General features: G+C 45.9%; 1 protein-coding gene across 1 annotated transcript; it reads right to left on the bottom strand.

Moving 5' to 3' along the window:
• Positions 1-33783: 33783 nt before the first annotated feature.
• ISCA1 (iron-sulfur cluster assembly 1) lies at positions 33784-91531 on the bottom strand. Its single transcript, XM_082243571.1, has 4 exons — positions 91374-91531; positions 52867-52920; positions 48243-48348; positions 33784-34136 (listed from the first exon to the last, which is right to left on the bottom strand). Exons 1-4 carry the CDS (start codon positions 91452-91454, stop codon positions 33988-33990), a joined length of 390 nt encoding a protein of 129 aa, XP_082099697.1. The 5' UTR covers positions 91455-91531; the 3' UTR covers positions 33784-33987.
• Between the last annotated feature and the right edge of the window lie 52648 nt (positions 91532-144179).

Raw genomic sequence — 144179 nt, 5'->3', positions numbered from 1 at the left:
CTGAAGGTTTGAGGGTGCTGCCTGTTCCATACCCCCCCTACTCCTCATCTAGCCTTTTAGGGGTACAAACAATAGTAATTGGGGCCTAGTGTGGTTGTGTACGTGTGATATACATACACTTTTTTTGGATCATATTTTCTATTCCGCTATTTAATCAAAAACCTTTGGGGATCAGTTAAATTGGGGGATAGTCTGTGTTGGTACGTGTGAGAGAGATCCACCTTTCCAAGTTGTTGGGGTTCATCTCATACTTCTGAAGGTTTGAGGGTGCTGCCTGTTCCATACCCCCCCTACTCCTCATCTAGCCTTTTAGGGGTACAAACAATAGTAATTGGGGCCTAGTGTGGTTGTGTACGTGTGATATACATACACTTTTTTTGGATCATATTTTCTATTCCGCTATTTAATCAAAAACCTTTGGGGATCAGTTAAATTGGGGGATAGTCTGTGTTGGTACGTGTGAGAGAGATCCACCTTTCCAAGTTTTTGGGGTTCATCTCATACTTCTGAAGATTTGAGGGTGCTGCATGTTCCATACTCCTCTTCCTCATCCTCCCTTTAGGGTAGGAAAAAATTTAATCGGGCCTAGTCTGTGTTTGTACGTGTGAGATACACAGTTTTTTATCCTATTCCGCTATTCAATACACACCCTTTTGGTGTAAAAAACATTAAATTGCGGCATAGTTTGCATATTTGACATTTGCATATATTGTGCCTTGTTGCGCTGTTTTGGGTACTCCACCAACATGGCCAGTGGCAATGACGCCATTCTCAGCTTAACTATCCCACTTCTATGCCTCCTTGAAAAAACAATTTGGGCGATGATGGAAGAGGATGTGGCACAGGATGAGGAGGAGGAGGAGGAGGATGAAGAGGTAACATTTCAAAGGCTTTCAGGGCAGTCATTCGCAAGGGGCTCCGAGGGTGGGTTCCTGCACACACAAACGCCAGGGACACAATTGTCCAGCAGGGGCACAGTTCTGGAGGATGAGGAGGATGAGGAGGAGGAGGAGCTGGAGGAGGAGATGGAACCATGTTCACAGCAGGGTGGCACCCAGGCCAGCTCATGGCCATCACTGGTGCGTGGCTGGGGGGATACAGAGGACACGGACGATACACCTCCCACAGAGGACAGCCTTTCGTCGCCTCTGGGCAGCCTGGCACACATGAGCGATTACATGCTGCAGTGTCTCCACAACGACCGCCGAGTTGCCCACATTCTAACTTGTGCTGATTACTGGGTGGCCACGCTGCTGGATCCCCGTTACAAGGACAACGTACCGTCCTTAATTCACTCACTGGAGCGCGATCGCAAGATGCGCGAGTACAAGCGCACGCTGGTAGACGCCATGCTGCTGGCATTCCCATCTGACAGCGGGGCCACAGTGGAAGCACAAGGCAGAGGAGGAGGAGGAGGAGGTCGCCAACGCAACCAGGGCACCGCCAGCACCTCAGAAGGCAGGGTTAGCATGGCCGAAATGTGGAAAAGCTTTGTCAGCACGCCACAACAAACAGCAGCACCAGCAGCTCAGATGGAACGTCTTAGCAGGAGGCAGCATTTTACCAACATGGTGGAGCAGTATGTGTGCACACGCCTACATGTAGTGAATGACGGGTCTGCCCCCTTCAACTTCTGGGTCTCCAAATTGGGCACATGGCCTGAGCTTGCCCTTTACGCCTTGGAGGTGCTGGCGTGCCCTGCAGCCAGTGTATTATCTGAACGGGTATTTAGCACGGCTGGGGGCGTTATAACAGACAAGCGCAGCCGCCTGTCCAGAGACAATGTGGACAAGCTCACGTTCATTAAAATGAACCAGGCATGGATCCCACGGGACTTTTCCGTACCTTATGCAGAATAGCAATGGATACCGACCTTACCCACCCATTGTTCCATTTTTGCTCTTTCTCACTCTTTTGGGGTGTACCCTCATTTAAAATTTTTGAAAAGAAGCAGTGTTGGCTACCTCGTCCTCCTCCTCAGGGCCAGATTAATGTAGGGGCTATTGGAGCTGCAGCTCCAGGCCCCTACCTTTTATATAGGCCCCGGGTTGGCCATATTCACTGTTACCGCTCTTCTGTCACTTGTAAACACAGAAGTCTGGCTTCTATGCTCGCTTCCCCAGGCAGCACCCTCAGAACCTCCCCACACAGCGTGAAGGCCGGACAAGGAGGGACAGTTGGCGATGCATGGATGTGTTTATGGGCTTCAGAGACAGCATCCCATGTTGAATTAGGCATGCATGGCTGCACCCTTCCTCCTCTGGGTGCATGGCAAGGCACGGCCCTTAAGGCCCTTCAAAATCCTCAGCACCAAGCCCATGATGCTGTTAATCCGGCCCTGGTCCTCCTCCACCGCCGCTTCCACCTACACCGTCCATAGGTGTGCGCAGCCTATTGCATTAAGGTGTGCACCCCAAAGTTGAAATACACATGCATGTGTTTGCCAGCAGGGAGAGTAATGTATCGGGGCCATGTACCTGTAGGCAAGGAGAAATAGAGCAGAGCAGGTCCCAGGGAGATCTTTCCCATCTCCTCACTGGCAATGCTATGTGCCCTAGGTGATTAGGGTGTGCCCAGGCACACCCAGCACACCCTGTGCGCACGCCTATGTCACCGCCACATCCACCACCACCTCAACCTCCCTCCTACTCCATATGGGCCTCGTCCTTCAGAGATGAAGAAGAACATTGTTTTATTTTTCTGTTTTTTTTTGTTGTTTTAAGTTATTTCCCTATCCACATTTGTTTGCAGAGCACTTGCCATGCTCTTAATTACGTTTTGCTGCCATTTGCAGCACTCTAGCCCTTTCCTTTGGTGTTTTAGAGCCATTTTAGTGCCTTAAAGTTCGGGTCCCCATTGACTTCAATGGGGTTCGATGTCCGGGAAAAGTTCGGTAAAAGTCCGGGACACGGACCCGGACTTTTTTTTAAAGTTCGGCCGAACCCGTCGAACACGGACATCTAGGTGTCCGCTCAACCCTATTTATAAGTGGTCAGAGTGGGGATATTGAGCATTATGGCTGTTTGTATGATCATAGGAACTGGAGTAAGTTAAGTACAGGATTACAGTACATGGGATGCAAGGGATATCAGAAAACAAAATAAAGAAAGCAGATTTAGGGAGGTAAAACTAATTCAAGCAGGGGAATTTTGAAGAATGTTGAAAGAAAGTAAGCGAACGATATGAATGTGTTGTGTACAAATGGGAAAAATGTAAGGGTCCGGATTTTAGAGAGATAATTGTGTATGTGTGTGAATGCTGGAACTTTTAGTTCCACATCTTATGTGTGTCCTGTTAGCTCTGTGCAGATGTGACCCCCTCCCTTTTTCTTTTTCTCATGAAAGAATTTGCTGGATGAGACAATAGTGATAACTGGCAAGGTCATGAGATGAGTACGAGTAATGCCCCATACACACGTGCAGATTATCTGCAAACTTTTGTCTGTAGACTTACCAAAACCATATAATATGAGGTCAAATCTAAACACTTTCAATTTGTATGCAATCCGGCAGGCCCTTGCACTACATAGAAAAGGTAAGTCTGCAGACAAAAGTCTGCAGATAATCTGCACGTGTGTATGGGGCATAATATTAACAAAATGTGCTGGGTTAATTAATCTAACGATAAACAATAAAATCACAGTTATTTTAAATCTGTTTTCCAAACATGGCAAAATGAAGGATACATAGAATAACACAAATTAAATATCCTTTGACAGTGAAAACAGTGCATTTTAAAAAAAAAAGGAAAATTAGGTAAAAAGTATAAATATAACAGGCCCATCATGCCAAGTCCACACACCCTGTTAGGATAGATTCCACCTGCAGCCAGCTGTTTTATAGTTTTTGATCTGGCTGATGATTTTTCTGTTCTTTCATATACAGATTGTTGGTACTTTTTGTTTTATTTATTTTCATTTTTGAAACCCGAAGCAGAATGTGTGGATTGTGAAATTATGTTTCCTGGCTCTGCGTCATGCCATCAGACTACGGGTCAACTCCGCCCCCTTGACCCCCATAGGACATCCCTGAAATAGCATAAAAGGCAGGCAGTACCTGGTGGAGGTGTTCTTTTATCGTCCTCACTCCGGACACCTTGAAAAAAAAAAAAAAAAATGTTATCCTTCCTTGTGGCCTTCCCAGGTTCAGCCGCTCTCCTGGGCAAGAAGACCCCCTCTTATAGGCTGTAAATCTCCCTCAATGGTGGGTTCCCCTTGGTGCTGGGGGTAAGTAACATTGCAGTATAAATTGCTGCATTTCATACTGATACCATTACTTGACAGTTAAAAGGATGCCGTATTCCAGTGGAGGATCTTTCCTCGCTTTTGTTTCAGTATGAATGATGAAGCTGGCTGGCAATTTTTTTGCTGTATTTTTCTCCCCTTAAACATGCTTGCTGACTCTTGTAGTTCGCTAGAGATGGTGGTTTTGCATGCTCCAGTGTGGGGGAGGGGGCCAGCCCAGGCTTCCTCTGATCACTATGGAGCTGTTGGTTAATCAGTGGAGGCAGTCTGCAGGTGCAGCTGGCTTCCTTTTCCTCTGCGGCCAATACACTGTGTGTAACTGGGTCTCTGCTGCCCTCACTGTGAATACATGTACATCCTGGTCTACTTTGCTTGTGTTGAAGCTTGGGGTATTTTTGTCTAAAGCTGCCGCCAGCCTCAAAGCACTGAAGATTTTTTGGGAAGGAATGCGTTTTGTTTTTCTTTATCTTTTTTTGGAAAAAAAAAGAGAGAGCAATGTATGTGGCCAGGACGGAATACATTTTCGTCAATTGGTCACTCCGAATAGACCTGATCGAGTGTGGAGCCACAGTGTAGTGGGGATAATTGTGAACTAAGCACCCTGCAACCTTGATTTTAATTCCCCAGGAGATCACATACTGAAATATTGACACGGCTGTGAATACTGTCACTTGGCGAATGCTTCACATCATCTTATCACTAATTTGGAGGATATGTCAGAAATACCTTAAGAAGGTAGTCCAAGGATCTTCCTCTCATTATGCTTAGCACAATGAGGTGCTGGGAGGATACGTTGTCAGGAAGGAGAATGTGTCTATGCCTTAATGGAGTAGTCAGAGGTTCTCCTGTCCACTATTTATAGCCTCAAAGTTACTGTGAACACTGGATGTAGTTACCATTCCCAACTGTTGCTACCTGCTGCAGAAACAACAACAAGGTTACTTCTGTTTGCAGGCGACAGACAACAGCATAAGCTGGCACTTTATGTGCAGCCTGTGGCTATCCTATTGGTCCTTATTGCTTAGAGCATATGAAGTTCTCCATGGGTGGAGGAGAAAGGGCTCTGGTTGGGAAGCTTGAGTTACGTTTTCTCAGTTTCAGGTAAAGGCTTGTTTGCCTGGCTCTTTGAGATGGCCCAGGACTACAGCATCAGAGTTGCCTTAGTGGAGATAGCCTATGGCCACACCACACCACCCTGTATGTGCTTGATCTCCAGGGCCGATCCTAGGGTCTGGCGCCCCCACATGGGCGTGATCATCTTACTAACTTCTCCCCTTTACAAATGTTTCTATGGCAATGGCTCAAACGCAGAGATGCTCCCCTAAGAAGTCTTCTTTACCCCGGGACCCTCCCACGATCTCTTAACAATAAACTAATTACAGTAAGAGAAGCAGAGTACTCTAATGGGAACTGGAGGGGGGTTTCTCTAATGGACACAGAGAGGGCATCTGTTAGAGAGTCTGTTAGACAGAGCCCTCAGACAGGAGATGGTAAGAGACTGCAGATTTGATACAAGAGATGGTCAGAGACTGCGGATATGATACAAGAGATCAATGCATTGATGCAGCCTCATCAGTGCCCACCAAATGCAGCCTAATCAGTGCCCACCAAATGCAGCCTCATCAGTGCCCACCAAATGCAGCCTCATCAGTGGCCACCAAATGCAGATTACCAGTGCCCACCAAATGCAGCCTCATCAGTGCCCACCAAATGCAGCCTCATCAGTGGCCACCAAATGCAGATTACCAGTGCCCACCAAATGCAGATTACCAGTGACCACCAAATGCAGCCTTATCAGTGCCCACCAAATGCAGCCTACCAGAGCCCACCAAATGCAGCCTACCAGAGCCCACCAAATGCAGCCTACCAGTGCCCACCAAATGCAGCTTACCAGAGCCCACTAAATGTAGCTTACAAGTGCCCACCAAATGCAGGTTATCAGTGCCCACCAAATGCAGCCTACCAGTGCCCACCAAATGCAGCTTACCAGAGCCCACCAAATTCAGATTACCAGTGCCCACCAAATGCAGCTTACCAGTGCCCACCAAGTGCAGCTTACCAGTGCCCACCAAGTGCAGCCTACCAGTGCCCACCAAGTGCAAGCCTACCAGTGCCCACCAAGTGCAAGCCTACCAGTGTCCACCAAATGCACAGTATGCAGGGAACAGTAGTGTGTAATGCATAAAAAGAGTCAGGAGTACAAAAGAGTGCAGGAGACAGGGGTGCATATTTCAGTGTAGGGGTAAGGAAAGGACAACATTCCTCCCACATAAAAAAGATGGTCAGAGACTGTGGGCAAGATACAAGAGACTGTCAGGGACTGCGGGCATGATACAAGAGACTGCAGACATGATACAGGAGATGGTCAGATACTGCAGACATGATACAGGAGATGGTTAGAGACTGCAGACATGATACAGGAGATGGTTAGAGACTGCAGATATCGTACAAGAGATGGTCAGACTGCGGGCATGATACAAGGGACTATCAGACTGCGGGCATGATACAAGGGACTGTCAGACTGCAGGCATGATACAAGAGACTGTCAGACTGCGGGCATGATACAAGGGACTGTCAGACTGCGGGCATGATACAAGGGACTGTCAGACTGCGGGCATGATATAAGAGACTGTCAGCATGATACAAGAGACTGTCAGACTGCAGGCATGATACAAGAGACTTGGGCACAGTGGCACAGGGGAAGGTTTTCAGTTCTGCCTTCTAAGCCAGTAGCGCTGCGGTTCTCTCAGCCAGAGGTTCCAGGTTCCTCGCTTCGTTTCCAACAACCTTCTGTGGTGGACCAAGAGGTGCAACCTCTCCCTGGGCGGGCCTGTCAGCCCTGGAGACTGAATCACGATTACTTCGGATGCCAGTCTCAAGAGTTGGGGGGCGCATTGCCTACAATTGAAAGTGCAGGGAGTGTGGGACCAGAGTTTACAATGTTCCTCGAATCTCCTAGAACTAACAGCGGCCAGGGAGGCGCTGAAGACATTTCTAATCCAAGGCAGGAGAGTCAGACTTCTCATGGACAATACGACGGCAGTATCGTACATTGTGAAACAAGGGGCGACAAGAAGTCTGCCTTTTCCTATAGGCAATTGCGGAGATCTTCTCCTTGGCCGAAGCCCACTTGCTGGACCATTCAGAATCGTGTCTCCCGGGCCCTCAGAATACCCTAGCAGACCAGTGGATAGACTTAATGGCGACACCGTTCAACTGTCAAGTTTTTTTCCCCACTTCTTCTGCCCGCAAGCTCTGGCCCAGGATGCTCTCTATCAGAATTAGGGCTTCAAGCAGGTCTACCTATTTCCACCAATTATTCTGATCCTCAAATCATTGGTGAAGATCATGGAGGAGGGAGTACCGGCTATTGTCATAGCTCCATTCTGGCCGAGGAGGCCATGGTTTCATCTTCTTGGTCGTCTGGTGGCGTGTACTCCAATAGGGCTCCCTCAGGTCAGGGACCTTCTCATTTGCAACGGCCACACTCACCCCAACTCGGCCTGTCTGGTCTTGACTGTATAGAATTTGAAAGGAGCAAGCTCCAGAACCTGAATCTCTCTGACTCAGTGATGTCCACCATTCTGTCATCCAGTAAAGAATCTACTAATTCTAGAGTGAGGCAGAGGTTCGAGGCTTTCTCAGTCCAACAGGGATTTTCTTTCCGTTTCCCCTCAGTGGCAAATATATTGTATTTTCTGCAGTACGGCCTCGACTTGGGACTAAGGTTCAACATGCTTAAAGTACAAATTTCAGCACTTTCGGCCCTTACAGATACCTCATGGTCAAAGGAGTCTCTAGTAGTTTGTTTCCTCCGTGCGGCAATCAAGATATGCCCGCCTATTCGTCCTTTTCTATCCAAAGTGGGATTTACCATTACCATTAGTATTAATGGGGTTGCTAAAAAGCCCCCTTTTTTTCCCAGATTCGGACAGTCCTTTATGGTACCTGACATTAAAGACGGTTTTCTTGACAGTTTTGGTCTCAGCCAGACGAGTCTCAGACATTGCGGCCTTCTACAAAGAGCCGTTCTGCACCTTCATTCCGGACAGTGTGGTGTTACAACCTTCCTAAAGTCTAGTTGGAATTTCATTTTAATTGGGAATCGGTTCTCCCGGCCTTTTCACCTTCTCAATCAGCCTTGGAGGAGGCTAGATGGCATGATCTGGATATGAAGTCTCTCCTACAGACATATCTGCCCAGAAGGGTCTCGTTCCGGAAAACAGATGCTCTTTTTTGTATTCACAAAATGGGTATGCCGGCCCCTCCAAGAGTCCTCTCAACATGGATAGTTAAAGCAATCCAAGCAGCTTATTCCCTGGAAGGCCTCCCCCCTCTTCAGGAGAAATCCAAGCATATTCCACAAGAGCGGTGTCATCCTCCTGGGCAGCTTGGTCCAAAGTATCGGCAGACATGGTCTGTAAGGCAGTAGGTTGGAGATCTCCTAATACCTTCATAAAACACTATAAGCTGGACGTGATGTCATCCCAGTATGCTCAGATGGGAGCTTCAGTATTGTCTTCTGCTTTATCAACATATTATAATTTGTTTTCTTGCAGCAGCACCTGGTGTTTGTAATTTTTTCTTCCCATCCTGTGTTTGGCTAGTTAAGTCCCGTAGTCTGATGGCATGTCCCAGAGCCAGGAAAATGGAAAATTGTTACCAATACTTACCGTAATTTGTCTTTCCTGGCTCTGCGTCAGGCCAGCACAAACCCTCCCTGGTCCATCACAATCTCTTACAGAACACCTCCACCAGGTACTGCCTGCCTTTTACGCTATCTCAGGGATGTCCTATGGGGGTCAAGGGGGCAGAGTTGACCCATAGTCAGATGGCATGACGCAGAGCCAGGAAAGGAAAATTACGGTAAGTATTGGTAACAATTTTCCATTGTCCCTTTTCCTTGTAAATGCAGTGATAAGCTGAAAAAAGAAAAATTATGGACATCTCTGAATGACTGCACGGTATTGTTATAATTTATTATGTTATGGCATCACAAAAATATTGTCAGATGGAAACTAAGAAATTGTGTTATCTTGCTAAAACTAACAACAGAGCAAGCAATGAGAAATTATAATATATTGTATTTTTGAAACATGAAACTGGAGTTCTTACACAAGCAAAATGAAAGAAAAAACAAGCCATTGTAATGTATGTCATGCAAGCTAGACTCAGTAATGAAGGGTTTACCCAGTTATATCAGAGAAGTAGTAGCAAGGTGCTACTGGACAAAGTTACAGACATTATTTTGGTAAAATATTTAACTTTTCATGGTCCCACATTTTGTGCAGCAAATACTGTAAACAGCTAAACTAAATATTTGTCTAATGAAAGGTTCACAAAATATGATGTAATTATCACCCAGAAGGACTCCCTGTATTCAGAGTCATTTGATTTTTCTTCCTTAGCTCAAAAAGCAGAGCTCCATGCTTTAGCAAAGCCTGTGAGCTATCAAAAGAGTACACATTTATATAGATAGTAGAGATTCATAGATCTTTTGGTACCATTTGAAGGGCCACAAGTTTGTTTTTACTTTGGCGGGTAAACCAATCAAGCATGCTAAGTTAATCCATTGGCTGTCTTCAGTCTTCCAGCTACTTGCTGATGTAGTCATACTAACATTAAAACTCACACATGGAAGCAGACCAGGTGGCTAAGGATGCTGCATTACAGCCCCAGATACCTGCTGGGTCTGTGCAACTCACAGATCCACCCTAGTTCTGGCCCAGTAGAGCTGGGATTAATATATAAACTTTAAGGACCCCAGAACAAGAAGAACAAGTGGTCCACAGGGGGCAACTTCTTATGGAACAAGACTTTGGAAAAAGGTGATATTTTACATCTGCCAGGCATTCTTTTCCCTCCAGCTTGACACATGGACTGTGTCATAAGTCAAAGGCAGTTATGGCTATCTTAGTAAATGAGTATGGGATAGTGCCAGGGTTAACCACAGTTGTTTTTCTAATGACCACTTCTTGTTTTACCTGTTACCAAAGGTGTTATTAAAAGCTGAGCATCCCTTCGAGAGATTACAAAAAGATATATCCAAATGCCCAAGTCAAAATCTTACGAGTATGCATTTTGTCTATATGGACATGTTTTCTGGATGGCCAGAAGTGTGGCAAATGCTACTGCAAAGTGTTATCCAAAGTAGTTTCTAATTACAGAATCTCAGAAGCTACAGAGAGTAACAGAGGAACTATTTTTATGAGATGAGGAATTTTTTACACCCCCCTACTGTCTACAATGTAATGGAAAAAGTAGAGTAACGGTGTTTCCCAGTGCTCAAAAAAGTGCTCCCCCGTTGGTCCTGCACTCACCAAAAAGCAGTCCCCTCAAGGGGGTCTCAAGCCCTTCAACAGTAATATGATATCCGGGTTTCTAGCTCAGGGTCCACTCTCATCAGGATTTCCTCATTAGCATGGAAAGACAATACCAATAGCCCATAGTGTACCAGTACCAAAATTTTAATAAAAAATGACACATATCCACTTACTGAACAGACAGCGATATTCGGTAACTATGTTCTGTCCAGGATATCTGGGTTCTGTGTGTTCCACGGCCGTAACCGCAAGTTGCTGGAAGTGAAGCAATGACGCTCAGAGTCCCGCACTTTTTTGAGCACTGGGAAACACTGTATGTCCCTGGAAAAGCACCGGTTACTTTATACTGCCAATTTTGGAGAACCAATACTACACCCAAATATACTGACTGATATTCTATACTTGGAAGCAATTATCACTTTATGGCTGATGGTTTAACAAAGCACTTGAACTTATAATTGATGAATTTCAGCTTACTCTATATATTGATTTTATTAGCTATTGCATATATCAACACCATATATTTGCATGTGGGATTAAATCCTATAGAGGCACTCCCTCTAGCGGTGAGAACACAGAACACAGTTAATTTATTTTATTATATTTTTTATTTAAATTTGAAGGCACTGTGATTAGCACTTGTCACCTTGAGAGCGCACTGCTCCTTCATTACATGCGATCTCCTGTGCGGATGCGAGTTCAGCCATACACTTTGTTTGGCTGAATTCGCAGCGCATCCGCAGCAAACTCGCACAGGAGGCATTTTTTGAGCCGCCTCAGAATCGGATCGCACAGTGGTTCACACTTGTACGATCCGATTCTGTGCGAACTTGCAGATCGCACTGCGATATGCAATCAAACTGGGAGTGTCGTTAACATTTAATTGACACCCCCTGCATATCGCAGTGAGAACTGCCAGATTTCCGGATGCGATGCGGGATCACGCTGCATATTCGCAGCGTTCCCGCATCGCACAAATGTGAACCGAGCCTTAATAGGAAGTTTGCATATCAGTTTTATCATTGTGTGCAATAATTTTATAACATATCATTAATTTGGTATTCACATTTATATTGTATATTTATTATGTAGAAACAGCCAGAGCAATTTTTCTAGTGGTGAGATCAAGCACACTGGAATTTTAGATAATTTATTGGCAATATATTTTTTTGCACAAGATCACGTTTTCACAAAAGGAGCTCTGGGATCAGTATCTAACACACACAGACTATTTTATAAGTTTGTGCATACTTACAACTTTATTATAGTAAGGTGCAGGGACACCTAATTACAGTCTAGAGCAGTGCCATTACCCAACTCATTTTATACCACTAGCAACCTCCTCTAGGGGAAGGAGACAGGTAGACAGCAGCTCCATTAATACATTAACACACCTATACATTTTGCGTGGGATTAAAACACATTGCTTTCTTTTGGTGGTTTTAATCACCGCTGGGTTTTTTTATTTCTTACAAAAAAAAAAGAAAAAAGACAGAACATTTTGAAAAAAAAAAAAAAAGGTTTTCTAATTTTCTGTGAGTAAATTTTGAAAAAAAGTAATTTTTTTCTTTCACTGATGTACACTGATAAGGTGGCACTGATAGGCTGCACTGATGGGCACTGATAGACACTGCTGGGCAGCACAGATGAGCAGGCACTGATTGTGGGCACTGATAGGCATTGGTTGGGGGGACTTTTGGGCAAGTTTTTTTATTTTACAGTAATCAGGGCACTGATGATCAGTGCCCTGATTACCTGTCCTAGGCTCCCCTTTGAGGAGGAGCCGCTGATCAGCTCTCCTCGCCACACACTCTGACAGTGTGAGGCGAGGAGAGCCGATAAGCGGCACTTCCTCATTTACATGTGACCGGCTGCGATTGGACAAAGCCAATCACATGGGTAAAGAGCCATGTCATTAGCTCTTTACCAAGATCGGGGTCGCGCCGTGTCCTAGTGGGTGCGCGAGAGAGGCCGTTCTGGTGCGCCGTCATATGATGGCATCCCAGAACAAGAGCCGCACCGCTCCGCCGTCATTTGAAGGTGTGCGGGCGGCCAGTGGTTAAGCCCCTAAGGGGATATTGAACCCTCTCCCTATGAGATTTGGTTTGGGAGTGTTTTGCTCACTTGCTTATATTTTCTCAGCAGCTGAAGGCCTCCACTCAGATCTCACAGAGAATGTTGCTGATCTTTTAAGATTTTGACAAACCCATTTATGTGTTCCCTCCCCAATTCCAGATCCTAAAAGTTTGGAAGGATCTCAAACTAAAGGCAGATGACTTGTGGCTTGTTAAGAGACATTTCTATTTGTGTGTGTGTGTGTGTATATATATATATATATATACACACACACACAGTATATATATGTTTGGAGACACAATACAGCATCTATTTCATGTACAGTTTACAAAACTTGAAGGAAAAGTCACCTGGATCCACACCAGACACTGCAAATATGACTAAATGAAAGTATCTCTGTTTGATTTGTTTTCCTCTTGGAACCACAGTTTGGGGTACTGTTTATTCAAATACTTTTATTGTAAGGAATATAAATATATATATATATTTAATGTGATTTGAAAAGTAGGTCAGTCAAGTTGAAGTCATAACGGAATTTTTGTAAAATCCCTTTCTCTCAGTCCTCTGACAGTCGCCGCCCCTCATATAGTCTTCACCAATGGGTATTGACCTCTTATCCACAGAAGTAAGCTAGACATAAGACTTGTTAAAAACACAAAACTTTGGCGAAGGGGGGGATTTTTTCTTTTGCATACAAAATAAGGTAAGTAGGTGCTGCCACCGTCCCTGTGTGATTGTGGGGGGGTTTTGGTGCCTCAGACCAAGAGAAATGGGACTTTACGGGCAAGTGGATAACGTATAAAACTAAGTATATACAGAAATAGTAATAGAAAAATGAAGTAAAATGAACAATGATTTATTAACAACAGATGTTATTCCATGTATTGTTAAATAACATATTGGTGAACAATGTGCTTGGGGGGGAGACCCAAGTGTGAAAGAAGTAAAAAAAGGGGTTGATTCAACAAGGAATCAGTGACAATAGTGAAAATAGTGACATATCATGAGGATTTTTTTGGCTGTTTTCCAGTAGATGTTTAAAGGGACACTTGTCCCCCAAAAGAATCCTATTTTGTTGACGCGTTTCGGGTCTCTCTTGGGCCTTTTTCAAAGCGTTAAGTCACTCTGTACTTTAATCTATAAGAATAATATATATAGGATTGTTTAGGTCCTTATTGTCGTCAGGTATATTATAATTCAGATTTAGAAAAAGTTTTTACATACATGGGTGTAGTTAGCAGTTACTGCGCAAGGCTCCCCTCACCATGTTGCAATCACAGCGGGATCGTGTTCTGCATATAGCCTAAGATGGTAATGGCAAAAAGGAGCTTATTGAAATGGTGGGTTTTAAAGACACATTATGTCAGATGTCTCCAGAAAGGTATGACCACTTACAGTTGTGTGGGCTGAGGGGGTTAAATACTTCCTCCACGGGGGATGGTTTTTTCTCCCTCTATCTTTGCCTGATTCTTGGTCTATATTATAATGTAGTAAGAGTAGTCTGTATTTACCTTAATCACTGTATATAACTACGAATATAGTGACTTTAATCCCAGAGTGGGTGTTGTAAACTCCTTGTGTTTATACAGTAGAAAAGTGACTTTCGGTGCCAAAGTTTTTATTGAAAAACAGGGAGTCCATAAGAGCTTACGTTTTGTAGAAAGAACTGGTAGAAGGTGATCCATCCGGCTGGCGCAGATTCCGTCCATCCCCTTCCCTCTGCTCGAGAGAAGTGAGGACTGACTGTCGATCCCCGGCCTTTTAAAGTCCTCCGCGCATGCGCAGTGGCTACTGCACGTAGGAGGGCTCGCTCAGAGTGTGACGTGGCACCGTTTCGTGCGCCTGCGCTAAGTGGATGCGTGCGCAGGTTGCTGGAGTTTGTGGTAAGGGATGCTCTCTGGCCGCCAGCACGGGAGGAGGGGCCCTCCTTTCCCCGAAGGTGATTGGTGGGTCCCGGACAGCCCCTACGTGGATACGTAGGGGCTACCCGTGCTGGGTGTGATTGCAGGGATCAAAGGGGGCCGGTCTGCAGCACTGTCAGCTACAAGTCATGCACGCAAACTATCGTTGTATACATGGTTGGATAATCATTATTTAACACAGAATTTTTGCATTCAATCCTTGTATTGGTGTACCAGGACATAATATCAAAAGCAAATAATAAATATATACAAAAGCAATACAAACATGAAGGTATCTTTTACACAGCAGAAAAATATATTAATACCCACTTCTCAGTGTATTTGGTGGATAGGGAGGGAGAAGTCCCGATAGCAGGACAATCCAGGGTTGTCCCAGGATCATGTTTAACGGGATCGGACATAAAAGATCGGTGTATAAGGGGTATATATACATCGAAAGGTTAAACACCTCTTATGTATAAGGGCAAATTTTAATGGCTCATTCAACGTCTATTGATTGGAGAGCAAGTAATGAAGGATAAAAATAAGGGGTATGGATAGATCTTGTAAGTTGGTTGCCATAGACCATACAATATCTGTTGGAGGAAGGAGGATGATAACTCAAGACAAAGGAGTACAGTAAACCCCCTCCATTGCGGGGGTTACGTTCCAGACCCAGCCGCGAAAAGTGAAATTCCGCAAAATAGAAAAACCCTAATAAAATGCATTGTAGGCATGTTTATTTTACTGTCACTGTACGTGTAGAAGCATTTTAAGGTCTTTAAACACACTTTTAAAACAATAGAAACTCATTTAAACACATAAAAGATACTAAGAGACATAGCAAGAGCTATGGAAAACACAAAAATATTTCATTTTTAATGATTTATATAGTAAAATAACATTACAAAAAAAAACGCGAATTACCGGGACCGCAAAAACTGAACCGCGATGGAGCGGGGGATTACTGTATATTAGTAGGTGGTTATACAGAAGTTTGCCAACTGTTTTTAAGCAAGGGGAGGTTTTGATTTTTTAATCTGTCTTTCCTGATGCAAACCCCTCCAGGAACGGACGAAAACTCTCGTTTTCGTTGAGTCCGGGTGGTTTTGTGGCTTGGAGGCGTCTTATCCACCTCATTTCCATTTGTAGCAAACGTTTGTTCCAATCCCCCCCTCTACAAGGTATATGAATCCTTTCAAGTGCTGTGAATGTCACTTTAAAGTGCTTAAAAACAGTTGGCAAACTTCTGTATAACCACCTACTAATATACTCCTTTGTCTTGAGTTATCATCCTCCTTCCTCCAACAGATATTGTATGGTCTATGGCAACCAACTTACAAGATCTATCCATACCCCTTATTTTTATCCTTCATTACTTGCTCTCCAATCAATAGACGTTGAATGAGCCATTGAAATTTGCCCTTATACATAAGAGGTGTTTAACCTTTCGATGTATATATACCCCTTATACACCGATCTTTTATGTCCGATCCCGTTAAACATGATCCTGGGACAACCCTGGATTGTCCTGCTATCGGGACTTCTCCCTCCCTGTCCACCAAATACACTGAGAAGTGGGTATTAATATATTTTTCTGCTGTGTAAAAAATACCTTCATGTTTGTATTGCTTTTGTATATATTTATTATTTGCTTTTGATATTATGTCCTGGTACACCAATACAAGGATTGAATGCACAAATTCTGTGTTAAATAATGATTATCCAACCATGTATACAACGATAGTTTGGTGGCATGACTTGTAGCTGACAGTGCTGCAGACCGGCCCCCTTTGATCCCTGCAATCACACCCAGCACGGGTAGCCCCTACGTATCCACGTAGGGGCTGTCCGGGACCCACCAATCACCTTCGGGGAAAGGAGGGCCCCTCCTCCCGTGCTGGCGGCCAGAGAGCGTCCCTTACCACAAACTCCAGCAACCTGCGCGCGCATCCACTTAGCGCAGGCGCACGAAACGGTGCCACGTCACGCTCTGAGCGAGCCCTCCTACGTGCAGTAGCCACTGCGCATGCGCGGATAACTTTAAAAGGCCGGGGATCGACAGTCAGTCCTCACTTCTCTCGAGCAGAGGGAAGGGGACGGACGGAATCTGCGCCAGCCGGATGGATCACCTTCTACCAGTTCTTTCTACAAAACGTAAGCTCTTATGGACTCCCTGTTTTTCAATAAAAACTTTGGGCACCGAAAGTCACCTTTCTACTGTATAAACACAAGGAGTTTACAACACCCACTCTGGGATTAAAGTCACTATATTCATAGTTATATACAGTGATTAAGGTAAATACAGACTACTCTTACTACATTATAATATAGACCAAGAATCAGGCAAAGATAGAGGGAGAAAAAAACATCCCCCGTGGAGGAAGTATTTAACCCCCTCAGCCCACACAACTGTAAGTGGTCATACCTTTCTGGAGACATCTGACATAATGTGTCTTTAAAACCCACCATTTCAATAAGCTCCTTTTTGCCATTACCATCTTAGGCTATATGCAGAACACGATCCCGCTGTGATTGCAACATGGTGAGGGGAGCCTTGCGCAGTAACTGCTAACTACACCCATGTATGTAAAAACTTTTTCTAAATCTGAATTATAATATACCCGACGACAATAAGGACCTAAACAATCCTATATATATTATTCTTATAGATTAAAGTACAGAGTGACTTAACGCTTTGAAAAAGGCCCAAGAGAGAGGCGAAACGCATCAGCAAAATAGGATTCTTTTGGGGGACAAGTGTCCCTTTAAACATCTACTGGAAAACAGCCAAAAAAATCCTCATGATATGTCACTATTTTCACTATTGTCACTGATTCCTTGTTGAATCAACCCCTTTTTTACTTCTTTCACACTTGGGTCTCCCCCCAAGCACATGTTCACCAATACGTTATTTAACAATACATGGAATAACATCTGTTGTTAATAAATCATTGTTCATTTTACTTCATTTTTCTATTACTATTTCTGTATATACTTAGTTTTATACTTTATCCACTTGCCCGTAAAGTCCCATTTCTCTTGGTCTGAAGCACCAAAACCCCCCCACAAAAACACAAAACTTTGCATAGACACACCTACAGGGGGCTGTCCCTCTGGTCCAATACCCCTGGCTAGCCTCATTCCAAACTCAGTTTGGTAGCAACCAGTAGATAGTCCGTTAACCCCAAAAGAGGTGTGGGGGCGGCGACTGTCAGATGACTCAGAGAAAGGGATTTTACGGTAAGATTTTACAAAAAAATGTATTTTTGTAAAATCTTACCGTAAAATCCTTTTCTCTTAGCTCATTGACAGACGTAGTCCTCGGTGATACAGCACCTTCGGGTTATGTTGCCTCCACAGGAGTAGGACTAGACAGGAAATGAAAAATGCTCTGGCCACACCCTAGGGGCAGTCCCAGAGGGTATATCCTCTCTCTCTCTGCCTCAGCAAATCAGTTATGTCATAAAAGCAGTCTTTAGAGAATTTAACCCAACCCAACTCAAAAAAACAGAGGGGCGGGTACTACGTCTGTCAATGAGCTAAGAGAAAAGGATTTTACGGTAAGATTTTACAAAAATCCATTTTTCTCTATCGCTCATTGACAGACGTAGTCCTCGGTGATACAGCACCTTCGGGAAGTCCCAGAGCAGTATAACAAATGAGGGGTGGGAAAATGGAAATCAAATCCAAATCTAGAAGGCCCAACCGGCGCCAACTAGAAGTTTACAATGCTCATCCTTAATGATGAGACTCAACAAAAAAAAATTTTCAAACAGAAAAAAACCCTCGAGGTAGACCACCGGTCTCCTCAAATTGCGGCCTGCAAAACCTTGCGGCCAAATGAGGCATCCGCCGATGCCATCACATCAATTTTATAAAATTTTGTAAAGGTATGTACCGACGACCAGGTGGCCGCTTTACATACCTGGACCACTGACGCCTGATGGCGAAAGGCCCAGGAAGTACTGAGCGCTCGAGTGAAGTGCGCCCTAACAGGGAACGGAGGATTCCGACCCTTAATAGAATCAGCCTGTACCACCGTCTGACTGATCCATGTAGATATGGTCGCGGCAGACACAGGCAACCCCCTTCAAGGGCTATCCGTGATCAGAAAAAGGGAGTCCGTCTTACGAAAACCACTTTAGGAAGGAAGGATGGATTCGGAAGAAGAACCACCTTATCCCTATGAACCACCAGATCTGGGGTACGACAGGATAATGCGGCCAGTTCTGACACCCTGCGTACAGAAGTAATGGCCACCAAGAAGGCCAGCTTCTGGGAATGCAAGCAAGGGAATCTCCCTAATATCTTCAAAGAGAAGTTTCTGAAGAACTGACCACACTAAATTAAGATACCAGGCGGTAAGGGTGCGCGCACTGGCGGAGCCAGATGTCGCACCCCCTGGATGAAATTCCGCACCAAGGAATGATTAGCCAAAGGTTTCTTGAAAGAAGATTGCTAACGCCGAAAACCTGACCCTTGATCGTGCTCAAGGATAGTTTCTGCTCAACCCCTTGTTGCAGACAGACCAAAATTCGGGTCACCGAATAGGTATGTGGGGGAAATCCAATAGATTCACACCATGCAATATAAGACTTCCATGTGCTGGAAGTCGCTTTCCTTGCTCTAACTGGAGGTAGGAATAACTGAAGCTGACACTCCCTTGTCCTTCAGTACCTGGGTCTCAATGGCCAGGCCATTAAGCCAGCGACTGTAAAGCAAGATGGAAGATCGGTCCCTGAGACCGCAAATCCTCCCTGAGAGGAAGTCTCCAAGGAGCGTCCGCGACTAGCCTCGCCAAGTCGGCGTACCAGGCTCGACGAGGTCAATCCGGAATTTCCAGAATAACTGGAATTCCCTCCACCTCTATCCTGCGAAGAAGTTCCCGCAGCAACTTGAGAGGATGGAAGGCATGCCGTAGCTGATACTGCCCCCACGGGGCGATTAGCGTTTCTGCTGCGTCCGCTAGAGGATCGTGGCGCGAGCTACAAACCACCGCACCTTCCTGTTAGGCCAAGGTGCCAACAGATCCACATCCGGGATGTCCCGATGAAGGGACAGCTAGGGAAAAACCTCTGGATGAAGAGGCCATATGCGATTGGATCCGAATCGGGCTGCTCTAGAGCTGCTCGATCCAGTAAATCAGACAAAATCTGATCGCTCTCAGTTCCGATACCCTTATTGGTAATCTGGATACTATCGGAAGAAATGACTTCCCCTGGTTGAGCATCGGAGACTTCCTGGTCCGCTCACTCAACCGGATCCGATTGTCCAGGGAATCGGAATTCTGATTCCATTAAAAAAGAATCTCCTTCATTTCGGGTATGAGACTGGGTATACGGTACTGCCTCTAAGAAGGCCACCATCAGTCCCAGCCAATTGACGGACAGCAACTTCCGAATCGTTGACTGAACCTTCTGGAGTTTCCCAGCAAGGAGAAACTCTCTTGCCCAGGATGTATCCAACCTTAGGCCCAGATAGTTCAGTCTCCTGGTGGGAACCAGGGATGATCTTTGGGAAAGCGAAAAAACGCTGATGTCCTGCGATGATGGGGATATAAAGATAGGCATCCTATATGTCTATGGACGCCAGGAAATCTCTTTGATGCCGGGAGGCCACCACTGTACGGATGGACTCTATTTCTTCCCAAGTCCAGATTTGGACGCACCTTGCCCTCTTTCCTGGGCATTGTGAATAGGTTCGAATAGAACCCCTGAAACCGTTCAATGTTAGAAGGGAAGAATCGCACCGGTGGAAGTGATCGAAACTCGATCCTGTGTCCTCCAGAAACCGGTGAAGACATCCCCCCCCCCACCCCAGAGATGGGTAGGGGTTCATCAGGCTATATTCTTCAGGCTTGGCTGAGCCGGACTCTTTGTTTACCCGACCAGCGCCCTTTGAAACCCCTCTAAAGGGGCTTTGGAGGGTATCGCCTTATTGCCCGCCCTCGCGGAACGAACAACTCTATATGAGCAGAAAAGGAAGGTCCTCGTTAGTTACGAGGTCTTTTTATCCTAACAGTCTGTGGCAAGACAGCAGGTGGTACCGTCTATCCTATAAAGAGGAATTCCTCAAACGGATAGCACCTAGCCATGCGTTTGGAAATAACAGGGGTTCGTTTAAAAACGACCCCATTTGGGTAAAGGAAAATCCTTCGCCCTTTTGGTAGGCTAACAATTACCAAAAAGGAATCTCAGTCTCAGCTACCTCTGCCGGTGTAACCTCAAGACTAAAGGTTTCCCGGACGGACACAACTAGTGCATCCACCACTCTTGTGCTATGGCGGAGGCAGAAACGTGCTCCTCACTGCTGAGGAGATATTACCTGAGACAACAGCCCCCTAAGAGGGACCTGCAACTGCATTGACCAGTTCCGAATCCGTATCTGAAGTATCTGATAAACAATAGGGGTAGGCGGGGGTCGCTACTTGACCCCCGTCCCTGACAGGCCACCTCCACCCGGGATACCAAAGACTCCAAAACTGCCGATAATGCATTAAAAACAAGTGGGGTACTGGAGGGTCCTGCGGCCACCGTGAGGGGATCAGGTGGGGATACCTATGCGGCAGGGTCAATGATTATACAAGACACTTGCCAGCGACAAAAAAATGACAAAGTAAAAAAAAAAAACTTTTTTTTTTTTTTTGTGTCCCCCAGTCGCAACAGCGCCCCTCAGTGTTACCTGCCTTTTTGGACCCCACAGAGAGAGAGACAGACCCCAAGGCTCATCCCTGATGCACAGAAGTTTTCATCAGCTTGTTCAGTGCTTGTCTTGTTACAGACAGGAAGTCTTTGGCCCTATTTCCTGGGTAAAAGAGGCGGCTCCGCCCCTTAACACGCCTGCCAGCTCCTCCCCCTGGCTCCATGAGGTGTTTGAGTCACCTCAAACATGGCCGCCCCCATGCTGGAGACACGAGGCTACACCAAAATGGCGGCCTCGTGCGATCTACCAGACAATGGCGGCGGCCTGCACAGAATAGCGGCATGTCTGCAGAAGGATCTCGGCCTCACAACCCTTCACCCTCATGGTGGTCAGCGTGGTCGGAGGTACCGGACCCTAGCGGGCCGTATGCGGTCCGTGGCCGTCGGGAGGCATCTGCTTAGCTGGAGGAATGATCTGGAATGCAGTATACATGTATAGACATCGCCCTGTGGCTACTGACAGGTAGGATACCTTATACTATCACAGTAAAGTTCTAGTACTGCCACTGACTACAATCATTTTCACATTTTTACAATTAGATTGTCAGCTCCCAAACCAAGCCTCCTGGCTTCTTGTACACAAAAATCACACTCAATTAGGGGGATCTGTGACATGTTGTAGGATAGAGGGGAACCCATCCTTACCATTACAAAGAGGGGCCCGCGTTCACCACAAGACCTGTCAGGGGGAAAGGGGGAACATACTACTCACCATACCGGAACCAGGCGGGCGCCAACTCCTGACAGTACCCCTCTCCATCGAGGTAGGAGGGCTGTCGACCAATACGGGCGCCGTGACTCATGGTCTTTGGCGTTTCAGCGAGACGTTTAACTCGCAGGGTCAGTCCCCGACCAGTGGGACTATGTCGCGGCCGACCGAGCGCGGAGCTATGGCCTGCACGCGCTCGTAGGCTGAACTGGGGTGACCACTGGATCTCAACATCCCGCCCGTCGCCCAGTTCAGCTTTCTTGCTTGAAGATCTCCCAGGAACACTGGAGAAAAAAAGCTGTCTTAAAAAATTCTTTTCTAAGAAAAAAATCCTGCCAGGACCGAAGATCCCAGCAAGGTATCTAGGTCCTTACTCCTGACTAGACAGAAAAAAACTGATTTGCTGAGGCAGAGAGAGAGAGGATATACCCTCTGGGACTGCCCCTAGGGTGTGGCCAGAGCATTTTTCATTTCCTGTCTAGTCCTACTCCTGTGGAGGCAACATAACCCGAAGGTGCTGTATCACCGAGGACTACGTCTGTCAATGAGCGATAGAGAAATTAAGTTTTCTCTTACATCCTCTGACAGTCGCCGCCCCTCATATAGTCTTCACCAATGGGATGTCCCAAAGCAGTGTAGACATGAGGGGTGGGAAAGGCAACCGTCTCAAGGTAACGAAACACCCAAGGTCAGATAAAAGAACCTTATCTGAACCCAAAAGGTAACCCACTGGGTAACAGGAAAGCTCAACAGGAGCAAACACCCCAGGAAGGTAAAATAACCAAGGGGGAAAAAAACCCCCACAGGAGGGGACAGGCTAAAAACGCCATGTCTCCCCCAAAGTGCTGCCGCACCCAGAACTTTGCGGCCAAAGGAGGCATCTGCCGATGCCAAAACATCAAGTTTGTAAAGGTGTGCAGTGACAACCATGTCGCCGCCTTGCACATCCGGGACACTGATGCCCGATGGCGAAAAGCCCAAAACACACCCTCCACTCAGAAGAATGCGCTGTGATAGGGAAGGGCGGAACCCGATCCCCAGGCGAATAAGCCTGTACAATCATTCATCGGAACCAGACAGGAATGGTTACCGCAGACGCAGCTATACCCTTCCGAGACCCTCTGGAAGGACAAAAAAGAGAATCCGACTTTTGAAGGATTAAAAATTAAAGGTATGAGTCACGCGCTGTCTGAGAAAATGTGTGATAAAATTAAATCCTTCCCAGATGCTGCATGTACCGATACTGAAAACCATGCAGTAAACAAGCTAATAGTAAGGGGTGGGGGATACTGCGCTTCTAGGAAGTGTTAAGGCTAGTCTTAAAATAAATACTCGATTGTGAAGTAGTAAAAAGTGATTGTTATATAAAATTGAGGTCCCTCAAAGAAGGAAAATAAATAATGATGTTGGTATTATATAACAATAAAGTGCATTAGTGTAAAACAATCCAAAAAATAGATAATAACCATTAATACCCTTATCTCCATAAAAATACATCAGGTGTAAAGTGCATTGGTGAAATCCATAATTTAAATGATTAATAGAATTAACGCTCTTATCTTAATAGAGAGACCTCTAATTAATTAAGTGACAGGTAAAGTGCTCGGTGCATTTAAACAAACAATTGTGCAAAAAAACACTCAGTCCATTTATAAAATGCCACAGGTGACCGAAAAGTTCACAGGTGAAAAATAAATAAATAATCAAATCATGTATCCAGGTGAAAGAAATTTCATACAGATGTTGACCCTCCACCTAACACCGTATAAAAAAAAAAGTGTGGGGTTCTTCTCTCTCGTGTACCCCTCTGGGTGTGCTAATCGCTCATCTCCATATCTCCGATCATGCGCCTTGTTAGAAAAAACCGGGGCTCCTCTCCACTCCTACTCTGTATTCCAATGAATGATGGTATTCAAGCTGCCTAGGATGGGTCAGCCTTCTATACTTTCCAGATGGCCAGCGAATCTCAGAGCGGCTGCGCTACACCAAGCCTGCGCCGTGACACTGACTGGGACCTGGGAGGTATGGGAACAATGTCGACTTCTGAAAGTTGATGGCCCACCCGAACTCATGGAGCATCTGAACCGTGTTTACAGATCGTGCAACAGAGTTGAACTGGAACTCGACCTTAACAGGAGATCGTCCAGATATCCAAGGATTGCGATCCCCTGCGCCCGCAACAGGGCCAGAACAGGAGCCAAAGCTTTGGTAAACACCTTTGGAGCCGAAGCGAGACTTAAAGGTAACGCCACGAACTGATATCGCTCCTCTGCGATTGTGAATCGGAGGCACCTCTGATGACCCTCGAATATAAGGATGTGTAGAAACGCATTCTTGAGGTCGATTAAAAGCCAGGAATCCCCCGGGCTCAGAGAGGCCACCACCGATCAGAGGGATTCCATACGGAATTATTGAACCCGCACAAGCGGTCTAGAAACTTTAGGTCCAGAATCGGACGCACCTTGCCCTCCTTTCAGGGCACCGCGAACAGATTCGAGTAAAAACCCCCAAAAAACCTGTCCCAATGGGACACCGGGGCGATCACCCCCTGGCGAGGAGATCCTGAACAGCCCATTGAAGATAGTGGTCGAAACGATCAGGGGTCAATGAAGATTTGAGGGAAAGAATCTGTCTGCTGGGCGAGATCGAAATTCGATCTTACACCCCGACTGAATGAGTTCCTAAACCCATCTGTCCTGAATGGTGGACGGGGCCGCCGTGCCAGAGCGGGCGGCTATAGACTTGCCCGCCCAAGGCTTCTTCTGGCCACCAGAGGCCTGGAAGGATTCGCCCTTGTCATGTGCCTTAAAGGCATGAAAGGACCCCTGGTTAGGAGTAAAGGAAGGGCCCCGCTTACCGTGGAAAAAACGTACCCTTGGACACATAGAGCAGCAGTGCTTTTACCCCCAGTGACCCCCTTCACCAACTCGTCCAGGAAGTCCCCAAAAAGGCGATTCCCTGCATAAGGGATGTCAGACACCGTCTTCCTGGAAGTCTGGTCGCCGACCAGCACTACAGCCACAGGCGACGGATAATCACTGCGACAGCAGAGAAGTGTAAGGCTAAAGGGGCCTGAACAATTTGGTCCACCATCTCCAAAGTAGCAGGAGGGGGGGAATCAGCCACAAGGGTGCGTCTGAGCACCTCAGTCCACTCTACCACAGCCTGAGAGACCATTACTGAGGCGAACACGGGCTTCAGCAAGGAACCTGCCACCACATAGGAGTGGCGGGCAAGAGATTCCACCCGCCTATCCGTCAGGACTCTAAGCACCAGATGAGCCTCCGTGGGCATCAGAGTGGCCTTGTGTAAACCGGATACCGTGTGGTCCACCTTAGGGGCCACAGTCCAGTGCGAATCCGTCGGAGACGCAAAGGGACCACGGTACTGAAACCGCATAGGTACCACAAAATTTTAAATTGCGCCATTGTACATTCACCGTTATGTGAAACTCAGCGGGACAGGGCATACCTGAGCCGCTTTCTGGGTTCTGCGGGTCACAAAAGGAGGACCACTTACCCGGCAGGTGGGGCCCATCCCTTAAATGCAGTGTATCCACAACAGAACTATAAGCGCAGACATTGCAAATAGCGCCCCAGCAGGGACCGTGAGGGAGACACAGGGACCGCACAGACAGACATGAGGGGATCACACAGACTCTAACAGACTGCCTTCCCCATGAGAGAAGGCCCCACACACACACCCCCAGGCGTACAATGTATATACAGAGGGGGTAGCATGTTACTCACCGATCCATGCAAATTCGTGGGTGCCACTCTGCGACGGGAAGCCTCCCACCCCGGGTGGTGGGGGTGCCGTCAGCCAAACAGGATTCTAGCAACACGTGGCGTACCGCAGTTGAAAAATCCTAGCGAAGTGGCCACTTTGCGGGCTTTGTCCCTGAGGACAGGAACAGGTCGTTTGTGAGGCCAGGGCGTACGCATAGCCTGCTAAACAGTCGATGGCGGACTGGGATTCCGTAAGGCTCTAGTACAACCAGTCCGATTCCCAGCTCCGCAAACACTGTAGTCTTCCGAAGTCTGACTAACTAAGCGCAGTATCAAATAAAAAGCTATTATTGCAAAGAAAAACACACTTAGCAGAAAATAAAATGTAATAAAACAGAAGAAAAGGCTGAGACTGTAGCCCCAGCACAGGGAAGCCTGCTTACTCCTATCTAGGCAAGACAAACTGAGTTTGGAATGAAGCTAGCCGGGGGTATTGGACCAGAGGGACAGCCCCCTGTAGGTGTCTATGCAAAGTTTTGTTTTTTTAACAAGTCTTATGCCTAGCTTACTCCTGTGGATAAGAGGTCAATACCCATTGGTAAAGACTATATGAGGGGCGGCGACTGTCAGAGGATGTAAGAGAAATTATCTTTTACACTTCTTACATTATATGTAGAATTGTCTGTGTTTACCTATGCTTATAAGTCAGCATGTCCACAGTTAAGCTAGAAGGCCATTCTGGTCACAGAAGGGTACAGCCAATTACTCTGTAAATATTCTTTATCAATAATTTGTTTTTCACAATGAAAATCATTTTGTAAGAAAAAGCTGCTCTCGGGTATTATATTATAGAGTTTGCTTCTTTGGCCAGGACTACCTTCACCTTCAAAAATGGAGAAAGATCTGGGAGTCTTAGTAGAAGATAGACTTAGCAATAGCATGCAATGTCAAGCTGCAGCTGCCAAAGCCGGCAGAATATTAGCATGCATAAGGAAGGGGATGTATTCCAGAGATAAAACTATAATCCTACCACTTTATAAAACACTGGTCCAACCGCATCTGGAGTATTCTGTCCAGTTCTGGTCGCCAGTCCTCAGAAGGGATGTGTTGGAGCTGGAGAGAGTCCAGAGAAGGGCAACTAAACTTTTTAGGGGATTGGAGGACCTTAATTACGAAGAGCGTATAGAATCGCTTGATTTATTCTCCCTGGAGAAGAGATGCCTGAGAGGGGACATGATAGCAATTTACAAATACCTCACCGGTGATCTGAGCATATAGAAAAAACTATTCAGTTGCAAGGAATGCATGAGTACATCAGGCCATACAATGCGTTTAGAGGAGAAGCAGTTTAATCTCAGGCTATGCAGGAGGTTCTTTACAGTAAGGGCTAGAAGACTGTGGAATTCTCTGCCACAAATGGTAGTAACTGCGGGGAGTATGGCTATGTTTAACTACTTGCCTTCTGTGCACTTAAACACCCTTCCCATCCAGATCAATTTTTAGCTTTCAGTGCTCGCACGCTTTGAATGACAATTGCGCGGTCATGCTACACTGTACCCATATAAAATTTTTATCATTTTTTTCACACAAATAGAGCTTTCTTTTGGTGGCATTTAATCATCTCTGGGTTTTTTATTTTTTATAAAAAAAAAAGAAAAAAGACAGAAAATTTTGAAAAAAAAAAAAAAAGTTTTTCTTATTTTTTGCGAGTAAATTTTGAAAATAAATAAATTTTTCTCCTTCACTGATGTGCGCTGATGAGGCGGCACTGATAGGCTGCACTGATGAGGTGGTACTTATGGGCACTGCTGAGGTGGCACTTATGGGCACTGATGAGGTGGCACTGATGAGGAGGTACTAATATGCCGCACTGATGAGCACTGATAGGCGGCACTGCTGGGCACTGAGAGGTGGCACTGACGGGCAGCACTGATGGGCACTGGCGGGCAGCACTGATGGGCACTGGCGGGCGGCACTGATGAGCAGCACCATCAGTGCCCACACTCAGTGCCCATAGTGCTGCCAGTCAGTGCTCATCAGTGCCTAGATGAGCAGGCACTGGTGGGCACTGACTGGCAGCACTATGGGCACTGATTGTGTGCACTGATGGTGGGCACTGTGGGCATTGAAGGTGTGTTTGGTGTACCTCTGGTAATCAGGGCACTGGTGATCGGTGCCCTGATTACTTTTTTCTGTGTCCCCGGCGCTGTGCAGCTCTCCCTCCTTCCTCACACGCAGGCTCTGTGTGAGGAAGGAGCGCCGGCGATGAGAGATGATCTCATATGTTTACATATGAGATCATCTCTCATTGGACGGCTTGATCACGTGGTGAATGGCCGCTGTGATTGGCCATTCACCACGATCTGTGATTCCCCCCGATGCGCGCTCGCGGGAGGCGTGTCACTGGGAGGCCGTTTAAAAACGGCCTCCCGAAAATTCGAGTCCGCGCTGCAGCCGTATATAGGCTGTAGCGCAGACGGCAGGAGGTTAAAAGACTCTACTAAGACATACATCTCAAGGATCAAAACATTCAGGGGTATGATAAATGATTACGGCCAAACACACCTACACAGGTTGAACTGGATGGACTATTGTCTTTATTCAAACTCAACTACTATGTAACCTAAGTGCGTGGAGGTTTCAGATTAAAAGTGATATCAGGTATAGTTAGTGATCAAAATATTGAGCAGAATAGGGGAGATTGTAAATGAAATTTGTATATCCCGTGTATTATTGTATTCTATTTGGTATGTATTGCACACTGCACTCATTGTGCACACAATTTTTTTCATTACATGTTTGCATTCTTTCGAGTCCGATTAAAATGAGCTTGTCTATGTTACGCCCCTGTTACCATAAAAGTACAATTGTAATATTAATGTGATACGAACGTAACTATTTGTTTAAAAACCTTTAATTGCATCAACTAAAACAGAAGAGTTATTTTGGAAAGATACGGAGTGTATCTTTTTGTGTCTGTTCCCTTCTGCAGTAGTTATTACTTATTTGGAACCACTAATCAATATGAGGATAGGAGTTGCCCATCTATAAAATACCCAAAACAGCATAATCGATACAGTCTTAGGGACAAATTCTTCCTACGTACTACCACTATTGGTGATGCATTAAGACTTCTGGATACCCCAATAATACCAGCTTTCTTCATTTCTGCTAATTTCTCCCATAGATCTTCCAACTCACTTAGGTGAATTAGGCGAGCTCTCTCTAAAAACGGTTTTTCTTCTTGTGGCTGAATGTGATGTAGGGCAGAGCCCACGTCATAGTATTTTTTTAGAGTCGCTTTTTAACTTTACAGCTCCAATGTGGAAGCAGTGGAGATTTCTTAATATCTAAACCTCTCTCCACAATATCTTTGCAGGCTCCCCCCACTAGACCAGTTGAGGCTACTGGCATGGCAGAGTGAACTTCCTCTAATGATGCAGGAGGCTTCAGTATGACTGGATGGCTGGATTCTGAACTGTGACAGGAATTTTCCCTCAAGCCCTTTGTAGCGCTTTAGCCAAACCCCTTCTGGGACTGGGACATACTCCAACTCGAGTCCTCTCCCTGAGATTCTGCTTTGAGGACAAAGAAGGGTCCGAGCTGATCCTACATTAACTTGACTGTAGCTTACAGACAAGCAAGTTCCCCTGGTTATAGTACTTGTTCCTGTGTAGCCACCCTCCAAAGTCTTCCTACCTCATTGACAGGAGCCTTCTGCTCTCTCATGGCTCACTGATAGGCCTCATGCAGGTACAGATGTGTCCTGCTTCAGGCAGACATCCATCAGGGCCCTTTTTTCTGAAATTAACATGGCCATAGCTTGTCTCATATCAGCAAAGGATTTTTGAAGATTAGTCTGGACTTCCATCACTTATAAGACAGTCTGTTGCATCTCCTGTGTCTGTACAACCTAGGCTAAGGCCTTCCAGCCATTGGATGTAGAGAGCACAGGTGGCTCGGACTTGGTAGTCAGCTCACTTTCTACCTTGTCTTCTTTTGTCGAAGCACCACTATGTGGTCCCAGCCCCTGGGAGTAGGCCCAATAGTCCCCAACATGAGGGGGGGAGGGGGCAGGTAGAAAAGGGGATGTGTGACAGGACAGAGGGGAACCCAGGAATGTGAGGGTCCAATTGTCCCAAGATTGGGCCTAGCCAGAACTTTTTTCTGCCTAGTATACTACTCCTGTAGGGGGCAGCATAGCCCTACTGGTATGCATTAGAGACTGCATCCGTCAATGAACGATAGAGAAATATAGATGACACATTTAAAGTAGTGATTTTACTTGCTAAAGGATTTGCATTTCTTCCCATTGAATTGTGTCATATCACACAGCGTTCTCGGACAAGGCAGCAAACTAGATTTTGCTCTTCAACAGTTACACTTACAGGTCTCCTTCCTAGGAGACCTGTCACTGGAAAGTAAAAAGGAGAAGCAGCAGACAATCTCTGACCCGATTTTCTAATCCTGTTAGCATACTCTGGGCTGTGGCACAAATTCCTGGCTGTGTGGTGCTTCTCCCTGCCCCATAAGCTCTGCTGAAATGGGAATGCAAGAGGTGGAATCGGTGAAGAGTCAGGAAATTGTTCAGGGGCTTTAACAGTGGGGTGTTTATTTTACCTTAATGCAGGTAGAAGAGAAGACATTACAATGATTCTAAAATAATGTATAAACCTTTCATGTTCATTTGAAAATCTTGTAAAATTATTTTTTTTTTTAAATTTTAATAAAAATCCATGGCTTGAGATCATGCTAAGGTAAGTATTTGGGGGGCTGAGGTAGCTACATGCAGAATTTTTTTTTTTTAACTTTAAAAGCATACAGTTCATTAAGGCTATAAAATAAAGTAACAAAAAAAACTTTAGAACCACTTTAGGATGTATTAATACACAGCTGCTTTAATTTCGGTCTTTTACTTGTCTCCACTGAGATAAATGTGCATTGGAGTGTACATGGGAAAAAAAAAAAAAAAAAAACCACACAAACACAAGTCAAAACACTAAAAACAATATAACTTAATGTTTACTTCTCATATAATAAAAAATTGACACAAAGCACACGATCCATTTTTACATTTTACATACAGTTGTACATAGTATGCTCAAGCCAAAGAATTTTCTTGTGCGTTTCAAGAGTTCATTACCAAAAACACAAAAACACACACAATCTGTGTGAGCTTAACATTATCAATTATAGTACATTACACATTCATACTAAAACAAATCCCTAATAAATAGTGGGACAAAAACAGAAAAAATATACCAGGTAGCTTGTGATCCTGAAATAATCCTGAACATTACTTCTCAGGATCTTAAATACTAAGCCCACTTAAAACTGATTTTTCAGTTTTGGGCAGAGACCTGTCGGATGGACCACCTGCTGTTTATTTCTGGCATCTCAGGCTCCAGTAAGAATATTTTTGCAGTGCCACTCAGAGGCAGACTCCCCCAGTTGTCTATTTTAGATTATTGAAAACTGAGAAAGCATGCATCATAATTTGCCTTTGTTTGCAATTTGCAAAAACTAGATAATGATATAGGACATGGGATAGAGCTATGAATTCTGGTGGCACTTTTTCTCCTCCACAGCAACTGCACAAAACTAAAATATCAATTATGGGTGCAGCTGACAATTAAGATTCACAAAAACCATATTACAGCCTAAAGTGTCAGCATATGCATTGAAGAGAATTACGAAAGCATAGTGTCAGAATTCTAGAATGGAGTCATCCTACATCCACAAGGGTGTATGCTTCCAAGTAGAAAGAAAAACAATGCAGAGTGTGAAACGATATTAGTCCTCAAAAATTCCATGAGGCAATGACAACTCCTTCACCTTTGATAGAGAAGTCATACGGGCCAGAAATAAACATTGGTAACATCTCATTTCCAAGCTCAGCAGGCAGATAGAGTAAAAATTAAAAAAAGGTAGCTAAAGTGATGTGATAAATAAATACACACTGTTGTAAGAGTTAACGTTCAAATCATAGTTTGTTTAGCTAGAAACATTAAGTATATAGTAATTTTCAGATGTCATACTATTTTATTGCCTAGGTTTCCTCACTACCACCCTCCTCATCTTTAGGCTCGAGAGGGACCCCTGCTCTTTGTGTGGAACCAGTGGACTCTGCAGTGACCCAACATGTGCTCTCTGCATACACTCTGGACTATAGCTCTGCAGTCAGCAAAGCTCAAGCTTCCTGCTAATTGGAGAGTTCTTCCTATGCCTAAGCAGGGAAATGTGTCAAACCACTGTAGAGAATTTGCTGGTTGCCTGGGGCAGAGGATGCTGTACTTGCAGCGGGGATCAGGGCATTAGCAGCGAGACATTTTTTTTTTACTGCACTTTCAATAAATGTACCTAAAAAAAGGTAATAAAAACTTTTTTTATTAAAATTAGGTTTTAGGAAATCTTAGCTCTAATGCCTCAGCAGTCATCAAGATTGAACAAATTTACCTTCAGTCACCAATGATTCAAGACTGTTCTGAACATCTCAAATGGACCGGTGCTTCAGAAATAGATCCAATTCTTTAGTGGCTAGTACTATTGGAGCACAGGTCTTAAAGTGCTAAAGCTGATGGGAAACCTGTACTACTTTAGGGGCCTCATTTGTGGTCATCCCCCAAAGCTGCACATTACAAATTTACTGTTGAATAAAACACATGACCAGGGATTGCAAGTATGCCAACCATGAAACTTTGCATTGTGCATTTGATTTATGTGTAGGATTTATTAATCAATATAGCAGAACACAAACTCCACTACATTCACAGCAGTTAATTAGCCATTAATATCTGGCTAAAGCATGTTAGCAAAAAGAACAAGTATCAGGTCTGGTATTATGACTAAAAGAAACTGCATCACAGTAACCTACCCATGCCATTTTAGTTTATTTTGGATATCCCTTAGAGGTTTAAGTACTCTCCTCTAAAATGAGATCATATTTTCAAGAAGGAACTCAAATATATGAAGTTAGGAATAGAACAATAAACAAAATCTAGAGTACATTAAATGTCAACTCCACCTTTTGCAAACAAATTAACATATATGCACCCATATTTGCAGAAATGAAAGAATTAGCGTTTATTATTTGTTTTGCAAATGAGCCTGCAAAGCATTGCAACTGCAATGCACAGGCTCCTGAATGTTCTTCTTCCATCTCCTTGTCTGTACCAAGGTACAGACTTTTAGTTCGAGAACTACAGGAATAAACCATGGACTAAGCAAGATAATGAGAACACTTTGTTGCATGGAGAAGGACTTGTAGGTTAATTCATTCACAGTTCTGTGAAGAACCCCCTGCATCCCGTCAGATGGGCTTAACATGGTGTTAAAAAAAAAAAAAAAAAAAAAAGTAGAGACTGCCTTTAGGGAGTGGTTAACAATCAAATAAAGCATCCATCAGAAATGACTATGAAAGTTATAAGGTAAAAAAAAAAAAAAATCTATAAAAAGGAGAACAATTTTTAATAAATTGCTTACTGACTGTTTCATGCTGCTAGAAATTAACAATTGTATAGACCATTCCCACCTTCCAGAGGGTTCATCCATTTTCATATTAAGAGCAACTGGTCTTTTTTAATGACATCTGAAGCAATGTACAGTAGCCAATAGCAGAAACAACTAACCTATTAGTGATCCAACTCCATTAAAGTGGGGTTAATGTAGCTTTAAAAGTAAAACTCCACCAAAGGCTTAAATTCAAGTTTATAGGTGGTAGAAAGAAAGCTAAATCACATGCTGGCTTACTGGATCTCTACGGATTTAAGCTCCAAAATATACCAGAATAGTTGGTACTGGCCAAATGCTACAGCCATAAAAAAAAAAGACAAATTGTTGCATCCTACTCTTGATGGATTGACCATAATGCATACAAATAAAATAGCTAGGGATTGGAGCTGCAAATAAAACCATTGTTAGGGGTTTTCTTCAGCAATAAGCGAGACTGTCACAGGAAGTACAGTATAACTGCTATAGAAGGAGAGCGGTGTAATTCTTGCATTTATGACTGCAGACTGTCAAAAGACACTTTATTAAAAAGGACAAATAAAGGCTTGAAAAACATTTTGGCAATGCCTGGATGTAAGTGTTCTGTTTAATAATGACTCCAGTGATACAAGGATGGAAGATTGCACGAAAGAGCATTTTTGCTCACAAAACAAAATTAAACCTTTATTAGGTTGAATCCAAGTTAAAAGATAAATTTTAAAAGCCTGAGAGTTTGAGAAAAAAGTGCTTTGCAATGCAAGATTTTATGATGGAAAACCCATTTGTAGGTTAAAAGCAAGCTACAGCCTTTTGTATCAAATGTTGAAGCTTTCTCCACAGCCACAGGTTCCTTTAATGTTGGGGTTATTAAATACGAACTCACTAGAGAGTTTATCTTCTACATAGTCCATTTCAGTTCCTAATAAAGTCAGCTGTGCTTTCTTCTCTATGAACACTCTCACTCCTGCGAGGAAAAAAAAACAACAGTGCATTTACAAAAACTGGATTACTCTTGAAGGTTTACAAAGCAGTACTATAATGTAAAAGAAATTTTACAGACCTTTACAGAAACAATAATTTTTACCATTTCAACAGAAGTATTTAAGCTGCCTTTGATCACTTATTTTTAAAAACGCAGGCTCCATGATCTAGGCTAAAAACTGCATAGAGAGTCACAGCATGCTACCAGTAAAGTCTAGAATACAATACAGTCTGCTTTTTAAGTTAGTTATTCGATCATTTAGCCCAGATCAGGATTACATTTATTAAATCTGCACCTTTAAAAGAACTCCAGGAAGAAAGTTTGTATTTAGACTATCCTTTGAACTTTATATCTTGGGAGTATAGTAAAGGACTCTGGATCTGTAGTCCTAGAGCATGGGTCATATGCTGCTACTTTCAGGTGATTGGACATTGGCAAAAAAAACTTTACTGTAAAAACACCCCCCAATGGACCCTCACATAACCCCATCCACTCCATAGGGTTATAGTTTAATAGCAAGAAATAAAGAAACAAAGAATATTGTACTCCAAGATATGGAATTTGAAGGCAATCAACATTCTCATTATCTGATCATACAGTACAGGTCACAGGATCTGTAGTCAAAGACCATGGGACCTCCCAAAGCAATAAACAGAGGTGGGCAGTAATATAGAAAACAGGCCCACAAGAAAAGAGTCAACAGACCCGAACAGGACCACTTTCTCTTTGCAAGATAAAATATTCTTTACAATAAAAAGCCTTTGCAAAAGATGTATAAATAAAGACCAATCCGTATGTCTCAGTCCAATAATTCATACATTCAGCAGCGCTTATACACAAACTCCCAGTATGTGCAAGTAAAAGCAATCAGCTTCTGCAGCAGATTCACACCCGCAGAGACTGTTAAGTTCACTCTCATGTGGTAACAAATCACAGCCTGTTAGATCTTGCTCAGATGTCAATCACCAGTGTTTTAACAACCAGGACACAAAAGCCTCCACCACACCGACTGTGCTCCCCTATGCAGTGGAAACTCACCAAATGGTTAATTAAGCCAAGCCTTTATGCATAAGCTGCATGAGCCCTTGCTTCACACTGGTATGTCTTCTCCAGAGTATTATCCATGCCCCAGGGATCATCACCAGGTTATGTGTCTCCTTAGTTGGATTTGTAAGCAAAATAGGAAGCAGGACATAGCGTAATACTGTCACAATTTTATTGAATATACCATGTTCCCTCACCCTTCAATAAATATGCTTACATTAAAATCACCCTTTGCACGCATGTAGTAAACAATATTAGAGACTGGGAAGGTACCGCTGCTCGCCGTCCACGAGCTATGGCGTCTCCCTGCAGCGGGATGCATCGCTTCAGCGGTCAGCCGACGGGTTCAGCAAACTCCGATAGGCTCCTCCCTCCGTCTCCAAGGTAGCAACGTCCGTGCGTACTGACGCGTTTCGTCACGTGGGACTTCAACCGAGTCCTCGGTTGAAGTCCCACGTGACGAAACGCGTCAGTACGCACGGACGTTGCTACCTTGGAGACGGAGGGAGGAGCCTATCGGAGTTTGCTGAACCCGTCGGCTGACCGCTGAAGCGATACATCCCGCTGCAGGGAGACGCCATAGCTCGTGGACGGCGAGCAGCGGTACCTTCCCAGTCTCTAATATTGTTTACTACATGCGTGCAAAGGGTGATTTTAATGTAAGCATATTTATTGAAGGGTGAGGGAACATGGTATATTCAATAAAATTGTGACAGTATTACGCTATGTCCTGCTTCCTATTTTGCTTACAAATCCAACTAAGAAGACACATAACCTGGTGATGATCCCTGGGGCATGGATAATACTCTGGAGAAGACATACCAGTGTGAAGCAAGGGCTCATGCAGCTTATGATAAAGGCTTGGCTTAATTAACCAATTGGTGAGTTTCCACTGCATAGGGGAGCACAGTCGGTGTGGTGGAGGCTTTTGTGTCCTGGTTGTTAAAACACTGGTGATTGACATCTGAGCAAGATCTAACAGGCTGTGATTTGTTACCACATGAGAGTGAACTTAACAGTCTCTGCGGGTGTGGATCTGCTGCAGAAGCGGATTGCTTTTACTTGCACATACTGGGAGTTTGTGTATAAGCGCTGCTGAATGTATGAATTATTGGACTGAGACATACGGATTGGGCTTTATTTATACATCTTTTGCATGGACTTTATCAACAGCGGCAGCTAGTGTATTAAAAGGATACACATATTTTATAAGTTTTATGAAAATTTTATATGTTTTATAGGATTACACATCCACTGGATTTTATAAGTTATAGATTTTAGTGGAGTACAACGTTTACATTTTATCATATCCAGTCAAACACTGTTTTATATATCCTGAAGCGCCGGGCGGGTGGTTGGGGTTTTAGCTACAGACACCTTCTCTATAATAAAAAGCGAGAGAAACCCAAAATCTTAAAGATAGTAAAAAAAAAAAAAAAAAAAAAAAAAAAAGAAGGAAAAGTATGCATACATACCTGAAGGAGGTAAAAACTTACTATGGCAGCTGAGGAGGTCATAAATTACTAGGACGGGGAAACTACAAAAGGGAGATCGAGCCAGCAATTAGCAGTTCTAAAATAGAGGACTGACCAGGGACAGATGGATATAAATCTCTATAGAAATAAAAAAAAAAAAAAATGTATCCCAGAATATCTGACCCCCCCAGTTTCGGAGATATATGAATGCTATCAGGAAGGGTAGAGAAGAGATGTGAACGGAGGTCTTTAGCCTATATAACCCACAACAGTATTCCGAATCCTAGTATCAATAATTATATCACAGTGATTGTGTGGCAATAGCGTTCCTAAAAAAAAAGAAGAAGAAGAGGCAATAAGAACCTTCTGGGGATTACCTAACAAATCCCTTTTAGGCCCCTTTCACACTTGTGCGACTTGCCCTGCGACTTGGGACTGCAAAGTCGCATGACAAGTCGTACTCCATGATTTCCAATGAGTACTGTTCATATCTGCGTGACTTCAAGTTGCAATGACTTCAAAGTAGCCCGACCTGCACTACTTTAGTCTGACTTTGATGCGTTTTGAGGTCTGTAGACATAGGCATTGCTTCAAGTCCAGTCACAATCGCGGCAAAAAAAATTGCGGTTAAAAATCGCAGTAAAACCGTGCAACTTTTAGGTCGCACAAGTGTGAAAGGTGCCTTAGTTAGACCTAATTACTTGTTCAAGGACGGGGGGGGGGGACCAAAAAATAAACAGGACAAAAAGCTTCTCTCTATCCACCCCAGAAAGACAGCGAAGGGGGTCATGGCATATCATCTTATGTCAGGATTTATGAAACTCAGCGGGGGAGCTAATAGTATCATGCGACGTGCACGTAAAGGCCGTCCATGGCAACTAGGTATCGCTGAACTGATCCCTTCTTTCCACAGAGAGATGCTGTCATGTTTTCCCATTGTCCTAATCTTGTCTATTTTGGGAAACCATTGTTTTAAGGATGGCCGGGTTGAGCGCTTCCATAGGTCAAGGATGCACGCCTGGGCAGCATTCAACAGATGCGCGGTCAGAGAATTTTGCAGTGGCTTAAATGCACTGAGATTAGATGCAAAAGATATACCAAAGAGTCCAAGCCAAGATCGAGACATAACCATCGTTTGATCATGTTCCCCACCTCCTTCCAAAACGGAGTGCGCAGCGGACACTGCCAGAAAATATGTAAGAGTTTGCCAGGTACATTTATTGAGTAGGGTTCGGGACCCTAACCATTTGGATAAGCGCTTATAATGGTTCCTGAAAATGGTTGGATATAGATGATTTATAGGCCAAAGAGATAATCCTGGTGATTTGCTGTGCTGAGAGCGAAGTTTGTAAATCTAACTACCATCAGAAGATATATGAAGGAATATAGCCTTCCGCAGGTGCAATAGGCTTTTTATATAAGACTGACAGCAAATGCGGTACATTCTTGCCATCTGCACAAAAGTGCTCAAAAGCGGTCAGTGGCCTAGCATATAGTCCTGCCTCCGGTATAGACTGCGAAATGCGGACCAAGAACTCAAATGAGGTGTATGAGAGCTGAAATATCTTGAGTAGACAGCCAACCATGGGAGGTGGCAGAATGCATGTATCTTGTCCTACCCACTCTTGCCAACCTTTGGATCGGTTTAGATTCTGAACCAGGTGTGAAATCAGGATTATGGATCACTGGTGTCAATGGAGATGAATAGTGAAAGGCCTTTTAGGGGAAAGGCCTTTTAGGGGAAATGTTACCCTATATAACAATCCTTACTAAAGATGGGAAGTATCCTACCCTCTGTTCAAGCTATAGGCAAACTTCTTGTTAAATTAAGACATTACCATCTATGCGAGGATATTATCAGAGAGGTTAAAACATCACATGCCATACTGGATAGATAGGATAGATAAAGACCAAGTCTTATTTGTTCCCAGGAGGGGGACCAGGGACAGGTGTTGTACTGTGCACTATTCCTTTTGCTCCATGCTTAAAAATGTGCATGCCATCTGTGGACCCCTTTTGATGCATGGAGCATCCATCATGGAGGAAACTAGTTAGAGAAGAGTATACCTGTGCTGCCTGACATTCTCCAGCTCTGGTGCTAAGTGTTTCCTCTCCTACTGGCCCATGTCTTGGCATGTTGACCTACCTTTAATAAAGGAGTCTTCTGTGCGTTCCCAATGTATGCACTTTTGATGGCCATCTTCAATAAATGGAAAAAAGTTTTCATTCCTAAAGAAGCAGGCTTTACCCTGTGAAACGTGTTGAATGTGGAAATTTCATCCATCATGCTTGTGAGTGTAAACTAATATTTGTAACCATGTATGTGGATATTTGTAGGATACAGTGAATCTGGAATGTTTTCATAGTGCTTCACTTTTTCCACATTTTGTTATGGTACAGCCTTACTCCATAATGGATTAAGTTAATTATTTTTCTCAAAATTCTACAAACAATACCCCATGACAAAGTGAAAGAAGTTTGCTTGAAATCTTCTCAAATTTATTAAAAAAAAAAAAAAAAACCCACACACACCACACACACCCACACCCACACCCACACGTACATAAGTATTCACGGCCTTTGCTCAATACTTCGTTAAAGCACCCTTGGCACCAATTACAGCCTCAAGCCTGAGTTATGAGGCTACAAGCTTGCAACAACTATTTTTTCCCAGTTTCTCCCATTCTTCTTTGCAGGACCTTCCAAGCACCAACAGGTTGGATGAGAAGCATCGGTGCACAGCCGATTTCAGATCTCTCCAGAGATGTTCAATCCTGGGCTCTGGCTGGGCCACTCAAGGACATTCACAGAGTTGTCTCGTAGCCACTCCTTTGTTATCTTGGATGTGGGCTTAGGGTCGTTGTCCTGTTGGAAGATGAACCTTCACTCCAGTTTTAGGTCAAGAGAGCTCTGGAGCAGGTTTTTATCAAGGATTGATTCATTCATCTTCCCTCGATCAGGACCAGTCTCCCAGTTCCTGTCTCTGAAAATCATCCCCACAGCATGATGCGGCCACCACCATGCTTCACTGTAGGGACCGTATTGGCCAGGGGGCGAGTGGTGCCTGGTTTCCTCCAGACATGATGCTTGCCATTCAGGCCAAAGAGTTCAATCTTTGTTTGATCAGATCAGAGAATTTTATTTCTCATGGTCAAAAAGTCCTTCAGATACCTTTTGGCAAACTCCAGACAGGCTGTCATGTGTCTTTTACTGAGTGGCTTCCGTCTGGCCACTCTACCATACAGGCCTGATTGGTGGATTGCTGCAGGGATGGTTGTTCTTCGGAAAGGTTCTCCTCTCTTCACAGAGAAACGCTGGTGCTCCGTCAGAGTGACCATCTGGTTCCTGGTCACCTCCCTGACTAAGGCCCTTCTCCCCTGATCACTCAGTTTGGCCAGGCGGCCAGCTCTAGGAAGAGTTTTGGTGGTTCCAAACTTCTTCCATTTACGGATGATGGAGGCCATGGTGCTCATTGGTACCTTCAATTCTGCAGAAAGGTTTCTGCACCCTTCCCCAGATTTGCACCTTGATACAATCCTGTCTCAGAGATCTACAGACAATTCCTTGGACTTCATGGCTTTGTTTGTGCTCTGACATGCACGGTTAACTGTGGGACCTTAGACAGGTGTGTGCCTTTTTCAAATCATGTCCAATCAACTGAATTTACCACAGGTGGACTCCAATCAAGTTGTAGAAACATCTTAAGGATGATCAGTGGAAACAGGATACACCTGAGCTCAATTTTAAGTGTCATGGCAAAGGCTGTGAATACTTCTGCACATGTGATTTTTTTTTTATACATTTGCAAACATTTATAACAAACTTCTTTCATGTTGTCATTATGGGGCATGGTTTGTAGAATTTTGAGGAAAATAATGAATTTAATCCACTTTGGAATAAGGCTGGAAAAAGTAAAGCACTGTGAATACTTTCTGGATGTACTGTACACTGTGATGCCAAGCAACTGTGCATTAAATGTTTTAATGGGTGATTTTACCTCTAGTCAAAATTTAAAAAAAAAAAAACTTAATTTGGTTATCTTGGAAGGGGATTCAATTACAATTGCTAGTTTTGGGGATATGGTAAAAAAAAAAAAAAAAAAAAAAAGAAGGATAATAATTTATTCCCCTCTATTTTTTTTTTTGTTGTTGCAACAAGCAGAAGGAGCCAGATTAATAGAGAAGAAAAGGGTCTGCAGGAATATATGTTTTTTTTGGTCCATCTCCCCCCTCCCTATGTCCTGTCTGTGTATAAAAGTGTTAGAGTAAGATGTATGATTTAGTCTAAAGTTTGCCTTTAGTTATAATTCAAAAATTTACGTTTTGGACTAAGCTGTAACAAACTTATGTCCAGGAAAAAAAAAAAAACCCCTTAAACTTTTTTACCCATCTATGGTTGCCATTAGCGTCACTCGCCGCCACCTCTTTGGTATGCAGAGTGAAATTCCAGCCCCGCAGCTTGTGCCTATACTGACCAAACCCCATTTTAGTTCATCATACCTTGCAGTCTTCTGGAGCTTGAGAGAACTCTGCCACTGGAAAGCAAATAGGTATTCATGTCAAACAAGCAGCAGCGTGAATACCCAAAGGAAGACATTCTTCCTTTGTAGTGAATAAGAGGAGCTTTAAGCTCAACCGTGGAACCTATAATACTTCTATAAGCTTTAACCCCTTGCCGACCACCCCTTGCAGATTTACTGTGGCAGGGGGCGGCTTGGCTGCGCATAAACACAGATCTACGTGATGTACAAATGGTCTCTGCGCCGCGTAACCGTTGTGATTAGACACAGCGGGAGCCGGACCGCAGGAGGAGCGGGCACGGTCGCCGCCGGCCTCCCGTGATCTTCAGGGAAACTGACAGGAGAGCCGTCTGCCTATGCAAACAAAGCAGGCGGCTCTCCTGTCAGACAGGCACAATGAGATTGTGTGTCTCAGCTAACCTGAAACACCGATCTGTGTGTGCCTGTCACAGAGCCTTCCCCCCCCCCCCATAGTTAGTAAGCACAATTTAGGAGCACACTTAACCCCTTCCCTGCCAGTGCCATTTATACAGTAACAGTGCATATTATTTAGCACTGATCACTGCATTGGTGTCACTGGTCCCCAAAAAGTGTCACTTCGTGTCAGATTTGTCCACCGCAATGTCGCAGTTCCGCTAAAAATCGCTGATCTCCGCCACTACTAATAACAATCAAAAAAATAAAGTCCAAAAATCTACCCCATAGTTTGTAAAATGCTATAACTTTTGTGCATACCAATTAATATATGTTTTTTTTTTTACCAAAAATATTTAGCAGAATACAAATTGGCTTAACCACTTCCCGCCCGCCCTATTACAAAATGACGGCGGGAATGTGGTTGAGTTATCCTGACCGGACGTCATATGACGGCGGCCAGGATAACAAGCTGCTGCGCGCTCCTGAGAGCGCGCACCGCAGCGATCGGGCATGTAATGCGTCCCTCGGACACAGCGCATACCCGATCAGGGTAAAAAGCCAATAAAATTGGCTGTTTACCACGTGATCGGCTGTGTCCAAATCACAGCCGGTCACAACAATAACATTGGAAAGCTGTTACTACTGATCTGAGCTGTTCTCCTCACACACACCGATCGTGTGAGGAGAATAGCAGAGATCAGTGATCAGTGAGTACATTTACTGTCTAATTTTAGTAAAAAGTGCACTACACAGCCCCCCCCCCAATAAAGAGGCCCTGTCACCAGTGTCACAGCCCATCTGGATCTGTCAGAACATCTGGATCTGTCATCACATCTGGATCATCTGTCAGCCCATCAAACAACCCACCAGTACCACCAGTACCGCCAATACCCACCAGTACCGCCAATACCCACCAGTACCGCCAATACCCACCAGTACCGCCAGTACCAATCAGTACCGCCAGTATGGCCAAAAGGCTTTTCACAGCACAGGAGGCATTTGAAATAATAGCAGGGTCAGGTGATGAGAGCGCCGGGGAGCTCGCATCATCCGATACTGGTTCGGAATATGAGCCAGTGGAGGATAGTGGATCGGACCTTGAATACGAGGCGGAAACAGTCCGTCCTCCTAAAAGGATAAGGAGAGTAAGCCCAGAACACCATCCTTCAACTAGCAGCACCAACACCGCCGCAGCTAGACCCCAAGAAGAGGAGCCCAGTACCAGCACTGGAATAACTAGTGCAACCCGAAGAAGCCGGGTCCAAACCCACCTTCCCGATACCCTGGCAAACCCCGTATGGTTGCCTGCCAGCTCAGGAACAGCGATAATCCCCCCTTTCACCGCACAGCCAGGTGTGCAGCCCAACACTTCAAATTTTTCCCTATTGGATTATTTTTATTTGTTTTTTCCCCAAGACTTGCTGGAGTACATTGTGGACCAAACCAACCTTTACGCAGATCAATTTGTTGCCTCCAACCCCGATTCTTCCTATGCCCGCATGTTCAATTGGCACCGTCTTACAGTGGACGAATTCAAAATATTTTTGGGACTTACACTCAACATGGAGCTCTCTAAGAAAAATGAAGTCCATGCCTACTGGTCCAGCCACCCCATCCACCACATGCCTCTTTTTTCCGCTGTCATGTCCAGATCAAGGTATGACATGATCATGCGCTTCCTCCATTTCAGTGACAATTCACAGTGCCCTCCCCGAGATCATCCCAACCACGACAAATTATATAAATTGCGCCCCCTAATAAATTATTTTTTACAAAAATTTGCTGTAGTGTATGTCCCAGACAAAAACATATGTGTGGATGAAACCCTTATTCATTATACTGGCCGTGTGCACTTCAAGCAATATATCCCAAATAAGAGAGCCAGGTATGGGGTGAAAATGAACAAATTATGCGAGAGAGCCACTGGGTATGTCTATGCCTTTCGTGTCTATGAAGGCAAAGACTCCCAGCTCCAGCCCCCCGAATGCCCAACATACATCGGAACCAGTGGGAAAATTTTCTAGGACCTGGCATACCCCCTGTTCAAAAAAGGATACCATCTTTATGTGGATAATTATTCCACCAGTCTTCCCCTTTTTCGTCACCTATACCTGGAAAAAACCCTGGCCTGTGGTACAGCAGAAAAAAATAGGGATTCCCACAACCTTTGGTCCAAAAAAATCTTCAACCGGGGGAAACCGCATTTATGAGGAATGAGGAAGTGTTGGCCATGAAGTGGAGGGACAAGAAAGATGTCTACATCTTGTCCACCATCCACAATGACACCGTGGTGGAGATTCCCCGAAGATGTGGCCCCATTACAAAGCCTGAATGCGTCCACAAATACAATTTGTTCATGGGGGGGGGGGGTGGATTTAAATGACCAGATGCTGCAGCCCTATTTATCAACCAGAAGGTACCGTTACTGGTACAAAAAAGTTGCATTTTACCTTTTTCATATGGCCATGTACAATTCCTTTGTCTGCCATCAAAAAATACCCGGAAACCCACACCTCCACTACCTCAAGTACATTGAAGAAATCATCACTGCCCTAATATACCAACAAGGACCGGCCCCAGCAAGCATTCGCTCGGATAGTGTGAGTAGACTTCACGAGCTACATTTTCCCTATAACATTCCCCCCACAGAATCAGGAAGAAGGCGCCAAAAGAGATGTCGTGTGTGCAGCAGAAATGGAATTAGAAGAGACACTAGTTATTGTCCCGATTGTCCCTCCCAACCTGGCCTATGCATTGGAGATTGCTTCAAAATCTACCATACAGCCATAAGATTTTAGATCCCCCTTAATTTTAAGACTGCCATTTCCCATTTTGAAATACCCGTCAGATCACCATGCTACCATGTTTCTACGTTACCAGACCCTGGCCTGTTTACCGACGATGCATTTGCCTGCCGTTTTAAAAACCAAGTTTCTGAAATCCATGTGTACCGACCTCAGCCTGTTTACCGACGATGCCTTTGCCTGCCGTTTTAAACCAAGTTTCTGACTTCCAAGTGTACCGACCCGGCCTGCTAATCAACCACGCTTTTTGCCTGCCACTTGGACTGATCTTTTGCCCTTCTACTTCAGTAGACAGGGGTCTCACATATATGTGAGGGGCTTCAGAAGAGAGTTAGGAGTATAGAAAAACCGTTTTTGGTTTTCTGTGTTCCTATAACAGGGTCTGGAGTCCGGAGGCTTCAAAGCGATTTGGGTGGGAGAAGCCTCTACCCCTGTCCCCATTCTTTCCTGACCGAGGCCTAAGCGTGATGGTCCTTCCTGCTGCCTGAATCAATATTTTGGCTGTGTTGAACATATCGCTGCATATAATGACCCAGGACTTTATAGACCACATCACTGCCTGCTACCTGGACCAATGCTTGGCTGTGCTGACACTATCCCCGCTTGCTGCCTGTAATGACTATGGACAGTATCCCTGCTTGCTGCCTGTAATGACTATGCACAGTACTCCTGCCTGCTGCCTGTAATGACTATGGACAGTATTTCTGCCTGCTGCCTGTCCGATTGCTTTTGCTGTCATGGACCACATCCCTGCCTTCTACCTGGATGCTCTCCTCTGTGGACCACTACTAAAACCACAGGTAATCTTTTGTTTACCCTTTGCTCAGCAGAATATATTTTGGGGTGTAATTGGTATGTACATGCTATGTGTTAGAAATATGAAGGGCCATCAAAAATTTAATAGGTTGTCAGGAAATTAGATGTAAAATGCATGCTCCTAGAACGTCTGAAGGTGTCTACTTGGATGTTGGGTCTCGGTTTATGGCCAGGCGGTGTAAAAGTCCCACACATATGGTATCGCCATACTCAGGAAGAGTGGCAGAATGTATTTTGGGGTGTCATTTTTGCTATGTACATGCTATGTGTTAGAAATATCCTATAAATTGACAAGTTTGTGTAAAAAAAAAAAATTGATTTTTGTAAAATCTTACCGTAAAATCCTTTTCTCTTAAGCTCATTGACAGACGTAGTCCTCCTTGATTAATATCAACTCGGGTTATACTGCCCTCTAGAGGAGTAGGACTAGACAGGAAAGAAAACGTTCTGGCCACACCCTAGGGGCAGTCCCAGAGGGTATATCCTCTCACTTCCTGCTACAGCAAATCAGTTTTTTTTCTGTCTAGTTAGGAGTAAGGACCTAGATTCCTTGCTAGGATCTTCGGTCCTGGCAGGATTTTTTTTTAGAAATAATTTTTTAAACAGCTTTTTTTCTCCATTGTTCCTGTGAGATCTTCAAGCAAGCACACTGAAACTGGGCGACGGGCTGGATGTTGAGATCCAGTGGTCACCCCAGTTCAGCCTACGAGCCCGTGCAGGCCGGTGGAGAGGGGTTCTGTCAGGAGTTGGCGCCCGCCTGGTTCCGGTATGGTGAGTAGAATGTTCCCCCCTCTCCCCCTGTCGGGTTTGTTGGGGACGCGGGCCCCTCTTTTGGATGGTCGGACACTCAGTTTCTGGGTCTCCCCTCTATCCTATAACAGGTCACAGATCCCCCAATTTGAGTGTGATTTTGTGAATAGAAACCAGGAGGCTTGGTTTGGGAGCTGACTATCTAAAGTCACTATATGACTGTAAGGGTGACTGAAGTCAGTGGCAGACTACTAAAAGGCTTTACCTTTTCAAATATAGAGGTATCCTACCTGTCATAGTGTGTACACAGGCCGATGCCTATGCCTGAGTTACTGCAGCCAAAAGCCGGTCACTTCCACAGGCCGAGGACACCTCCCACAGGCCGAGGACACCTCCCGCAGGCCGAGGCACTCCCGCAGGCCGCACAGGCCTAATGCACACCTCCCGCAGGCCGCTGCTAGCTTGCAAGCCGCCGCTATCCTACACAGGCCGCCGTCATTGTCCTGCAGATCGAATGAGGCCGCCATATTGGCGTAGCCTCGTGTCTCCAGCATGGGGGTGGCCATGTTTGAGGTGACCAAACACCTCGTGGAGTAATTGGGAGGCGCCGGAAGGCGTGTAAAGGGGCGGAGCCGCCTCCTTGGCCCGGGAAGGAGCTCCCTGGACGTTGGGTCTCTGTATGTGGCCAGGCTGTGTAAAAGTCTCACACATGTGGTATTGCCATACTCAGGAGGAGTGGCAGAAAGTATTTTGGGGTTTCATTTTTGCTGTGTACATGCTAGGTGTTAGAAATAATTTATAAATTGACAACTTTGTGGGAAAAAAAAACAATTTTTTTTCTTCATTTTCCCAAGAATTGTGGGAAAAAATTAAAACTTCAAAAAACTCACTATGCCTCTTACTAAATACCTTGGACTGTCTACTTTCCAAAAAGGGGTCATTTGGGGGGTATTTGTACTGTTCTGACATTTTAGGGCCTCAAGAAAGGATATAGGCCGTTAGTACATCAGGTGTGATCAATTTTCAGGAATTGGTACCATAGCTTCTAGACTCAATAACTTTCACACAGACTAAATAATATACACTAATATGGGTTATTTTTACTAGAGATAAGTGGCAGTATACATTTTGGCCAAAATGTATGAAGAAAAATAAATTTTTTGCAAAATGTTTTAATAGAAACTAAAAAAAAAGTGTTTTTTTTTCAAAATTTTTGCTCTTTTTTTGCTTATATCACAAAAAATAAAAAACCCAGTTGTGATCAAATACCACCAAAAGAAAGCTCTATTTGTGTGAAAAAAATGATAAAAATTTTGTTTGGTTACAGTGTAGCATGACTGAGCAATTGTCATTCAAAATGTGAGAGCGCTGAAAGCTGAAAATTGGTCTGGGCGGGAAGGTGTTTAACTGCCCTGTATTAAAGTGGTTAAACTGATAAAAAAAAAAAAAAATGATTTTTAAAATTTTTTTTATTGGGAATGTTTTATAGCAGTAAAGTAAAAAAATATATTTTTTCAAAATTGTCGCTATTTTTGTTTATAGCGCAAAATCTAAAAACCGCAGAGCTGATCAAATACCACCAAAATAAAGCTCCATTTGTGGGAAAAAAAGGACATCAATTGTATTTGGGTACAGCGTCGCACGACCACGCAATTGTTAGATAAAATAAGGCAGAGCCGAATAGCAAAAAAATGGCCTGGTTATTAAGAGGGTAAAACCTTCCAGGGCTAAAGTTGTTAACTGAACTGACTTGAGCTATAAACAAACCATAATAAAATAAAACACTTCTTATTAGATTACATCATGCTTATATTTGAAATAAAAAAACACATATGTACTACGCAAATCACTTTTATTAAAACCCAAGTTTTGTGTTCAATATGGAAGCTGTTTATGGTAATAACAAGATAACAGGTCGTGACATGTAAGGAACACTGATTCTGAGGTTCTACCTGAACACAGCTTGTAAAATTTAGCAAATCCTTGCATGCACCTAGGCAGCATCTGTTGAAAGAATAGCACATGCTTGGAATTTAGAGTAGAGAGTTTTCACAAAGCTGAGCACTGCTGTGATAACAGCCATGCAATCTGTGTATTTGAATTAAAAGAGGAGATTGCACTTGAAAACATAGAAAAACTATTCGCTTGAGAAAGCCAAGACATACTAAAACTAACTGATGAAGTATTTTTTTTCCCCCTTTCTTTACTTTGGTTAAGAGAAGAAAAACAAACAATCGTGCCATTTTCAAATTAGTGAACTTACCATCTTGCACTACTTCTTCATCTGATGCACCCTTACACTTTGCATATTCTAGGTAATAGGACAAGCCATTGCAGCCCCTGGTACGAACTCCTACTTTTAAGCCAACCTGTTATAAAAAGAGGAACATGAGTTACAAACCAGTTTTTACAGACTGCACGTTACAATAGAGTCAGATTTCCTATTATAGACTGACAAATGATTTACAGTATTTTTCATTTAAAATGTGTGTATTTTTTTATTCTTACATACTTCTACACACACACCATTTTTTTTTTTTTTTTTTACATTACACTGTCAAAACGATGGCTTTTCGTGAACAGTCACTATATCATATAGCTGACATGGTGATCACATGATCAAGAACTACACTTCGAGAGACCAGGAATGTGCGCTGCTCATTTGAAAATAGCTGTATATTAAGGGAACAATGATCCACCTACTGTAGATATCAAAGGATTAAAGAGAAGCTTTCACCAAACCACTCAACATTCTTCCTGTGAAAGTGCTTGAGAGTGAAACACGTTAGCAGATCGAGGAGCAGGCTATATGATGGCAAGTGCATTCCTTTTCTTTGTTGGACGGTTAGGATTGTGGAGTGGGTAGCAAACAGATTGGAGCCAGCACCTATCAATCGATGGAGCAGAAGGTTAACTACCTTAAGCAAAGCAATATATTTTATCTGCAGCATCTTGGGTATGATGGCAGCAGCCCGAGCAGACTCAGAAACATCATTTTAGTGACAACCTATAGTATTTCCCTTTGCATCTCCCCTGTCAACTACTTAAAGATTATGTAGGGAGGGGAAGGGGAGGAGAAGAAGATCTACTGGGCCAGCACTGAGGGCAAATTTGACACTCCCAAAAGAGAGGGCTACGATTTGCAAGGAGGAAAGGAGCTATGCTTGGAACTGGCTTTTCCTAGGAGTAATCAAACTTGCAAGTTAATTCATGTTACTTTATGAAAAGCAAAACAATGCCAAGTAAGCATTTAAAAACTAGTTTATGCCCTTGGCTGCAATTTTATTTTTTTTTTTAAGTTAGTGACAAGGTCCCTTCAAAACTCAATACCAGCACAAGTTTTGAAAAGTGTATTTGAGGGTTAGAGGGTAAAGCAGGTTTTTATTGCAGTCTTTGTTACTACTGGAGAGACTGTCCTTCAATTTGGGTCTTGGTGACAGTAACAGGAAATAAAATGTATTATCCTCCATTGGAGACAGCGAGCAACAAAAGTACTAAAAACACTTCTGTAAAAACATACAGCTTTTATATCAAAAACTAGAGATCTCAGAACATAACTTTTCAATACTGGGTCTCAGTTTCTGGAGCTGATCATATGGAAAGGAGCTGATCCTAAATGAGAAGCCCAGAATAATTTGGGCTGCGGAAATCACACTTTGTTTGGGACCGCCTCCACCACTGACAGCTTGTAATTTTTAAATTCCTCATTCAAAAGGCCTTTTCTCACAGAAAGAGTTATGGTTCTTCTGAAAGGTCACTTTGGTTACATCGGTTTAGGAGCAAATAGTGCAAAGTAGAGTTCTTTTTAACTGCAGCTCCAATTCCAAAAAGGTTGGGACACTGTGTACAGTTCACATAAATACAAAATGCAATGATTTGCAAAGGTCATAAAGCCGTATTTTATTCACAATAGAAAAATGTTAAAACGTTGGGAAAAAAAAACTATATTAAGAAAAATCTAAAGTAATTGACCCAGTAATTGATGGCAAGTTGTCTCAAAAAACTGGATATATCTTTCAGCATGTTCACCACCAAAACTACTCCCACTAACTATTTTTAGTTTTTTGGTAATGCCATTTTTTCCCCCCTCTACTCAGTATAATATATATATATATATATATATATATATATATATATATATATATATATATATATATATATATATATATATATATATATATATATATATATATATATATATATATATATATATATATATATATATATATATATATATATATATATATATATATATATATATATACACACACACATATACACACACACATACATACATATACACACACACACACACTTTAGAAAGAAAAACACAATAATGAAGAGATTGTACAAAATATAAGCTCAGCCACAGTAAAGAAATACATATTATAAAGAATAAGGATAGGGCTACAATAGCAATTAAATATCAACTTTGACATAAATGCTTGTTCGTAGTAGTCTTGGTTCTATTGTACCATAATGAAAGTGTTGCCAATGAGATGACCATCAACAAGTAATACTGCTAGCAGTATAAGCCCCGGGTCACACTTATGCGAGTGCGGGGTTCGCATGTAATGTCGGAGCGCACTGCTCCTTCATTACATGCGATCGGCTGTGCGGTGCGAGTTTAGCCATACACTTTGTATGGCTAAATTCGCACCGCACCCAACACGCACAGGGACCCTTTTTGGCAGCCGCATCAGGATCGGATCGCACAGCGGTTCACACTTGTGCGATCCGATCCTGTGCGAACTGCAAGATCGCACTGCGATATGCGATCAAACTGGGGTTGTCGTTAAGATTACATTGACACCCCCAGCGTATCGCATATGGCAGTGTGAACTGCCGGGGGTGCGTGTGCGATGCGGGAACAGGCTGCGGATTCGCAGCCTTCCCGCATCGCATAAGTGTGAACCGGACCTAAAGAAGTAATCACCCCTACTGCCCTAGGCTATTTTGCATACAGTGGGTACGGAAAGTATTCAGACCCCCTTAAATTTTTCACTCTTTGTTATATTGCAGCCATTTGCTAAAATCATTTAGGTTCATCATTCTTCCTCATGAATGTACACATAGCACCCCATACTGACAGAAAAACACAGAATTGTTGACATTGTTGCAGATTTATTAAAAAAGAAAAACTGAAATATCACATGGTCCTAAGTATTCAGACCCTTTGCTCAGTATTTAGTAGAAGCCCCCTTTTGATCTAATACAGCCAGGAGTCTTTTTGGGAAAGATGCAACAAGTCTTTCACACCTGGATTTAAGGATCCTCTGCCATTCCTCCTTGCAGATCCTCTGGTTGGATGGTAAACGTTGGTGGACAGCCATTTTTAGGTCTCTCCAGAGATGCTCAATTGGGTTTAAGTCAGGGCTCTGGCTGGGCCATTCAAGAACAGTCACGGAGTTGTTGTGAAGCCACTCCTTCGTTATTTTAGCTGTGTGCTTAGGGTCATTGTCTTGTTGGAAGGTAAACCTTCGGCCCAGTCTGAGGTCCAGAGCACTCTGGAGAAGGTTTTTGTCCAGGATATCCCTGTACTTGGCCGCATTCATCTTTCCCTCGATTGCAACCAGTCGTCCTGTCCCTGCAGCTGAAAAACACCCCCACAGCATGATGCTGCCACCACCATGCTTCACTGTTGGGACTGTATTGGACAGGTGATGAGCAGTGCCTGGTTTTCTCCACACATACCGCTTAGAATTAAGGCCAAAAAGTTCTATTTTGGTCTCATCAGACCAGAGAATCTTATTTCTCACCATCTTGGAGTCCTTCAGGTGTTTTTTAGCAAACTCCATGCGGGCTTTCATGTGTCTTACATGAGGAGAGGCTTCCGTCGGGCCACTCTGCCATAAAGCCCCGACTGGTGGAGGGCTGCAGTGATGGTTGACTTTCTACAACTTTCTCCCATCTCCTGACTGCATCTCTGGAGCTCAGCCACAGTGATCTTTGGGTTCTTCTTTACCTCTCTCACCAAGGCTCTTCTCCCCCGATAGCTCAGTTTGGCCGGACGGCCAGCTCTAGGAAGGGTTCTGGTCGTCCCAAACGTCTTCCATTTGAGGATTATGGAGGCCACTGTGCTCTTAGGAACCTTAAGTGCAGCAGAAATCTTTTTGTAACCTTGGCCAGATCTGTGCCTTGCCACAATTCTGTCTCTGAGCCCTTCAGGCAGTTCCTTTGACCTCATGATTCTCATTTGCTCTGACATGCATTGTGATCTGGAAGGTCTTACATAGATAGGTGTGTGGCTTTCCTAATCAAGTCCAATCAGTATAATCAAACACAGCTGGACTCAAATGAAGGTGTAGAACCATCTCAAGGATGATCAGAAGAAATGGAAAGCACCTGAGATAAATATATGAGTGTCACAGCAAAGGGTCTGAATACTTAGGACCATGTGATATTATAGTTTTTCTTTTTTAATAAAATCTGCAACAATGTCAACAATTCTGTGTTTTTCTGTCAGTATGGGGTGCTATGTGTACATTCATGAGGAAGAAGAAGGAACTTAAATGATTTTAGCAAATGGCTGCAATATAACAAAGAGTGAAAAATTTAAGGGGGTCTGAATACTTTCCGTACCCACTGTATGTTATTACGATCAATAAGCAAAATATTTACAGAATTTGAAACCTATAACAGCACCCCCTCCAACACGTTCAACTTATGTTGAAGTTAAAAAAGGCACATTTTAAGCTGGTCTGTCTCGATTCAGGGTTAGATAGGGTTCCAGCATAAAAATATATTTTTTAAATTGATTTTTTTGTCCCAAAAGAACATTGCGAACTGACAATATTCTGCACAGATGCCAGAACATTGATCCCAATTTCCCGTGGAGAAATCAAATGATAAAAATTCAGAGAATTAAGATTTTTGGTTTTACTCACATGCTCTGGTTTATCTGTTAGAAGCTGTTTTACTTTACTTACAGCGGATGGTGTCTAAAAAAGAAAAAGATAAAGTTCTATGGTTAAATGCATTTTTCCTATTACAAGTATGGATAATGTCTCAGGAATCTAGGCTGTTTGTAGTTATTTTTCCCCAGATTATTATTTAAATAATGTATTTAGTCATAGTATATAAAAAAAAAAAAAAACGGAATTTTTGTAAAATCTTACCGTAAAATTCCTTTCTCCGAGTCCTCCGACAGTTGCCGCCCACTCATACAGTCTTCACCAATGGGGTATTGACTCCCTCTCCTTAGGAGTAGCTAGGCAAAAGACTTGTTAAAACAAAAGCATTACCATAGACACACCCATGGGGGCTGTCCCACTGGTCCAATACCCCTCCTGCAATAGCCATCCCAACTCAGTTTGGTATCAAAGCAGTTAAGTGTATAAGAACCCCAAAAGAGGGGCGGGGGCGGCGATTGTCGGAGGAATTTTTACGGTAATATTTTACAAAAATTCAGTTTTCCCTTACGTCCTCCGACAGTCACTGCCCACTCATACAGTCTTCACCAATGGGGATGTCCCAAAGCAGTGTAGACATGAGGGGTGGGAAACGCAATCAGAAAAGGCAACGCAGTACCCATATCAGAGAAAGGAACCTTACAAGAGCAGCAAGGGAACCTTCTGGGTAACAAAAAAGGCTCAACAGGAGCAACAGCCCAGGAAAGCAAATAACCAAGGGGTAAACAACCCCAACAGCCAGGGACCCGCAATAAAATCTGGGTCCCCTACTGGACTGCCGCACAGAGAACTTTGCGGCCAAAGGAGGCATCAGCTGATGCCATAACATCAATTTTGTAGAAAGTGTGCACTGACTACCAAGTCGCAGCCTTGCACACCTGGGCCACCGAGTCCTGATGCCGGAAATCCCAGGACGCACTTACCGACCTAGTAGAGTGCGCCTTGACAGGAAAGGGTGGTACCCGTTCCCTCAATGAATAGGCTTGAACAATTGTCTGTCTGATCCATTTTGCAATGGTTGCCGCAGACGCAGCCATACCCTTCTGAGGTCCCTCAGGAAGGACAAAGAGGGAATCCGATTGCTGAAAGGATTCAGTCGACAGGTAAACCCTGATCGCCCTGACAACATCCAAAGAATGCAACGCAATCTCCTTAGGATGCTTAGGATTCACACAGAGCGAAGGTAAGACAATGTCCTCATTGAGGTGAAAATCCGAAACCACCTTTGGAAGAAAGGACGGGTTTGGTCGCAAGACCACCTTATCCCTATGAACCACCAGGTAAGTGGGAGCGGCAGGACAAGGCCGCCAATTCCGACACTCTGCGAGCAGAAGTGATCGCCACCAGAAAGGCAACCTTTTTAGACAGCAGAGGGAACAAGATTGTTTTCAAACGTTGTAACACGGACAGAACCAAGTTCAAGTCCCATGGAGGCAGAGGCTCCCTTCTAGGAGGGCCAAGAAACGCACACCTTGAATGAAGGTGCGAATCAAAGAATTAGACGCCACAGGGCTCTGAAAAAGAACAGCCAGTGCAGAAACCTGGCCCTTAACCTTAGCCAACGCAAGGTGCTGGTCCACACCAGATTGGAGGAAAGCCAACACTCTTGCCACCGAGTATGAACGAGGAGAGAAGCCCCTGGACTCACACCAGGCAAAATAAGCTTTCCAAGTTCGGTAATAAATCTTACCAGACGAGGCTTTTCTAGCCTTGAGTAAGGTAGGAATTACGTCTGAGGAGAGACCCCTGTCTCTCAGGACCTGGCTTTTAACAGCCATGCCGTTAAAGCCAGTGACTGTAAAGCAGGATGGAAGATCGGACCCTGAGACAGCAGATCTTCCCGCATTGGCAGCCGCCAAGGAGGCTCGACGGCCAGGTGAACGATGTCCGCATACCAGGACCGACGAGGCCAGTCCGGCGCCACCAGAATCACCAGTGTTTGTTCCGAGGCCAACCTGCGAAGGAACCTGGACAACTGAATTGGAGGAAAGGCATAGATCAGACGATACTGATGCCAAGGCACCACCAGCGCATCCGAGGCGTCTGCCAGAGGATCGCACGTTGTTGCCATGAACCTTTCCACCTTGTGGTTTAGCCGAGACGCGAACAGATCCACATCCAGGGATCCCCACTTCGCCCACAGCATCTGAAATACCTCCGGGTGCAGGGACCATTCCCCCTGGTCCAGGGTCTGGCGGCTCAGATATTCGGCCTGCCAATTGTCCACACCCGGAATGTGAGCTGCCGAGATCGCCGGGACATGAGTCTCGGCCCAAGACAAAATTCTGGTCACTTCAAGGGCCGCCCGGGCACTCCTGGTGCCCCCTTGGTGGTTGATGTACGCCACCGCAGTGGCATTGTCCGTCTGCACCCGCACAGGACAGCCCTGAAGACGATCCGACCAATGGAGCAGGCACAGCCTGATCGCTCTCAATTCCAAAATCTTAATAGGAAGAGAGGATTCCTCCTCTGACCAAGTGCCCTGGGCAGATAGGCTGGCATCCGTGGTAATCACCGTCCATAGTAACGGCCGGAAGGATTTTCCTTCTGACACAGCCGGGGACTGAAGCCACCACAAGAGATCAGTTCTGGTTTGGCGACTCAGACACTCTCACGTCCAAGGACTGAGGTAGTCTGTCCCACCTGGCCAGGATCTCCGCTTGGAGAGACTGCGTGTGAAACTGTGCAAATGGTATCACCTCAAAGGCCGTCACCAACCCCAGAGACCGCATACAGGTCCTGAGTGACGAGGATTTGTTGTCCCTGAGGGACCTGACCTCGGATTGCAGGGTTCGGAGTTTTCCCCCTGGTAAGAACACCTTTGCTTGAGCAGAGTCCAGAACCATTCCCAAATAAATATGGGAGACGAACCGAAGGAGACAAGGTCGACTTCGGAACGTTGATCGCCCAACCGAACTCCTGAAGCGTCTGGACCGTAGTGGACAGATCGCGCAGCAGGCTCTGACCGGCACTCGATCTTAACAGGAGATCGTCCAGATAACCCAAGACCGCAATGCCCTGCGCCCGCAGCAGTCCCAGAACAGACGCCAACACTTTGGTAAAGACCCTTGGAACCGAAGCGAGACCGAAAGGTAACGCCACAAACTGATAGTGTTCCTCCGCTATAGCGAATCGGAGGTACCTCTGATGACCCTTGAATATGGGGATGTGTAGATAACGCATCCTTCAGGTCGATAGAGGCCAGGAATTCTCCCGGGCTCAGAGAGGCCACCACCGAGCGGAGCGATTCCATGCGGAATATGCGAACGCGCACAAAGCGGTTCAGAGCTTTCACGTCCAGAATCGGACGCACTTTGCCCTCCTTTCTGGGCACAGTGAACAGATTCGAGTAAAACCCCCGAAACCTGTCCCGATGAGGCACCGGGACAATTACCCCCTGAGCGAGGAGATCCTGCACCGCTTGATGCAGGTCTTGCAACCGCCCTGGGGTCAAATGAAGATTTGAGGGAAAGAATCTGTCCGCCGGCCATGAAAGAAATTCGATCTTGTACCCTAATCGAACGATTTCCTAAACCCACCTGTCCTGAACTCGGAGCAGTCAAGGTTGGAGGAAACCGCGCAAACGTCCCCCCACCCCTGAAATGGGTGAGGGCGCCCCTTCAGGCAGAGGCTGACTGAGCCGCTGCACCAGCTTGGCCGGATTTCTGTTTTCCGGCCCAGGGCCTTTTCTGGCCACCCTGGCCCTTGAAGGGTTTCCCCTTGTACTGCGACTTGAAGGCACGAAAGGAACCCAGATTAGGTTTAAAGGCGGGACCCCGCTTGCCGCGGAAAAACTTACCCTTAGGATTCTGGGGCAGCAGAGTGCTCTTGCCCCCAGTGACTCCCTTAACCAATTCATCCAAGGATTCCCCAAAAAGACGAGACCCCGCATAGGGAAGGTCAGCCACCGCCTTCCTAGATTTCTGGTCAGCCGACCAGCTCTCCAACCATATCAGCCGATGGTTAAGCACTGCGACACTGGACAGGCGCGCAGCTAAAGGGGCCTCATCTAAGGCCACATCGCACAAATACATGACCCCTTGATAAATCTGGTCCACCATCTCCACAGTAGTGGGTGGGGCAGAATCAGCCACGAGTGTGCGTCTGAGCACCTTGGTCCAGTCCGCCACAGCCTAAGCCGCCATGACATAGGCGAAAATAGGCCTGAGCATGGAACCCGCCACCACATAGGTGTGGCGGGCAAGCGATTTCAGCCTCCTATCCGTAGGATCCCTAAATACCGGAGAATCTTCGGTAGGATTCAGCGTAGCCTTGTTCAATCTGGCTACCGTGTGATCCACTTGAGGAGCCACACACCAGCGTGCAACCGTAGTCGACGCAAAAGGATAGAGAAGTTGAAACCTCTTAGGCACTGTGAAGGTGTGTTTTAAATTGCGCCATTGTTCATTCACAGTGTGATGAAACTCAGCGGGGCAGGGAAAAACCTGCGCCGTCTTACGGGTCCTGTGTGTACCAAAAGATGACACAATGCCCGGAGGATTGGGCTTATCCTCTAAATGTAGTGTTTCTTTAATGGCAGAAGTCAGCGCATCCATAGCCGCGCGTTCCTCCGGCGTCCCAGGGGGGGGGAATCATCCACCCCTGTAACCTCCGCCTCCCCCTCAGATCCTTGCGGGTCCTGAGAAGAGCGAGACCCTGAAAGGGGCATGCTACCTACAGCAACCATGTCACATTCAGAATCAGAAGAAAAAGAAATCCTAGGCCTTTTTCTAGCAGCACGTTCAGACATCAGCACATCCATTTTGGACACCAAAGACGCCACAACAGCAGCCAAATTAGTCAGAGTAGAGGATTCAGAAGAACTTGAATCCCCTACCAAAGCTGGAGGGAATATGCTGTCCTGGGATTCCATTGCAAACAAAAAAGCGCCGCGGACCCCGCAGCACACCGCTACAATGTACTGTGGAACACAGACCCCCCACAGGGACAAACCGAGCCAGAAAGATTGCACAATGGAGGAAAAGAAAGGACAGCTCCTACGATCGCTCCTGAGGAAAAAGGAAGGAAGTGATGTCACCGCAGAGACTGAACAGAGGCTGCAGGCTAAGGAAACATGGATGCCTATGCAAAGCAAATGGGAGGCTTCGGCAAAATGGCCGCCGACGTGCTCAGAACAATCGTTGCCACACACAAGATGGCGTCGTAAGGCGCCAAAAGACACTACACACAATGCTATACAAGCACCCACAGTGAAGCCAGACATGCTGCCCACACCTAAAATGGCGGACCGGCGGTTTTTAACCCCGCATCGGTCGCCACACTAGTCCGTACCTCCAAGCACCTTAGTGACACAGGAGAGGGATCCCCCAAACCCCACACAGCGCAGGCTGTAAGAAAAAAAACCCATGCAGGGACCAGGGAGCCCAAAAAAACGCACAGACATAGGGGACACCACAGACACAGAGGACTGCCGACCCCAGACAGAGGCCCCACACAGAGTGTACTTACCTGTACCCGATGGCATGGGGTGCCTCATAATAAACGGAGCAAAAACCGCCCACCCTCAGATGGCAGGGGAGTGCCGCCAGCCAAAAACGCAGGACACCAGGAGTGCACGGAAGAACCGTGCATGTGTCCGGTGAGGTAGCCACCTCACAAGGCTGCATCCCTGGACAGGGATGGGTCGTTTGTGAGGCCAGAGCAAACACATAGCCTATTAAACGCTCGATGGCGGGCTAGGATTCCATCTGATCCTCTGTCCTGGCTAACCAGGACGACCAGTCCGATTCCCAGCTCCGCAAACTCCATCTTCATCTGAAGATCCGACTAACTAAAAGCTGACAAAATAAACAGCTAGCAATGCAAAGAAAAAAAAAAAAAAAAAAAAGACATTTTCAGAAAATAAAAATATAAAATAGAAGAAGGCTGAGACTGTAGCCCCAGCACAGGGAAGCCTGACTACTCCTGAAATAGGCAGAAGACAAACTGAGTTGGGATGGGTATTGCAGGAGGGTTATTGGACCAGTGGGACAGCCCCCATGGGTGTGTCTATGGTAATGCTTTTGTTTTAACAAGTCTTTTGCCTAGCTACTCCTAAGGAGAGGAAGTCAATACCCCATTGGTGAAGACTGTATGAGACTGTCGGAGGACGCAAGAGAAATAGGAATTTAAACTTACCTGTAAATTCCCTATCTTGGAGTATGGTACAGAACTCTTATTTTATAGACCATGGGGGGTTCTATGCTGCTGCCTTCAGGTGACTGGACACTGACAGAACATTATTGCAAGGGCAGCCCCTAACAACATAACTTAGAATTTCCAATAGGCTTACAAGAAACACAAGGGTGTAAATAAAAGGAGGGGGGGGGGGGGTCGAACTTCTGAAGACGGGTACCTGAAAAAAACAGGTACCTTCTCCGCCTTCCCCAAAAAGGTGCCAAATGTGGCAGCGAAGGGGGGAGCAAGCAAGCAGAGCTTCCCCTTTTGGGTGTAGCTCCGCTTTAAATACTCTAACAGTTTGAAGCACATCATGGCTGAAACTTGTCATCAGCCTAGGTCTGAATGTCTACCCGTAGGACCTGGAAAATGAAATGTGTGAACAGAGGACCAGGTGGCAGCCTTGTAAATCCAGGATACAGATGCTTGATGTTCAAAAGCCTAGGAGACCCCATCAGCTCTGGTGAAACTGGCTTTAATGGACACGAGGAACTTTTGACTGGCTTCAGGTGATGCAGAGATTAAACAAATCCTCCTACATACGTTGTACCCAATTATCTATAGTCTTCTCGTCATCCGTTGTGCTGAATATTAAAGCTCGTCTGAGCTGTCAGGTCAGAAAAAAAAAAAAAAGGGGTCAGTTGCACTCTGCAGAGCTCAGTGTAGGAGAGCTTTGAGAGTTAATTGGAGGGAAGGGACAATCCCCCTCCCCCCTCACACAGAACAGAGCTGAGGCTGTCAATCTGCTGGAGGTCCCTCCCCATCAAAATGTTTTTCTTGTTAGGAAAACTCGCCATAAGTGCTTCATGTGGATAGCAAAGGAACGTGGCAGCAGACAGAAATAACAATAAGTACACCTAATTGAGATAAGCACACACTATAGAATGGTAGGTTATTTAAGGGTGTAGACCAGAGATATGCAAACTGTGGCCCTCCAGCTGTTGTAAAACTGATAAAGTCCCATAATGCCTGCTTCTGGGCGTCATGATTGTGGCTGTCAGTGTCTTGCTATGCCTCATGGGACATGTAGTTCTGCAACAGCTGGAGGGCCATAGTTTGCAAATTCCTGGTGTAGACCATGGAAAGGGGTGATCTGATCCACCTGGCAGTGATGGAGCAAGAGGCAGGGTGTCTTTTACAACAGCCCACAGATCGAACAAAGGAAATCAGTCTTGCAAATAGAGGCTATAGCGTACGAGTAGATCCTGACCACATCCAGGCAATGTGGGGCCATTTTATCGTAATGTTTTGGGGCAGGACAAAGGGAAGAGGAAAAAGTGTACAAGTTTTAGAAAAAGGAAGTTTATGGTCATAAAACCTTGACCAAAACAAGAAAATGTTCTTTACGAGAGCACCCCTAACTCAAAATAGGAGTCTCTGAAGAACAGGAGTTCCAGGTTGAGATCCCAAGGTGACAGAGGAGATCAATTTAGAGAAATGAGAGGAGCAACTCCTTGTAGAAAAATCATGTTAATGGATGGCAAGTGAAAGGCTTTCTGGAAGAGGATGGATAAAGGCAGAAACCTGTCCCTAGAGAGTCCACAGGTCCGGACACTGGCCAAGATCAGACTGTAGAAAAGCCAAATTTAGGAGTGATACGCATATTCCTTAGAGTTAAAGTGGTTGTAAAAGGCTTTTTTTTTTTTACTTTTTTTTTTTTTGGTGCAGCTCCCTCTGCCACCGCCACCCTCCTGAAAACGTAACTGAGCCAGATCTTGATCCAGCGCTGCTCTCTCTGCCTGCTGCTGTCAATCAATTATAGTGACAGAGGGCAGGGCCATACACTGTACAGCTCAGGAGCAAGCCTGCGTGAGTAACCCCCACTAGCAAGCAGCTTGCTGGGAGGGGTTTACTTGAAGGCAGGAGGAGCCAGAAGCACTGGTGGGGGGGACCCCAGAAAAGGAGGATCGGGACACTCTTTGCAAAACCATTCCACAGAGGAGGCAAGTATGACATGTTTGTAATAATATTATTATTAATAATAAATACAAAAAAATTCTTTAGTATCACTTTAAGCATTCTGGCCCTCCTATCATGCAAATAAGAACATCCTTGTGCAATGGTAAATCTTGCAGAAGTTAGATTTTCATGCTCTCAGAGCAAAGTAGGAATGACCGAACTAGAAGTACCCCAGCCTTCAGCTTTACGGCTAAACATTAGTGCACAGATAGTAACCAATCTATAAACCTATAAACCCCAATCCAAGCAACTGGAAAAACAAACTTAATAAAAAATATTGTATTTTAGTAAGAACCATACATTCCACATATAATAATATTGCCTCCAAAATTATTGTGCGCTGAAAGTTGTTTGCAGAAGGTTTTTTTTTTTTATCCTTAATGCAGAGAATGTATTAAGGTTTACAACCACTGTCACTTGGGTGCGATTTGGCACATACACCATTGTAGAATAGGAGCACAATTTGCTTATGAAAAAAAAAAAAAAATGTAAACATACTACACTATAAATATGTGTCCTATTTAGTAAAAAGCTTTCTTTGAGGAAGAATAGGTAGTGAGGAGTACAAGAGAAGGGGCCATTATAAATCAGGCTTCATTTAGACCCATATACATATTGGGGGGGGGGGGGGGGGTCGCACCATCTGGATACAGACTAGAAGTTTCAAAGAAAATTGAAGATTAGGACTTTATATTATATTAATGCTTGTTTTTGTTTAAAACCCTATCCTTAGGTCTTTGGTTTCAACAGCCAAAGCCAGCGAGTGAGAAGCAGGATGGAACAAGGGGCCAATTACCAGTAAAACTGGTCTGTTTGGAAGAGGCAAAGGCTTGTCCATGAGGTGTCTGTATCACTTTCTTCTGGGCAATTTAGTGTGATGAGAATCACCAGGATACTCCTATACTGCAAAACAGTCGAGGGAGGATCTTCATGAGGAGGGGGGCACAAACCAGTTGGAACCGAGTCAAAGGAATACCCAGAGCACCTACGGTGAAAGTAAGGGGATCCCAGGTACTGCTTCGAATTTGTTCAGCTTGTTGTTGAACCTAGAGGTCCACATCTGCATCCAGAGACGTTTCAAAATCTGTCAAAAAGGTGGTAAAAACCAGAGACCAATCCCTGAGGTCTAGGTGTTGACAGCTTAGAAACCCACCTGCCAGCTGTCCACTCCCAGAATGTGTATGGCATGAAATGTTAGCTTCTGCTGATAGTCTAGTACTCTTAATTTCTAGAATAACAGATTTGAGCAGAGGTTCAAGAAGTCCCCATCAACGGCTATCTCACCAAGGCAGGGCTTGACAAATTTGCTTTGAATCTAGGTGCCAGCTATAAAAGTTAGGAGACAGTTTTTTTTGTTTGCAGGAAGCTTTTACATTATGAGGAAAATGGGGTGGGTACCTGTTCTCATGTTTAGTTGAAATGTTCTCAAAAAATAAAAAGATCAAGTTTAATTTTTTTTACTGAATAAACTGTACTCTTATTTCAAGCATAATACTTTTTTATACATTGCATTTCACCTTCCCAATGACAAAATGACTTTCAATTTATAAAAACTACCCCCACGCTGTTTTTGTCTGAAAATTTACATTTTATTCCCCCATGGCTTCAACATTTATGGACATTTCACATCTCTGTGTTCACTGGCCAGGAAGCACAGAAGGCTGCAGAAAGGAACAAAAATAATTCCTGTGGTTTCAGGAGTGTAGCTGTCTGCAGGTGATGGCTGGGACTGGTGTTTTGGAAGAACATAGTCAGTTGGACATGTAGATGGGTGAGTTAAAGCTGCAGGCAGAGAAATGGTCATCAAACAGGCAAAAGAATCAGTCTAGGCTGCAGGCAGACATGTGGTGAATAAACAGGCTAAAGTCAGTACAGGCGGCAGGTAGAAGCAATACTGAACTGGTATGGCGGTGAACAGGAACATTGGCTGGCAGCACAGGTCTGGTGACACAGACTTGTGAAGTCAGGATCAGAAAAATTGTTGCTGGCTTACACTGGTCTAGTGCCATTGGGGACTAGTGTGGCAGCAATCAAACAATGCTGGCAACATTTATGGACACTACTGTTGGTTTACACTGGTGCTGTGATATGACAACTGGTGCATCGGTGATGAGGAACACTTTTGCTGGCATACACTGGGAATGGTGTGGCAGTGATCAGGAAAACCGTTGCTGGCGGCAATCAGGTAGGGCTGCAACTAACTTATTTTCATAATCGATTAGTTGGCCGATTATTGTTTCGATTAATCGACTAATCGGATAAAAACCTAAAAAAAAAAAAGTGTCTAATTTAGTTAATCTAGAATATCTATCTATATGCAGTGGTAAATATAACTATCCAGCTATATAGTTGGATATTTAATCCACTCTGAGACAGATCAATGTATTATTAGAGGTTTAAATGTGGTACATATCAGACTCAGAGATAATATTTTTAAAAGGCCTAAAACACGGTTTTGCAAATTTTCAGACTGGATTGGTATATAATATTCATGATAGACTCTTTATTAATAGGCAGGTAGTTTGATACAAGCTCCCTGCTCCTGCTGTCACTTATGCTGGCCATACACAAACTAATTTTTTTAGAACATTTTTAAAAACATTCATTTGAATTTTCTAACCATTAGTGGGGTCTATTCGGTGTTCGTTGTCAACCTCAGTGACAGGAAAATTTGAAGGAGCAGAATAGAAAACTTCTCGATCAAACGAATCTTCAAATAATGCATGTGGTTTTTGCTCAGAAGATATATTCATTTTAAAATTTATTGTTAAAAGCAAGTGGAATTTTCAAAAACACTCGTCCATTCAACGAATATACAACTAATTTTTGAACAAATATAGATGCAAATATTTTTGTCCAAAAATCCAATACATGTATGAGCAGCAGAAGACATTTAGTAGCAGCAGCTTGCTTTTTTTTCATCACCTGTCATGATGGGGTTAAAAAAAAATAGCCCTTTATAGTAAAACAGCAGATATCGCTACTGTAATATAATTATAATTTCTACTGTGAAACAGTGAAAGTATTATATCTTGTATCATGTGTATGCATATAAAATAAATATGCCCAGAAGTCGGATATGCCGGATATTTTAACTGGGAGTCAGACATGAAACTATATGAAGGGTGGAGGGGAAAATAACATTTTTATATTAAAGTAGTACTAACAGCTGAGACTTTTTTCATGGATATAATAATTTTAAATATAATACACAATACTAGTAAACTTTTACTTTAAATGTACGGTAATTGTAATGCCTTCTATCCCCTCTAGTCTATAAACTCCACCTTCTCTGGGGTCAGATGCTGATCTTCCCAGCACAGAGCCCTTAAAGTGATTGGAAACATTGGATTTTTTCTTTTTAACAACAATCTTGTCATACTTATCCTCTTTGTGTAATGATTTTGCACAGAGCAGCATTGATTCTCCTCTTCTGCCCCCCCCCCCCCCCCACGGCACTTCTGGCCCTTCCTGCCTTCAAAGTGCCCCTATAGGAAGCAGCAAGGTATAGTACTGTAGAAAGTGTCCCTATAGCAAGGTAAAAAAAAAAACCTCTGCCTTTAGAAACACTTGGTTCCTTCTCTTGCCCAGGTCTACATTCCCATGAGGCATTGCTCCTCACACATTCACAAGTTCTCTGCCATCTACATACATGTATGGATGGTGTACTGGGCTGTATGTGCATTGCACTGTGTTTTCTGATATGTAAACAAATAATGCATTCTGTATGCAGGACAACTAATTGGCTGACCGATTAATCGATTACGGAAATAGTTGACAACTATTTTCATAATCGATTAGTTGACGATTAATCGATTAGTTGTTTCAGCCCTACAATCAGGAGCACAGATTCTAGGTACACTGGTCTGGAGGACCTGTCACTGGTGTGGTGGTGGTGGGGGGGGGGGGGGGGGACAAACTATTGCAGTCCCCACATTAGTAGAATTACCGTATATACTCGAGTATAAGCCGAGGCACCCAATTTTACCACAGAAAACTGGAAAAACCTATTGACTCCAGTATAAGCCTAGGGTGGGAAATGCAGCAGCTACTGGTAAATTTAGAAAATAGAAATAGATAGCAGAGGCTGTGGCCATGGTGCAGGATATGCAGGGGCTGCAGCCATGATGCAGGATATGCAGGGGCTGCGGCCATGGTGCAGGGCTGAGGACATGGTGCAGGATATGCAGGGGCTGCGGCCATGGTGCAGGATATGCAGAGGCTGGGCAGGGGCCTTGCGTACCCATCCCCGAGGTGCCTTACATTTAAAAATGGCGCCGTCTGCCCAAGAATGGCCGAGTGCGTATATACTTTCCCGAATGGCGGCGGCACATGCGCAGTGTACATGTCGGGCCAGCCAACGCTGACTTTCGGTCAGCCCCAGGGAGAACAGGCAAGTGACTCCAGTATAAGCCGAGGGGGGCGTTTTCAGCATAAAAAAATGTGATGAAAAAGTTGGCTTATACTTGAGTATATACGGTAGTAAGCAGCAACATATTACATTTTAAAAGAAATAACTAAATACCCACCTTCCTGCTGAAGCATTAATCAATTGCTGCAGTTGTTCCACACAGGCCAAGCCTAAAAACTCAACAATCACATGCTTGCTAATTGCTCAGTTCTGTCAGTCACCACTTTTTGCTCTTCCCTTCCAGCTCTCACTGGAGCTCTGGGCTAGAAAGGGGGTGAGAGCAGCTCAGTGGCTTTGCTGAGAGACTGAGCCAGCTGCCAATCAGGTATCCGGGTGGATCCAGACATTGTTCAGATCCCTCCAGAGCCCTGAGTGACTTTGCGACAGCGTGTTTTAGCCTGTCAGCTGATTCGGGGTCACAAATCATTTGTACTCTACCTAAAACAGATCAAAAGGACAAACAGTCCTTACTCTGCTATTTTCTCAACCACAATGTGCTTAGAGCTGAACACTTGTGGATTTACTGATCACAGGGCAGAATGGGAAACAAACAATTCTTATATCACCTCCATTCTCTAACCTGAAGATGTCTGTCGGGTAGGTCACTCTGCAGCATTTTGTATCAGTTTATTTACATCCTATTACTGCCATGCTTCTTAGTGGTTTTTTTTTTTTTAATTAAAAAACGCTTATTTTAGGCTTGTAGATTACTTGAAACCCCCAAAAAGCTTTGTGAAAGCAGAGACCCTGTAGTAAACTTTGGCAGTTGCAATCTTTATGTCACACGATAGCTGCATTCCGTTTATCAAATCTACTCTCTGGGAAGGGGATCATGATTTTCTTTACACGGATTGCTTTTAACAGTAATGATGAGTTATAAGCAACTATTTCATGAACGGCATCAAATCATTCAGTGTGCACTATTGTGAAAGCTGTAATTGGCCAAAGCCATCACATGTCACAGATGCACCCTGATTGGCTCTGTCTGTACAATGTGATCACCGTGACCAATCACAGATCCCCACAATAAATGGCTATGATTGAAAGCCATTGTGTACAACTGGTATGTGATCACTGATCTGATCACAGCGATTACATAGTACTGGGACCAGCCGGGTACAGGGATTCACCAGACACAGCCGGTGACAGATCACGCACGTGCTGTGAGTGATGGGGGGAGGGGCATCAAATGTTATATGATAGCCACCTAGGAATGGAGAGCTCCCATTTGACTATAGGCTGGGTTGGAGGTAGGTAAAGTTTTGTTCTTATAGTAGAACTAAAAAAGGCACTTTTTTGCCATCCATGATCCTTTGGGGAAATTTACCTTTACTTCCTGTGTGAGAAGAAATCTTTCCAAATTGAGGAATTCCCTAGTTGTCCCCGGACTCACCAGGACTAGTGTCTCTATTGGGAGATTCCACCTCTATTACTGTCCCGAGGTCAACCCAAAACTTAGCATTTTCATTTACTTTCAATGATAATAGTAAACGTGACAATTAGAATGACTCTTCCTTAATAAGGGTACAGACAGCATTAAAACCTGACAGGCGTTCTACCCCCTCACTACCCCACCCCAAAAGAGAAATGTTTTGATAGTTATACTTTAAGTTTAGCTGTCCTTTAGGGCTGCCACGACGCGTCGACTACAAAAAATCGTCGACGTGCGTGAAAAGCGATGTCACACGCCCCCTGGCCGGCCGCCGCGCCGCTTGAAATTACCCCGCCGGGCTCCATCCACACCGATGCCGGAGACAAGACCGTCCACACCGATGCCGGAGACAAGAGGTGAGCGCTGACCGTCTCCAGCACCCCTGTACTCCGCCACAGCTTCTGCCGCAACGCCATCCTCCCCGATTACCCAGCTACTTAGAGATGTCACATGTGCGGCACTACATCGGCTTGTAATGGCCTGTACTAGGTGGGAGGGCTTACTGGGGGGGTCTGTACTGGGAGGGGGCTTACTAAGTGGTCTGTACAGTACAGACCACTTAGTAAGCCCCCCTCCCAGTACAGACCCCTCAGTAAGCCCTCCCACCTAGTACAGACCCGTTAGTAAGCCCCCCCTCCCAGTGCAGACCCCTCAGTACGCCCTCCCACCTAGTACAGTCTGTACTAGGTGGGAGGGCTTACTGAGGGGTCTGCACTGGGAGTTTGTACTAGGTTGGAGGGCTTACTGAGTGGTCTGTACTAGTGTACTGGGAGGGGGGCTTACTAAGTGGTCTGTACAGTACAGACCACTTTAGCAAGCCCCCCTTCCAGTACAGACCCCTCAGTAAGCCCTCCCACCTAGTACATACCACTTAGTAAGCCCCCCTCCCAGTACAGACCCCTCAGTAAGCCCTCCCACCTAGTACATACTGTACTAGGTGGGAGGGCTTACTGAGGGGTCTGCACTGGGAGGGGGGCTTACTAAGTGGTCTGTACTAGGTGGAAGGGCTTACTGAGGGGTCTGCACTGGGAGGGGGGGCTTACTAAGTGGTCTGTACTAGGTGGAAGGGCTTACTGAGGGGTCTGCACTGGGAGGGGGGGCTTACTAAGTGGTTTGTACTAGGTGGAAGGGCTTACTGAGGGGTCTGCACTAGGAGGGGGGGGGGCTTACTAAGGGGTTTGTACTAGGTTGGAGGGCTTACTGAGTGGTCTGTACTAGTGTACTGGGAGGGGGGCTTACTAAGTGGTCTGTACAGTACAGACCACTGAGTAAGCCCCCCTTCCAGTACAGACCCCTCAGTAAGCCCTCCCACCTAGTACATACTACTTAGTAAGCCCCCCTCCCAGTACAGACCCCTTAGAAGGCCCTCCCACCTAGTACATACTGTACTAGGTGGGAGGGCTTACTGAGGGGTCTGCACTGGGAGGGGGGGGGCTTACTAAGGGGTTTTTACTAGGTTGGAGGGCTTACTGAGTGGTCTGTACTAGTGTACTGGGAGGGGGGCTTACTAAGTGGTCTGTACTAGGTGGGAGGGCTTACTGTGGGGTCTGTACTGGGAGGGGGCTTACTGAGGGGTCTGTATTAATTACAGGATTAATTAGCTAATCAAAAAAACACTCAATTAAGCAAAAAAAATAATAAAAATAATCGTTCGATTAGTCGACAGACAAATTAATCATTAGTTGCAGCCCTACTGTCCTTTAGGGCTTGTTCAGCCATATGATAAAGGTTTCATTTTAACAGGTCATTCTTTACTTCCAGTGCGCTGCAGTGAGGGGGCAGTGTGATGTGATATTCAGTGAATCGTAGGGTTTACTTTTTTTTCCCCCCTTTAATCTCTTCTAAAGTGTCAGTGTTAACGCTTACACTATCATGAACACCAACATGGGGGAAATTGACAACTTTTACTGCCATGACCACCAAGGGGGAGTGGGTTTACTATTACTCCCATGACCACGTACGCAAGAGGTTGGATGGGCACGTTAGCGCTAAAGATAGTCAGTGGCGCTAAAGCTGGAGCTTCTCTCAAGAGGCGCCGCCCCTGCTCGCACATTTTTTATTTAGAACAGTAGAGCACAGTGACAGGCAGAACAGCCCTGGGCACTGTGAATTTCAGAGCTGCCTCCACACATTTCCATCTGCTCTTGCAATCAGTTGCAGGGCAGACAATGGCTGTTTGTTTCTCCCCCTCCAGCCCTCTCTATAAACGATCCACTACTATTGAGTCACACCTCCATTCCAAAAAAGGGACAATTGCTGCTGAACTGGGAGGTAATTAAAAATAAGGGGGGGGGGGGAAACCAGGAGACGAGTGAGACCAGGGGGTGGGGCTAGCAGGCACAGGAGCTTGAATGGTACAAAGGACGATCCTCTGTGCAAGGTAGGGCATGAATTAGATGCCTTTTTATGCCGGTGTGTACTTTTATTATACAGCCCACTGCATGTTCATGGGGACCCTCTTTAGGGTAAACACATGGGGAAAAACAGAGGACCAATAAGGAGAGATAGAATAAGGGAAAAAGAGAGATGGGGATGTGGGACAGAGCCCACTTTGCTCTATGCGTGGTCAGGTGTAAACAGACTTTGTGGCCTGTTTACGCCCAACTGCAATCTAATCCAATCCGCCCAGATGAGGGTAACATATCCCCTTCTGATTGTTTTTAGTATGCCGGATTGGGTTAGAGATTACACCCACTGCTCCAAGAGAATAGAGGGTCCAATTGGGTCCACCTGAAAAACACAGGTGGATCCAACTGGACTGCTCATGTAAAAGGTGCCTAAAGTGCAATGTGATCGATATAGGGAAACATTAATATATGTACGTTCCAAAGTGCTAGTGCAATAAACACATTTCATACAAAAAGTCCAATAAAATGGTGTCATGATAAACTTGTGCAGATCCACTGCAAGCTATTTTCACCAACTTCAGTGTAACATCACCAAGATAGAGCGCGCGCATGCGCATACACACACACACACACACACACACACTCTGCTTACCAAAAAAATGGGTCCTCTTAAAATTGTGAGGTCATGTGTGCTTGTCTGCTGTATATTGGCAGACACTTCACTCAAAGAGCAACAATGCAGGTATGATGGATTTCTCCCAAAAGCGGCCTTTCACCATTCCAGTCCAGTACCAACCACTGGAAACCCTTTATAAGCAAAGGATAAAGCATGCTATAGTGCATTACCAAGTCAATTTAACAATTTGTCACTTTATCCTAGTAAAGTCGTAAATACAGTACTTTTTATTAAAACAGCACAGTATGTCCTGCTAATGCACTATAGTGTGCTTTATTCTTTGCATATTAGAGGGTTTCCTGTGGTTGGTACTGGACGGAGTGGCAAAAGGCCACTTTTGGAAGAAAGCCATCATACATACCATAAATATTGTGACAGCGACACAATTCTTATCTTTTTGGCTCTATACACCACCACAATGGATTAGAAATTAAGCAAACAAGACTTTCAGCTTTAATTTGAGGGCATTTCCATCCAAATCAGGTGAAAGGTGTAGGAATTATAACAGTTTGTATATGTGCCTCGCACTTTTTAGGGGACCAAAAGTAATGGGACAATTGGCTGCTCAGCTGTTCCATGGCCAGGTGTGTGTTATTCCCTCATTATCCCATTTACAAGAAGCAAAATAAAAGGTCCAGAGTTAAATTTCAAGTGTGCTATTTGCATTTGGAATCTGTTGCTGTCAACTCTCAATATGAGATCCAAAGAGCTGTCACTATCAGTGAAGCAAGCCATCATTACGCTGAAAAACAAAAACAAACCCATCAGAGAGATAGCAAAAACATTAGGTGTGGCCAAATCAACTGTATGGAACATCCTTAAAAAGAAAGAACGCACCGGTGAGCTCAGCAACACCAAAAAAAAAACCCGGAAGACCACGAAAAACAACTGCGTTGGATGAACGAAGAATATGTGATATTCACCTACCACAGGCTACAACAGTAAATTACAGATTTACCATAGTTCACACAAGGGTGGCATCTGCAGAAATCATAAAAGACACTCTGGCCCCTAGTAAGTCTTTAAAGTAATCTCAGCATTCTTTAAATTTGACATGATAAAAAAGGGGTTACAGATTCTTAACTCGAAAGGAGCTTACGGTAAATCTCTGGAACTAGCGTTAATAAGAAAAAATTAAAAGACATAAGAGAGGAATAAACGTGAAAACAAAGACTTATTCAAGAGGGGATTACCTATTGAATAACCTTGTTAATATCAGTAACAGTGCGTTTAAATTATTTTCACATCTCTTCTTTTGCAAAACCAAATACAAATCCATTCATTACGAAATCCAATATCTAGAAAGGGTAGGCATCTTATCCTGAATCGGCTCAATACCATAGCGGGCTCAAACCTGGGGGGGGGGGGGGAAGATAGCATTCTGGAATGGGGCAGTGGGGGGATTACTCAAATCAAATTAACAGATTAACAAAAGGGTGATACAGGGACCACCGATTGGGCTGCAAAAAACATTTCTTAGCCGTACCCCATGCCTGGAGCATAAACTTTAGTAGGATGTGGGGGAGCGTCACAGACCCTATGGCCCTGCCCTGACTTAAGCTGTTACAGCTAATTTTGTTCAACCCCTTGTTAAAAAAAAAAAAAAAAAAAAAAAAAAAAAGGAAGGTTAAAAGAAGGAGAGAGGATGAACCTTAAGAGACTCACACCACGCAATGTACGTCTTCCACATACAATGGTAGATCTTCCTGTGGGGAGATTTCCAAGCTTTTAACATAGGAATCATTGACTCAGACAAACCTCTATCCTTTAGCACCTGGCATTCAACAGTCAAGCCGTCAAAGCTAGCGACTGTAAAGTAGGATGGAAGATCAGTCCATGGACAGCAGATCCTCTCTGAGAATAAGCTTCCAAGGAACGTTGGCGACCAGATTGGCGTACCAGGCCTGGCAAGGCCAATCTGGTGCCACTAGGATGATCGGAATACCTTCTGCCTCCATCCTGTGTAGGAGTCTGGGCAGAAGCTTGAGAGGGAAGGAGTGGATAAGATACTGACCACATGGTGCCAACATTGCATCTGTCAGAGGATCCCCTGAACGATGCACAAACATTTGCACCTGTTGAGCTGAGGACACCAATAGATCTACCTCAGGGGTGCCCCACCAGAGGCACAGCTGATGAAACCCCTCCAGAAAAAAAAAGGGACCATTCCCCTTGGTCCAACACCTGCTGACTGAGGTGATCTGCATGCCAATTTTCCACCCCGGGAATTTGTACGGCGGAGAGGGTTGGCACAAACTGTTCTGCCCACCTTAGAATGCCGGCTACCTCCAGATGGATTTCTTATGCCTCCACTTCTTATGCCCCCTTGGCGATTGACATAAGCCATGGCTGTGGCATTGTCCAATTGAATGCGCACTTGGCATTCCTGAAGACGATCCGTCCATTGATCCAGACACACAGTCTGATCGCTCGGAGTTCCAGGACATTTATTGGTAGTCTGGACTCTTCAGTGAATGCTTGCTGAGAACACCTCCCCAGCCTACCATCTGTGGTGAACACGGTTCAATATAAAGAGGAGAAAGGATTTCCCCAGCTGAAGCGCCAGAGAGCAAAGCCACCATATCAGCGAGTCGACTCCTTTGTACCCTGATCTGATGGTCCAGAGGCTGCGGAGTTTTGTCCCATTTGGTCAAAATCTCCCTTTGCAGGGACCTCGTATGGAACTGTGAAAACGAAACCGCCTCAAAAAAAAAAAAAAAAAAGTAGATACCATCAGGCCAAGCACCTGCATGCAAGTGCAGAGGGATAACCATTTTTTGGACAGCCAGAGGCGAATTGCAGCCTGCAATTTCTGGAGTTTGTCCAGGGGAAGGAGCACTCTGGCTAAGGCAGAGTCCAGAGTCAGGCCCAACTTGTCCAGCTTCGTGGACAGAACCAGGGCAGACTTCTGAAAATTCAGAATCTCGCCGAACTTACACAGAGTTTGCATTGTGATCTCCTGGTTCTCCACCAGAGCAGAGGGAGACTCCACTCGCAGAAGGAGATCATCCAAGTCGCCCAATACCGTGATCCCCCTGTTGGCGTAGCAAGGCTAGCACTGGAGCCAAAACTTTTGTGAAGACCCGAGGAGCGGAGGCGCGACCAAAGGGTAATGCCACAAACTGATAATTCTCCTTTACCACAGCAAAAGCAGAGAAAACACTGGTGACTGGCACATATTGGAATGTGAAGGTAAGCATCATTGATATGGATAGAGGCGAGAAAATCCCCCTGACGCAGGGATGCCACCACCATTCAAATGGACTCCATTCTGAACTTCTGTACCCGCATAAAGGTGTCCTTTTATGAAACGGAGATGAGCAGTGATCCTGCTGATCACAGCTCATTTCCGATCATTCTCAGTTTATGAAACAGAAATGATCGCAGGAGAACATGTTCTCCGCTGATCATCTCTTCACACGGGAATCTGTCATTGACAGACACAGAAATGGCCAGGCTATGAAGCTGCGATCCCCGCACTTCACTGGCGATCTGGGTCAGAATTCACACTCCTGGGTTCACCAGCCTGGAGCTTGTGAAGCGGGGAGTGAAGACAGAATCGGGGGAGAACTGAGGGGGAAAAAGGAAGATTATCGACTTCCTTCTTCCTCGTTCAGACCCCCCAACACAGTAATCATGTCCCCCTGCCATATTTATTTATATATATATATATATATATATATATATATATATATATATATATATATATATATATATATATATATATATATATATATATATATATATATATATATATATATATATACATATATATACACACACACACACATACATGTAGATATGTATTTAATGTGTATATATATATATACACAATGTATGTGTGTGTGTGTATTCAGTGTATATATATATATATATATATACATATTTATGTAAGGGGACTATTATTTATAACCTCGTGTACTCAGCAGTGATAATTTATCTCTGCTTGTTAAAGCGCGCGAGGGATTTTCATACTACTGTAATCTCGCTTTGTCTCACGAGATTACAGACGCTCCATTGACTTCAACACAGATCTCCGAGAAAACTGTTCTCCTCTGATCACCCTGGGCGAACTGAAGTTCTCCGATTCATAAAATGGGTGCCAGATGTAATCATTTTCCCCGGAGAACTGTAGAGAAGCCAATGGAGAAAAAAATTCACCCGTTCATAAAAGGACACCAAAACAGTTTAGCGCCTTGAGGTCCAGGATTGGACGCACTTTGCCTTCCTTCCTGAGACTGGTGAACAGGTTTGAGTAGAAACCCAGAAAACGTTCCAAAGTCGGAACCGGGGCAATCACCCCTTGAAGAAACAGGTCTTGTACCGCCCCCTACAGACCCTGTAACCGGTCTGGGGACAGGCGCAGGTTGGAAGGAAAAAACCTTGCCGGGGGACAACAGCGACACTCAATCTTGTAGCTGGACTGAATGACTTTGGACTCACTCATCTTGCACCAGGGAAGTCCACAGATCCAGAAACCAGCGAAGACTCCCCCACCCCCGATACGGGTGAGGGCGGACCTTCATGCAGAAGGAGCCTTGTCCACGGGTCTGGAGAAGCCAGCTCTCAGCTTGCCAGACCAAGTATGTTTGGATCCACCATAGGAGGCCCTGAAAGGCTTTAAGCCCTTGTCAGTCGACCCTGAGGGACGAAAAAAAACAAACTTCTTGAGCCGAGAAGGAAGGTCCACATCTACGACAAGGTTCCTTGCCCTTAGCAGCCTGCAGAAGAAAAGGTACTCTTCCCCCCTCATGAGACCTTTAATGATGTCACCCGGGGTAGCTGGCGGATCCTGTCCACTCTATGCTGACACAGCCCATTCTCCTCTATGGGGCAATCGGATGGAAACGGACAGTCTGGCCGTTTCCATCCGATGCCATCCAAGCCGATTCACTGGACGGATGGAAAATAGAATCACCATCCGTCTGTTTTTAGCGAACAGGATTGAATGGCCGCGGGTTGCCACTTCATAGAGGAGACTGAAGGGTCTGTTTAGGTCTGCCTGCAAAACTGACTGGCGGACCTGATCAGACAGCCTGTGTGAAAGGGGCCTTCGGCTGTGTGACTGTGGCGTGGCATGGCAGGGAAATGATGAAAAATAATGAATTTATTTTTTTTTAAATAATGTAAACACACTCCCTTTCCACTTGCCTTTTAAGCAAAGGGCGCCAGATAAAGCCTACAAAAACTTCAGTCTCTTCTCCTCTTGGAAAGGAGATGGGCGGGCATTGAAAACAGGCAAGGGAAACAGTCTTGTTAGTGACTGCTGGTCATACTCCCGGCCACCACAAGAGGGCGCCAGTTCCCCATTGGAAGCGTCTCACTCAAGAAGGCCGAAAAGCCGTGGCCTCAATTATCGGACGGCGCAGTAGTCCGCGCACTTGCGCGGGGGGGGGGGGCGCAAAGGGACAGAACACCTCCTGCAGTGCACCCCAGGTGCCAGGTCACTAATTCTAGTCGCCAATGTGACCTGGCGCCCGGGGTTTGTCGAGCCCTGAGTTAAGGTATACATAAATGACAGTTTTTTTGGTGGATCTGAATGGTCACCCAATGCATCTCTATGGGGAATCGGATGTCAGCAGAGACATGTCTGCTGACATCCGATCCGTCAAATCTGGACAGATGGAAACCCTATTTTCCATCCGTCCAGGGGGGATCGGATGAGAATGGACAGACGGTCCCCATAGAGATGCATGGGGAACTGACAGCTGTGTCTCCGCACTCAGCGCAGAGACACAGCTGTCATCCTCCTGCTCAGCAGGGGAATCGGCAGATCGATCCCCCGCTGAGAAAAATGGAGTCCGTCTGACAGACTCCGTGTGTGAAAGGGCCCTTAAAAGCCGGTTGCCTTGTTCAATCTGGAAACCAGAGGGTCCACCACTGGTGGCACAGTCCATTTCTTAAGGAGGGGCTCCTCATAGGAGTAACACCTAGTACAGCGCTTTGGAACCTCACGGGGGCGCTTTGATCATCCCCGCTCTTTTGCAACAAATCTGTCAAAATGGGAAAGGAAACACCCTTGCCACTCTGGATGGCTTTTGATGCCAAAGGGATCAGCTGGGTTCTCCATCCTGAGGGTCTCATGGACAGATACAATCAGTGCATCTACCAGAGCCTTTTCTTGTGTGGTCGGAGAGATGGAGGAATGATCCTCACTATCAGAGGATTCCAGGCGCGTGGTCACAGACCCAGCAGGGTGACCCACGTCCGCGGCAGCCGATTCAGGATCTGATGAGACAAATGAGGCAGGTGAGGGACGCTTTTTGCTAGCCCATCACCCGCAAGCCACCTCCACCCAGCACACAAGGGACTCCAGGACCGCCGTCAGTGCATGGATGGATGGTTGGGACCCGGAGGCCCCCGCAGCCTCAGAGAGAGGGGGGGGGGGATCAGGTGGGGAAACGTGCTCCAAAGACTCCATAAGTCACCAGGGGGACCACACAAAAAAAGTAACACACTGCTAAGAGACAACCCCCACCGTGCTGGCAGCGCCACCAGATCACCAAGCACAAGGCACGGAGCGATCCTCAGCAGAGAGGGAGGGGACCCTACCAGACTCACCAGAACCAAATGATCCAGGAGTCAGCACCAGGGGCTCCCACTGCCGAAATCGCCGCCCACGTGGCTCCACTGTCATAGTTGCTGCTATTTGCAATGCAAACCACAATAAAATGGCCGCCGGACTACACAAACATGGCCGCCATGTATAGGAACACACAAGGCTACAATAAAATGGTGGCGCCACGAGGCCTACGGGGACCCAGCAATCAGGAGACCAGGCCTCAGGACAGATCCAGGCAGGACAGGATGCCCTGGCAGGAGCCCCCAACAGGTACATAACACCCCCCCCCCCGCCAGTCAATAGTCTGGTCGCCAGCGGCGTAACCCCATCGGCAGTTAGGGCCCTGCCCCCACACAAGGAAAGTGGACAGAGCACCCCGAAAATACACATCCCCAGCATATGTGGAGGGGGAGCAGGATAAGGAACTGGGCGGGGGGGCTGGGGGTACTTGTGAGAAGGAGGGGCCCACGTCCACCCCAAAACCTTCCATGAGTAGAGGGGTGGGGGGGGGGGGGGGACAGCTACTCATATAATATATATTATATATACATATACACACACACACACACACACACACACACACACACAATCCGGAAAGTATTCACAGTGCATCACTTTTTCCACATTTTAGGTTACAGCCTTATTCCAAATTTTTTCCTCAAATTTCTATAAAACAATACCCCATAATGACAACATGAAAACAAGTTAGTTTGAAATCTTTGCAAATTTAAAAAAAAAAAAAATTGAACATGTACATAAGTTTTCACAGCCTTTGCCATGACACTCAAAATTGAGCTCAGGTAGATCCTGTTGACACTGATCATCCTTGAGATGTTTCTACAACTTGATTGGAGTCCACCAATGGTAAATTAAGCTGATAGGCGTGTGCTTTTCCAAATCATGTCCGGTCTATATAAAAAGGTCCCACAGTTAACAGTGCAAATCAGCAAACCAAGCCATGAAGTCAAAAGGAATTGTCTGTAGACCTCCGAGACTAGATTGTATCGAGGCACCAATCTGGGGAAGGGTACAGAAAATTTTCTGCAGCAATTAAGGAACCAATGAGCACAGTGGCCTCCATCATCCCTAAATGGAATAAGTTTGGAACCACCAAGACTCTTCCTAGATAGGGCCACCAAGCCAAACTGAGCGCCAAACTGAGCGATCGGGGGAGAAGGACCTTAGTCAGGGAGGTGAATAAGAACACGATGGTCACTCTGACATGTCTCTGTGGAGAGAGGAGAACCATCCAGAAGAACAACCATGTCTGCAGCACTCCACCAATCAGGCCTGTATGGTAGAGTGGCCAGATGGAAGCCACTGCTCAGTAAAAGGCACTACAGCCCGTCTGGAGTTTGCCAAAAGCACCTGAAGGACTCTGACCATGAAAAACATAATTCTGGCCTGATAAAACAAAGACTGAACTCTTTGGCCTGAAAGGCAAGAGCCATGTCTGGAGGAAACCAGGCACCCGTCATCACCTGGCCAATGCCATTCCTACAGGGAAGCATGGTGGTGGCAGCATTATGCTGTGGGGATGTTTTTCAGCAGCAAGTCTTGAAGCCTAGTCATCAAAGCTGAAGTAACATAACAAATAAAGAAACCCGAGTATCAGTGACAATCATACAAATAAACAATACAGTATCTGGGTTGAAGTGTATATCTCAAATCACTTAATCTACCAAAGGGGAACCCTAAGGAGCAGAAGCCAAGGATTCTAGAATTGGATAGCCTACAGAATCACAGAGCAATTAATACCGTTAGGTACATAGGTAGGTATGTAAGTATAGATAGGTAGGTAGGGAGTTCAGCTGGAATGCACCAGGGGCATTGTAAGGTCATGCATTTGGCTGGGTGTGAGAACTGAGTTTACCCAGGGTATTGGATAGGTCTGCACTAAAGGTACCAGCTCCTAAATTTGAAGGGGGTCATGTGGAGAGAGATTTCCTCTGGCAGGAAAGAGTGCTCCATAAAGTGGCGCCATCTGATGATGAATCGCTTTAGTGGTTTGAATTGTTGGGTGATAGGGTCCAATTCTTCCACAAAAAATTTCAGGACCGCTTGTTTCACCAAGGCTATATGTGGTGGGAGAAGGATGTATCCAGGCTTGCATTAACGTAATGCGTGCTGTAAGGAGGCAAATGTGGGTCCATTGTGGAAGTGCATCACTGGTGTGTACTGATGAGGAGGCCAGTGGCTTGTCGCAACCAAAGAGGCACAGCAGGGGATCCTTAGGGAGAGAGAGATTCTTAATGATTTTAGTGATGTAACTGATAACCTGGTCCCAAAAGGTGGAGATGTCTTGACATTCCCAGAGTCTGTTGAAAAGAGTTGGTCGAGACGCAGAACACCAAGGGGGGGGGGGGGGGGGGAGTAGCTGATGAGGGATCTGTTTTGTCATGGCAAAAGGGGAAGTACGCCCTATGGGCTATTTTAAATTGGATTTCTCGCCAGGTCTCATTAATAACCAGAGAGGGGACTTTTTGGTATCCAGTAAGGATCTGTCCCGGGACATCTTGGCTGTTGATAGTAGGAATCCAAGGTTTAAAAAAAGGGACTGTACGAAATTTGGAGGTCTGGTGGACAACAATGTTGGAATATATGTCTGATATAGAGTAATGTTCCAAATCTATTAGGGTGTCAAAAGGAACGTTTACAGGGATTTTTTCTAGGCTGAAAGCAGGATCTGAGGTAGCTGAATAGCTGGTCGTAGTGGAATGACTGAAGAGAGGGAATATTGTTAAGTGAGTTCAGAAAACGGACGTAGTGTACCCGAGACCGATGAGACAATCATTAAGCCTGATGCGGACGCTGAAAATTTTACAGTCGTAGAGGGTGGGAACATCGGATTTCCCGATATAGGTAGAGGACAAGAAATGGCAAAGGAAAGGTCCAAGAGTTTTCTCACCTCTCTTCAAGCAATAACCAATTCTCACCTCTCTTCAAGCAATAACCAAGTCTAATTAATGAGTTAGTTCTCAGGGACTGAGGTAAGGCGTAAAGCCTAGAGTGGGGGGGGGGGGGGGGGGGGGAAAATCGCCTGAAGATTGAAGGGGGGGGGGGGGGGGGGGAGACCAGAACAGCTTCTAGTTCGTAGTTAGTAGAACGGGATTTTTTGTTGTTTTTGAACATCGGTAGGTTTTAAATAACAATGGGAGGTGTCTGTAGAGGGTAGAGTAATCTAGGAAAAAAGACCAATTTAAAAGAGATGGCATCTCCCAAATAGCAAAAGGGGCAGGTCTGCCCAGGCTTCCAGCTTCTGTAAAATTTTAACTTGTACTGGACGGTAGTTAAGAGTATATAGTGAGGAGGGGTCCTTGCCTATTCTGATGCCCAAATAGGCTATGTGGTGACTTACCACCAAAAAAGAAGAAATCAAGTCAGGTTCTAGCCAACCGTGGGTTAAGAGCCAGGATTTCACTTGTCAAAATTGATGTGGAGTCCTGTACACTTACGAAAGGTAGTGAACAGATCTCTGAGGAGTCTAATATCTGAAGAGGGTGTAGTTGAAAACAGAATGTTGTCAGCGAAAAGTGCTGATCGGAGGACTTAACAGGACACCGCTAACTCCCAAGGGCGAGTTGGATTCTGGAAGTGGTTCTATAGCTATATTAAAAGGAGGAGGAGGAGGGGGGGGGGAAGCCCTGTCTAGTGCCTTTGGTGAGCAGAATGTCTTGCTATAAAAATGTGGGTGTGACGAGGCGGGCAGTAGGGGCTGAGTAAATTTTTTTGACAAATTGTAGTATGGGACCAGACATACCCAGGGCCCTCATGACGATGAAAAGCCAGGAAAAACTAATGTTATCGAAAGCCTTTTCGGCATCTAGGCAAATAATGGCTTTGTCACAGTCAGGATGAGCCCTGGCAAATTCAAGAGTTAGGAGGACTTTGTGTAAATTAAGAGTGGCAGAGCGCCCCAAGATAAAACCTGATTGGGCTTGATGCAAAGTGGATGGGAGAAGGAGAGCAAGACGTGAAGCAATGATCTTGGAGAGGATTTTAGCATGGACATTGATCAGAGAAATGGGTCTGTACAAGCCAGGAAGAAGGGGGTCTTTACCCTTTTTAGCAATGAGTTTATTGTGAGCTTGAGAACCCGTGGGCATATACAGTGCCTTGCGAAAGTATTCGGCCCCCTTGAACTTTCGACCTTTTGCCACATTTCAGGCTTCAAAACATATAGATATAAAACTGTAATTTTTTGTGAAGAATCAACAAATGGGACACAATCATGAAGTGGAACGAAATTTATTGGATATTTCAAACTTTGTTAACAAATAAAAAACTGAAAAATTGGGCGTGCAAAATTATTCAGCCCCTTTACTTTCAGTGCAGCAAACTCTCTACAGAAGTTCAGTGAGGATCTCTGAATGATCCAATGTTGACCTAAATGACTAATGATAAATAGAATCCACCTGTGTGTAATCAAGTCTCCGTATAAATGCACCTGCACTGTCTCAGATAGTCTCAGAGGTCCGTTTAAAGCGCAGAGAGCATCATCAAGAACAAGGAACACACCAGGCAGGTCCGAGATACTGTTATGGAGAAGTTTGTTATGGAGAAGTTTAAAGCTGGATTTGGATACAAAAAGATTTCCCAAGCTTTAAACATCCCAAGGAGCACTGTGCAAGCGATAATATTGAAATGGAAGGAGTATCAGACCACTGCAAATCTACAAAGACCTGGCCGTCCCTCTAAACTTTCAGCTCATACAAGGAGAAGACTGATCAGAGATGCAGCCAAGAGGCCCATGATCACTCTGGATGAACTGGAGAGATCTACAGCTGAGGTGGGAGACTCTGTCCATAGGACAACAATCAGTCGTATACTGCACAAATCTGGCCTTTATGGAAGAGTGGCAAGAAGAAAGCCAATTCTTAAAGATATCCATTAAAAATGTTGTTTAAAGTTTGCCACAAGCCACCTGAGAGACACAAACATGTGGAAGAAGGTGCTCTGGTCAGATGAAACCAAAATCAAACTTTTTGGCAACAATGCAAAACGTTATGTTTGGCGTAAAAGCAACACAGCTCATCACCCTGAACACACCATCCCCACTGTCAAACATGGTGGTGGCAGCATCATGGTTTGGACCTGCTTTTCTTCAGCAGGGACAGGGAAGATGGTTAAAATTGATGGGAAGATGGATGGAGTCAAATACAGGACCATTCTGGAAGAAAACCTGATGGAGTCTTCAAAAAGACCTGAGACTGGGACGGAGATTTGTCTTCCAACGAGACAATGATCCAAAACATAAAGCAAAATCTACAATGGAATGGTTCACAAATAAACATATCCAGGTGTTAGAATGGCCAAGTCAAAGTTCAGACCTGAATCCAATCAAGAATCTGTGGAAAGAACTGAAAACTGCTGTTCACAAACGCTCTCCATCCAACCTCACTGAGCTCGAGCTGTTTTGCAAGGAGGAATGGGCAAAAATTTCAGTCTCTCGATGTGCAAAACTGATAGAGACATACCCCAAGCGACTTACAGCTGTAATCGCAGCAAAAGGTGGCGCTACAAAGTATTAACTTAAAGGGGGCAGAATAATTTTGCACGCCCAATTTTTCCGTTTTTTTATTTGGTAAAAAAAGTTTGAAATATCCATTACATTTCATTCCACTTCATGATTGTGTTCCACTTGTTGATTCTTCACAAAAAATTACAGGATTTATATCTTTATGTTTGAAGCCTGAAATGTGTCAAAAGATCAAAAAGTGCAAGGGGGCCGAATACTTTCGCAAGGCACTGTATGAGCCCTCAGCCCACATGTGTTGTTAGACTCAACAGATGTGCAGTGTGTAATGCCTGGGTATTGGCAGCGGTGCGATTTAGTAATGCCTGGTGTGCGCTACAGAGAGAGTCACTGGCCTGCATGTACTGTAGGCAGTTTTGCTTCTTGAGTTGGGCCGTATAGGAGATAATTTGCCCTCTAAGGAAAGCCTTCCCAGTCTCCTAAAATAAATTAGGGATGGACAAACGGGTTCCGTTGGTTTCGACAAATTCTGCCCATGCTGAGTGTAGAGTATGTTTGAAGTCTTCGTTATTAGAGAGATAAGAGGGGAAAAACGCCAAGAGCCCTTCTCTCAAGGGGTTAGGAATCCTGAGAGTTGGACAGTGACGGGGGAGTGATCAGAGATCACCATGTCTGCAATGGTAGGTTGAGATATAAACGGTAGTAGGCCTGAAGAGCAGAGGAGGTAAGCCAATATTATAAAAATATGAACGTGGGGGTGAGAAGTAAAATTCCCTATCCAGAGACATCCTTGATGAAAACTGCTCCAGAGCGCTCTGGACCTCAGACTGGGACAAAAGTTAATCTTCCAACAGGACAATGACCCTAAGCACACAGCCAAGATAATAAAAGGAGTGGCTACGGGACAAATCTGAATGTCCTTAGTGGCCCAGCCAGAGCCCAGACTTGAACCCAATTGAACAACTTGGGAGAGATCTGAAAATGGCTGTGCACTGATGCCCCCCATTCAAACCTGATGGAGCTTGAATGGTCCTACAAAGAAGAATGGGAAAAACTGCCCAAAAATAGATGTGCCAAGCTTGTAGCATCATACTCAAAGAGACTTGAGGCTGTAATTGGTGCCAAAGGTGCTTTAAGTATTGAGCAAAGGCCGTGAATACTTATGTACATGTGATCTTTTTTTTTTTTAATACATTTGCAAAGATTTCAAAACAAACTTCTTTCATGTTGTCATTATGGGGTATTGTTTGTAGAATTTTGAGAAAAATAATGAATTTAATCCATTTTGAAATAAAGCTGTAACATAACAAAATGTGGAAAACGTGAAGTGCTGTGAGTACTTTCTGGATGCACTGTATTACAGAAAAAGGCCTAGAGAGGAAGTTAATAAGGTACAATTTTTTATTTACTTTTTTGGACTAAGCCCGATTACATATCAGCAGATTGAGCTTTTGTTGGCAGAAAAACTGGTTTTACGAAGTAGAAATGCATATGGAAGTACACAAAGAAATTGTGCATCATAACAAACTCAATGGATTATATTCTCTTTTTGATGACAAGTCATAAGGAATTAGAGGATGACTGCAGTCACTAGAAACAGAGAGAGAGAGCGAGAGAGAAAAAAAACAAAAAAATAAAAAGTTAGACCTAGAAAAATTCTTCCTGTCTGGCCGGAGGAAAAACATATACTGAGGTACTGCTGGTAAGCAGCCATTTTTATAATGTGGATCATGAGTTTCCTGTGTTAGGTGGGAGAAGCCTCTGTGTGAGCCATCCTGGAAGAGGACTTGGAAAAACGTTTTACCTTATAAAAAACAGAATTAAGCCCACTGATTAGGACTCCGTTCACACTGGGGCGACCTGTGAGGCGACCTGGTCGCCTGCCATAGAGTAGCTGTGGACCCGTTCTAATAGGAGCGACACAAGTCCACAAGTCGCTCCGACTTAGAAAAAGGGTCCGGAGCTTCTTTGGGGCGACCTGGAGCGACCTGCATTGACTTCAATGATATGAAGTCCGTGCCGGCCGCTCCGAGGTCGCGGTGTGGTCGCCCCGGCAAGTAGCGTCGCCCCAGTGTGAACGGGGTCTTAACGGTTTAAAAAAAGGTTACATTCCCAGCTTGCTAAAGAGACACCTGGAGAAGGGAGCAGCAGACAGTGCTGGCAGGGGATTGCCAAAGAAGAGGCAAGTGACCTTTCTGGGCAATACTTTTGCAAAAACCCGGTAAGTAGAACCTCGTTTTGTTTACCCACTTAAAGAGGTTGTAAACTTCAGAATTAAAAAAAAAAAAAAAAAAAAAAAAACCACAAACACTTGAAAGACAAACACATAATGAGCTAGTATGCATTGCATACTAGCTCATTATGAAATACTTACCTTAGAACGAAGTACGCATGCCGACCGCTCACCTGTCTCAGGGGTGACATGTTCGGTTGCCCTTCTTTCGGGTTTGCGGCATCCTGCAATCTGATTGGCTGGAGCCACGATGAAGTCACTCCGAGCATGCACGTGTGAGCCAGCGGTCACGGCACGGGGCTTTGAAGGAACGGCACGAGCGGCCGTTCCTTCAGAGCGCATGCGCCAGTGATGTCACTGGCTGCATGTAAAGTAAATATCTCCTAAACGGTACATGTTTAGGAGATATTTACAGTACCTATAGGTAAGCCTTATCATAGGCTTACCTATAGGTACAAGTTGCAGAGGAGGGTTTAAGAACAGGCTTTTTCTGGAAACTTTCTCACACGTAACAAATCAAGTTTTTTTTTTGGCTAGAAAATTACTTACAAACATTATATACACTGCTCAAAAAATAAAGAAAAAAGAAAAAAAAAATATTAAAGAAACACTTTGAAAACACATCAGATCTCAATGGGAAAAAAATCTCATGTCTTGGGAAGGAAAGGATGCCACATAATTTGATGGAAATGAAAACTGACAACCTACAGAGGGCTGAATTCAAAGACACCATGAAAATCAAAGTGAAAAAATGATGTAGCAGGCTAGTCCATTTTGCTGAAATTTCATTACAGCAACTCAAAATGGTACTCAGTAGTTTGTATGGCCACCAAGTGCTTGAATGGTTGCCTGACAGCATTGGGGCATGCGCCTAATAAGACAACGGATGGGTATGGTGGGTATTTCCTCTCAGATCTGGACCAGGGCATCTCTGAGCTCCTGAACAGATTGAGGTGCTACCTGGCAGCCTTGGGTGGACTGAAAAATAATGTCCCAGAGGTGTTCTATTGGATTTAGGTCAGCAGTGCATGGGGGCCATTCAATGGTATCAATTCCTTTAACCTTCAGGAACTGGCTGCATACTCTCACCACATAAGGCTGGCATTGTCGTGCACCAGGAACAACCCAGGAACCACTGCACCAGCATAGTAGGGTCTGCCAATGGGTCCAAGGAATCATCCCAATATGTAATGGCAGTCAGGGTGCCATTGTCTAGCCTGTAGAAGTCTGTGCGTCCCTCCATGGATATGCCTCCCCAGACCATCACTGATACACCACCAAACCGTTCCTGCTGAACGATGTTATAGACAGCAAAATGTTCTCCACGGCTTCTCCAGACCCTTTCAGATCTGATTACATGTGCTCAAGGTGAACCTGCCCTCAGTGGCCGCTTTTGGCCGGCCTCCATTATTCCTCCCATTTTTCGCCTTTCCCCCTGGGCCATAGAGCAGTAAATTGATTCCCCCCACCTGTGGTGATTATGAGTGCCTTTGTGGTCGCTTCTTGTCTCCTGTTGCTGTGGCGGCATCAGACCCTATGTGGTTGCTGGCGGCGCCGATGCGCACCTGCTGAGCATGTTTGCACATGCGCGCCAGTGCAGCATTAGGTCAGCGCGGGGTGGCGCTGGTACACATGCGTGGGCTGGACTGCCATTGGAGCTTGGAGGCCGAAAACAGATTGGATGGGCGGAGGCCTAGAGAGTCGCTGGTGAGGCTTCTGGAGTGAACGAGCCAGGTGGCTCTTCCTATGTACACATGGGGTAGCAGAGTCCCCGTGATTTGGGGATTTTAAAAGCCATATAGGCTGGTATTAATTAGGGATGCACCAAATTGAAAATTCTGGGCCGAAACCGAAAATTCAGGATGCCCTTGGCCAAAATCGAAAAAGACTTTTTTTCCCCCCAAATGATTTTAAAATAGTTTCTTCTAACATTTTATTAATATTATACAAGTCGGAGGACACCGACTGTCGGCCATTCATTTTCAGAAGGAGACATGAAAAAACACAAAGTCCATCCAACATAAATAATGACTGAATGGTAGAAGGAGGGAAAGGGGGGGGGTGAAAAAGGGAAGGGAAGGGAAGGAAAAAACAATCTAAAATAAATTGGTAAATAAGTATGGAATGTCCATAAAAAAGTAAATTGAATAAGATATCCAACAACTGCACCAAGCAGCTCTTCTCAGAAGTGAGCAAAACTCTGGAACAAATACAAAAAGCACAGAACAGCACTTTTTAGTGCAGACAGATTTTATTGAAGAGTGTTAAAACAAATGTAGCAACTCACAAGAAGCCACGGCATGAAAAGGCTGTTGTATCAATAATTGAGCAAGACTCCTCTAGATGGTGCCGTCCATCCACATGTAAGGACAAAACTGAAGTAAGCCGTCCATCACAGGAGGAGAGGTGCCGGCTGTCTCCTGTGATAGTCCGGGTCCCAAGCAGAGCATCTATTGTTTTTCACTAGATATCTTACTAGTATCACCACAGAACAAACTTTTTGTTGTAGATAACTAACCGCAAGATGCATGTTGGCGATTTAAGCCTTGATCACCTATGGGGGAGGTCTGTTTTGGACTGCCCCATCAACTGAGGGAGTTGAAAACAGCTGGTTGTAGAATAAATACTGTTTGACATTGTTTATACTGATACTGATGTTTCCATATATTGGAAGTATGTGGAGTGCTTATACTGGAGGCCGCATACTTTAACCACTTGCTGACCAGCTGCCGTACTTATACAGCGGCAGGTCAGCTCTGTCCCACGAAACGACGCACCTGTACGTCGTTTCGCGAGACAGCTAGTGGGGATACGCGCCCCCCGATTGGCCACAGGGGGAGCCAATCAGCGGGTCTGGCGGACGGGATGTCCATCAGGCACCCGCGAACGCTCCCCGTGGAGACAGACTGTTCTGTCAGTAATGAACACAGGGATCCTGTGTTTCTCCTATTTAAGAAAACAGGTCTCTGTAGGTCCCATCCAACAAGTTCATCCCCCACACAGTTAGAAAGCACCCCCTAGGGACACATCACCCCTGGTGTTAACCCCTTCCCTGCCAGAGTCATTAGTACAGTAACCATGCATCACTGGCCCCCCAAAAGTGTCAGGTGTCCGATCTGTCCCCTGCAATGTCACAGTTCCGCCAATATCTTTCGCCTAGTTTAAAGATGCTTAACTTTTGCGAAAAAGGAATCAGTATATACTTTTTGGGATTTTTTTTTACCAAAAACATGTAGCAGAATACATATTGGTCTAAAATTATTAAATAACTTAATTTAAATTTTTTTTTTTTGGGACTGTTTTAGAGCAAAATTAAAAAAAATTGTTTTCTTTGTTTTTTTTTTTTTTTAGAATTGTCGGTCTTTTTTTGTTTTCAGCACAAAAAATATTCGCAGAGGTGATCAATTACCCCCAAAAGAAAGCTCTATTTGTGGGGGGAAAAAAAAAAAAAAAAAAAAAACGACATCAATTTTATTTGGGTACAGCGTCGCATGACCGCGCAAATGTCAAAGTAACGCAGTGCCGTATCGCAAAAAAATGGCCTGGTCATAGGGGGTAAAACCTTCCAGTCCAGAAGTGGTTAATCTACAATCATAGTATTAAAATTGTTAACTATATAGGTTTTTTTTCAGAGCTTGACTGTAATTTGCTTTCCTGAAGAAGCGGGCATTGACCTGTTAAACGCAACTGCGTTGGAAAGTTGCAAGCTATTCATCACCTGATCCAATAAGGATTGATGATCCAATTTCACATTGTGGCGTATAAATGTAACCTGTACATGGAATGTGTTATGTCATGTCCTTATGGAATGTCTTAATGATTTTAAACTTTGTATAAATACATTTGTCACTTTTTATTAATTGGTACCGTCATAGTCCTTAATTTAGCTTATAGGGTCTTTGTGCAATGCTTTCTACTACTTGAAGGGGCAGGAGGAAAAGGATCCCTGATGACGCACAAGTGTAAGATGATAGGAAAGACAACCTCACTCTGGACTCCTGCCAGGCCACAACTCCAACGCATTTTGCTCTGCGCCTGAAGCTTAGTCATCGGGATAAGATCCGGGGTACTGAGTGAAAAACATTGGAGGCCTGGCCTGACGGGAGCCCAGGCTGAGATTGTCCTATTATCGTACACTTGTGTGGTTGGCGGCACTGGGGATCCCTTCCCCCCCCCTCTCTTCAGTGGTCTAGGAGCCAGTATGAGCGCCACTCCCGCATCAGCGGATGCATCCACCACCTACATTGCCAGGCCATTTTTTGTGATATGGCACTGTGTGCCTTTAACTGACAATTTTGCGGTCGTGCAACGTGGTACCGAAGTAAAATAGAGATTCTTTTTCCCCCCCAGAAATAGAGCTTTCTTTTGGTGGTATTTGATCACCTCTGTGGTTTTTATTTTTTGTGCTTTAAACAGAGTGACAAATTTGGAAAAAAAAAGAAAAATACAATATTTTTTACTTTCTGCTATAAAACATATCCAATAAAAATGTAAAAAAAAAAAACTATTTTTTTTTCATCAATTTAGGCCAACATTTATTCTGCTACATATTTATTGGTAAAACAATTCCCAATAAGTGTATATTGATTGGTTTGTGCAAAAGTTATTCCGTCTACAAACATTGGGTTATTTTTATTTATTTCATTTTTTTTTTTTTACTAGTAATGGTGGTGATCAGTTATTTTTTAGTGGAACTGCAACATCGCGGCGGACAAATCAGACACCTGACACGTTTGACACTTATTTGGGGACCAGTGACACCAACACAGTGATCAGTGCTAAAAATATGCACGGTTACTGTACTAATGACACTGGCTGGGAAAGCATTAACATCAGGGGCAATCAAAGGGTTTGGTGGGTCCCTAGCGGGTGCTTGCTAAGTGTGTGTGTGTGTGGTGGTGTGTCCCTAGCGGGTGCTTGCCAAGTGTGTGTGTGTGTGTGTGTGTGTGTGTGGTGGTGTGTCCCTAGCGGGTGCTTACTAAGCGCGTGTGTGTGTGTGTGTGTGTGTGTGTGTGTGTTGGTGTGTCCCTAGCGGGTGCTTGCTAAGCGCGCGTGCGTGCGTGTGTGTATGTATGTATGTATGTGTGGTGGTGGTGTGTCCCTAGTGGGTGCTTGCTAAGTGTGTGTGTGTGTGTGTGTGTGTGTGGTGTCCCTAGTGGGTGCTTGCTGTGTGTGTGTGTGTGTGTGTGTGTGTGTTGGGGTGTCCCTAGTGGGTGCTTGCTAAATGTGTGTGTCTGTGTGTGTGTGGGGTGTCCCCCTAGTGGGTGCTTGCTAAGTGTGTGTGTGTATGTATGTGTGGTGTTGTCGGTGTCCCTAGTGGGTGCTTGCTATGTGTGTGTGTTGGGGTGTCCCTAGTGGGTGCTTGCCAAGTGTGTGTGTGTGTGTGTGTTGGAGTGTCCCTAGTGGGTGCTTGCTATGTGTGTGTGTTGGAGTGTCCCTAGTGGGTGCTTGCTAAGTGTGTGTGTGTGTGTGTGTTGGGGTGTCCCTAGCGGGTGCTTGCTAAGTGTGTGTGTGTGTGTGTGTGTTGGGGTGTCCCTAGCGGGTACTTGCTAAGTGTGTGTGTGTGTTGGGGTGTCCCTAGCGGGTACTTGCCAAGTGTGTGTGTGTGTGTGTGTGTTGGGGTGTCCCTAGCGGGTACTTGCCAAGTGTGTGTGTGCGTGTGTGTGTATGTGTGTGTGTATGTATGTGTGGTGGTGGGGTGTCCCTAGTGGGTGCTTGCTAAGTGTGTGTGTGTGTGGTGTCCCTAGTGGGTGCTTGCTGTGTGTGTGTGTGTGTTTGGGTGTCCCTAGTGGGTGCTTGCTAAGTGTGTGTGTCTGTGTGTGTGTGGGGTGTCCCCCTAGTGGGTGCTTGTTAAGTGTGTGTGTGTGTGTGTGTGTGTTGGGGTGTCCCTAGTGGGTGCATGTATGTGTGGTGTTGTCGGTGTCCCTAGTGGGTGCTTGCTATGTGTGTGTGTTGGGGTGTCCCTAGTGGGTGCTTGCCAAGTGTGTGTGTGTGTTGGAGTGTCCCTAGTGGGTGCTTGCTATGTGTGTGTGTTGGAGTGTCCCTAGTGGGTGCTTGCTAAGTGTGTGTGTGTGTGTTGGGGTGTCCCTAGCGGGTGCTTGCTAAGTGTGTGTGTGTTGGGGTGTCCCTAGCGGGTACTTGCCAAGTGTGTGTGTGTGTGTGTGTGTGTTGGGGTGTCCCTAGCGGGTACTTGCCAAGTGTGTGTGTGTGTGTGTGTGTGTGTGTGTGGTGTCCCTAGCGGGTGCTTACTGAGCGCATGTGTGTGTGTGGTGTCCCTAGTGGGTGCTTGCTAAGCGCGCGCGTGTGTGTGTGTGTGGTGGGGGCTTGCATTGATTGGGAGAAGACACAGATCCGCGTTCCAGCTTAGCAGGAACATAAGATCTCTAACTTCTCCGCTGTCAGAAAGGCATTCCGCCTTGTTTACATAGGCCAGTATAGGTGAATCTTGGCACCCCAGAGTTTTTGGAACTACATTTCCCATGATTCTCAACTACACTGCAGTGTGCAATGAGCATCATGGGAAATGTAGTTCCAAAACATCTGGGGTGCCAAGGTTCACCATCACTGACATAGGCAGAACGGTAATCTGCCTCTGTAGGGAAATATCGTTGGTGGTCGGCGGGTTCTGCCGGACCTGCTGATTGGCTCCCCTTTATCCAATCGGCGCACCCACGCCACCTAACGACTACTGTACGAAATGACGTACAGGTACATGATTTCGTGCAATAGAGCCACTTTGTTGCAGTGAATGTACGTTAAGCACTCAGGCAAGGGGTTAAAAGCATTGCTTGTTACCCACAGCAACTCATTTGCCCAATAACAGGATCATAAGAAAAAAAAAATAAATAAATAAAAGTTACTATGGGAAACCATTGGCAGTTCCCCTAGACATAAGTCATGCACCCTAGAAGGCAGGACAACTATACAACATAGCAAATGTCTGTCATTAACGCATTACATAAACTCCAACTTCTAGAAGTAGCAAACTCCACTCCCAGCAGTGACCCCAGCCAGGGTGACTCCATAGGGCCAACACGTGAGTAGGCCTCGCAATGTACCCCGGGAAATGTAGTCACTCCACACAGAGTTCCCGGTAAGGACTTAGGCGTTATAACTGCACTGTACTGATAAGGTGAAGGAGAGAGCTGCCGATAGGAAGGCCTCCTCTCAGGCCCTGCTTGGGAACGTTACGCACTAGGTCGCACTTACCAGAGTCAGCGCCGCCCGGGTCGCTTGCAGCTTCCTTTTGCTGACCGCCCTGATGGTTGCCCTCACCAGCGAGGCGGACATGTTGTTGTCGTCACTGTTGTTTTCACCCCTTCGCCCATAGGAATGTGAGAAAAGCCCCCTGGTAATACAGAAGAGGGGGGTGAAAGGTGACGACAGCTAGTCTCAGCTCTAGCAACTGCACCGACGCTCCACGCCCAGCGCCGCCGCTGATTGGTTGCGGTGATTATCAGCCTCTCACACGCGGCATGTTATTGTGTAGGGAAGAGGATGGTGCATGCGCAGAAGGAGCCCTAAGGACAAGCTGTCCCTGTCATTGAGAAGCCAGTCACATGGGAGCTGTGCCATCTATTATAAACTGGAAGGAGCAGCTTGCATTTAACCACTTAAGGACCAGGCCAATTTCTGACACTTGTTGTTTACAAGATAAAATCAGTATGTTTTGCTTGAAAATGACTCAGAACCCCCAAACATTATATATATTTTTTTAGCAAAGACTCTGGAGAATAAAATGGCGATCGTTGCAACATTTTTTGTCATGTGGTATTTGCGCAGTGGTCTTTCAAACGCAATTTTTTTGGAAAAAAATATATTTCACTGCAGCATTTAAAAAAAAAAGTAAAGTTTTATGGCTTACATTTTTTCTATAATGTGAAAGATAATGTCACGCTGAGTAAATAGATACCCAACATGTCATGCTTCAAAATTGCGCACGCTAGTGTAATGGCGACAAATATTGGTACTTACAGATCTCCATAGGTGACGCTTTAAACATTTTTACAGGTTACCAGTTTAACGTTATACAGGAGGTCTAGGACTAGAATTATTGCTGTCACTCTAACAGTCATGATAATACTTCACGTGTGGATTGAACACCGTTTACATATGTGGGTGCGACTTGCGTATGTGTTCGCTTCTGCACGTGAGTTCAGAGGGATGGGGCGCTTTCAATTTTTTTTTTTCTCTAATTTATTTTACCGTTTTCTATTTTTACACTGATCCTTTACATTTTTTTTTTTTATCGCTTTTATTCCTATTTTAAGGAATGTAAACATCCCTTGTAATGGAAATATGCAGGACAGGTCCTCTTTAACCACTTTACCACTAGAGGATTTTGCTGTCTTACGTCTGGGCCACTTTTTGCGATTCGGCGCTGTGCGAATTTAACTGACAATTGCGCGGTCGTGCGACGCCATACCCAAACGAAATTTACGTCCTTTTTTCCCCACAAACAGAGCTTTCTTTTGGTGGTATTTGATCACCTGTGCGATTTTTACTTTTTGCGCTATAAACAAAAAAAGAGCGTAAATTTTGAAAAAACAACAATATTTTTCACATTTTTTTATATGAAATTCCCCCCCCCCCAAAAAAATGTAAAAATCAAAATTTTTTTAAATTTTTGGCCAATTTGTTTTCTGCTACCTATGTTTGGTAAAAAAATTCACAATAAGCGTATTTTGATTGGTTTGCGCAAAAGTTATTGCGTTTACTAACAAAGGGAAAGATTTCTGTCATTTTTGGTGGTTTTTTTTAACGCGTAATGACGGCGATCTGCGATTTTTTTTTGCGGGACTGCGACATTGCGGCGGACAGATCGGACCCTTGACTGACATTTTTGACACTTTTGGGGGTACCAGTGACATTACTGCAGTAATCAGTGCTATATATATATATGCACTGTTACTGTAAAAATGACACTAGCAGGGAAGGGGTTAATTTTATTGGAGAGGGAGGGGTTAATGTATGCCTGGTGCTTACTGACCTGTGTGGGGGGAGGTGACTGTGTGACACAAGGACAGATCCAGGGTTCAGCTATGCTGAACCCTGCAATCTGACCCTGCCTGTCACTTCGGAGATCCGCCCGCTTGTGTTTACACAAGCAGGCGGATCTCCACACTAGATCCCCGACGATTGGGGAGGAGCGGCGGCGATCGCCGCCGCTTCTCCCCTGGCCCGACTCCCGCTGTGACTGAATACAGCGGGAGCGAGCCTCCGGCGCCGCGCGCGCGCCGCAGAGAAAGGGTAGTGTCTGACGACGTAATACTACGTCATCAGACGATAACGAGCCACTTTGCCGCAGTAGTACTACGGTACTCAGACGGCAAGTGGTTAAAGTGAGATCTTGGGTCAAAAAGACCTCAGATCTCACATCTACACTAAAAAACAAAAAAAAAAAAAAACGATTTTAACTTGTAAGCAACAAGTGTGAGAAAAAGGCTTAGGCATGAAGGGGTTAAGCTCAAGCACTGATGTGGCAGCAGCCTCTGTCTGATACTAGTTGGTGTGCTTTGGATGTTTAACCACTTCTGGACCGCCCGCCGCGGTTTTACGTCACTACTTTGACGTTAAATATTGAGATTATCGCAGCAGATAGCCACCATAACCCCAATATTTTTTTACTGGGCGGGTAGGCCTCCATCTCATAAAAGTGGTCCCAGTAGTGGATTCACCGCGGAATCACTTTTATGGGCGGTGGGAGAGGTGCCCCCCCTAGCGTGAAAAACGATCCGGTCCTCTCCCCTTCTAGGCAGGAATTGAGTGAGGGCAAGCAAGGCCCACTCAACTCTATGGCCTTGGAGGACCAGACCAACATCATACGTCACTTCCTTCCAACTGCCTTAAAGGGTCCATTTTTTTTCATGATGAAAAAAAATTACTTTTATTTTTTTGCTAGAAAATTACTTGGAACCCCCAAATATTATATATAAATATTTTTAGCAGAGACCCTAGAGAATTAAATGGCAAACGTTGCAATATTTTATGTCGCATGGTATTTGCGCAGCAGTCTTTCAAATGCAAAGTTTTTGGAAGAAATACACTTTCAGGAATTTTTAAAAAAAGGCGATAAAGTTAGCCCAATTTTTTGTATAATGTAAAAAAAAGATGTTCCTGACAGACTCCATGGCAGTTTATGTGTGGGTTAGTCCCACCTCCTCCTACCTCATAGGACCCTACTCCCATAAATTTTTACTCCGTGCCAGAGGCCGTGTTCCTTTTTTGTCCTCCTCCTGAAAGGATTATAGTCAAATCTTACCTCATGAAGATTCCCGATTCAGGCCTGGCGGTCTGCACGTTGGATCGAGTGGTGTCCCTTTCATGTCCAGCACGCCCTAGCTATTAGCGGGGTAGGACACGGGCGTGGAGTCAGTTGCCGGAAGAGCTTACAAACCTGGCCAATGGCAGGCAAAGCGACATTTGGCCAATCGTCCCAGCTATTAGCGGGAGGCCCATTAATACGCCCCATCATGTGTGCAGCCGTGGTGTCCGTATGGTCCAGGGCCTGGTCGTGGAAGTGGTGATGTATCCTGCTTTACATTCTATGGCAGCAGTTTGTTTTTGTATATTCTCCTGTTGTTTGTTACTTATCTCTCCCTGGGTTCTAGTTTGGCTGTGGGATGCATGGCGTTCCATTCCACGTCCTTCCCCTCCACTCCACTGCTTCCTGGTGTCTTCCAGGCTCGATCTGAATCGAGGCTTGGTTCACACAGGTGGGGGGGCGGTGCCTTCCAGGCTCGATCTGAATCGAGGCTTGGTTTGCACAGGTGGGGGGGATGGGGGCGGTGACATCATTCCAGTAGCAAATTCAAATAGCTGTTAGTTTCAGCTATCTGTGGGTTTGTTCAGCAGTGTTTCCAGCGGCTTCCCCGTGCTCTGCAGGAATCTTTAAAGGTGAGAGATGGCTGTGATTATGCTGAATAGGCTTCCTGCCTGCTTTCTGCATGTCACTCATTCATAATCTCTTGCAGTTTCCTAAAGTGATATGGATGTCTCACCGCCCCCTGGTGGACAGCCCTTACATTACAGGTAAGATTGGTTTTATTCCTCTCCCTGTAATGTTTGGGGTTTTTTTTTTTTCTGCTGTTCTGTTGAGTCTTTATTTTCTTTCCTAAAGCCCTTCTAGGTCTGAAAGACGTCACTCAGCCCGTGAAGATAAAGATCCTCCCAGGTCGCAAACGCGGCATTCATCATCAATCATCATCGGTCGTCCTCTAGGCGACATGGTGAAGAGTCTGGAGCTACTTCAGGACACCGCCACTCTGACAAAAGATCCTGATGGAAAGTCGCTCTGTGAGCCCTGTTTTGCACATGCTGCAAACAAAAGGGAAGACAGCAACCAGCAGATGGAGTCGCTGGTCAGGTGAAAAGTTATGGAGTCCTTAAAAACCTCGGATCCTGCTCGTGCTGGAACTTCCTCCCCCAGGATGGCGAGTACTCCGGCTGGTGAAAATATTGATATCCCTGGGCCTTCCCAGCACAGCCACTCCTCATCTGACTACTCTGAGGGTGAGCTTGAAGCAAACGACCCTGGTGCGGGTTTTGACTTTGCCATAGTTCCCTCCTTGGTCAAAGCTGTGAAGGAAGCCCTGAAGTGGGATGAGCCGGTAGAGTCACCCTCTAAACAGAAGAGGTATTTTAAGCACCTCTAGAAGGAACGCCCTTTCTTTCCCCTGTTAGGGGAGGTCGGCGAAATCCTTACAGACGAATGGGGCTGCACAGAGAGAAAAAACTCTCTACTCTCCAAAGTGAACAAAATGTACCCGTTTAAAACGGAAGAGGTTAAACACCTGGAATCTGCACCTCTGGTGGATGCAGCACTGATGCGTCTGGTGCGTCATGTCACCCTTCCGCTTGAAGACACAGTGACCTTTAAGGATGGCCTTGAGAGACGCATTGATTCAGACCTCAAGCGCATCTATGTGTCAGCAGGAATGGCATGCAAGCCAGCATTGGCTCTCGCAGCCCTGTCTAAAGCAATGGAGGTGTGGACAGACAGTGTGGACACAACACTCAGAAGCGTGTCGGAAGAAGTCGCAAGAAATTCGCCAATACATGAGCTGAGGCTGGCGGCTGCTTTTTTGGGGGAGGCCTCCCTAGACATGGTCCGCCTTGCAGCACGGGTAATGCTTTCATCGGTTACTGCAAAACGGGCTCTTTGGTTACGTCCTTGGTTGGCCGATCCTGCGTCAAAACAGGCCGGGTGCCGAATTCCATTTGAGGGGTCCTTCCTATTCAGCAAAAAGTTAGAAAGCGCCGTTTCCCATGCCACAGGTGGTAAGTCACGGTTCCTTCCCCAGGATAGGCGCTTGCTGGACCAGAAGAGGTCTCAGCCCAGGCAAGGGGCTGATCGATCAAGGGATGCTCGCCTATATAAGCCTGGCCGTCAATTCCGAAAGAACTGGAGAAGACCGCAGCCTTCAGGACAGAAAGCACCCAGAGGAGGGTCTTCTGGTGGTCGGGAGGCCACGAAGTCTTTTTGACGTTGTGCCTGCCCAGGCGGAGCAAGTCGGGGCTCGGCTACTATGCTTCCAACACGTCTGGGCAACCTCAATAAACGACTTCTGGGTCGTCAAGACAGTATCAACAGGCCATTCCTGGAAATTCTGCAGTCCGCCCAGACTGAGGTTCATTCCAACCTCATTGCCACAGTCAGAAGAGAAAAGACAAGGCCTTCTGTCTTACGTAGATCTGTTGGTGGCTCAAGGCGCAGTGGTTCCAGTTCCAACCAACGAGAAGTTCCAGGGTCTATACTCCCCTCTCTTCTTGGTTCAGAAAAAGAGCGGTGCTTGGAGACCGGTCATAGACCTCACGCACCTGAACTCTTTTATCAAGAAGGAGAAATTCAAGATGGAGACGCTATTCACCATCCGTCAAGCAATACAACCGGCAGACTGGCTTGTGTCAATCGACCTCAAGGACGCCTATTTCCATGTGCCAGTGGCAGCAGATTACCAGAAGTTCCTACGATTCGCAGTAGATCAGAATCATCTACAGTTTGTCTGTCTCCCGTTTGGGCTTACTACATCGCCGCGGGTATTCTTAAAGGTCTTACTAGCAGTGGTGGCTTTGATCAGGACCAAAGGCGTCCGTCTACACCATTATCTGGACGACCTGCTCCTGCTGTCACAAGACCGAGAACAACTTCTGGTACACAGGTCTCAGGTAATAGCCACTCTTCGCGAGTTTGGCTGGTTACTGAACATGGAGAAGAGCCATCTGGAGCCTACCCAGTCTTTAATATTTCTGGGAGCTCAGTTCGACACAAGTCGAGGCACAATTTCTTTGCCCCTCGAGAAGATCCCGGTAGTCAGGGACAGGGTACGCCTAGCTATGACGGCCACTCACCTTCGAGCATCTCAGTGTCTAAGATTGGTTGGGACCATGGTAGCCACGACTCCAATGGTGAAGTGGGCACAGTGGAATATGCGGCCTTTCCAAGTGGGGTTTCTCCATCAGTGGCGTCCAGGAGATCAAAATCACCTCATTCGCATAACATCATCAATGCGGGAGAGCCTTCCATGGTGGCTGCAGAGCAAAAATCTCCTCAATTGCCATTCCATCATGCCCATCTCTTGGATCACAGTTACCACGGATGCCAGCAACACCGGATGGGGTGCCCTCTGTCAGACAGAGATAGCCCAGGGCAGCTGGGATTTCCAAGCTCACAGGGTAGTGTCAAATACTCTAGAATTGCGAGCCGCGTTCTGCGCTCTGAAAGCATTCCGTCACCTAATAGAAGGGACTTCTGTGATCCTGAGGATGGACAATACTACCGCGGTCTCCTATGTGAAGCGACAAGGAGGCACTCCCTGTTGAAGGAGGTAGATCCAATTTTATATTGGGCCCAGAAACACCTGGTCAACCTCACTGCAGTGTTTCTTCCAGGGGTACAGAATGTTCAAGCGGACTTCCTCTCAAGAGTCCGCTTGGACAACAACGAATGGAGCCTTCACAACGATGTCTTCCAGTGGCTCACTTCTCTGGAATTTCACCCAGAAGTGGATCTATTTGCATCTCCATGCAATCACAAGCTTCCGAAGTATTATGTGAGGTTCCGTTGTCCCCAAGCCTTTGGGACGGATGCTCTGACAGACCATTGGAGATTCCACAGGGCAAATGCCTTTCCCCCAGTTCCTGTCATTCTCCGGTTCCTGGCGAGACTCAGGATGGAAGATGTGGAAGTGCTAACAATAGCCCCATACTGGCCGAACAGGCCATGGTTTCCACTGCTGATGCTCCTCAGTTTTCGGGATCCAGTTCCTCTACCCATCAGGCCGGACCTTCTGTCCCAGGGAGCAACTCTGCACCCATGCCCGGCTCATCTGCACCTGAAGGCATGGTTTTTGAGAGGGAAAGGCTGGAGGCGTTAGGTTGCCCGAGTGGGGCAATTTCTACTCTCTTAAGTGCCAGAAGAGCGGGCACTAACAAGGTCTACGGAAGGATCTGGTCCAAGTTCATGGATTTTGTTACCAAGAAAGGGGGGTCATGCAATGACCTGAATATCCAGCATATTCTTGGTTTCCTGCAGTCGGGACTGGACCTACCATTATCCGTTAGCTCACTACGTGTGCAAGTTTCTGCTATTTCGGCCTTCACAGGAACTTCTTGGGCGTCTCATCCCCTTGTTCGTCAATTCTTTCGGGGAGCTTCCAGACTCAGGCCACAGAGGAAGCCAAGGTTCCTTAAATGGGATCTTCCACTCGTCTTGAACTTCCTTTCTGACGTCATAAGAAGTCACACAGAGCAACTCTCCATTAAAGATCTGTCTCTGATATTGGCCTTCTTGGTTGCCGTCACCTCGGCTAAAAGAGTCTCCGAGATTAGTTCTCTGGGTTGCAAAGAACCATTCCTGACCTTCTTCCCAGATCGTGTGGTTCTTATCCCCATGTTGGGATCACACCCCAAGGTGGTCTCTGTTTTCCACGAGAACCAGGAGATTGTCCTTCCAACATTCAAATCGTCAGATGATCCGAATACACATCCATTAGATGTGGGTGCAATTCTGAGACTGTACCTGGATGCAACAGCTTCCTTCAGGCGTTCAGATTATCTATTTGTTCTCCTCCATGGAAAGAACAAGGGCTTGCGGGCCTCTTCAAGATCCATAGCGGCATGGATTGTTCAGACCATCCAATGGGCATATAAGGCTAAGGGCTTGGCTCCTCCAGAAGCGGTGACCGCGCATTCGACAAGAGGGGTGTCCACATCCTGGGCGGCTTCTTGTCATGTGGCCCCTGAAGTAATATGCAAGGCGGCATCATGGTCTTCCATTAACACTTTCATGACTCATTATTGTATTGAGCCAGCTTCATTGTCTTCTGTTAACTTTGGTTTGCAAGTTCTGTCTGTTGATGGTGCAAATTAAATTTCTTTTGGCCAGCAGTTTCCCACCCTTGTGTGTTTGGCTAGTTATTTCCCACACGTAAGCTGCCATGGAGTCTGTCAGGAAAACGGAAAATTGTTATCAAATACTTACCGTAATTTTCCTTTCCTGATGGACTCCATGGCAGCTGGAGTCCCCTCCCATCTGCTGGAGTAGGCTATTTATGGAACACGGCCTCTGGCACGGAGTAAAAATTTATGGGAGTAGGGTCCTATGAGGTAGGAGGAGGCGGGACTAACCCACACGTAAGCTGCCATGGAGTCCATCAGGAAAGGAAAATTACGGTAAGTATTTGATAACAATTTTCCGTTTTATGCCGAGTAAATAGATAACTAACATGTCATGGTTTAAAATTGTGCACACTCGTGGAATGGCGACAAACTACAGTACTTAAAAATCTCCATAGGCGATCGCGGTGATACCTCACATGTGTGGTTTAGACACTGTTTAGATATGGAACTTATATGTTCGCTTCTGAGCACAGAGGGACAGGGCGCTTTAAAACATTTTTTTTCTTGTTATTAATTTTTTTTTTTTCACTGTCCCTCTAAAAACAATTTTTTTTATCACTTTCATTGCTGTCATAAGGAATGTAAACATCCCCCTGTGACAGTAATAGACAATGACAGGTGCTCTTTATGGAGGGATCTGAGGTCTAAAAAGCCCAAAATCCCTCCTCTGCACTTAAAAGCATTCAAAACGCCAAGTTTGGCTGTTGTGAATACTGTCTTTTTTTTTTTTTTTTATCTGGCACCTTTAGGCTCCGTTCACATCTAGGCGTTTTTGGGGAGTTTTTCTGCTCTAGGATCAGCTCTCAAAACGCCCAACAAGACAAATCCTATTCATTTCAATGGCCCCTGTTCACATCTGAGCGTTTTGACGCTGTAAGCAAAACGCCCAACGCTCAAAAAAGTACATGAACTTCTTTTTGGGCAGATTACAGGCGTTTTCCATTGGTTTCTATTCAATCTAAAAACGCCTGCACAAAAAAACGCCTGTAAAAACGCCTGTAAATCGCGGTAAAATCGCGGTAAAAATCCTACGCTCAGGTGTGAATGTAGCCTTAAGGCTTCAGTACACTAAATCGGGTATCTAAATCGGAGACCCGATCAAAGCCGAATCCGGCGGACGTGCTGGCTGGTCGCCCAGGTCCCGCAGAAGGCGGCGGGAGGGGGATGAACGTCCCCTCCCGCTGCTTGTAATACAACCAAGCGGCTGCTCAGCCGCATCGGTTGTTATTACAAGAAAGTCGACTGTCAGTTTTAAACAACGGTACTGGGGTGATGCCTGCAGCTAGAGGCATCACCCTGGTACAACCCGCCGAGGCCGCATATTTGCATTCCTTTGGCATGAAGGGTTAAATTAGACTGTAAAATAATTTTTCTTTTAGTTTTGAATACAGTGGGGAAGCATTAGACACCCTGTCAGGTTTTTATTGCTGTGTTCCCATTTGGAGTATCCACCTCTCTCTTTCACCTAGTGATCATTGTCACTGAGAGTGATGGGAAATACACAATTTTACAGATGTCACCAGTGATGGAAATCATCCAATAGGGATACCTACTCTGGTGACAGCTGTAAAAGATGGCAGTCCTGTTCACTTTGGGGAGATTTCCCTGCATATCCTATTGCATATCCAGGGTGGGAAGGGAAATCTACCCAGTGGGATGTTTGTGTCAAACAATAATCTGATAGGGATTTTAACTACTTGCCTACCGTGCACTTTCACCCCCTTCCCATCCAGGCCAATTTTCAGCTTTCAGCGCTCTCACACTTTGAATGACAATTGCGCGGTCATGCTACACTGTACCCATATGAAATTTTTATCTTTTTTTTTCACACAAATAGAGCTTTCTTTTGGTGGTATTTAAACACCTCTGGGTTTTTTATTTCTTACAAAAAAAAAAAGAAAAAAGACAGAAAATTTTGAAAAAAAAAAAGTTTTTCTTATTTTCTGCGAGTAAATTATGAAAATAAATTTTTCTCCTTCACTGATGTGCGCTGATGAGGCGGCACTGATGGGCACTGATAGGCTGCACTGATGGGCACTGATGAGGTGGCACTTATGGGCACTGATGAGGTGGCACTTATGGGCACTGATGAGGTGGCACTGATGAGGAGGTACTAATATGCCGCACTGATGAGCACTGATAGGCGGCACTGATGAGCACTGATAGGCGGCACTGATTAGCACTGATAGGTGGCACTGCTGGGCACTGAGAGGTGGCACTGAGAGGCAGCACTGATGGGCACTGAGAGGCGGCACTGCTGGACACTGATGGGTGGCACTGATGGACACTGACGGGTGGCACTGATGAGCACTGATGGGCGGCACTGATGAGCAGCACCATCAGTGCCCACAGTGCTGCCAGTCAGTGCTCATCAGTGCCTAGATGAGCAGGCACTGATGGGCACTGACTGGCAGCACTATGGGCACTGATTGTGGGCACTGATGGGGCACTGATGGAGGGCACTGTGGGCACATTTTATTTTATTTACCTTTGTTGTAATCAGGGCACTGGTGATCAGTGCCCTGATTACATTTTTCTTTGTCCCCGAACAGCTGATCGGCTCTCTCCTTCCTCACACTGCAGTCTCTGCGTGAGGAAGGAGCGCTGGCGATGAGAGATGATCTCATATGTTTACATATGAGATCATCTCTCATTGCATGGGCCGATCACGTGGTAAATGGCCGCTGTGATTAGCCATTTACAACGATCTGTGATTGGCTGTGTCCAAGGGACACGGCCGACACAGATTTTCCCCCGATCCCCGCTTGCGGGAGCGCGCAGGTAGCCTGTGTCTGGGAGGCCGTTTAAAGACGGCCTCCCGGAAATGTGAGTCCGCGCTGTAGCCGTACTTCGGCTATAGCGCGGATATGAAGAAGTAAAAGGAGAAGTGTGGACTTGGGAAAAAACACATCTATGCTCATTGTGATGGTGCAGCTGCCCCACATTGGCACTAAAGGCTTGTACACACTATAAGAAAATCGGACAAAATTTTTAATCTGAGGAACTTTTGTACAATTTTCTTTTGCACACAACTTTCAACAGCCGATTCCAATTTTTCATACAAAAATTCCTGAACGGAAAAACTCCAAAATTTTTCACGTACAAAAACAGAACGAACAATTTTTGTTTAATGTGTACCGTTTTTGTACGATTTTCGTATAAGAAAAAAATCATAAAACAAAGACTGCACATGACCAGAAATAGAAAACAGCAACAAAAAAAAAGCCTTTGTCGTACGAGAATTTTTGTACATATTTTCGTTCATCGGTTCTTATTTGCTGTGAAACAACGAGGAAAATCAAATGATTGTTTACCTGATTTTCTTAAAGCGTGTACCCCCACATTAGAAACGAGAACTGAGTAAATGAGTATCAGTAAACAAATGGCAAACACTGCGCTAGAATAAAAAAAAGTTGCCAGCACTAAGAGCAAAGATACACACTCCAAAATAATATACAAACGAAAAGTGCAGTGCTAGAAATACAATAGACATTCATATGAAAAAAAGTTTTACTGAAAAAAAGTCCAAAATATGTAAAACGCCAGATCTAAAGGAGTAGTCACAGCATAGAGACAACTACCGGTGATGACAGATGTAAATAGTTGAAGAAACAAAGGGTGACTGGAATGTCACCCAAGGTGAATAATTCAATCTGCTTACCAGATTAAATGACCACTAAAATATAGGTGGTCTGATTGAGCATAGAAAAATTAGGTCTCTTTCGGATCATAAAGTATGAAAGCCACTCAGATGATACAGCCGATTCCCAAAAGATATAAAACACAAGGGGCTCCTATAGTGCAATAAAAGATATCACTTGGTATATAAATTAATGCACTTACAGGCTCCAAGAATCAGGACAGTGTATAAAAACAAATGTTGCTGTGTTCCTGTGGGCTATCTCCCGTGCTTACGGCTTCAACAGAGAACCAGCCAATCGGGTATAAATTGCGCAATGACGTCACCACCGTAGACCTCTCCCTACGCGTTTCATAATAGGTAACGTTGTCTGGGGATAGGTCACAGTGAGTGTCAGTCACTGCTCCAGCATTCACGCACTGAGACCTGGAGTCAGCTGTCAATCACAATCCAGGAGAGGCTGCCTGCTGCAGTAGATCTGCGGCGGCCGGTTATAAAGCAGTTAATATTGGGATTGGAGAAGGGATGAGTGGGATACTCCAATACTTGAACTATTCACAATGCGGAGGACTTCTATCCAGGCCACAGCTTCATCCTGCCACTAGATGAATCTGAGGTAATGTTCCTTTTAGTACTTATCTTCAGGGCACGCACCTAGTACCCCCTTTCTATTCACCAGCTGACACCCATCCACTGACTACTCAACTCCGGAGTGGCCCCCTTCCTTGTCAGGCCCTTAGGCACAATCCTCTGTACTCATGATACTGCTTTCCAGGTTCTCCAGTGCCTCAACTCCTTCAGTCTGCTTTTCTGGACCTTTGGGCTCAGCTCCACACTTCTGGCTCACCAGGACGACTGCCTGTGACCATACACCAACTGCTGCAGAAGAGGAGGCAGCCGCCACCCTCCTTCCGGGACTCTGCTCACCAGCCAAAGACCCTGAGCACATGTGCCCCTGGCTTCACATACTACACCCCACAATGCACGAGACAGCAGTCTTGTGCCAAGCACTGAGGCAGTCTTGTGCCAAGCACTGGGGCTGTATCAAAGCCTGTGTTCCCATTGGTCAGATCTCCTCCACTGTGCAATGTGCCTCCCCATTGGACCAGCGGGGACACTCCCTCAGACCACATGAATCACACACTGAGCACATTGAGCAGACCTAACTCAGATCCTGCTCCCTGTTAAGCAGAGAGAATATAGAATTTACTTGCTGCTTCTCTGATAGGCAGACAGAGCCAAAAACTATACTCACTCTCTAGCACCTATCTAGGAGGGTGCTACACCTGTAAAACATACCTCCCAACTTTTTGAGATGGGAACGAGGGACACCTGTTAGCAAAAGTATGTAGGCATAGGACACACCCCCTGCCATGCCCCCTTGAAGGATAATTATACAAAAAAGATGATTAGTTAAACCCACACATGCTTTTTTTTTTTTTTTCAACTACTATTCATTTATACTGATTTTTTACATTTACATATGCAACAGTTAAGAAATTGGATGAAAGGTTTAGAACTGGGAAACACTTTTTGAAAGATAAAAAGTGCATTTTATATACAGTACAACTATATAGATCATACCAAAATGAGGGACAAATTAGGAGGAAAAAGGGACTGAGGGACTTTGTTCCAAATCAGGGACAGACCTCTGAAATCAGGGACAGTTGGGAGCTACGTGTATAATAATAATATTAATAATAATATTATTAATATTGTTTTTTTTAATTGGAATTAACATCATCACATTTAATGCCCAAAACACAGGTACAAAGAAAAATAAACGAGCATCTGTCAGAAAGGGGATACAGATTTCCAGCGATTCAATTGCACATGTTTTGGTTCCATGCACAGGCTGTATTAGTGCCGGGTCACACTTGTGCGATGCGGGAAGGCTGCGAATTCGCAGCCTGTTCCCGCATCGCAAACGCACATCTGGCAGTTCACACTGCCATATGCGATACGCAGGGGGTGTCAATTAAATGTTAACGACACCCCCAGTTTGATTGCATATCGCAGTGCGATCTGACAGTTCACACAGGATCGGATCGCACAAGTGTGAACCACTGTGCGATCCGATCCTGATGCGGCTGAAAAAAAGGGTCATGTGCGACTTTTGTGCGGATGTGTATGGCTGAATTCGCACTGCACATCCGATCGCATGTAATGAAGGAGCAGTGTGCTCCGATATTACATGCGATCGCCGCACGCGCTATAGTGTGAACCGGCACTTAAAGTACTGTACAACGCCAGGAAAAAATAAATTTTCCCATGCAGTGGACTGTGCCCACACCGCATAGGTTAACTGCTTGTTTTGTCCAGGGGCGTACAGAAAGGCTATACCTTCGGAAAACTGCACTCTACCGTGTTCAGTGCCAGACTGTTCCTGCCATCCTCACATCCGGAGGATCGGTGGAATAGGTAAGTATGTCTCCAGTTCCCTAGACAAAATCAAGCAGCCCACACTGCATAGGGAGAAAAAAATTCTCTTTCGTTCATTGACGGACACAGCTCCTGATATTCATAACCATGGGGTTATACTGTCCCCTACAGGAGTAGGACACTAGACAGAAAAATAATTCTGGCTACACCCATGGGCAGTCCCAAGGGGTATACTGTCTCTCTCAGCTATAGCCATTCAGTTGTGTTACAAGCAGTGTCAGGAGAATTGTAACTCCAAAGAGGGGTGGGTACTGTGTCTGTCAATGAACACCAGAGAAATGGATTTTACGGTAAGTCAAAAATCCCATTTTCTCTTTCGTTCATTGACGGGCACAGCTCCTGATATTCATTTTTTTTCTGCCTAGTCAGGAGTAAGGACCTGTTTCCTTGCTGGGATCTTTGGTCCTGGCAAAATTTTTTAAATAGAATTTTTTTTTTCCTCCTGGATTTTTTCCTGCGAGCTACAATCAGCTGCCGAACTGGGCGATGGGCTGGATAATCTAGATCCAGTGGTCACCCACAGTGGTCACCCCATTCTGGCCAGCGACATAGCCCCATCGGGCTGGCCTGCCAGTTAAACGCCTCACAAGGTTGCATATGACCTTGCGTTCCTCCTGGCCGACAGCAACCCCCCATTTCAATGGAGAGGGTTTATGTCTGGAGCGGTGTCTGCCTGGTTCCTGGTATTGTGAATAGCTGTCCCCCCTCTCCCCCTGAAGGGTTTTGGGGTGGTTGGACCCCCGGGTTCCCCTCCTTCCCACAGGCACCCCCCCTTGCCAAGTCCCTCATCCTGCCCCCCCTCAACACTGGGGCTGTTTGGGTGGCCTGGCCACTTTCCTGGGATGGAGGCAAGGCGCTAACTGGTGATGGGGGCCGGGGGTGTGCTGCCGGCAACTAGACAATTGACTGTGCGGGGGGGGGGGGGTGTACCTGGTGGGGGCTCCTGCCAGGGCCCCCTGTCCTGCCTGGATCTGTCCTCGAGGTCTGGTCTCCCTCCTGGGTCCCTGTAAGCCTTGTGGTGCTGCGCGGGGCTGCCATTTTGTTGTAGCCTGTGTGTTTCTATACATGGCGGCTATGTTTGTGTAGTCCAGGGGCCATTTTATTGTGGTTTGCCAATGGAAATAGTGGTGGCCATGACAGTGGAGCCCTGTGGGTGGCGATTTTGGTGGTGGTACCCCCTCCTCATCCCCTGGTGCTGACTCCTCTATCAGTTTACTTCTTGATTGCCGCACGTGTAGTGCAGATTCCCCTGGTCGCTGCAGGTGCCTGTTTCTGTGGGTGGTGAGTCTGGTGGGGTTGTCTCCCTCTCTGCTGAGGATCGCTTGGTGCTTTGTGCCTGGTTGGTGCTGCTAGTGCAGTGGGGGTTATCCCTTAGCAGTGTTTTACACTTTTTGTGGGGTCCCCCTGGTGACTCACCTGATCCCCTCTCTGAGTCTGCGGGGGCCCACTGGGTCCCAATCATCCATCCATTCACTGACAGCGGTTCTGGAGTCCCTTGTGTCCGGGTGGAGGTGGCTTGCGGGTGCTGGGCTAGCAAAAAGTGCCCCCTACCTTCCTCTGCCTCATCTGTCTCATCAGATGCTGAATCTGATTCAGCCGCCGTGGATGTGGGTCACCTTGCTGGGTTTGCAACCACGCGCCTGGAATCCTCTGATAGTGAGGATGATTCCTCCGCGTCTGGGTGCAAGGTACTGGCGATCAACATAAGGTGGCTGCATTTGCGGATGACCTTATGTTCTTCGCCACCAACCCGTCCATCTCACTCCCTAATATCTTAGATGCTTTTCAAACATATAGTAATTTATCTAATTATAAGATTAATTTAACCAAATCACAGGAAGAGTGACTTCTGCGTATGTCTTTTCCGTTCCGTTGGGCTACCAGCTCGCTGGAATATTTGGGGGTACAGATTACGGCAGACCCCCTAGACCTATACAGAAAGAACTATCTCCCTCTAGTAGGCAAAATTAAGGCAGATTTGCAAGCTTGGCAGCCTCAGGCCTTAACGTGGTTCGGTCGCTGCAGTGTACTTAAGATGAACGTGCTTCCTCGTTTACTATATTCTGCAGGCATCGCTGTTCCTCTCTTTTTTCATCAAATTAAGGTCTTGTTCCGTTCATTTATATGGGCAACTAGGTCCCCCCGGATCAGGATGCAGATCCTGTTTTTGCCTAAAGCAAAAGGAGGAGTCGGCCTGCCGGACATTCTCCGGTACTATAGGGCCATACATATGGTAGGAGTGGTCGACTGGCATTGTAATCGGGCCATAAGCGTTGGGTCGAACTGGAGGCTGATGAGGCCGGTCAGCCAACCCCCCCCCCCCCCCGGCTCCATGGTCGGTCTTCGCATCTACGGATGCTATTCTTGTACATCCAACTGTGGGGGTAACGTTGAGAGAATCTAGACGAGTGCAATCCCATCCTAAGATAGCACCCTTTCCTTCCCCTTTGACGCCTATATTAGGTAAACCGGAATTTCTTCCTGGTTGTACAAATGCCAGAATCCGAAATTTGGCACAGTTTGGCAGAATGCGTTTATTTGACGTTTGGCAACGGGGCCCCATACCTACCCAAGAGGAGATTATGGCGTGCGCCCGGTCTGTCATTGGATTATTTTAGTACCTACCAACTGCGACATTTCATTCGGTCATTCCAGCAAAGAGGATACGTACCATATAATCAAAAAATTATATATATATATATATATATCAAACATACAATAACAACTTCTGGCCCAGGCCTTTTCTGACACTTGTTGTTTACAAGTTAAAATCATTTTTTATTTTTTTTTACTAGAAAATGACTTAGAACTCCCAAACATTATATATTTTATTTTTAGCGGAGACCCTGGAGAATAAAATGGAGATCGGTGCAATATTTTTTATCACACCGTATTTGCGCAGTGGTCTTACAAACGCAATTTTTTTGGAAAAAAATCACTTTTTTTAATTAAAAAAATAAGAAAACTGTAAAGTTAGCCCAATTTTTCCAGAATGTGAAAGATAATGTGACGCTGAGTAAATAGATACCCAACATGTCATGCTTCAAACAACTTCATTCGCATCATGGAATGCTGACCTCAACTCCCCTGAAGCACTAAGTCGAATCCTAGCTTGATATATCTCCACATACTCTTTTGTCTCCAACGAATTAGGGTGTGAACAACAATTTAAAATAATCAGTAAAAAAGAAGTAGACACCGCGCTCATAAATTTAAAAAAATATATAAATCAAAAATACAATAAACATGTGCAATGTGAGATAAGTGCTTAGAAAAAGTCCCATAAATGAATTGAATAGATATCTTCCTTAAAAGGCTTGAAAAAACAACCACCCGTGCTCATGAGATAATCCACTCCTCCACCGACATCTACATGCACAAACCACTCACCAGATGAAATTGACCCCCATAACAGGTAGTCAAAAACAGCTTTTGGCCAACAATCGGAGCCGACAATGGATGTGCTGTTCTGGTAGATAGAACCCCACTTTAGATACCATGTATCGGAGCCATCGATTATATTATGTAGATATTCGGATGAGGATATACAGGGAGTGCAGAATTATTAGGCAAATGAGTATTTTTGAGGATTAATATTATTATTGAACAACAACCATGTTCTCAATGAACCCAAAAAACTCATTAATATCAAAGCTGACTGTTTTTGGAAGTAGTTTTTAGTTTGTTTTTAGTTTTAGCTATTTTAGGGGGATATCTGTGTGTGCAGGTGACTATTACTGTGCATAATTATTAGGCAACTTATCAAAAATCAAAGATACAGTATACCCATTTCAATTATTTATTTTTACCAGTGAAACCAATATAACATCTCAACATTCACAAATATACATTTCTGACATTCAAAAACAAAACAAAAACAAATCAGTGACCAATATAGCCACCTTTCTTTGCAAGGACACTCAAAAGCCTGCCATCCATGGATTCTGTCAGTGTTTTGATCTGTTCACCATCAACATTGCGTGCAGCAGCAACCACAGCCTCCCAGACACTGTTCAGAGAGGTGTACTGTTTTGTAAATCTCACATTTGATGATGGACCACAGGTTCTCAATGGGGTTCAGATCAGGTGAACAAGGAGGCCATGTCATTAGCTTTTCTTCTTTTATACCCTTTCTTGCCAGCCACGCTGTGGAGTACTTGGACGCGTGTGATGGAGCATTGTCCTGCATGAAAATCATGTTTTTCTTGAAGGATGCAGACTTCTTCCTGTACCACTGCTTGAAGAAGGTGTCTTCCAGAAACTGGCAGTAGGACTGGGAGTTGAGCTTGACTCCATCCTCAACCCGAAAAGGCCCCACAAGCTCATTTTTGATGATACCAGCCCAAACCAGTACTCCACCTCCACCTTGCTGGCGTCTGAGTCGGACTGGAGCTCTCTGCCCTTTACCAATCCAGCCACGGGCCCATCCATCTGGCCCATCAAGACTCACTCTCATTTCATCAGTCCATAAAACCTTTGAAAAATCAGTCTTGAGATATTTCTTGGCCCAGTCTTGACGTTTCAGCTTGTGTTTCTTGTTCAGTGGTGGTCGTCTTTCAGCCTTTCTTACCTTGGCCATGTCTCTGAGTATTGCACACCTTGTGCTTTTGGGGACTCCAGTGATGTTGCAGCTCTGAAATATGGCCAAACTGGTGGCAAGTGGCATCTTGGCAGCTGCACGCTTGACTTTTCTCAGTTCATGGGCTGTTATTTTGCGCCTTGGTTTTTCCACACGCTTCTTGCGACCCTGTTGACTATTTTGAATGAAATGCTTGATTGTTCGATGATCACGCTTCAGAAGCTTTGCAATTTTAAGAGTGCTGCATCCCTCTGCAAGATATCTCACTATTTTTGACTTTTCTGAGCCTGTCAAGTCCTTCTTTTGACCCATTTTGCCCAAGGAAAGGAAGTTGCCTAATAATTATGCACACCTGATATAGGGTGTTGATGTCATTAGACCACACCCCTTCTCATTACAGAGATGCACATCACCTAATATGCTTAATTGGTAGTAGGCTTTCGAGCCTATACAGCTTGGAGTAAGACAACATGCATAAAGAGGATGATGTGGTCAAAATACTCATTTGCCTAATAATTCTGCACTCCCTGTATGTAAAAGATGTAATAACCTACCATGGTGTAGTACCCATAAAATGGTTTATTAAAAATTAAGAATCACTTACAGTATAAAACTTTGAAGTACAACTTGATCGGAGCTCATTCCGTGTAGGGGACGCCGTTCTGCTTTCCACCTGTGCTCCGCACAACGGAAGTGACGTGTATGCGTGTCCCAGTCCCGACCCGTTTCGTCAAACATCTGACATCATCAGGGGTCATGTGACCGCACACGTCACTCCTTCTATTATATACACACAGCCTTAATGGAAGAGCCAATCCAGTTCAATCCTCCCACCGAGGCAACAGTGAACAAAGGAGGTGTTTAACTAAAAAGTAGCTATTATATTCAATGTAAATAGTGGATAAATATATAGACAGGGCTCAAAATTTCAAGTCCTGAGCTACTAGCCAGGCCTTAAGAGTTACTTGCCACCAGTTGCCCCACCCAACCTTACCCTGCCCCGCCTATTGTTCCACCCCTAAACACGCCCTCTTAAATTATCTCATTAAGTGACAAGGTTAAATGTCATATGCAGAATTAGGTTACAAAAATAAATATTAACAACAACTTTAACATTAATAATATAAAGTACATTTAATTGATTTGACTGTGATAAATAAAATAAGGATATAATATGATTGGCTACTATAGGCACTGTACATATCATTACTGCCTTGTTAAGTAAATATGCGCTACATACAGAGTGCAGGATTGAGAGGTGCGCTACATACAGACTGCAGGGTTGAGGGGTGCCAAGGTATACTCCACAAACGGCTTAAAACATCCCAGTGCCAGGTTCCAAAAGGGCCATTTTGGAACCTGGCACTGGAATGTTTTAAGCCGTTCACAATACAATACCTATTGACTTTTTTTATGTTTACATACAGTATTTCATGTTTTTTTCACTATTGTCACACATGCACGGTCACTTATTTCTTACAATAAAATTTAGATCCACATGTGTGCTATAGTCAAAATTTGCGCAGAACTATTGGGACATCATGCATTTTCCGAAAAAAAAAATCTTTTTTGTCTGTATGAGGGGTTTTAGCGCTGCACACATTGTTGTTTTCAAATTCTATACAGGAGTCCGTCAACCTGCCAGCACGTTTTTGGAGTGTGCGAGGAAACCCCAGCAGGGAGAACATGCAGACAGCATCCTGGACAGGATTTGACCCCAGTGCGATAAGGCAGTAGTACTAAGCCACTGTGTATTATTGCTTAGTGCTATCTGCTCTTTTACTACCTTTCCCAGAAAGTGGCATACTTTGGGCGGTGGCATAAATGTAGGGCCTCAAAAGGTGTCCAAATTGTTCCTGATATACAGGGCGCCCTCTGCCATCTGGGTCCACTATAAGCCAACAAGTGGCTCTCTGCATACAGTGCCAGAATTTTTTATTTCAGTTGGAATAGAGCACACTTTAGAGTCTGTTCTGGACAAAATAATACAATATCTTTGTTTTCTGCATTCAACTCTCTTTACTTGAGGGACCTCTGGTGGTATACTGGATATATTTTATGTGAGGCTAAGATCACTGTGTGCCATCAGCATTTAGTACTGCATATTGAGTTAGTTGTTGTGGTTTTATTTTTAATTGTACTATAGTGAGTGGAGTTTGCATGTAGGCTGTTACCCGAAGTCTCTCTCGCTGCCGACTCTTCTTTCTCCTCCTCGCTGCCCTAGGACACACATCTTCTCTGCCGCCTAAAGTCCGGAATGTCAGTGAGGAGAGAATCCACGGGGCTGTGCTGTACACTTCCCAGCGTGCAGCGCGGCTCACAGAGCCCTCCATAGAGATGACTGTGGAGGCGGCTCGTGTGGCTTGTCTAAAGAATGAGCTCTGATCAAGTTGTACTTCAAAGTTTTATACTGTAAGTGATTCCTAATTTTTAATACCTTTTTATGAGTACTACACCATGAGAGGTTATTATATATTTTACATACATCCTCATCCGGATAGCTACATAATATAATCGATGGCTCTGATACATGGTATCTAAAGTGGGGGTTCTATCTACCAGAACAGCACATCCATTGTCGGCTTCAATTGTTGGCCAAAAGCAGTTTTTGACTACCTGTAATAGGGGTCAATTTCGTCCGGTGAGTGGGTTGTGCATGTGGATGTCGGTGGAGGAGTGGATTATCTTACAAGCATGGGTGGTTGTTTTTTCAAGCCTTTTTAACCACTTGCCTACAGTGCACTTTCACCCCCTTCCTGCCCAGACCGATTTTCAGCTTTCAGCGCTCTCACACTTTGACTGAGAATTACTCAGTCATGCAACACTGTACCCATACAAAAATTGTGTCCTTTTTTTCACACAAATAGAGCTTTCTTTTGATGGTATTTGATCAATACTGGGTTTTTTATTTTTTGTGCTATAAATAAAAAAAGACTGAAAATATCGTGAAAAAACGCATTTTTCTTTGTTTCTGTCATAAAATTTTGCAAATTAGTCATTTTTCTTCACAAATTTTGGCCAAAATTTATACTGCTACTTATCTTTGGTAAAAAAAACCCAAATAAGTGTATATTATTTGGTCTTTGTGAAAGTTATAGAGTCCACAAGTTATGGTGCTATTCATTGAAAATTGATCACACTTGATCACACCTGATGTACTGAAGGCCTATCTCATTTCTTGAGACACTAAAAGGTCAGGAAAGTACAAATACCCCCCAAATGACCCCTTTTTGGAAAGTAGACATTCCAAGGTATTTAATAAGGGGCATGATGAGTTTTTTGAAGTTGTAATTTTTTCCCACAATGCTTTGCAAAATGAAGATTTTTTTTTTTTATTTTTTTTTTTTTTACAAATTGCCGTATTAACAGGTTATTTCTCTCACACAGCACATGTATACTTGCAACTACACCCCAAAACACATTCTACTACTCCGCCTGAGTATGGCGATACCACATGTGTGAGACTTTTTCACAGCCTGGCCACATACAGAGGCCTAACATCCGAGTAGCAGCGTCCGGCATTCTAGGAGCACAAATTACACATATCATTTCCTGACAACCTATCGCACTTTTGAAGGCCCTGGAGCACCAGGACAATGGAAACCCCCATAAAATGACCCCATTTTGGAAAGCAAACAGCCCAACGTATAATTTTTGAGGCATAATGAGTCTTTTGAATATGTCATTTTTTTCCACAAGTTTTTGGAAAATGTGGAAAGAAAATGAAAACACATTTTTTTTACACAAAGCTGTCCATTTATGCAATATTTCTAACACATCGCATGTACATAGCAAAACTTGCACCCCAAAATACATTCTGCTATTCCTCCTGAGTATGGCGATACCACATGTGTAACACTTTTTCACAGCCTGGCCACATACATAGGCCTCACATCCAAGTAGCGCTTTACACAAAGTTGTCCATTTATCCACTTTAAGACTGGGCCTATTTTTGACACTTGGTGTTTACAAGCTAAAATAATTTTTTTTGCTAGAAAACTACTTTGAACCCCCAAACATTATATATTTTTTTTTAGCAGAGACCCTAGAGAATAAAATGGAGATCGTTGCAATATTTTTTATCACACCATATTTGCGCAGCAGTCTTCCAAATGCGATTTTTTTGAAAAAAATTCACTTTTTTGAACTAAAAAATAAGAAAACAGTAAATTTAGCCCAATTTTTTTCCATAATATAAAAGATAATGTTACGCCGAGTAATTAGATACCCAACATGTCATGCTTCAAAATTGCGCATGCTCACAGAATGGCGCCAAACATTGGTACATTAAAATCCCCATAGGCAACATTTTAAAAATTTCTGCAGGTTACTAGCTTAGAGTTACAGAGGAGGTCTAGGGCTCAAATTATTGCACTCGCTCTAACGATCGCGGCGATACCTCACATGTATGGTTTGAACACCGTTTACATATGTGGGCGGGACTTGCGTATGCGTTTGCTTCTGCGCGCGAGCTAACGGGGACAGGGCGCTTTAATTTTTTTTTTTTTTTTTTTTTCCTATTTATTTTATTTATTATTTTTTTATTTTTACACAGTTTAAAAAAAAAAAATGTTTTGATCATTTTTATTCCTATTACAAGGAATGTAAACATCCCTTGTAATAGAAATTGGCATGACAGGTCCTCTTTATTGTGAGATCTGGGGTCAAAAAGACCTCACACCTCACAACTACACTAAAAAAGAAAAAAAAAAAAAAAAATTGTTGAAAGAGGGAAAAAAAAAAAGCAAAAAAAAAAAGCGGCCCTTTAAACCGGTTGCTAGGCAACGTCTTTTGACGTAGCTCCGGTCCTCCAAGACCATAGAGTTGAGTGAGGGCCATCTTGCCCTCACTCGACTTCCTGTCTCTGAGGATCCGGGACCGGATAGTTTTCCCCGCTGCCGGCGGGTCCGGTAAGCTGGGAAAACGTCTGGGACGCGGCAGGAGGGGGGGGGGGCACCTCTTCCCCTGCACCATAAGGGTAATTCCGCGGCGAATCCGCCACTGGGACCACCCTTATCTGAAAGCCGACCGCCCGCCGTTTCAAAAAATACCGGGGTTATGGGGGCTATCTGCTGCCATAACCCCAGTATTTAGCTTTTAATGGCCGACGCATATAGTCGTTAGGCGGTCAGTAAGTGATTGCATGTATATGGCAAACAGGTGACGATGACTGACGGGGTGACAAGTGACGATGACTGACGGGGTGACAGGTGACGATGACTGACGGGGTGACAGGTGACGATGACTGATGGGGTGACAGGTGACGATGATTGATGAGGTGACAGGTGATGATGATTGATGAGGTGACAGGTGACGATGATTGATGAGGTGACAGGTGATGATGATTGATGGGGTGACAGATGACGATGATTGATGGGGTGACAGATGACAGTCACTGACGGGGTGACATGTGATGATGATTGATGGGGTGACAAGTGACGATGACTGATGGGGTGTCAAGTGACGATGACTGATGGGGTGACAGGTGACGGTGATTGATGGGGTGACAGGTGACGGGCGATGGTCACTGATGGGTGACAGGTGACGGGCGATGGTGCACGGCGGTACTGATGGCAGTCTCTGGTGACCGGTGAACTTTAGGCTATGTTCACATGTGAGCGTAGCGATCACGGTCAGAATCACTGCGATTCTGCCCGTGATCCAGAAATCATTGCAAATTGCGGGGCGCCTGTGCGTTGCCCGTGATTTGCAATAGCACCCCAAACGCTGTGCGATGTTGCTGCCATTTCCGCCTGCCGAATCGCGGTAACATCGCGCAAACAACGCATGACGCCCCAAAGAAACTCTTGTACCTTTTTTGGGCGTCATGCGATGTTTGCGCGATGTTACCGCGATTCGGCAGGCGGAAATGGCGGCAACATCGCACAGCGTTTGGGGTGCTATTGCAAATCAGGGGCAACGCACAGGCGTCCCGCGATATGCAATGATTTCCGGATCGCGGGCAGAATCGCAGTGATTCTGCCTGCGATCGCTGCGCTCACATGTGAACGTTATGGGTGTCAATTTCTGGGCACTGATGAGGTGACTGTTGGGTGACAAGTGACATTGGGGGGGGCTGAGGACTGTGTGGGGACCTTTATTAGTGTGATTTTTACTTTGTGACATGTGTACAGAGCAGTAACTCACTATTTCTAGCTCTTCTCCCCTCATACTGGAAGCTGTATGAGGAGAGAAGAGCTAGTAACAGTCAGTTACTGCTCTTTGTTTACATTTTCTGATCGGCTGTGAATGGATTCACAGCCGATCACATAGTAAACAGTCACTGTCAGTGACTGTTTACTACCGCCGGTGACAGCTGTGTTCCTACGGAACACAGTGCCACCGACATGACCGCGCTGCGCGCTCCCGATCGCGCATGCGCGGTCATCTAGTGGGCGCCTTCATTGTGATCGGCTGTGTCATTGGAACACAGCCGATCACGTGGGAAACAGCCGCGCCCATTGGCTGTTTCCCCCCTGCCGGTGACGGGGGGTGTCCCGGGGACACCCCGACACCGGCAGTGCAGGGCGGCGCGCCCGCGATCGCGCGCCTGCCCTGCTTAAAGTGCCGCCGTCATATGACGGCGGCCCAGGATAATGGTCGCTCCGCTCCGCCGTCATATGACGGCGGGCGGGCGGCAAGCGGTTAAGGAAGATATCTATTCAATTCATTTATGGGACTTTTTCTGAGCACTTATCTCACATTGCACATGTTTATTGTGTTTTTGATATATACATTTTTTTTTATTTATGAGCGAGGTCTACTTCTTTTTTACTGATTATTTTAAATTGTTGTTCACGCCATAATTAGTTGGAGACAAAAGAGCATGTGGAGATATATCCAGCTAGGATTCGACTTAGTGCTTCAGGGGAGTTGAGGTCAGCATTCTATGATGCGACTTAAGTTGCTTGAAGGGTTTTGGTGAGATGTGTGTTAATAGGTTTATATATGTTCGATATCTTGAAGCGTTGTTGATCCAGAAGAGTGTGGGGAAATTATAATCGGAAGCGTTGAGGTTTGTTTGGGCAAAAGATGGCTTCATATTGGACAGCTTGGTGGACCAGCAGGAAATGGTGCTTTGGTAGGTCGAAGAGGGTTAGGTTTTGTGAAACAGATCTAGCGTTGCCTGTGTCCAGGTCGAAGAGTTGAGCAAAATGCGATAGTTTGTGGTGGGTCCAAATTTCAAAGCCTGGGTGAGACTTGGTAGATTGGAAAGACGGATTCTCATGGATTGGAAGGTGTTGAGATACCTAAGGGGAAAGGTTTAATTTTCGTCTGACCCCCCCCCGCAAGGCAATCAGTATGTCACGGTAAAGCAGGTTTTGTTGGAGATGAGGGGGTGCAGAGTGGAGTTTACAGTGAAGAATGGCTTGTAGACTGAATGGAGTACCCATTTGAGTTTCTATGCTTACGTTGGAGTTTCTGGAGGTTTGAGAGATCCAGTCTAGACATATTCTTAAAAAGGCAGGAAAGATTATATGCTCTAATATTAGGGAGATTAGCTCCCCCTTCGCTCCTCCGGAAGAATAGTATGTTTAATGAGATGCGGAGGCGTCGCCTCTGCCAGAGAAAATTAGATAAGGCTTTATGTATTTTGTGCCCTAAAAGAAGGGGAATAGTTTGGAGAGGGTATAGTAGTCTGGCAAAGCTGACCATTTTGAACAAATGACACCTCCCAAAGAGCGAGATGGGGAGGTCCATCCACGTCTCCAATTCACCAATGATTCTAGAAATTACAGGAGTGAAAAATGGATTTTTGTAAGATCTTACCGTAAAATCCTTTTCTCTTAAGCTCATTGACAGACGTAGTCTTCTTGATTCTCAAGAGCTGGGTTATGTTGTCTCCGCAGGAGTAGGACTAGGCAGAAAGACAAAACGTTCTGGCTCCACCTTAGGGGCAGTCCCTGAGGGTATATCCTCCCTCTCTCTGCTACAGGGAATCAGTTCTGTTTAAAGCAGTACAGAGAATTTAACCCAACCCAACTCAATGATAGAGGGGCGGGTACTACGTCTGTCAATGAGCTTAAGAGGAAAGGATTTTACGGTAAGATCTTACAAAAATCCATTTTTCTCTATCGCTCATTGACAGACGTAGTCTTCTTGATTCTCAAGAGCTGGGACATCCAGAAGCAGTGCCACAAATGAGGGGTGGGATTGACAAAATCAAATCCAATCTAGAAGGCCCAACCGGTGCCAAACTAGAAGTTTTAAAGGCTCATTATAAACAAAGAATGAGACTAAAGAAAAAATTTTCCAACGGAAAAAACCCTCGAGGTAGACCACTGGTCTCCTCAAATTGCGGCCTGCAAAACCTTGCGGCCAAACGAGGCATCAGACGATGCCATTACATCAACTTTATAATGTTTAGAAAAGGTATGCACCGACGACCAGGTAGCCGCCTTGCACACCTGGACCACTGACGCCTGATGGCGAAAGGCCCATGACGCACTAAGTGCCCGAGTGGAGTGCGCCTTAACAGGGAACGGGGGCTCCCGACCCTTAATAGAATAAGCCTGCACTACCGTCTGTCTGATCCATCTGGAAATGGTCGCGGCAGATGCAGGCAACCCCTTTTTGGGTCCATCTGGGATCACAAAAAGTGAATCCGTCTTGCGAAACGAGTCTGTCGTTTTCAAGTATACCCTGATCGCCCGAACCACATCCAAGGAGTGTAAAGCAAACTCTCGCGGATGACTGGGCTTAGGACACAGGGAAGGTAATACAATTTCTTACAATTGGACAGATGAAATTCTGAAACCACTTTTGGTAGGAAGGATGGATTCGGACGAAGAACCACCTTATCTCTATGAACCACCAGATATGGTGAACGACAAGATAATGCGGCCAGTTCTGACACCCTGCGTGCAGAAGTAATAGCCACCAAGAAGGCCACCTTCTGGGACAACGTGGGTAGAGGAATCTCCCTAATATCTTCAAAGGGAGGTTTCTGAAGAACCGACAACACTAAATTAAGATCCCAGGGGGGTAACGGCGCGTGCACTGGCGGAGCCAGATGTCGCACCCCCTGGATGAAGTTCCGCACCAAGGAATGAGTAGCCAAAGGCTTCTGAAAGAAGATGGCTAATGCTGAGACCTGACCCTTGATAGTACTCAAGGCCAGTTTCTGCTCAACCCCTTGTTGCAGAAAAGCCAATATTCGACTAATCGAATAAGACCGAGGACGGAACCCCAAAGGTTCACACCATGCAATGTAGGACTTCCATGTGCGATGATAAATCTTTCTGGAAGTCGCTTTCCTTGCTTCAACTAGAGTAGGAATAACTGAAGCTGACAAACCTTTGTCCTTCAGCACCTGGGTCTCAATAGCCAGGCCGTTAAAGCCAGCGATCGTAAAGCAGGATGGAAGATCGGTCCCTGAGACAGTAGATCCTCCCTGAGAGGAAGTCTCCATGGGACGTCCGCCACCAGTCTGACCATGTCGGCGTACCAAGCTCGACGAGGCCAGTCCGGAACTACCAGGATTACTGGGATTCCTTCCTCCTCTATCCTGCGAAGAAGTCTTGGCAGTAACGCGAGAGGAGGGAAGGCATATATTAGCTGGTATTGCCCCCACGGGGCGATCAGTGCGTCTGCGGTTTCTGCTAGAGGATCGCGGGAGCGAGCCACGAATCTCTGAACTTTCCTGTTGAATCGTGATGCCAACAGATCCACATCCGGGGTGCCCCACCGTAGGCACAACTGGTGGAAAACGTCTGGATGGAGGGACCATTCCCCCTGATCCAGGGTCTGACGGCTGAGATAATCTGCCTGCCAATTCTCCACCCCCGGAATGAACACCGCAGAGATTGCTGGAACAAATCGTTCCGCCCAGCGAAGAATGCAAGCCACTTCTTTGGCGGCTCGGACACTCTTGGTGCCCCCCTGGTGATTGACATAAGCCACGGCCGTGGCATTGTCCGACTGGATCCGAACCGGGCTGCCCTGGAGCTGCTCGGTCCAGTGAATCAGACAAAGTCTGATCGCTCTCAGTTCCAATACATTTATCGGTAACCTGGATTCTTCCGGGGACCAAAGTCCCTGGACAGATAACTGACCGAGAATTCCTCCCCATCCGGATAGACTGGCATCCGTGGTCACTATCGTCCAATATATTGGCAGAAATGACTTTCCCTGGCTGAGCATTGGAGACCGAAGCCACCAAACCAGAGACTCTCTGGTCTGTTTGCTCAATCGTATCTGATTGTCCAGGGATTCCGGATTCCGATTCCATCTGAGAAGAATCTCTTGCTGAAGAATTCGGGTATGGGACTGGGCAAATGGGACTGCTTCGAATGAAGCCACCATCAACCCCAGAACCCTCATGCAAGTCCGAAGGGAAGACCAGTTGTTGGACAGTAACAACTGGACTGCTGATTGAATCTTTCGGAGTTTCCCTACCGGAAGAAAAACTCTTGTCCTGACTGTGTCTAGGATTAGACCCAGATATTCGAGCCTCTGGGTGGGAACCAGAAATGACTTTTGCTGGTTCACCAGCCACCCGAATTCCTGTAAAGAAATCATAGTAATTTCTATGTTTTGTAGCAAGGTCTGAGGAGACTCTGCATGAAGCAGAAGATCGTCTAGGTAACCAAGGATCGATATACCTCTTTGGCGCAGAAGTGCCAACATTGGGGCCAACACCTTTGTGAAGACCCGCGGAGCCGTGGCGAGACCGAAAGGTAACGCCACAAACTGATAGTGGTTCTCCTCTACGGAAAAGCGTAGAAAACGCTGATGTCCTGCGAAAATGGGAATGTGAAGATAGGCGTCCTTGATGTCTATGGACGCTAGGACATCCCCTGGATGCAGGAAGGCTGCTACCGTGCGAATGGACTCCATTCTGAATCTTCTTATGTTGACGAAAGAATTGAGTGCTCTTAAGTCCAGAATTGGACGCACTTTGCCCTCTTTCCTGGGTATTGTAAACAGGTTTGAATAAAACCCTTGAAACCGTTCTGTCCAAGGAACGTGGACTACCACTCCTTGTTGTAGTAAATCTGTGACTGCTCTCCGCAGATCTTCTAAACGATCTGAGGATAGTCGGATATTGGAAGGGAAGAATCGCGCCGGTGGGAGAGATCGAAACTCGATCTTGTACCCTGACCTTATGACTTCGCAAACCCATTTGTCCGGGATTCTGGAAAGCCATGGATCCGGGAACCGGCGAAGACGTCCCCCCACCCCAGTTATGGGTGGGGGCGCACCTTCAGGCTTTGGATGGTTTATCTTCAGGTCTGGAGGGGGCGGGCTTTTGCTTGCCCGACCAACGACCCCTGACGCCTCCTGCAGGAGCTTTGGAGGACTTAGTTTTTTCACCCGCTGGACGAAAAAACCTCTTGTGAGCAGAAAAAGAAGGCCCTCGTCTTTGACGAGGTCCTCTATCTTTAAAATTTTGGGGTAAAAAGGTGCTCTTTCCACCGGTGAGATCCTTAATGATCTCATCTAAGTTGGCTCCAAATAGACGCTCTCCTGAAAAGGGGATATTAGCCAATGCTTTTTTGGAACCTTGGTCGGCTAACCAACCTTTTAGCCACAGTGTACGCCTGAGAACCACTGCTGAGACTGATGCTCGCGCCATTAATGGAGTGGCGTCTAACGCCGCATCACACACAAACTGTAACCCCTGTATCATTTGTTCCAACAAATCTGATACCGCCTGAGGGACCTCTTCTAAGTCCCGGCGTAACCACTTGGTCCATTCAGTTACAGCCTGCGAAACCAGACCAATAGCTATTATAGGTCTGAAAGCTGATCCAATCAAGGAAAACATGGTGCGAGACATAGCTTCTATCTTGCGATCCACTGGATCTTTAAAAGACGGAGCGTCTTCTAAAGGAATAACCGTGGCTTTATTCAATCTAGCAATTGGTGAATCCACCACAGGTGGTTCTGTCCATTTCTTAATAAGGGTTTCCTCAAACGGATAACGCCTGTCAATGCGTTTAGAAATAGTAAAAGTGCGTTTTGGCAGACGCCATTCTTCTTCGATTGGATTGCCAAAACATTTGGGCAATGGAAAAACCTTCGCCACTTTGATGCGTTTTTTAGTCCCAAAAGGGATTTCAGTTTCAGCTATTTCCGATGGAATACCCTGTAACCTTAAGGTCTCTTGAACAGATACAATGAGTGCGTTTACCAACGCTTCCTCTCGGGCTATGGCGGATGCCGAAACATCCTCCTCACTGTCTGAAGAGACAGGACCCGAGACACCAATCCCAGATGAAGTACCTGCAACTGCAGAAATAGGCTCAGAGTCTGAATCCGAGGTTTCAGATAATAAGGGGTTAGGCGGGGGTCGCTTTCTTGCGCCCTGTCCCTGACAAGCCACTTCCACCCGGGACACAAAAGTTTCCATAATAGCTGACAATGATTCAATTGTCAATGGGGTGCTGGAGGATCCCGCAGACCCCTCGAGGGGATCCGGAGGAGATACATGAGTGGCAGGGTCCATGTTAATACAGGACACCTTTGCCAGCAAAATAAAAAAACTTTTTCTCTTTTTTTTTTTTTTTTTTGTGTCTCCCCCTAGCGCAATAGCGCCCCTCAGAGTACCTGCTTCTCGATCCCAGAGAGAGAGAGAGGGACCCCCAAGGCTCACCAACCGATGCAGTGCAGTTTCCAACCAACTGCAGTCAGCGTCTGTCTTACACAGACTGGAAGGAGCTGTTTGCTTTTTCCCGGGTAGAAGGCGTGGCTCCGCCCCCTGTGTACGCCTTCCGGCGTTCCCAGCCCTCCACGAGGTAGCTGGGCTCACAAAACATGGCCGCCCCCATAGAAGAGACATAAGACTCCAAAAACATGGCGGCCGGCGTGACCTGAGGACATACATGCATTCGGTCTACGGCAAAATGGCGGCGGACCGCCGAAATCGTCTTCCCAGCACATCCACCTGCACTCTGCTAAGAGGTGATATATGGATCTACAGAGATACACTACACATAAGGTAGGATTATACCTCCTATGTCTGCTGTAATGTTACAGTCTGCTGGGTAGAGTGTTAGCTCTTAAACCAAGTCCACTTCCCACAAACACATGCTGTATTACAAGGGGGACTTGTAAGTATCAGATATATACTGACCATATATGGAGGGGCCCATAATACATACTGCCTCATAACGAGGAAAAAAAGGGAACGTTTACTCACCATACCGAACCGACAGGCACCCTCTCTTCACAATACCCTCTACACCGGGGTGGGGGTTTGTGGACGCCTCGACTCTCTGGTACCTGGCGTCCAAGCGAGACTTTTAACTCGCAAAGTCAGTCCCTTTCCTGGGACTCCGTCGCGGCCGACCCAGCGCGGAGCTCTGGTCTGCACGCGCTCGTAGGCAGAAACCGGGGTGACCACTGGATCTCAACATCCAGCCCGTCGCCCGGCCCCGCATACTTACTTGAATATGTCGCGGCCGACCAAGCGCAATGCCATGGTCTGCGCGCGCTCGTAGGCCGGCTGGGGTGACCACAAGTGTCGCCCAGTCCGGCATTTTTGCTTGAAGATCTCACAGGAAAAAAACACTGGAGAAAACTACCTAAAAAATGTCTTTTTCTTAAAGAAAAAAAGTCTTGCCAGGACCAAAAGATCCCAGCAAGGAACTTAGGTCCTTACTCCTGACTAGACAGAAAAAAACTGATTCCCTGTAGCAGAGAGAGGGAGGATATACCCTCAGGGACTGCCCCTAAGGTGGAGCCAGAACGTTTTGTCTTTCTGCCTAGTCCTACTCCTGCGGAGACAACATAACCCAGCTCTTGAGAATCAAGAAGACTACGTCTGTCAATGAGCGATAGAGAAATTGAGATTATAAAGAGAAGTGGGGGTTCTTCTGATTTTTATCCCTAAGTAGGTGACATGATTTTTTGCTACCGAAAATATGGAAGAAACGCCCCATGAGGGGGATCTGGAGTGGAAGAGGGGGGAAGGATCTCACTTTTGGCAAAGTTGATACTGAGGCCTGAGTATCCTCTGAACATTGTGAATATATTCTGTATAAGGGGCATGTCGAGTGCAGGGTTGGAGGAGAAGATGAGTATATCGTCAGCAAGCAGTGCTAGACGTAATTCCCGATTTCCACTGAACGCTGTGCAGGGAGGGGTGGGAGATAAAAAAGCGAGAGAGGGGTTCCAGGGCTAGGTTGAAGAGCAATGGGGAGAGGGGACAACCTTGTCTGGTTCCTTTGTGAAGGTTGATAGCTTTTGAAATGCGGCCAGCTGCTACTATGTTTGCAGTAGGGGCAGCATACACAGTGGTAATTAGGTGTAGGAAGGGTCCGGAGAATCTGAAATGTTGTAAGGCCAACAACAACGTTGTCAAAGGCTCTCTCTGCATCGAGAGATATTATGGCTATGTCATCGCTACAGTTTGTCCTGGTATGTTTGAGAACCGTAAGCACTTTTTGAATATTGGAAGCAGAGCAGCCTTTGAGATTGCTGGCATTATGGGATTTTTTAAGGGCCTTTAGTTTATACATAGAGGTGAAGGCGATGATAGTGCCACATAGCACGGTTTTGCCCGCCTCCCAGAGCAGGTTGGGGCAATGGGGAGAATTGGTTGATTTATAGATCTACCAAGTCTCATGTACAAATTTCTGGAGGTCTAGGTTTAGGGCCAGGAAATGTAAGAAGCGCCATATTTTTGTGGAGGAAGACGGGTTGAAATCATGTAGAAAAATGGAGATGGGGCATGGTCTGAGATAGCGATCATGGTCTGAGATGGCGATTTCATGTATGAGTGTTTCTGAGGTGTAGGGAAGAAGAGTGGAGTTGCATAGTAGGTAATCGATCCTGGACAGGGTGTGATGGGGAAGAGTAGGAGTATTCCCTATTTTCAAGGTGTGCTGCATGCCACGGCTCAATGAGCTGTAGGGCTGTAGCAAAGAAGCCAGGGGGGTTGTAGTGTTTTGAGAAGGTAATAGAGGGGAGGGTTTCTCTCGGTTTCTGTCTTCCTGAGTATCCATGACTATGTTGTAGAAAGGGGGCTAGATGGGCTGTGACCGCCTGAAAAAAAAAAAAATGTGGTAGGATTGGGGCGTAGACACTGGTCACTATGAGGTCTCTGTTGGCGATACGAAGGTGAAGGAATAAAAGTCTCCCTTCCTCGTTGTGTGAAGAGGATATGACTTCACAAGAGAGGCTTTTGTGAAACAGTATAAGGACACCTGCTTTGCCTTTTACTGAGGCTGAGCCATATGTTCGGCCTACCTATAATTTGCGCATACGACAGAAGTAAGACGAGGATAGGTGGGTCTCCTGAAGGAGTGTAATGTCGGTCCTCAATCTCTTTAAGTGGCAAAGTTTTGCCATGCATTTGTGGGGGGACCGGAGTGTAAATGAATCTGCACATCTCCGGAAGGCTGTAACAGGGCAATAGAACAGAAACAGTTAACATAACATTGAACAAAGAAAAAAAAAAAGAGTAACCCGAATTAAAGTGGAAAGAGAGATCGATCATTGGTCCTGAAGGGTCAGGTAGATGAAGAGCGATGGTCACTCAGGCCCATAATGTCATGGTTCAGTAGCGCATTGGTGAGCTCTGGTTGAGTAGCGTAGCCTATTTGGTGAAATTTTTCATTGAGGGCTGCATCGCTCTCCGGGGCCTTTAGGATAACAGTTCGTCTCCATGGGGGAGATCTCCTGTGGGATATGCAAGTGCACTTGCATGTAGGAGACTGCTTCTTTGGGGTTTGTGAAGGACTTGGTCTCTCCTGCCTGGTTTGTATGGCGAAGAACAGCTGGGTATTCCAGTGTGAATTTGACACCCTTCAGATGGAGGGCTGAGCAGATGGCTTGGAATGCTTTTCGCTTGAGGATACTTCTTGTAAGTAGTTGGCGAAAATGAGGAGCTTATGCCCATCCAGCTGGAGGGAGTTAGCATTGCGGAATGACCTTAAGATGGCAACTCTGTCCGAGTAGTTTAGGTATCTAACAATGATCGGACGAGAGGCGCGTCGGTCATTGGATTGAGCTCCCACTCTGTGGGTGACCCTTTTTCCAACTCAGCAATTTGGTTTTTGATTTTATTTTTCCTTGACATGTTGGTGTTATATCTTTCACCTGGATGTTATAAGTGACACTGAGTAAATACAACTGGATAAAACAAAAACTGTGTCTTCATTTTAGGCTACAAAGCAACAAAATATTATTTTAAAGGGGGCGATTTATTTCTATACCCATTATAATGCAACGTGTTGTAGTCCACTGCATGGTGCTTTATGGGTCCAGGGACTTGGTCTATCACTATGAAATCCAGACTCCGTAGAACACTCTTGGGCATATGCACTCTGTGACAGACAAAGCTTGGGCTTTATATACAGGCCAGCCTTGTGGACAGGCAAGGCAGGGTCACACTATCAGTGTATACTGGATTTTAGTTAAGTTTAATTAGAAACTTAATACACAGGAGAAGAGGACAACTAGGGATGAGCGATTAAGGCAAAGTTCAGTTCATGGATGTTCAGCAAACCCTGTACAAGTCCTGACCCTACTGAAGTCTGTAGGAGCTAATACTTGCGCTTTTTTTCCTGGTGTTTCTCAAGGCTAATGTGCAAGCTTTTGAAAGAGCGGGGGGAAGGCATAGCAAATCATTGCTGAAACAAAACACACAGCAATGCAGAAATAAAGAAGGGCGGGGGGTGTAGTGTGCCTTTATTAAAATGGCTATCAGTAACAAGTTAGATTCTAAGATGTTTCACACTAGGCACAAGACTTTCTCAAAGAAATCGGATTTTTGTAAGATCTTACCGTAAAATCCTTTTCTCTTAGCTCATTGACAGACGTAGTCTTCTTGATTCACAAGAACCGGGTTATGTTGTCTCCGCAGGAGTAGGACTAGGACTAGGCAGAAAAGAAAAACCGTTCTGGCTCCACCCTAGGGGCAGTCCCAGAGGGTATATCCTCCCTCTCTCTGCTACAAGGCATCAGTTCTGTCACAAAGCAGCAACAGAGAATTTAACCCAACCCAACTCAATGATAGAGGGGCGGGTACTACGTCTGTCAATGAGCTAAGAGAAAAGGATTTTACGGTAAGATCTTACAAAAATCCAATTTTCTCTGTCGCTCATTGACAGACGTAGTCTTCTTGATTCACAAGAACTGGGACATCCAGAAGCAGTGCCACAAATGAGGGGTGGGATTGACAGAAATCAAAATCCAATCTAGAAGGCCCAACCGGTGCCAAACTAGAAGTTTTAAAGGCTCATTATAAACAAAGAATGAGACTCAAATAAAAATTCCAACGGAAAAAAACCCTCGAGGTAGACCACTGGTCTCCTCAAATGGCGGCCTGCAGAACCTTGTGGCCAAACGAGGCATCAGACGATGCCATTACATCAACTTTATGTTTTGTAAAGGTATGCACCGATGACCAGGTAGCCGCCTTGCACACCTGGACCACTGACGCCTGATGGCGAAAGGCCCATGACGCACTAAGTGCCCGAGTGGAGTGCGCCTTAACAGGGAACGGGGGCTCCCGACCCTTAATAGAATAAGCCTGTACCACCGTCTGTCTGATCCATTTGGAAATAGTCGCGGCAGATGCAGGCAACCCCTTTTTGGGTCCATTCGGGATCACAAAAAGTGAATCCGTCTTGTGAAACGAGTCTGTCGTTTTCAAGTATACCCTGATCGCCCGGACCACATCCAAGGAGTGTAAAGCAAACTCCCGAGGATGACTGGGCTTAGGACACAGGGAAGGTAATACAATTTCTTCATTCAGATGAAATTCTGAAACCACTTTTGGTAGGAAGGATGGATTCGGACGAAGAACCACCAGATATGGGGAACGACAAGATAATGCGGCCAGTTCTGACACCCTGCGTGCAGAAGTGATAGCCACCAAGAAGGCCACCTTCTGGACAACGTAGGTAGAGGAATCTCCCTAATATCTTCAAAGGGAGGTTTCTGAAGAACCGACAATACTAAATTAAGATCCCAGGGTGGTACCGGCGCGCGCACTGGCGGAGCCAGATGTCACACCCCCTGGATGAAATTCCGCACCAAGGAATGAGTAGCCAAAGGCTTCTGAAAGAAGATAGCTAATGCTGAGACCTGACCCTTGATAGTACTCAAGGCCAGTTTCTGCTCAACCCCTTGTTGCAGAAAAGCTAATATTCGACTAACCGAATAAGACCGTGGACGGAACCCCAGAGGATCACACCATGCAATGTAGGACTTCCATGTGCGATGATAAATCTTTCTGGAAGTCTCTTTCCTTGCTTTAACTAGAGTAGCAATAACTGAAGCTGACAATCCCTTGTCCTTCAGCACCTGGGTCTCAATAGCCAGGCCGTTAAAGCCAGCGATCGTAAAGCAGGATGGAAGATCGGTCCCTGAGACAGTAGGTCTTCCCTGAGAGGAAGTCTCCACGGGACGTCCGCCACCAGTCTGACCAAGTCGGCGTACCACGCTCGGCGAGGCCAGTCCGGAGCTACCAGGATTACTGGAATTCCTTCCTCCTCTATCCTGCGAAGAAGTCTTGGCAGTAACCCGAGAGGAGGGAAGGCATACATTAGCTGGTATTGCCCCCACGGGGCGATCAGTGCGTCTGCGGTCTCTGCTAGAGGATCGCGGGAGCGAGCCACGAATCTCTGTACTTTCCTGTTGAATCGTGATGCCAACAGATCCACATCCGGGGTGCCCCAACGTAGGCACAACTGGTGGAAGACTTCTGGATGGAGGGACCATTCCCCCTGATCCAGAGTCTGACGGCTGAGATAATCTGCCTGCCAATTTTCCACCCCCGGAATGAACACCGCAGAGATCGCTGGAACAAATCGTTCCGCCCAGCGAAGAATGCAAGCCACTTCCTTGGCCGCTCGGACACTCTTGGTGCCCCCCTGGTGATTGACATAAGCCACGGCCGTGGCGTTGTCCGACTGGATCCGAACCGGGCTGCCCTGGAGCTGCTCGGTCCAGTGAATCAGACAAAGTCTGATCGCTCTCAGTTCCAATACATTTATCGGCAACCTGGATTCTTCCGGGGACCAAAGTCCCTGGACAGATAACTGACCGAGAATTCCTCCCCATCCGGATAGACTGGCATCCGTGGTCACTATCGTCCAATATATTGGCAGAAATGACTTTCCCTGGCTGAGCATCGGAGACCGAAGCCACCAGACCAGAGACTCTCTGGTCTGTTTGCTCAATCGGATCCGATTGTCCAGGGATTCCGGATTCCGATTCCATCTGAGAAGAATCTCTTGCTGAAGAATTCGGGTATGGGACTGGGCAAATGGGACTGCTTCGAAGGAAGCCACCATCAACCCCAGAACCCTCATGCAAGTTCGAAGAGAAGACCAGCTGTTGGATAGTAACCACTGGACTGCTGATTGAATCTTCCGGAGTTTCCCTACCGGAAGGAAAACTCTTGTCCTGACTGTGTCTCTTTGGCGCAGTAGTGCCAACATTGGGGCCAACACCTTCGTGAAGACCCGAGGAGCCGTGGCGAGACCGAAAGGTAACGCCACAAACTGATAGTGGTTCTCTTCTACGGAAAAGCGTAGAAACCGCTGATGTCCTGCGAAAATGGGAATGTGAAGATAGGCGTCCTTGATGTCTATGGACGCTAGGACATCCCCTGGATGCAGGAAGGCTGCTACTGTGCGAATGGATTCCATCTTGAATTTTCTTATGTTGAGAAAGGAATTGAGTGCCCTTAAGTCCAGAATTGGACGCACTTTGCCCTCTTTCCTGGGTATTGTAAATAGGTTTGAATAAAACCCCTGAAAACGTTCTGTCCAAGGAACGTGGACTACCACTCCTTGTTGTAGTAAATCCGTGACTGCTCTCCGCAGATCTTCTAGACGATCAGGGGATAGTCGGATATTGGAAGGGAAGAATCGTGCTGGTGGGAGAGATCGAAACTCGATCTTGTACCCTGACCTTATGACTTCGCAAACCCACTTGTCCGGGATTCTGGAAAGCCATGGATCCGGGAACCGACGAAGACGTCCCCCCACCCCAGTTATGTGTGGGGGGCGCACCTTCAGGCTTTGGACGATTTATCTTCAGGTCTGGAGGGGGCGGGCTTTTGCTTGCCCGACCAACGTCCCCTGAAGCCTCCTGAAGGAGCTTTGGAGGACTTAATTTTTTCACCCGCGGGACGAAAAAACTTTTTGTGAGCAGAGAAAGAAGGCCCTCGTCTTTGACGAGGTCCTTTACCTTTAACATTTTGCGGTAAAAAGGTGCTCTTTCCTCCCGTGAGATCCTTAATGATCTCATCTAAGTTGGCTCCAAATAGACGCTCTCCTAAAAAGGGGATATTAGCCAATGCTTTTTTGGAACCTTGGTCGGCTAACCAACCTTTTAGCCACAGTGTACGCCTGAGAACCACTGCTGAAACTGATGCTCGCGCCAATAATGGAGTGGCGTCTAACGCCGCATCACACACAAACTGTAACCCCTGTATCATTTGTTCCAACAAATCTGATACCGCCTGAGGGACTTCTTCTAAGTCCCGGCGCAACCACTTGGTCCATTCAGTTACAGCCTGCGAAACCAGACCAATAGCTATTATAGGTCTGAAAGCTGATCCAATCAAGGAAAACATGGTGCGAGACATAGCTTCTATCTTGCGATCCACTGGATCTTTAAAAGACGGGGCGTCTTCTAAAGGAATAACCGTGGCTTTATTCAATCTAGCAATTGGCGAATCCACCACAGGTGGTTCTGTCCATTTCTTAATGAGGGTTTCCTCAAACGGATAACGCCTGTTAATGCGTTTAGAAATAGCAGAAGTGCGTTTTGGCAGACTCCATTCTTCTTTGATTGGATTGCCAAAACATTTGGGCAATGGAAAAACCTTCGCTACTTTGATGCGTTTTTTAGTCCCAAAGGGGATTTCAGTTTCAGCTATTTCCGACGGAATACCCTGTAATCTTAAGGTTTCTTGAACAGATACAATGAGTGCATTTACCAACGCTTCCTCTCGGGCTATGGCTGATGCCGAAACATCCTCCTCACTATCTGAAGAGACAGTACCCGAGACACCAATCCCAGATGAAGTACCTGCAACTGCAGAAATAGGCTCAGATTCTGAATCCGAAGTTTCAGATAATAAGGGGTTAGGCGGGGGTCGCTTTCTTGCGCCCTGTCCCTGACAAGCCACTTCCACCCGGGACACAAAAGTTTCCATAATAGCTGACAATGATTCAACCGTCAGTGGGGTGCTGGAGGATCCTGCAGACACCTCGAGGGGATCCGGTGGAGATACATGAGTGGCAGGGTCCATATTAATTCAGGACACCTCTGCCAGAAAAAACAAAAAACTTTTCTTTTTTTTAAATAAAAATTACCTCTTTTTTTTTTTTTATGTGTATCCCCCTAGCGCAATAGCGCCCCTCAGAGTACCTGCTTCTCGATCCCCACAGAGAGAGAGAGGGACCCTCAAGGCTCACCACCCGATGCAGAGAAGTTTCCAACCAACTGCAGTCAGCGTCTGTCTTTTACAGACTGGAAAGAGCTGTGTTAGTTTTCCCGGGTAGAAGGACCTTCCGGCGTTCCCAGCTCTCCACGAGGTAGCTGGGCTCATCAAACATGGCCGCCCCCATACAGGAGACAATAGACTCCAAAAACATGGCGGCCGGCGTGACCTGAGGACATTCATGCACCCGGTCTACGGCAAAATGGCGGCGGACTGCCGAAATCGTTTTTCCCAGCACATCCACCTGCATCTCTGCTAAATGGCGGTTTATCGATCTGCAGGAGGTACACTACAATTAAGGTAGGATTATACCTCCTATGTCTGCTGTAATACTACAGTCTGCTGGGTAGAGTGTTAGCTCTCAAACCAAGTCCACTTCCCACCAAACACATGCTGTATTTACAAGGGGGACTTTTAGTGTCAGACAGATACTGACCATGTATGGAGGGGCCCATAATTCATACTGCCTCATAACAAGGAAAAAAGGGAACGTTTACTCACCATACCGAACCGACAGGCACCCTCTCTTCACAATACCCTCTCAACCGGGGTGGGGGGTTGTGGACCACTCCGGACGCCTCGACTCTCTGGTTCCTGGCGTCCAAGCGAGACTTTTAACTCGCAAGGTCAGTCCCTCCAATGGGACTCCGTCACGGCCGACCCAGCGCGGAGCTCTGGTCTGCACGCGCTCGTAGGCAGAAACCGGGGTGACCACTGGATCTCAACATCCAGCCCGTCGCCCGGCCCCGCATACTTACTTGAATGTGTCGCGGCCGACCAAGCGCAATGCAATGGTCTGCGCGCGCTCGTAGGTCGGCTGGGGTGACCACTGGTGTCGCCCAGTCCGGCGTATTTGATTGAAGATCTCACAGGAAAAAACACTGGAGAAAAACTACCTAAAAAATATTTTTTCTAAAAAAAAATCTTGCCAGGACCAGAGATCCCAGCAAGGAACTTAGGTCCTTACTCCTGACTAGACAGAAAAAAACTGATGCCTTGTAGCAGAGAGAGGGAGGATATACCCTCTGGGACTGCCCCTAGGGTGGAGCCAGAACGTTTTTTCTTTTCTGCCTAGTCCTACTCCTGCGGAGACAACATGACCCGGTTCTTGTGAATCAAGAAGACTACGTCTGTCAATGAGCGACAGAGAAAGGTGCCTTATATGGTATCATCCTAATTTTGAAAGGCATGTTGTCTAGTATGCTTCAGGAAGAAGGGTGTCAAAGTCTAGCTAATTCCTAGTGACAAGGCAGACAAACGGAGCACATGCCATCACCCTAAGACCACACCTTGCTGACTGATTCAATAAACCAAATCCTGCCCACCATAAGTACATATACATCCTTAGATAGGAACAGTGTTAACTTGGTGAACTCTGCAGCAATGATCGAGATGTTTTTTTTTTTTTTTTTCAGGCAGCGATTCTAAAGTATAATTGATTGGAATGGCCAAGCAGGAACTTGCTCACTTTTACAGGTGGCAGAAGACAGTCCGACCAAGTGGGGAGTCCAGTAAGGATGCAATCACCTCAGCGTCATGTACTGAGAAGAGTGGCAGGAACAGACATTCCCAGCCCTCTTCATGTCAGAAACACAATGAGAATTACCACTTCCAGTTCTTTGTTTACTGGCCTGTTACCAGCCAGTGAGGCAGCCGATCAGACAAGTGTGCTGTGCTGCTTTGGATGAAAGAAGAGGTCTGGGGTCTGCATAAAGAGGACCTGTCTTTGCCCATGCTAGCACAAGAGATGTTGTTCATCCCTTATGATAGCAATAGGGTGAAAGAAAAGAGGAAAAAAAAAAAAAAAAGTAAAAGGGTATAAAAAAAAAAAGTTTTGACTTACCGTAAAATCAATTTCTTTGAAGTTCATTGACAGACACAGCTCCTGATTTTCTTAACCATTGAGTTATACTAGCCCCTACAGGAGAAGGGCACTGGGGGGGGGGGGTGAGTCTGGCTACGCCTATGGGCAGTCCCAGGGGGGTACACTCCCTCTCTCTGCTATAGGTACTCAGTTTTGTTACAAGCAGTGTCAGCAAACATACAACTCCACAGTGGGGTAGGTGCTGTGTCCGTCAATCGACATCAGAGAAATAGAATTTGCAGTAAGTCAAAAAACCCATAATTTCTCTTTCGTTCATTGGTAAACACACAGCTTCTGATATTCTTAAGGATTAGGACGTCTCAAAACAGTGTTGAGGGATGGGAACAGCAAAAAAAATTCCCAAGAAAAAAAAAAACCGTAGCCAACCAGGCAACAGGTGCTCAGCCAAAACAACTGGAGCGCACCTGAAAGAAGAAAGAAAAAAAAAAATACACCCTCAAAGAGGACCAAATCCTCTAAATGACAGCCTGCAAAACCTGCAGCCAAAAGAAGCATCCGCAGATGCCAACACATCCACTTTCACAAAGTTTATAGAACTTTGTGAAAGTGTGCACCAACAACCAGGTGGCTGCCTTGCAAACCTGCATCACTGACGCCTGATGATGGAAAGCCCAGGAGGCACTGAATGCCCAAGTAGTGTACGCCTCGATAAGGAAAGGAGGAACCTGACCCCTGATGGAATAGGCCTGAATCACCGTCTGTCTGATCCCTCTGGGAATGGTCGCAGAGGAAGCGGACAACCCTGTCCAAGACCCATCTGTAAGCACAAAGCGGGAGTCTGACTTCTAAAAGACTCCATAGCTGCCAGGCACACCCTAATTGCCCGAACCAAATCCAAGGCAATTTCCTTAGTATGTTCTGGCTTGGGACACAGAGAAGGCAACACAATGTCTTCATTCAAATGGAAATCAGAGCCAACCTTTGGAAGGAATGACAGACAGGGGGCAAACAAACAACCACCTTATTTCTGTGAACCACCCAAGTAAGGATAACGCCACCAGTCAACATGTCTTCCTTCCCACCTTCTTAGACAGTGTACACAAGGGAATCTCCAGAAGAATCTCAACTGTAAACTTCTGGAAGACCAAAAGCGCCAAAGTGAGGTCCCAAGGAGGCAATGGAGACTGCACTGGAGGAACCAAATGGCAAATACCCTGAAGAAAAGGTACGCACCAGGAGTGTGTGGCCAAGGATTGTTGGAAGATCGCCAAAGCCAACACCTGGCCTTTGATGGTACTCAAGACCAATTTCTGTTCAATCTCCCGTGAAGGAAGGACAAAGATCCAAGCCACCGAGAAGGAGTGAGGATGAACCCTAAGAGACTTACGCCACACGATGTACGTCTTCCACGTACGATAGTAGATTTCCTAGCTCTTAACAGCACTGGAATCACTGATTAAAGCCCCGTACACACACGCAGATCGTCGTCATACAAACGTCGGCGGACGAAAGATCTGCCGATTGTATGCGTGTTAGTATGGTGCCTCCGACAGATGTCTGCACACAATCCGCGGACAAGAGTCTTTCTTGCAAACATGAAAATTTTTGTCTGCAGACACCAGAACGGACGATTGTTCGCCTGTCAGTACAGAAATCAGCCGACAGACCGCAGATTTGCAAGACTGGGCATGCTCAGAAAATAAAAAACACAGGGAAAGTTAACCATTACATGACATCACTTCTGCAGTCAGCTGAAGTCTGCGGACAAAATTCTTGTGCTGTCCTTGTGCTGTCTTTGCACTTTTCAACAGACACCGCCATCCCGGGGAGAAAAGACGAACATTTGTATGACGACGATCTGCGTGTGTGTACGGGGCTTAAGACCAACCCCTATCCCTCAGTACCTGGCTTTCAACAGGCAAGCCGTCAAAGCCAGCGACTGTAAAGCAGGGTGGAAAACTGGCCCTTGGGACAGCAGAGCCTTCATGAGAGGAAGCTACCAAGAAATGTCGGCGACCAGCCACACCAGATTGCGTGCCAGGCCAGGCCAGTCCGGGGCCACTAAGATGACCAGAATATCTTCTGCCTCAATCCTGCATAAAAGTCTTGGCAGAAGCTTGAGCGGAGGGAAGGCGTAAATCAGACGATACTGACCCCCCACGGGGCACCAGCGCATCTGTAGCGTCCGCCAGAGGAGCCTATGACCGGGCCACGAACCTTTGCACCTTTTTGTTGAACCGAGACGCCAAACAGATCCAACTCAATGGTGCCTCACCGGAGACACAACTGATGAAACACCTCAGGATGAAGAGACCATTCCCCCTGGTCCAACGCCTGCCAACTGAGGTAACCTGCCTGCCAGTTTTCCACTCCAGGAATGTGTACAGCGGAAAGGGCTGGAACGAACATTCTGTGCACCTGAGCATGTCCACTACCTCCAGAGCCGCCAGGACACTTCTTGTGCCCCCTTGGTGATTGAATGCACACTGGACATCCTTGTGAGATGATCTGTCCAATGTTCCAGGCACAGTGTGATCACACGGAGCTCCAGAATATGGATCAATAGTCTGGACTCTTTCAGGGTTCAGACCCCCCTGAGCAGAGTTTGTCGAGAACGCCTCACCCCCCCCCCCCCCCCCCGACAGGCTGCCATCCGTGGTGACCACCATCCAATACAAGGGGAGGAAGGATTTGTCCTGCCAGAGCACAAAACCAGAGCAGGGACCGTTTTGCACCCTGGCTCAGCTGGATTTGGTTGTGCAGAGACTGCGGAGTCTTGTCCTATTTGATCAGCATCTCCCTTGCAGAGACTTCCTATGGAACAGTGCAAACTGGACCACCTCTTAAGTAGACACCATCAGGCCCCAGCACTCGCATGCAAGTCTAGCGGACTGACCATCTGCTGGACAGCAAGAGGCAAATTGGACTAACTCCAGAAACTGCAGGCTGCAGAGTCAGACCCAGATAATCTAGTTTCGTGGAAGGCACCAAGGCAAACATCTGAAGATTCAGAATCCAGCCAAACTTCCTAAGAGTCCATATGGAGCTCTCCAGGTTTTCCACCAGCGCAGTAGGAGACTCGGCTCACAGAAGAAGGTCATCCAAGTAGCCCAGGACTGCAAGCCCCCGCTGACTAACAATGCTAGCACCAGGGCCAACACTTTTGTGAAGACCCAAGGAACGGAGGCAAGACCAAAGGGTAATGCCACAAACTGACAATGCTCCTTTACCAACCCACGGCATGGCGGAGGAAGCACTGGTGACCGACTCATTTTGAAATGTGAAGGTATGCGTCCTTGATGTCGATGGAGGCAAGAAAAATCGGATTTTTGTAAGATCTTACCGTAAAATCCTTTTCTCTTAAGCTCATTGACAGACGTAGTCTTCTTGATTCACAAGAACTGGGTTATGCTGCCCTCTACAGGAGTAGGACTAGGCAGAAATAAAAAACGTTCTGGCTCCACCCTAGGGGCAGTCCCAGAGGGTATATCCTCTTCCTGTCTGCTACAGAGAATCAGTTCTGTCCCAAAGCAGCAACAGAGAATTTAACCCAACCCAACTCAATGATAGAGGGGCGGGTACTACGTCTGTCAATGAGCTTAAGAGAAAAGGATTTTACGGTAAGATCTTACAAAAATCCGATTTTCTCTGTCGCTCATTGACAGACGTAGTCTTCTTGATTCACAAGAACTGGGACATCCAGAAGCAGTGCCACAAATGAGGGGTGGGATTGACCGAAATCAAAATCCAAACTAGAAGGCCCAACCGGAGCCAACCAGAAGTATCAAAGGACTCATCGAGTAAACAGATGAGACCTACCCCACAAATCCTCGAGGTAGACCAACAGTCTCCTCAAACAGTGGCCTGCAGGAACCTTGCGGCCAGAAGAGGCATCTGACGATGCCATCACATAAACCTTATACAATATTGTAAAGGTATGAACCGACGACTAAACAGTCGCCTTGAAAACCTGAACCACTGACGCCTGATGGCGGAGGGTCCAGGAAACTCTAAGCGCCCGAGTAGAATGCGCCTTAACAGGGAACGGGGGATCCCGACCCTTAGATAAAATAAGCCTATACCACCGTCTGTCTGATCCATCTAAAGATGGTCGCAGCAGAACAGGCAACCCCTTCTTAGGGCCATCCGTGATCACAAACTGTGAATCCGTCTTACAAATTGAATCCGTAGTATTCAAATATATCCTGATCGCCCGAACTACATCCAAGGAATGCCATGCAAATTCTCGAGGATGATTGGGCTAAGGACATAGGAAGGACAATACACTGTCCTCATTCAATGAAACTTTGAAACCACCTTAGGAAGGAAGGATGGATTCGGATGAAGAACAACCTTATCCCTATGAACCACCAGATCTGGGGAACAACAGGATAATGCAGCCAGTTCTGACACCCTGCGTGCAGAAGTGATAGCCACCAAGAAGACCACCTTCTGGGATAAAGTAAGCAAGGGAATCTCCCTGATATTTTCAAAGGGAGGTGTCTGAAGAACCGACAGCACCAAATTAAGATCCCAGGATGGTAACGGCGCGTGCACTGGCGGAGCCAGGTGTCGCACCCCCTGGATGAAATTCCGCACCAAGGAATGAGTAGACAAAGGCTTCTGAAAGAAGATAGCAAATGCTGAAACCAGACCCTTGATAACACTCAAGGCCAGCTTCTGCTCAACTCCCTGTTGCAGAAAAGCCAATATTCGGGCTACCGAATAAAGATGTAGATGGAACCCAAGGGATTCACACCACACAATATAAGACTTCCATGTACGATGATAATCTTTCTGGAAGTCGCTTTCCTTGTTTTAACTAGAGTAGGAATAACTGAAGCTGACAATCCCTTGTCCTTCAGCACCTGGGTCTCAATAACCAGGCCGTTTAAAACCAGCGATCGTAAAGCAGGATGGAAGATCGGTCCCTGAGACAGTAGATCCTCCCTGAGAGGAAGTCTCCACGGGACGTCCGCCACCAGTCTGACCAAGTCGGCGTATCAAGCTCGACGAGGCCAGTCCGGAGCTGCCAGGATTACTGGCATTCCTTCCTCCTCTATCCTGCGAAGAAGTCTTGGCAGTAACCCAAGAGAAGGGAAGGCATACATTAGCTGGTATTGCCCCCACGGGGTGACCAGTGCGTCTGCGGTCTCTGCTAGAGGATCGCGGGAGCGAGCCACGAATCTCTGTACTTTTCTGTTGAATCGTGATGCCAACAGATCCACATCCGGGGTGCCCCAACGTAGGCACAACTGGTGGAAAACTTCTGGATGGAGGGACCATTCCCCCTGATCCGGAGTCTGACGGCTGAGATAATCTGCCTGCCAATTTTCCACCCCCGGAATGAACACCGCAGAGATAGCTGGAACAAATCGTTCCGCCCAGCGAAGAATGCAAGCCACTTCTTTGGCCGCTCGGACACTCTTGGTGCCCCCCTGGTGATTGACATAAGCCACGGCCGTGGCGTTGTCCAACTGGATCCGAACCGGGCTGCCCTGGAGCTGCTCGGTCCAGTGAATCAGACAAAGTCTGATCGCTCTCAGTTCCAATACATTTATCGGTAACCTGGATTCTTCCGGGGACCAAAGTCCCTGAACGGATAACTGACCGAGAATTCCTCCCCATCCGGATAGGCTGGCATCCGTGGTCACTATCGTCCAATATATTGGCAGAAATGACTTTCCCTGGCTGAGCATCGGAGACCGAAGCCACCAGACCAGAGACTCTCTGGTCTGTTTGCTCAATTGGATCCGATAGTCCAGGGACTCCGGATTCCGATTCCATCTGAGAAGAATCTCTTACTGAAGAATTCGGGTATGGGACTGGGCAAATGGGACTGCTTCGAAGGAAGCCACCATCAACCCCAGAACCCTCATGCAAGTCCGAAGGGAAGACCAGCTGTTGGATAGTAACAACTGGACTGCTGATTGAATCTTTCGGAGTTTCCCTACCGGAAGGAAAACTCTTGTCCTGACTGTGTCTAGAATTAGACCCAGATATTCGAGCCTCTGGGTGGGAACCAGAAATGACTTTTGCTGGTTCACCAGCCACCCGAATTCCTGTAAAGAAATTATAGTAATTTCTATGTTTTGTAGCAGGGTCTGAGGAGACTCTGCATGAAGCAGGAGATCGTCTAGGTAACCTAGAATCGATATGCCTCTTTGGCGCAGTAGTGCCAACATTGGGGCCAACACCTTCATGAAGACCCGAGGAGCCGTGGCGAAACCGAAAGGTAACGCCACAAACTGATAGTGGTTCTCTTCTACGGAAAAGCGTAGAAACCGCTGATATCCTGCGAAAAATGGGAATGTGAAGATAGGCGTCCTTGATGTCTATGGACGCTAGGACATCCCCTGGATGCAGGAAGGCTGCTACTGTGCGAATGGATTCCATCTTGAATTTCCTTATGTCGAGAAAGGAATTGAGTGCCCTTAAGTCCAGAATTGGACGCACTTTGCCCTCTTTCCTGGGTATTGTATATAGGTTCGAATAAAACCCTTGAAAACGTTCTGTCCAAGGAACGTGGACTACCACTCCTTGTTGTAGTAAATCCGTGACTGCTCTCCGCAGATCTTCTAAACGATCCGGGGATAGTCGGATATTGGAAGGGAAGAATTGCGCCGGTGGGAGAGATCGAAACTCGATCTTGTACCCTGACCTTATGACTTTGCAAACCCACTTGTCCGGGATTCTGGAAAGCCATGGATCCGGGAACCGGCGAAGACGTCCCCCCACCCCAATTATGGGTGGGGGCGCACCTTCAGGCTTTGGACGATTTATCTTCAGGTCTGGAGGGGGCGGGCTTTTGCTTGCCCGACCAACGTCCCCTGAAGCCTCCTGAAGGAGCTTTGGAGGACTTAATTTTTTCACCCGCGGGACGAAAAAACTTTTTTGTGAGCAGAGAAAGAAGGCCCTCGTCTTTGACGAGTTCCTTTACCCTTAACATCTTGCGGTAAAAAGGTGCTCTTTCCACCCGTGAGATCCTTAATGATCTCATCTAAGTTGGCTCCAAATAGACGCTCTCCTAAAAAGGGGATATTAGCTAATGCTTTTTTGGAACCTTGGTCGGCTAACCAACCTTTTAGCCACAGTGTACGCCTGAGAACCACTGCTGAGACTGATGCTCGCGCCAATAATGGAGTGGCGTCTAACGCCGCATCACACACAAACTGTAACCCCTGTATCATTTGTTCCAACAAATCTGATACCGCCTGAGGGACCTCTTCTAAGTCCCGGCGTAACCACTTGGTCCATTCAGTTACACAGTCTGCGAAACCAGACCAATAGCAATTATTGGTCTGAAAGCTGATCCAATCAAGGAAAACAAGGTGCGAGACATAGCTTCTATCTTGCGATCCACTGGATCTTTAAAAGACGGAGCGTCTTCTAAAGGAATAACCGTGGCTTTATTCAATCTAGCAATTGGTGAATCCACCACAGGCGGTTCTGTCCATTTCTTAATGAGGGTTTCCTTAACGGATAACGCCAGTTAATGCGTTTAGAAATAGCAGAGGTGCGTTTTGGCAGACTCCATTCCTCTTTGATTGGATTGCCAAAAACATTTGGGCAATGGAAAAACCTTCGCCATTTTCATGCGTTTTTTAGTCCCAAAAGGGATTTCAGTTTCAGCTATTTCCGACGGAATACCCTGTAATCTTAAGGTTTCTTGAACAGATACAATGAGTGCGTTTACCAACGCTTCCTCTCGGGCTATGGCTGATGCCGAAACATCCTCCTCACTGTCTGAAGAGACAGTACCCGAGACACCAATCCCAGATGAAGTACCTGCAACTGCAGAAATAGGCTCAGAGTCTGAATCCGAAGTTTCAGATAATAAGGGGTTAGGCGGGGGTCGTTTTCTTGCGCCCTGTCAATGACAAGCCACTTCCACCCGGGACACAAAAGTTTCCATAATAGCTGACAATGATTCAACCATCAGTGGGGTGCTGGAGGATCCTGCAGACACCTCGAGGGGATCCGGTGGAGATACATGAGTGGCAGGGTCCATGTTAATTCAGGACACCTCTGCCAGAAAAAACAAAAAACTTTCTTTTTTTTTTTTTTTAAATAAAAAAAATACCTCTTTTTTTTCTTTATTTTTTTTATGTGTCTCCCCCTAGCGCAATAGCGCCCCTCAGAGTACCTGCTTCTCGATCCCCACAGAGAGAGAGAGGGACCCCCAAGGCTCACCACCCGATGCAGAGAAGTTTCCAACCAACTGCAGTCAGCGTCTGTCTTTTACAGACTGGAAAGAGCTGTGTTCGTTTTCCCGGGTAGAAGGACGTGGCTCCGCCCCATGTGTACGCCTTCCGGCGTTCCCAGCTCTCCACGAGGTAGCTGGGCTCATCAAACATGGCCGCCCCCATACAGGAGACAATAGACTCCAAAAACATGGCGGCCGGCGTGACCTGAGGACATACATGCACCTGGTCTACGGCAAAATGGCGGCGGACCGCCGAAATCGTTTTTCCCAGCAAATCCACCTGCATCTCTGCTAAGTGGCGGTTTATCGATCTGCAGGAGGTACACTACAATTAAGGTAGGATTATACCTCCTATGTCTGCTGTAATACTACAGTCTGCTGGGTAGAGTGTTAGCTCTCAAACCAAGTCCACTTCCCACCAAACACATACTGTATTTACAAGGGGGACTTTTAGTGTCAGATATATACTGACCATGTATGGAGGGGCCCATAATTCATACTGCCTCATAACGAGGAAAAAAGGGAACGTTTACTCACCATACCGAACCGACAGGCACCCTCTCTTCACAATACCCTCTCCACCGGGGTGGGGGGTTGTGGACCACTCCGGACGCCTCGACTCTGTGGTTCCTGGCGTCCAAGCGAGACTTTTAACTCGCAAGGTCAGTCCCTCCAATGGGACTCCGTCGCGGCCGACCCAGCGCGGAGCTCTGGTCTGCACACGCTCGTAGGCAGAAACCGGGGTGACCACTGGATCTCAACATCCAGCCCGTCGCCCGGCCCCGCATACTTGAATGTGTCGCGGCCGACCAAGCGCAATGCAATGGTCTGCGCGCGCTCGTAGGCCGGCTGGGGTGACCACTAGTGTCGCCCAGTCCAGCGTTTTTGCTTGAAGATCTCACAGGAAAAAAACACTGGAGAAAACTACCTAAAAAATATTTTTTCTAAAGAAAAAATCTTGCCAGGACCAAAAAGATCCCAGCAAGGAACTTAGGTCCTTACTCCTGACTAGACAGAAAAAAACTGATTCTCTGTAGCAGACAGGAAGAGGATATACCCTCTGGGACTGCCCCTAGGGTGGAGCCAGAACGTTTTTTCTTTCTGCCTAGTCCTACTCCTGTAGAGGGCAGCATAACCCAGTTCTTGTGAATCAAGAAGACTACGTCTGTCAATGAGCGACAGAGAAATCCCCCTGATGCAGGGAAGTCACCACCATGAGAACAGACTCCATTCTGAACTTCTGCACCTGCCCAAGCAGTTCAGCACCTTGCGGTCCAGGACTGGATACCCCTTGCCTTCCTTTGTAGGGACCGTAAACAGGTTTGGAGTAAAACCCCTAAAAAGGTTTCCGAAGTCGGAACTGGGACAATCACCCCTTGAAGTACCAAGTCTTGTACTGCCAAAAAGAGAGCCTGTATGCAGACCGGGGACAGTCGCAGATTGGAAGGAAAGAACCTTTCTGGAGGGTAAGCATGAAACGATCTTGGAGCTGGACCATATTAGTTTGCGGACCCACTTGTCTTGTACCGGGGAAGTCCACAGGTCCGAGAACCAGTGAAGACGTCCCCACCCCAGATACGGGTGAAGGCACACCTTCAAGCTGAAGGGGCCTTGTCCTCGGGTCTGGAGAAGCCCATCCTCGACTTGTCAGACCAGGTTAGCTTCGATCCGCCAGAAAAGGCCCTAAAAGGGCTTCAATCCCTTGTCAGTCGACCCTGCGGGACAAAAAAAAAAAAAAACAAAACAAAAAAACAACAACTTATGAGCCTAGCAGGAGGGCCCACGTCTACAAAGAGGGTCCTTGGCCTTAGTAGCCTGTGGAAGAAGAATACTCTTCCCCCATGAGACCTGGTCTGGTCTGCAGACCAGCATTTGAGCCTAAAGACACACTGAAGGACCACGAACGAAACAGAGAGCCGAGCCACTAGGGCAGTGGTTCTCAATTCCGGTCCTCGGGACCCACTAACAGGCCAGATTTTAAGTATTACCTTGGGGGATGCAGACTAGAATACTGCAATCACTGAGCAGCAAATGAGATCACCTGTGATGTAATTTAGTTATCTTGCAAACCTGGCCTGTTGGTGGGTCCCGAGGACCGGAATTGAGAACCACTGCACTAGGGGAGCTGCCTCCAAAAGATGAATCACAGATAAACTGCAGCACCTGGACCAGCTGGTCCAACAGCTCAGCCAAGAGGGGGGGGGGGGGGGGGGGGACAGGTCTCCCTCCAGGTCACAGAATAAAAGCTTATCCCACTCTAGTCTGAAACACCAGAGCAATAGTGAATATTGGCCTCAGTGCTTAACCAGCCAGGGTGTACATATTTCGGGCCACAGCCTATGCCTTCCTGGCAGCCGGGTCCTTAGAGGCCGGGGACTCTTCAACCAGAATCATGGTTGGTTGCCTTGTTTAATCTGGAAACCGGAGGGTCAACCTCCGGTGGATCAGTCCACTTCTTAAGAAGGGACTCCTTATAGGGGTATCGCCTAGCAAAGCTCTTAGGGACCCCAAG

Source organism: Pelophylax lessonae (assembly GCF_965119305.1).
Source record: "Pelophylax lessonae genome assembly, chromosome: 1".
NCBI classification, from domain to species: domain Eukaryota; kingdom Metazoa; phylum Chordata; class Amphibia; order Anura; family Ranidae; genus Pelophylax; species Pelophylax lessonae.
Note: the sequence above shows the minus strand (reverse complement) of the source record. Positions and strands in the feature narration are given on the sequence as shown.

Coding starts and splice junctions, on each gene's coding strand:
- ISCA1 (XM_082243571.1), bottom strand. CDS start 91,454: ATGTCCGCCTCGCTGGTGAGGGCAACCATCAGGGCGGTCAGCAAAAGG. Junction 48,349..52,866: donor TAACAGATAAACCAGAGCAT/GTGAGTAAAACC, acceptor TTTTTATAACAG/GTTGGCTTAAAAGTAGGAGT. Junction 34,137..48,242: donor TGAAGAAGTAGTGCAAGATG/GTAAGTTCACTA, acceptor TTTTCCTCGCAG/GAGTGAGAGTGTTCATAGAG.